General features: G+C 46.8%; 2 protein-coding genes across 3 annotated transcripts; both read left to right on the forward strand.

Annotated features, from left to right (window-relative positions):
• Positions 1 to 2318: 2318 nt before the first annotated feature.
• FUT4 (fucosyltransferase 4) lies at positions 2319 to 6587 on the forward strand. Its single transcript, XM_052671336.1, has one exon. It carries the CDS (start codon positions 2327 to 2329, stop codon positions 3713 to 3715), a length of 1389 nt encoding a protein of 462 aa, XP_052527296.1. The 5' UTR covers positions 2319 to 2326; the 3' UTR covers positions 3716 to 6587.
• A 48954-nt stretch (positions 6588 to 55541) lies between these two features.
• Positions 55542 to 110116, forward strand: AMOTL1 (angiomotin like 1). Of its 2 annotated transcripts, XM_052671329.1 has the most exons (13): positions 55542 to 55625; positions 63281 to 63427; positions 65635 to 66529; positions 77706 to 77988; positions 84767 to 84911; positions 85979 to 86068; positions 92840 to 92985; positions 99420 to 99569; positions 102376 to 102566; positions 103857 to 103982; positions 105806 to 106032; positions 106484 to 106753; positions 107379 to 110116. In XM_052671329.1, the coding sequence occupies exons 1-13, from the start codon at positions 55583 to 55585 to the stop codon at positions 107480 to 107482; spliced, it is 2817 nt and encodes a 938-aa protein (XP_052527289.1). In that variant the 5' UTR covers positions 55542 to 55582; the 3' UTR covers positions 107483 to 110116. The 2 variants fall into 2 exon arrangements, with proteins under 2 accessions (XP_052527289.1, XP_052527290.1); XM_052671330.1 differs by lacking the exons at positions 55542 to 55625; positions 63281 to 63427 and having other exon boundaries at positions 65643 to 65758; positions 65863 to 66529.
• The last annotated feature ends 11938 nt before the right edge of the window (positions 110117 to 122054 follow it).

Below are 122054 nucleotides of genomic sequence, written 5' to 3' on the forward strand. Positions count from 1 at the left end.
CTGTTAGGTAGCAAGCACATCATGTTGAAGACATGAAGAGGTTGACATGCTGGTTTGAACAACTTCAATTCAGAGACTCCTGGAGAAACTTAGGCTGAGCCAACAGAAATCTTGGGAAACTCAGTGAAGAGAAAACATTCTGCACATAGAGCAGAAAACTCCCATACACTGGTGCAGGGAGGGAACAGGCTGGCTGATAAACAGCCATGCTGGAAAGAACCTGGGGGCTTTATGAACAGTAAGTTGAATGTGAGCCAGCTATGAGCTCTCCTTAAAAGTAAAGCAAGCCATATGCTGAGCAACATCAGATATGCATGCAGCAGATTGAGGGCAGTAATCATCCCTCTGTGCTCAGCATTTGTGAGGAGGAACCTGGTATATTGTGCCCACTTTCAGCCTCTCACTTCAATTGGAAGTTGAGAACATGAAGGGAGTCCAGTGGAAGGCTACTGAGATGACGTGGGGCCCTACAGCACATAAAATGAGAGACTGAGCTCTTTAGTCTTGAGAAAAGGAGGCAAAGGTATGATTTAATAGCAGTCAACAACTGCCTGAAGGTGTTAAGAAGATGACAAGGGGCAACAGCCACGAATTACAAGCTGGGAGGTTCAGTGTTGGACATTAGGAAAAAAATCTTCACCAAGAGGGTGGCACCGCAGTGGCACAGGCTGCCAGAGGTCTGCTGGAGTCTCTGGCCTTGAATATTTTCAACTTCTTGCTGTTAGTCAAGGCAGCATCGGTCCTCCCTGAGTAGTGACCTCTAGAGAGCCCTTCTGGCCAGCACTAGTTTGGAGCACAGACAGTACTGGCCATAACCACAGCTGTTGGTTTTTCTGTTTTTTTTTTTTTTTTTTTTTTTTTTTTAAGAGTGCTTGGACCACAGCAATAGAAGTCTTCAAGTGAAGTTCTTTACTTTGAGGGCAGTGATGCCCTGGCACTGCTGTCCATAGAGCTGTGGTGCCCCATCCCTGGAGGTGCTCAGGGTCAGGCTGGACAGGGCCCTGGGCAGCCTGAGCTGGTGGGGGCAACCAACCCATGGCAGAAACTGGAACTGTATGACCTTTAAGGTCCCTTCTAACACAAACTATTCTGTTTATGTGCGGTTATTAAGTTTACAGATGGTCGTGACCTAGTTACTAATATAACACCACCCACACACATAACTGTTCCTTATTTCTGAGGTAGAGCTTGAATTACTCTCCTGACTAACACAGAGATGGGTCACAAAGACCTATGTGGTATGCACATGCTGTGCTGCAATTCAAACACTCAAGGGGAATTTATTCCTGATGTAACTTCGCTGCCCTCAATGTGTTCACATGAAAGGACCTTGGATCTTCAGCTGTTGGGTACACAATGCGCAGTTTCAAAAAATACTCCAATCATAGAATCATTAAAGTTGGAAAAGACCACTAAGAGCACGATGTCCAACCCCAGCCCCCCACCCCCATGCCCACACACCAAATCCCTCAGCACCACATCTCCATGCTTCCTGAACACCTCCAGGGATGCTGACTGCACCACCTCCCTGGGCAGCCTGTGCCAGTGCATCACCACTCTTTCCGGAATGAAATTATTCCAATGTGAACTTTCTCTGGCTCAAATTGAGGCCATTATTTTTCTTCCTCCAAGGTGTGAGAATCAATGACCTCTTGGTTCACTGAAGCAAATGACTGGGAAATACATCTCAGGTGGTCTATTTGATAGGCTTCTTCATACTTTCTTCCAAAGCAGAGCTGTGAAAAGTGATTTCTTGGTAACCATAAAAACTCTAAATAGCTGTGAGATTTAAAAACTAAATGCAGACATTTGGGTTCCAATAAAGTCTTAAAATGACAATAAAGTTATTTTAAGAAATCCTCTTCTTTGAATTATTGTGATTTTTTTTACAATTATTATTGCTTTTCCAACTTGTTAATCCTCTTACAGCTGCTTGAAGCTGGTGCAGTTGGCAGGAAGTCAAATCTCCTGTGGCCGCTGTCTCTTCCTCTTATTTTATCTTTTTTTCCCTAGATGAGTAATTTATTCAAAACTTTACTCAACTTCCCTCTTGTAAATATGACCTTTTTAAAAGTCAGAGTCACAGGATGGTTTGGATTGGAAGAGACCTTAAACATCACCCAGCCCCAACCCCTGCCATGGTTTGGTTGCCCCCACCAGCTGCTCAGGCTGCTCAAGGTCCATCCAGCCCGGCCTTGAGCACCTCCAGGGCTGGGGCATCAAAATGCCCCAAGGTCTGTCCCTGATACACCACCACTTTCCCTGAAGGGAAAGCCCTTCAGCTCCAGCTGAACCTCTGCGGCCGCCTGGGGCGGGATGGGAAGGGATGGCGAGAGTAGAGATGGCCGAGGCGGCCCTCGAGCTCCCGCGGGCGGGGCCGTGCGGCACCGAGGGGCGGACCGGGGCCGGGGCCGGCGCAGAGGGGCAGGCAGCCGCGGGGTGGGGCAGGATGGCCGGCATGGCCGGGAGGGGCTGCATCTCCACGCCCCAGCCCGGTGGTTCCGCGCTGCCGTGTGCCGGGCCCGGCCCGGGGGTGGGCGCTGAGAGGCGGCGGCGGCAGCAGCAGCAGCAGCAGCAGCAGCAGCAGCATGCGCTGGGCGGCCCCGGCCCCGCGGCTCCCCCTGGGCGGCAGCGGGCAGGCTCGATGGAACCGGGCCCCCGGCGGAGCCCCGCCGCCCGGCCGGGCTGTGCGCGGAGGTGGCGGCGGCGCTGGGCGCTGCTGGGCGCGCTGCTGGGCGCCGCGCTGTTGCTGTACGCCTGCCTGCGGGAGCTGCGGCGGCACGGCTCGGCGGCGGGCCGGTCCGAGGGCGAGGTGACCGTGCTGCTGTGGTGGGAGCCCTTCGGCCGCCCCCGGCGCCCGGCGGACTGCCGGAGGCGCTACAACGTCACGGGCTGCCGCCTGAGCGCCGACCGCGGGCGGTACGGCGAGGCGCGGGCCGTGCTCTTCCACCACCGCGACCTGGCGCTGCACGGCGCCCAGGGGCTGCCCCGCGGGCCCCCGCCGCGACCCCCGCGGCAGCTGTGGGTGTGGATGAACTTCGAGTCGCCCTCGCACTCCCCCGGGCTGCGGGGCCTGGCCGGGCTCTTCAACTGGACCATGTCCTACCGGCGGGACTCGGACGTCTTCGTGCCCTACGGCTATCTGTACGTGCCGCCGACGCCGCGGCCCTTCGTGCCGCCCCGCAAGAGCCGGCTGGTGGCCTGGGTCATCAGCAACTGGAACGAGGAGCACGCCCGCGTGCGCTACTACCGGCAGCTGAAGGAGCACCTGCCCATCGACGTGTACGGGGCGCGCGGGATGGCGCTGCTGGAGGGCAGCGTGGTGAAGACGGTGTCGGCCTACAAGTTCTACCTGGCCTTCGAGAACTCCCAGCACACCGACTACATCACCGAGAAGCTCTGGAGGAACGCTTTCTCCGCCAACGCCGTGCCCGTCGTCCTCGGCCCGCGCAGGGCCAACTACGAGCGCTTCATCCCCGCCGACTCCTTCATCCACGTGGACGACTTCCCCAGCCCGCGGCTGCTGGCCACCTACCTGAAGTTCCTCGATAAAAACAAGCCCAGCTACAGGAGGTATTTCGCCTGGCGGAACAAGTACGACGTCCACGTCACGTCTTTCTGGGACGAGCATTACTGCAAGGTGTGCGAGGCCGTGAGGACGGCGGGGGATCAATTGAAGACGGTACGGAATCTGGCCAGCTGGTTTGAGAGCTGACGTTCCCGAGGCGAGCTCAGCCAGCTTCTCCCAACAGCGAATGCACTGAGGTACAGGGAAACCCTGTGAGACCTCCTGCCTGCCAGAGCCAGTCTGTCCACAGTGAGAAAAGCATACAGATAGAGGTAAACAAACGAAGAAGAAGATTTTTATTACGGTGCAAAATGAAATTACGGAGAAGCATCAGGCAAGGCGATTCTGCAAGAGCGAAGCTAAACTTTCAGCAGTCGTGCTGGTCTGAAACCTTTGCAGTTGTTTGCAGAATAACCTATGCCAAGTCCTTCAGCTGTGCAGCTGGAACCAATTTTGTCAGCTATGACAGCTTCCTGGACCGTGAAACTTTCTTTTGCGTATGGGGGATACGCGATCAGTGCTGGCTTTCTGCGTTCCAAAGACAAAAGCAAATATTTCCAATGGTGATTATTATGAAAATCAGAGCTATTTGCTGACAAATGCTGAGCCACAAATGTTGAACTTAAGAATGTGATGATACGGTAGCACTTTTTAGCAGTTTTAAATTGCAGCAGCCAAATAATAATTCTTTGAGCCAAATAAAAATTCCATGTAGGAAAAAGGATATGGAAGGGTTTGAGTGGAACAAACAGCTCAGATGGCAGAAAGTATTTATTGTGAGCACAGTTGTCCTTTTTGAAAGCAGAGAAGAGCTTCAAGTACAGGAAGAGACAGAAGGCAGACAGAAAGCAGGAACATTTCCACCCTCCCTTTATTCAGGAATTAGAGAATGTTTATAGGAGACTGCATGTCTTTCAATGCAAGATTACTGCCATATAAGAAAAAGCAGGGAAAGGCTCAAGATGGCAGGGTTTTATTGCTGTACTCAATCTGTACATGGGAAGGCTAACTTTCTGTTGTGTGTACAGCAATAATGGCAACAAAGATACCAAAGTTAAGTCCCGAAATGCTACCTCCCAGAAGGAGAATTACTGTAGACAATAAGGTCTAAACTGCTGCTGAAACACAGGTTATGTGAAGGAAGTATATGAAGAGAAAGAAGAAAGTTACTGTTCTTTACATTTGGTTTTGGGGATTTCCTCCGCCTAATTTTTTTTTCAGTCTGTTCCTAGAACTCTAGGCTGCCACTTCCTCACGCACTGTCTGCCCAGAGCATTGCAGTTCTTCCTTTGCTGGCTGCCACAGTGGAATAAAATCAAGGGCACCAGGCAGGTGGGGAGAGAAGAAAGTTAGATGCAAGTGAAAGCTCAATGTGTGAGAGTTATTTCGGTTAGAATGGGATGAGGTTTGATTTGAGCAATGAGGGCTGCCAGGTGGATGCTGTTGAAACTTAGCAGCTGCATTTTAAGTTACCTGTGCCCAGTAATTGTGTAAGTGTGGAACTAAAGAATATTGGGAAAAAACTCTGTTACAGTGTTACAGCTTATGAATAATTTTGCACAGGTTTACTGGGGCAGAGCTTGGAAGGCCCTGTTTTTATTGTTTTCTGCTTTTGTGCAGGGAAAGATGGTTAAAAGCACTTCTGAATGTGGCTGTTGTTTGTGCCAGAGCTGCCGGAGAGATTTTATTGGGAAAGCAGAGGACTCAGTGCAATGCAGGGTGTTGTTGGGGTGTTCCTGATGCTGTGCTTTAATTCCAGCTCTTCTGAAGGGGTTGTTCAGAGTACAGCCGTGCTCCTCACTTGCAAGATCTTCTGCTGCCCTGCCAGCTGGTAAAATAAATTGGTTTTGATTATTCTAAAAGTACAATTCCAAGTATAGCATTAACCTAACAGCTGAGTGCCAGGATAATACAATCAGTATCTCTTTGAGTTGTCATTTTTTCCTTTTGCTTTTTATGGCAGTGCGCATGTGTGTACATCAAAACCTGATCTTCAAAGCAGTGAGCAGTCTTTAAAAAGGTGAAGATTGCACTGCTTCTTATCAGTCTGCCCAAAATAGTGCTTCTTTTTCTCAGTCCTTCTAAGTTTTTAAATGTTTCCTGAGAGTTTAGAGGCACACGACTCGGTTCTATCAGTAGTAATGCCACAGGCAGAAGATGAGGCTCCAGGAGCATGGGAATTTCCACAGATTGCAGCCATCCTTTATTCTCAGCTTCTCTTCCTGAAATTGTGGTGGAAATGAGTTTTGTAAAGTTCAGAAAATAGCCATGCAACGATCAGAACATCATTTTGGAATGAGATAACCACAACTGTGCTCTATTTGTAAGATATGTGTTGAATATTTTCACAAATTGTATAATGAGAACTGCAGTGTTGTAATAATTATTGCAGTTTCACTGTTCTTGCATAAGCATTGCACACTTTTCCCGTTAGATTCGGGAGGAAGTTTGGTCCTGGTCTGTAGCTGCTGAAGTCAATAATACAGCAACTCTTTGAGGCCATATTGGCTTTTAGTTCATCTGTTCCTTGGGCTCACAGAACTAACCTAATAATTGAGTTCTGTTAGAAACTGAGCGCTGTCCTTTGTAACTCACTTTGTAGAGGCCAAGTTCAGTGATAAATGAGAAATGTGTCATAGCAAATTGGATTGCAGATCAGGTACCAGACTCCACAAGGCCCTGCAGGTGAAGTATGTGATGAGTGTATAAAAATTAAGCAGATTTATCTTCCAGTCTAAATAGAGAAATCTTGACGGATATGCTTTTCAATGTTTGATTCCATGCCTTGAAATGTTGGGGAGGAGGGAGAGACAGAAAGATCATGTGCTGTTTTTCATAAAGTTAATTACTTTTTGATTATAAGTGGAATATAGAAATGTGGGTGATCTTTTAACTCACAGAAGTATCTCAGGGAATTTTATACTGTAAGATCTTTTAATCTTCACAGAATGGAGTAACTTTTATTAATCATGTAGATTAACAGTCAATAAAATTATAGAAAGGAAGTAGCATAAAACGACCCTATTTTCCTATTTCCTCTTCTTTATGCGTTATGAAGGGTAGAAAACTGCTTTTTAAATAGATTTCCTTTTGTGCTTGTCTTCCACCTCTTCATCAATAGAAGTGACTCATTACAGATCAGTCAGACTGTCTGAGGCTGGGGACGAACTTGGTCGTGCCAGGGGTAAATATTTCCACAGGAGAGGCTGTGCTGGGTTATTTCCACTATGAAAAGGAGCATTTATTGAGGTTGGGTGACTGCTGGAAAAACATCATATAAAAAAAAAGAAAAAACCCACAGTGTACAAACCTGAAAAAAGAGAACAAACCAACAGACTCTCTCTTCACCTACAGAGAATTTGAAACTGCTCGGTTATTTTTATTTTTCCCCTTACATTTCAAAATGAAATGGATGGGAGATGGTATTTGGCACATAGTGCTGCGGCCACTCTTTCAACTATGGGATTTTTGTGCTTGTTCATTGATGTCTTCAGCTGAGCTGCAAATGTCCCTCACCTCTTATTCCTGTGATCTCTTAACACTGATTGCAGAAAAAGTGATTGATGACCTCTCTTTATCCACGTTCTGTACCACACGATCATAGAGTCATTTCAGTTGGAAGGGCCCGTGGAAGGCCATCTAGTCCAACTCCCCTGCTGTAGGGGACACCTACAGCTAGATCAGGGTGCTGAAAGCATGGATACTTTCGGGTAAATTTCAGCATTCCTCTTCATATTTCCAGCCCCTCCTGGGTGTGGTAAGTGCTACAGTGCTCTCTTTTTTTCCCCCTCAAGTACTTTATGCTGTGTCACTGCCATGTTTTGTAAGGAGAGCTTAAGCCTTGTTTTTATCTGTGCCCACAAAGGTCGATGTTTACTTGCAGGTTTTCCATCCGGGATTGGGCTCTGGGTGGTGAAAATGGGTGGGAATATTTTTCCGCAAAACACTGGGTACCATTTGTTCACGCTTGTTTGCTGACTTTTAAGTGAGATGTGACTTACGCCCGATTAGTTTCTAACTCTCTCTTTATCCAGCAATCGCATAAGATGGTATTTGTTTTAAATGTGTAAACAGTCCTTTGTAGGAAGCAAGGAGCTGATTCAATCTGCAGGCTGATGTAGTGAGCGTGGTGACTTAACATGAATTTAAATGGTATTTAACTAAAGATAAATCCAGACCCAAGTATGCACAACCATTTCTAATCAGAAAAAATCATTGTTTGAATAACTCAAATATCGCTTTTAACTGTTTAGCAGTTCCACTCTGTATAATCCTCCTCCTTTTTCTGTGCCAGGTTATAAATGATCTTTAGGCCACCATATCTGTGTCTATCCCTATGGCAGGAAGGTGTGCAGTGTTTAGGGAGTGTCCTGAAGCCACAAGCCCCGTTAACTGGAAATCCCCCATGAAGTGCATCCCTGGAGGCATTTAAGGCCAGGCTGGATGTGGCTCTGGGCAGCCTGCTGTGCTGGTTGGTGACCCTGCACATAGCAGGGGGTTGAAACTACACGATCATGGTGGTCCTTTTCAACTCAAGCCATTCTATGATTCTATGAAAGTTTTGCCCTAAGAAGCCAGTGCTTTTCTGAACTGGTAAATTCCTTCAAGGACTTTGGGTCCTTTTAAAGCCATCATTGTATGGGTTAAAATGTTGTGAATAGAGTTAAAAATTGGGCTATTTTAGTGACAGTTAGGATTTTAATCATATTCTTTGAATAACTACCAAGAGACTGCAAAATTTGAAACTTGGATCATGATTTGGGTTTTCCCTTTATTTATTAAACCATCTTTTGAAGTTGATCAGCCCATGGCTTGGCTGTAAATATTGTGGAAGACAGTTCAGCATTTGTGTCCTCAAATTCAGCACTGAAATAAAAGACTCTCTAGGTGTTTTGGATGATGGGGCACTGAATCTAGGAAGAAAGAAAGCATTAGCCATTTATTTCTGAGGATTTTATTAGGTGGACCTTGGATTTCCAGTCTTTCATTATCTCAAAAATGGTCTATGAGCTCAAATACTTCATTCATAGAATCCATTGAGTTGGAAAGGACCCTTAAAGGCTATCTAATCCAGCTCCCCTGCAGTGAACATGGACATCTACAGCTCCATCAGGTGCTCAGAGCCCATCCAGCCTGACCTTGAGTGTCTCCAGGGATGGAGCATCCACCACCTCTGAGCAACCTGTGTCAGTGCCTCAGCACCGTTAGTGTGAAAAAGCATTTTGTGTGTCTATGCTGTGAAAAGATAATTTAAATAGAGCAGAATTTGTGCTATGCTTGAGCTCCCATTAAGCACCACTGTGCATATTCATGAAAAAATCACAGATTCACTGTTCTGTCTTTTGCAGTGGCTGTGATGAAGAATGTTTCCTGCACTGAGTCCTTGGAGGAAGATGACAGCCTTAATGGTGCTGAGTTACTTTTCCTTGTCATTCACAGCGGCTTTTTATTGTAAACATGAAAATTGCTGCCACTATCTCAAATCTAGGTTTTATTCCTATGTTCAGATATTAAATGTATTTTACCATTTTACAAGAGCACTTTAAATAATAGCAAGAATTAAAAAAAAAAAAAAAAAAAAAAAAAAAGTCATTTCGCTGATGTAACTGGAAATGGAAAGTTTGGGATTTATAGCCCTGAGCTACAGGTTTTTGCTGTGTAAGTTTCCACTGTGGCTGTGGACAGGTTGTTGTTGAATGTAGGGCTGGGCTGAAGCACTGAGTCCTGTCTTCTGTGGGCTTTCATTTAGGTCCTATGTGACAGAGCCTCACTCTTACAGGAGCACAGCTGATAGCAGGGAATGCTCCATGTGTACAAGGCTGTATCATCTGCTCGCATCTCAGGCATCCTCTGCTTGTTTCTACCTCTGCTCCTGCAAGACAAAAGGAACCAAAGCTACCACCAGCTCCTCTGGTTCTTCTGCAGGCTTCTGTCCCTTTCCCATCCTCTTTCTGGCTGATGCTTTTCATGCAGCCAGGAGTGTGAGGATGGAAACATCTGTGACAGCAAGTGTGTGTGCAAACTCCAGAGAGAGCTGAGCATGCAGTGGAGAAAGGAGAGAGCTCTTCCTAACCATGCACTGCAACATGCAACTTTAAGCCTTCTGACTGAAGGTGGTTGGAGGCAAGGGGAGGCACAGGCTATTTCAGTCCTTTTTGCACCTGGAGAATTGCAGGTTTATCTGGGATCATGTAGGAGAACTTATAGCCTGAAGTCACCTCTGGTGACACAACTGGCCCGTGGAAGATGATGAGCCTTTTGGAATGGCACAGAGGCAGGAATCCAGCTAAAGCTATGGCTGCTTGCTAGAAGGTGGAGTGTGTATGACTGTCTCATGTCAACAGGAGCTTGGACACTGCTCTCACTGGAGTCAGTTTCGCTCATTTTCCATCTGCCCTTAGTAATGGATAAAATTAGTCATTAAAAGGGCTGCTTTAATCCAAAACACAAACAATGAGCATTCTGCCAAGTTTGTGTAAAGTTGTTGAAGTAACCTCCACCTCCAAGTTATGACTGTTTTATTCTTGTCCTCAGAGGTGAGTATTCAATAAAACCTTCACTGTGTACTATAAAAGCTGTCAGAAAGCACTGGGAGAGCAGTGCTCAGTGCAGGAAGATGCGGGCAGAGATGGCAGCTGAAATGCTCACTTGGACAGCCCCAGTTAAAATGAAGAAGAAGAAAAAAAAAAGGGGAGACTTTCATTCGCTTTACTTTTTATTAACTAGAGGAAATGAGGTTCCCCGAACCTTTGCAGATTCTAGCAGTCTATCTGCGAGTCGTACCAGTGGTATTCTTCTGCTTTGCAGTTTACAAGTAACAAGGAACATGAGGTCAGGCTCTCAGCTGATGGAAACTAGCTTGCCCACCTCTTCCTTCTAAGGTGCTTCATTTCCTTCTTGGTATATTATGTACTAATTACCAATGTCTTCAGAAAGCCACATTGAGAGAATAATGTTAGGTGTGTAGAAGACAACACTTTGGTTTTGATATGTAATTTTCCCTCCGGATGCTTTGCCTGAAGTTGTGTTATGGCTTGTCATTACATTCTGGTCATTTCTATTTCTACTAATTAGGAAGTTATTGAAGCGAGGAACAGTCTACAGTAGCTGGTGAGTTAGCAGTTAGCCTTTTTTCTTCTGCACATACCTGCATGGCAGAGAGTAGATGTGGCCTCCTGCTCAGCACCAAGGAGATGAAGGCTCTGCTTCATCATGGGCTGCAAGTTACTGAAAAGCAATAGTTAGATACTGCCAACAGCTGATTTGGTCTGAAGTCCAGTGCACACCCCAACACTTTCTCTTCTTATCCCGTTTGGGTGGCTGATAAATCCCATGCAACCCTTACAGCAGTGATGAATGGGGCTCCAGGGACAGACCCCCGCTGCCTGCTCTCTGCTAGGGATGGAGTGCTGAGAGGTTCTAGTCAGTGCTTCTGTCCACACAGTACTTTCTGCAGCTTGGGATAAACAGAAGGACATCACCCAGGCAGAGATAGAAATGCGTTAATAAGAAAAAATTTCAAGAGCTTGGAGAGCTGATGAGCATCCCCTGTGACCTGACCAGGGCTGGGAGGATTCCCTTTTGATCTCACACCTGGGAGCAGTTTCATTCTCACAGACAAGCGTGATGTGTGCTCTGCTCAGCCTCTGGGTTGAGTACCAGCAGGACCCTGGAACTGTAGAATCATTAAGGTTGGAAAAGGCCTCTAAAGTCATCTAGTCCAACTGTCAACCCATCCCCACCATGCCCACTCACCATGTCCTTTAGTGCCACATCTGCCTGCTTCTTCCAAAGACATTGCTGCACCGCTTCCATCAGGGCGCTGAACATCAAGCCAAGGTTAATCTCTACCATCTCACTCCTCTATTCTGTAAACATGAGGCTTAGAGGTTCCTTGTAGTTCCCCAGCTCTAGTTACTGACTTGTGAAATACTGTGGGAAAAATTCAATTCTATCCACTGCCTGAGGGAAAAAAATGACTTTAATTGATCTTTTTTTATAGCTAATGATCTTACAACTGCATGAGCTTTTAACAGTTCTCTGATCATTCCAGCTGGCTAAACAATGGGCATTTTAAACAATGTCTGCAAGTTGTAGGACAACAGAATGTAGTATTTAAGTACTTGGATTATTGCTGATTTTTTTTTTTTTTTCTGGCTTAAATATTTTCTGATTTCTGATTGCTCTAGGGGTCAGTTTATCTCCCTGCACACCTATCTGTTACACTTCTTCTGTTGGCTATCTGCTCTTGCTTTCATTTCCCTCTTAATGAGAAATGGGCTGCTGGAGCACTCAGGGGCAGCTCAGTCTGCTCTGATGGGTTGTGATATTCAACACAGCAAAAGTCATGTCGTGGAACAAGTGGCATGTGCTTGGCTTTCTTAGTTTGGTGGTCTTTCAGGGTTGCATATAGGCAGGGTGGGGAGCTGTCGGTTGGCTGGGAAGTGAGATGAAGAGCAGAATTATGAATCTCTTTGTCTTAATCATGGCTTAGCAACACTCAGCTGAAGAGCTTATGGGACAGTCAGTGTTCCTAAACGCCAGATTGAGGAGCCAGACCTGAGTGTACAGCTCAGCCCCATGAGGTGCCATGTCTGGTCCCTGGGACATCCTGCTGCCCTCCATCTTGTAGCTTGTGTAAGAGCCTGCATTTGGTGATGTGCTGCCTCTGTGCAGAGAGGCACTGAAAGCAATGACAGATCATATCTTAGACCCACATCCTTAAAAGAAACCCCAAGCCAAACTGGTGTTTTAGCTTGTTTCTGTATTGATACAGCTTCCGTGAGGCCTTGGGGACCTCAGAAAGACTACATCTTTGTAGGTCATCTCCCGTTTACTTACTTGTGCATGACCTAATTTATTTTGCAAAAGTAGCTTTAGGAAGGCACAGTGCCCACAGTGCCATCCTGCCCAAAGAGAAAGCAGAATGCCTTTTTCCTGGTGCTGAATGCGGTCTGCTGTACTTGCAGACTGGATAAACAGGAGAAATCTCTTTGGGATATTTGTGAGCCTTGTGCTGCTTGCACTGCTCTGCCAACACACGTGTCCTGTGGATTGCAAAAGCCCACAAGTGATGTGGGGCTATTCCAAGTGCCATCAGCTCTTGTGGAAAAGCTTCCTTGCTATGTCTAGACTCCACTATCTGCTAGAAAGCTAGCCCTATAAGCTAAACTTTTAAAAACACATGCACTTTTTACACTGAGATAACACCATTACTACATTTATGCACTTCACTGCTTCTGCCTATGGGTTGTATGGTGGTCTGGCAGCTCTGGGGCTACCATAGGCATGGAGGAGATAGAGGAGCTGAACAGATGAAACAGTTTAGATGAAGAGGATAATTGCAAATGGGTTATCTATCTGAAGTTATGCAAATGCAAGGTGGCTTTGGGATCTGCTTCCTTGTACTCAAGTGATTGCAGTATTACTTCCACTTAGAGGCTTACATTTGACTCTTTGAGCTTCAGGACAGATCAGAAGTGATCTTCTATGCTGAAGCAGGGCTTGCGTGGTAGGATAGGCATGAGGAGTGGACAAGAGATTTCCTAATTGCCCTGTTACTGCCCATTCCATCCCTGGCAAAGTGGAGTGGATTTCTTTCTGTGCTTTCAAGCTTGTGTTTCTGCTCCTCAGGCAAAGTCAGAGATTCTAACTAATTCTTATTTATGTATAGACTTTTATGTGCATGGATACATATGTTGATTCCCTGTGGCTTACCTGCTGGCTTGTGTTTGGAGTTTGCTATGAAAAAGCAACGTGTACATCATTTCTACATAACACAAATGTGTAACTTTGCTGCAAGATGCTTCGGCATCAAGGATCCAACAGACGGAGCAGAGTGCTGCACCATTAATACCTGGAGGATCATACTTCACTTTGTGAAACTACCTATAGAAATCTGACTTTGCTTCAGGAAGTCAGTGTGCAGAAGCTGGCAGTACTGGAATATCAGCTTTCCCCTTCTGAACTGAAGAAGTGCCTGTATGAGGCACTATGTAAGTGCTGTGGGGGCAAAAGAATGGGGTAAAGGACAGTGGGGAACAGAGTGTGACCTGGGCACTGGGAGGCCTTGTTTCCCATGATGCCTCCATGCAGCCCTGCATGGATATTAAGAAAACTGAAGTTCTCCACTGCCCTTGCAATTTAGACATACCCAGAGACAAGTAAATAGTAAAGGAAAGTGGCCTTGGTGACTGACAGTATCAGCATGGCTTGTGTCTGGGCGGTCGTCAGGAGCCTGAATCTGGCCCAAGACCTTACTGCAGAGACAGGCTGACAGGGGTCTGACCACATCGTCCCTCCTGGATTCATTCATTTTTCATGGTGCTCATGATGTATTAAAGCTTTCTATATTGATCCCTCTGAAATGCTACAGCTGGATGAAGGGAGAAGTATGCATTAGTTTTGGTGGCATTCTGCCCGTCTGGTTTTTACAGAGCAGAATAAGAAACATTGCCCAGGCAATCTGCTGTGCTGTGGGGATATTGAATTTGCAAGGCTGTCAATCATCTGATTTCACAGGTACTGCTCTACTCTGCTGAAAGAAAATAAGTAGTTATAGCTCAGGTCAGATGCTTTTCAGCTGTAGGCTCAAAGAATTCATGCCTTTAGTGGAAATATCACAGAGACATCTCTCTGCTCCAGCCACCGCACAGTCTGCTATTATACACAAGACGGATATTGGAGAAGTGTCAGAGTCCATGTCCAGCCATAGCCTCTTTCTTGGCTGATGGAGCCATTGGTCTTCAAAGCTTAGAACCATATTTTTTATATGGTTTAAAAACTAGGGCTTCTGTTCAGGTATCCTGCTGTTCTGGGATGCAGCTTCTCCACAGTTTGTTTAGAAATGCCTCCGCATCAGCCTATACTGAGATGTCATTCTTCTTCCAAACCAAACTGAAGTAGAATGCAGGTAAAGTACCTTTGATCTTAAAACATCCTTTACAGAGTTAAAGTGGTGTGGATGGCAGCATGGGGTGTCTCCACCCAGTTGTGCACTGCAGCCCTGTATCCATGCTCACAGTGATCCAGCCCACAGAGAAGTAGGGGAAACAGGCTCATGATCGTTTCAGTATCTAAAGGGAGTCTGTAAGAAACAAGAGGACAGACTCTTTAGCAGGGTCTGTTGTGATAGGACAAGGAAAATGATTTCAGACTGGAAGAGGCGAGAATTAGATTGAATATAAGGAAGAATTTTTTTTTTCCAATAAGAGTGGTGAGGCACTGGCACAGGTTGCCCAGAGAAGTGGTGGATGCCCCATCCCCAGAGACACTCAAGGACAGGCTGGATGGGGCTCTGAGCACCTGATCTAGATGTGGGTGTCCCTCTTCATTGTAAGGGGGTTGGGTTTGATAGCCTTTAAAGGTTCCTTCCAACTCAAACGATTCTATGATTCTACAGTGCTATAAAGTGCTATAAGATCTACAAGGAAAAAGCTACCGTGGTAATGCAAAGCAATTGATGGTGGAAATAACATCTCTTCACTGACCGAAGCTCAGGGAAAATCTATGGAGAGTTTTTGATGTATCACCCTACATCCAAGTGCTGTGGTTGCCTCCGTGGCCACAGTAGAACTTACCGTGGGGACACCGATGCAGCATTTGCTCTGAAAGCAGCAGTAGTGAATGAAGGTCAAGCTGTTCCATGTACTGTGTTTACATTGCTTTAATTTAGTGATAGGTTTACATATTCCCAGTGCTTTACATCCCTTTGATCTTTGCAATAGCATAAATTGGAGCACAAACAGAGTCAGCAGGAAATAATGCTGTGTTGTGTTCCTGTGTTTGCAGTGGGCATAACCACATGTATTTCATTTCTAGTGGACCTAAAATCTGTGCCTTGGAGAGAAAAACACCCTGAAGAGTAACACATGCTCTGGCTGATGAAACTCCCTGCTAGCAGTACTCTTCTTTATAGGAAGGGTGGGCTTCTTGCCCTAAGGTTCTTATCAGTTTTAAACACAACATTGAACAAGAGGAGTCATAGGCACCTGGATCACCCATACCACACCCCAAGGAGCAGTATGGACATTCTGAGTTTAAATTGGGCACTTGGATTTTGTCCACCCTGCAGAGGTCAGCATCCCCTGGAAGAAACAATAGTGAAATGCAATTACGGACGTGAAATTTAGTCCCACAGGGTCACTGCTGGGGAAGCTTAAGGACCACCCTAGATCTGTGATGTTATGTGGCCTTGGCAGCACAGGCTTTACTTGGCAGTTTTCTGGCCTGGCTGTGGATTACTTTCTGCCACTGTGATCCAGCTACGGAGATAAGTACAGATAACAGAGACAGTATAGACACTGAAGAAAGCACAGCTGCAAAAGCACTGGGTTACCCAGAACACTCCTCTTGCTCAGGTCAGGATGCTGAAATCTTTCTGCCTTGTTTTGCACTTACATTACAAGCAGCAGCAGAGTTCCACCAGTCAGGCACACAAACATTTAGTCCTTTCCAGGATTCAGGGATGTTATCTCAGTGCTTTTCATGCTGCATTGCTGCCAGAGGGCACTCAGCCAAGGCCAGGACTCATCTGAATACTGAATGCTTTGTTCCGCTGCACTTCCTCAGGTCAGACAAGAAGCAAATAATCAGATCTCTGTTCATTGGCAATCTGTTTTCTTTAGCAGGTATTGCAGAACATGCCCGCAGAGACTGAGATCAAAAGGCCTGATGACTGTTTTTTTGCCAAATCTTAATCTAGCCTCCAATATTTTTAGTGTAATTAAAGCACTAAGCTTCTAAATGGGAATAGCTAACACAGTTTACCATGTTAGTGTTTTACCCCAAATGGAACATATATTCAAGGATACACAGAAATACTGATTTCCTCTGTTTGCAGAACACTTTATTTTTCTTGTATACTAGCCATGGAATTGCCTGTTCTTTCACTGTTACCTCAATGGTGACAGCTGGGATGGGCTTGCTCTTGAAAACTGAACAGTTCCCATTGAAAAGCCCAGCAACCTGGCTTATTTTCACCCAGTATCAATAAATGGCTTTACTTGCTTGTCAATTCTCTGCAAGCATAGCTGATGCTTCACGTTTTGCAGTCCTTCAGATTTTTGTATCTGTGCATTAACATGCACAAATGAATAAGAGCTTGGCTAAGGCTGCCTGTGTCTTACCTCTGGTAGCAATATGGTGATTAGCATGTATCAAAAAAGAAACTGCTCATGCTTCCTGAAACCTAAAATAATCAGAGAATCATAGAACCGTAGAATATCCTGAACTGGAAGGGGCCCATGAGGATTATTGACTCAAACTCTAGGCTCCACACAGCACTGAGAGCACTGTCCAAATGCCCCCTGAGCTCTGGCAGCTCAGGGCTGTGCCCACTGCCCTGGGCAGGCTGTGCCAAGCCCACCACCCTCTGGTGCAGATCCTTTCCCTCACCCTCAGCTGCCCTCCCCTGATGCAGCTCACAGATTGCTGTGAGGCCTCCCCTCAGCCTGCTCTGCATGGGCTGAGCACATCCCTTGCCCTCCAGACCCTTCCCCATCTTTGTAGCCCTGCTTTGGACTCTCTCTAGTAATCTCCCTGCTTGTGCAGTCCCTGGTACAGTGGAAACCAGATCCAGACAAAACAAGTACGGCATGGTTAGTTGTAGTAGTAAGATGTAAAAATGGGAGCCCTGATCCTGCCAGTCACTGACATTAGTGAGAAGGTCTGCTCTGCATTCTTCTAACTGCACAAAAATGAAAATAGCTCTACTAATGTGGGGGAGAATCACTCTTCTTGTAACTCTTGAAAGGCATTATTGTGGTGGAAACACAATGAATGCTGTGTTTTATCTGTGCTGCACAAAAAATGCACACAAAGAATGGATATTTAGCAGCCTTTAGCATAATTTATCCATGACACTCCAATGAGTTATTTTTAGGGTGAGATGAACTATGGCTTGTTTCATCCCAGTAACTGGAAAAAGAGCCTAAAATGACCATCTCAGATGCAAGTGTCTTTAGGAATCCCTTTTCTTATGCTGTTTTTCCTTAATTTAATTTCACAGTTAGGTTTGCTTAGAAGTTATCCGTAAACCAGGAGGCATCAGATCCATTGTGCCAAAAGTAAACTGGAGTTCAAGAAGCAGCGTCCTCCAACATTGGCAGGGGGAGCATCAACACTCACTCCAAAGCCTGGCTTCCCTTAAACAAACTGCTGGTAAACTACTAGAAAGGTCATATGGAAGGCTGTGTCTTTAGTTCTCTGTCTTCTTGCCTACTTTTTGTCTGGCATTGTCAGAGTAGAGCTGGTGATGGATTTATTTAAACGCGTCCCTGTTCGTGGCAGGGTTGTTGGACGAGATAGCCTTTACAGGTCCCTTCCACCTCCAATGGTTCTATGATTATGTGACTGATGTAAAGTGTCACTTTCTGATGTAAGTATTGAGCATTAGGCATAGAATGCTGTAAAAAAAAAAAAATCAATTTTATAAAGAAAAAACAATTCACTTTTCTAAAAATGAAACACTGCTTTTGTCCTCTGTTTATAAAATAATTTATCTTGTACGTTTTTTGGAAAAAGAATTAATAGATCATGCCATAATAGTCATTAGGCCAACTGGGACAAGCCTAGTAAGATTAATGTTGCCTGCTGATCCTGTGTACTCTGCTGGCCAAATGAAAAGCAATTAACTGTAGTGAACCTTCAGATTTGCTATTCATTTTGCAAAACCAGAACTGGAAGACCGTAGTACATGCTGCATCTGAACTTCACAAGTCCCATGGGACCCAGTAAGAATGAATAGTTTAATGCTTTTCTCCATATTTCCATTTCCCCTCCACTTTTTCCACCCTGCAGATGGGGAGGATTGGAAAATGAGCAAAAGCTGAGAGGCCGACTGTTGTGGAATTACCATTGGGTGAGAGTGCCCTGGCTAATAGGGGCTTTCTGTAAGACATAAGAAGTAACAAGGTCTGATGTTTGGAAACATCCGTCCCCTATTCTTTCATCCCACTGAGGAAGCAGATGAGAGCCCTGACCCTCTCCTGGTGCTCCTCACGTGGGTACAGAGTACAACTGGTAACTAAGATATATTTGGTTATGGAAACGATCAAATGTTGTATCTGGGTTTTATGGATTTTCACATAAGTTTGTCTGTAGAAAGAACTTTGCTGAGGAGATGGTGAACTGAAACTTTACTACCATCACATTGTCAAGCACCTGTGAATACAGGGAAAGCATGGACCATCCTCTAACACAGATGGAGAAGACAGCTCACAACCACAGTGCAGGGAAATGAGCCATTTTCCATTGTTCACAGTTAAACTCAGGAACTGTTAAGCAGCACTTGCAAACTACCAGCTCCTTTCCCAAGGAAGCTCAGACTTGTCTGCACTGCTGCTGTGCAATATACAGAAAAAATAAATGTGTTTTTTGCTGACTTTGCCTTGCTCAATGGCAGCTGCTGGATGATTGCTGTTGAAGATACAACTCTTGACAAGCAGGCAGAAATTGCAGGTGATAGCAAATGGTAAATTCCCAGCAGGTACATGGGTAGGTGTCGTTGCACTGCTTTTAAACAGCAGGAGTTAATTTTTTAGCTAAAACTTCAAGTGATGTGTCTGTGCTCCTCCAGCTCCATGTTCGTGGCGAAACAGAAGGTGGCACTCCATGGTTGTACATGTGCTCAGGCTCTGGCACACAAAATGTTTCCAAAGCAAGCGTGCATGTTGCCACAAGCTACAGCTAACCTAAAGCAGGAAATTCCGTGAACACCTGGATCTGTTTGGGCTTATCCTCCTGAGTGCTAAAAGACCGTGTTTATACAGAGGTACACAAAAATGCTGGAAAAAGAAGTAGCAATGATTATAGACTACATGATAAAATCCTCCTGAGAATTCAAGTTCTTTGGTCTAAATGTGGAATTATTGCTTTGACAGTCTGCCCTACACATGTGTAGATATTCATAGATACTGAAGCCAGAAGGGACCACTGGGAACCTGTAGTGATGGCCATACTCCAGCGACCAGTTACAAGATGTATGAGATGATGAAATTTTTCTGAACAGCCACTTAATTGCTCTTTGCCGTCTCTGCACTTATGTCCATAAAGTCAGGAACCTACAGGTGTATCAAAGTGAAATGTGCTACAGTTGATTTTGCTTCGACGTATTCAATCACAAGAAATTCAGCTGAAGCCAGCGTGATCATTTCAGAGAGAGATCAAAGTCGTGCTGTGATATCTAAAAATGCAAATTTCTATGTGAATATGAAAGAGATGTAAAATGGAAATGGTTTCCCGTTTGATGTGTTTCAAGAGTCACCTTTTCTCTGGTGAAATTCAAAGAATGGTAACACATCAGTTTGCACGCCTGTGCTGCCGGCTGTGTGTTGCTGCAGGGCTCCTGCTGCGTGCTGTCGGGGCTCCCAGCACTGCTGTCTGAGGACCATGCTGTCTGCAGCAGTCACGTTTCCTCCTGTTCCTAAAATATCAGTGATGTTTAAGGAACATCAAAGCTGTCACATTTTATGCTAGTGAGGTATAGGCTCTTATCTTGAGGATTCAGAAAGCAGAAGGCACTTCTTCAACTCTCTTTGTAGGAAATGAAGCTCTTACCTGCTCTCTCTATATAGACTTTTCTATAAATTACTTTTTTTTTTTTTATTACCTCAAGTGGCACTGAGAGGTTCTTTGAACTAAAAGAGCAAAAATTTAGGTTAGATGTTAGGAAGGAATTCTTCATCCTCTGGCAGTGATGCCCTGGCCCAGCTGCCCAGAGAGCTGTGGTGCCCCATCCGTGGAGGTGCTCAAGGCCAGGCTGGATGGGCCCTGGGCAGCCTGAGCTGGTGGGGGACAACCAGCCCATGGCAGGGGTTGGGGCTGGGTGGGCTTTGAGGTTCCTTCCAACCAAAGCCATTCTATGATTGTATGATTTCTATGATTTTATGTTTGGAATAGCTGGATGAGCAGCTTATACGTCTTTGATAATGTCCTTTTGTTATGATACAGGAAGCAGTGGTTGTAGATGCTCAGCTGCTCATTCCTCTTTTATTCCTTGAAGTGCCTTGTCCTTTTTCCTTTGTGGTGAAAGGTGCTGACCTCTTTATTTATATGTTGGTTTGTTTGTTTGTTTGTCTGCGCCAGCTCCCAGGAGGAGCAATCAGCAGGGTGGGTATGATACCTACTGTACTCACAGGATGCAGAAGTACAGCTCATGGAATCTTTCAGGTTGGCAAAGACCTTCAAGGTCACCAAGACTAACTGTCAGCCTGCCCTACCAAGTCTTATTACTAAACCATGTCCCTTACAGCCGTGTCCACATGTCTATTCAATGTCTCCAGTGTTGGGGACTCTACCTCCTGTGGACACCTCCCTGGCTAGCCTGGCATAGCAAAGGTTGGCCGCACCATACAGAAAAAGCCACGTGTACCTTTGAGTTGCAATTTCTTCTTTAGCAGCTCGAAATTCTTTGTTGTGCCAAGATGGACAATGTTCTCCTACATAACAGTTCAAGCTCTGAGCAATTTTCCTGAGGGTAACAGGGCATCTGGATGCTGCCTAAAATACTTAACATTATAAGTGCTGTGAAGATCAGGGTCATTGTGGGAAGAGTGTTTGCATGTAAAAGAAAAGTACCTGAGACATGAGCAGTTGTCATGACTTTAATTAATGATTGCATGTATCCCAATACCCTTCACTTATCTTGTTTGCACTGCTTCTTTTGCTCACTGCTGATAGCAGAGTGGTGAGCATGGAGAAATGGCAATGCTCTGTGCTGATGCTGATGATGACTTTCCTCTTCTGACTTTTTTTTGTAAAGAAAAAAAAAAAACAAAACCATGAAGAGCTGCTTCTTGCTGAATCACAAGGTTTGAGTGGCCAAACAGTTGCCAGCTTCTGGCCAGGGAAGGATATGGTTCTGCTTCCCTGAATGGAAACAATGGGAGATGCTCTCTGCTCCTCTATGCTGTGTGGACAGAAGGAGTTAAGCATTCATTCATTTTCCAAAGCCAGGCTTCATTTTACTTTTTCATGTTGTAGAAAACTAGTATGTTTTCACGGATTTACCGGCTTTTTAAAACCATCTTTTTGCTCCAATTGTGTTTAACCAGCTTAATCCCCCTTAAAGTACTCAATTTTGTACAGTGCATACTTAGGTTTATATAGAATCAGTACTTATTGTTGGTAACAGGCAGGGAAAACAAAGACTAGAATAGCACCATACATGGTAAAATAAGATAAAAGCTGAAAAAAAAAAGAGCAAGAGAGATGTAATGTAGGTAAAAATAGGAGAGTTTAAGAGCTTTGCAACACATCAGAAGTATGGAAAAGACAGAGACAGTGGGTGCCTGGGGCTCCTAACAATGTTATTTTCTTATGCCCCTTATCTGGGGCACTGGGAACTGGGACATGACCCCTTACTCCTCACCCCATGCATGCAGGCAGTTATCCAGATGTAGAGGTGATGCTTTCCCAAGTCAGGCAGTGCTGTGACAGCCTTTCTTGGACATGGCTGCACCCAATGATGGGAGATGTGGCCGCAGATCTGTGGCTGCATGGCCCTGCCTGCTCTGATGTGGATTATCATCCCCATCATGCTGCTGCTGGGTTGTAGGATTAGATCAGTCCTGAAAAATAAAGATTAACTGGAGCTGCCAATCTTCAGAGAATTATAGAACTCCGGAGTCATTAAAGTTGGAAAAGACCACTAAGATCATGTCCAACCCCAACCCATCCCCCCCATGCCCACTCACCATGTCCCTCAGTGCCACATCTCCACAGTTCTTGAACACTTCCAGCAATGGTGACTCCTGGTGTCACTGTGCAGCCTGTGCCAATAGTGCTCAGTTCCCTTTTCACCAAGGTGAGGCAGCTCATGGAAGTGCTCATGTCCTGTGTTGGAGAAAATTGCATCTGAAGAGCAGATATTGGGGTGCATCTCTTGGCCATACATTTCTACAGAAGAGCAGAACTGGAGATCTGTGTGAAGCAGTCAGAAAGGAGCCAAGCATTCAGTGGGATTTCATATCAGGTTCAGAGTGGCTGTGAACTAGTTACCCCAAAAGGTCAGGTTTTACCAAGAAAACCTGTGATGGTCTGGAGTATTATGTTTGATAAATGGAGTACCATGCTTTCTTAACCAAACTCATGACTGGTGTCCTCCTTGCTTATAGAAGTCAGTGCCTGGCTTGATGCATGTGCTACACTGCATGAGTTGTTCAGGCTGCAAGATGGTTTTAAGTTGAGGGAGGGAAGATTTAGGTTGGATGTCAGGGGGAAATTCTTTACAGAGAGAGTGGTGAGGTGCTGGAACAGCTGCCCAGAGAGGTTGTGGATGCCCCATCCCTGGAGGTGTTCAAGGCCAGGTTGGATGGGGCCCTGGGCAGCCTGGTCTAGCATCAAATGGGGAGGTTGGTGGCCCTGCCTGTGGCAAGGGGGCTGGAGATTCATGATCCTTGAGGTCCCTTCCAACCCTGGCCATTCTGTGATTCTGTGAAGAGCTGGAGCAGCCAGTGGTGCTCCCACGGGCAGCGGGGGAATTCGAGCCTTGGCTGTTCTGCCTTCCATTTGAATGAGCACCAGTCTGCTGCTTTTGAAAAAAATACAGCTTGGCTTCTGACCTTTAGGGAGGGAGACAGAGAAGGAATAAAATCTGCCTTTCTGACAGCTTGGAGACTGGAAACCCTACAGCAGAAAGGCCGGGTACTGCTACCAGCATCCTGCAGGAAGGGGCCGAGTTTTACTCTGCAGTCTGCACTGATGTCTGTGTGCCTGGGCCAAGGCTCTGATCCGAATTGGGACTATCTGTTTTAAAACTAAATGAAGTATTTTTGTGCAAGGTGCAGTCAGTTCTTCATTTTTAAGAGAAGGCTGCTCCTGTTGTGGAGGAGTCAGTGGATCTGCAGCAGGCACAGAGGCTGCAGTGAGCACCGGGTCCTGCTGCACACATCTTCTATTGAAATACATCTGCTTTTCTTCCCCAGAACAGCAATAAATTGAAGTGTTCTATGTTTGCTCCCTGTGCCTGGCAGTGTTAACATCACAGGGATTTCACTCTCCTGTGCTTCAGCTCCTTTCACCTTGGCAGGATCTGACCTCAAGCTGAAACACCAGTTTATTTGATGTGTCAATTTAGGCAGAAACCTTCAACCCCATCATGTGGATATTGTCTTCCAGCTGCCATCTGGTATGAAAAAGCAAGTCTATAAAGACATGTGGAAATGAGAGCATTTCTCATAAAGAGAACAAGCAGTTAAAATCTTCAGTGAAATCCAGATGTGAAGTTTTGTGTCTCACAAGGACGTGTGTATTAGTCCTGTTCCTGCTTTGGTATTTCTGTTCATTTCTGGCCCCAGTACACTCTGAAACTCTACACAAGGTGCATTTCGACCTGATACAGGTATGATTGCAAACACTTTAGTATTTACTATCAGCTTTGTTTTATGATCTAGTTATAATGCAACTTGAGCAACAGCACTTCCTCCATAAAGGAGCACTGGAAACATATCAGCCCGTCCTTCATGTCAGTCCAAGAGGCCTTCTGGTCTGCCAGGCGTGTTGGAGATTTAAGCAGGTTAACCTGGTCCAGCACTGTCAGCACAGTGTTGGCTGCCCATCCTTAACTCACCTTGCTGCAAAGCTATGCTTTGTGAGCAGGCCAGAGCTGCTGAAGTTACTCAGTGCTTCCTCTTTGCTGTATCTATCTTGACTCCAAACTAAACTAATAACATGCGCCTCGCAGAAGTGTGACGAGCCTCATATCTCAGCAGGTCCTGACGCAGGTTGTGTTGGTGGTGTTGCCTTTGGAATGTCGGCCATTCGAGGGTGGATCAACCATAAAAAGAGATGTTTATCCGTTCTCAGAAATGAAGAGGTGCTTAGTTATTTGGTTGAACGTTTTCTCAGTGTGTCAGTAGTACGAAAACACTGTTTCCATGCTACTGATGCATCAGCTGTAAGTCTGGCTTTCCTCACTGTTTTTTCCCTATCTTCTTTATTAAAAAAATGTCTGTCATCACTGTGTAAATACAAACACCAGTGTAACAGAGCCACATCACTAGGTTTGAAGCAACCCATCACTGGGATGCCTTGCTACTGGAGTCTACCCATTTGTTCTGATGTCTCCCTGTGGAGACACAAGTGCTCAGCTTCAGCATGGGCCAGATGCAAAGCCACGTCTATCCTTCAGCCCTCCAACTGCATGTGGGGATTGTGCAAGCAGCTGGAAGCACCTGCAGTGCAAAACTGCCGTCTGGCAGAGAGATGCTGCCTCCTGAGCACTGGTGGGGTGGCCTGGCTGGAGAAGCCTGACACAGCGACCATGCCAAGCCTGGGATGAGGCTTTAGCAGCACGTCAGAGACCCTTTGTCACAATTGTTCTGAATTTAAATTCCTTATCACACAGCTCCCATTGCTCAAGCTGGTTGCTGTCAGTACAGACCTTCCAGAGCAGGAGGCTCTGCAGCGGGGCTGGTGGCCCACCTGGATTCCTGCATGGTGAGGTAAGGCTTTCCAAACACTGCCGCTATTATCACTGCCTCTGCCTTCCTTATTAGGGCAGGCTGAGGTTTCCGTTCCACCCCAACCACCTCAGATGAACCAGACTGTCACTGAGCCTGAAAATCTGCAAAACCTGCAAAATCGCTCCCGTAAAATTTGCATCTAACCCAAATGTTTGGAAATGTATAAAAAGCAGAGAGGACAAGACTGCGGTTGCAGCATGGCACAAATTACCTTCATCCATGACTGGATTTGCCTGGATTGGATCCTTCCTTGACTGGAAGGAACACTGAGTCCAACTCCTGTAAGTGTGTCACTGTGAGGACACCGTGGTGTCCCCAGGGAGATGTCACCTCGAGGGTATGGAGGGGTCCAGGTCCCCCTTGGGCAACTCAGTACCAGACAGATCTGAATGGACTGGGAAAGGTCCAATGGAGGGCCACCAAGACAGTGAAGGGACTGGAGCACTTCTGCTATGAGGAGAAGCTGAGTGCTGCTCTGCCTGTAGAAGAGGAGGCTCAGGGTAATCTCATAAATACTCAAATAGAGCCTGCCGAAAGGATGGAGCCAGGCTCTTGTCACATGTAGTTCTAGGGCAGATTTAGGTACTGATACACGTACACATTTTCTGTAAGTGATGTTTGTATGCAAATCACTGAGATGGAAAGTGTTAAATGGTAGATTTATGTTTTAAATGCCATGTGTTCGTATCATTCTCTTTCTGGATGTAACCAATAATTTATTGATTATTATGTTAATTAATACTTTATCACTTCTAGATACTGTCTTGATAAAAAGAAACTTTAGTTTCCTTAATCAGCATGGGAAATGGGAAATATGTGCAAAAACAAGAGAGTTAATTTTTGGTGTCATTGCTAGAACATAAACAGAACTTTCCTGCTGCTTCTCCGCTGCTGTTCCAGTTGGGAATGGTTGTCCTTTTTCGCTGTCCGTTTTCTGGATATATATGTGTAGTGTCAAAAAAAGTGACAGGTGTCACTTTGAAGATGGATGAAACTCTTCCAGGTATAGTTTGCTTATTAACTGCTTATGAATTGTTAAGCATTTCCAGAAGAAAAGTGGTAGGGATATACCCAGTTTTTTGGAACAGTGAGATGTTTACAGTTGATGTGACAAGTGTGGTGCATAAATGATCTTGAGTTTGTCCCATGGGAGAGTGAAGTGAGGGCTAACACAGTGTATGAGTTGAAGGTGCTTCTGAAAAGAAGATTGACATGGCTCAAAAACATGACCCAAGATGTCTTTTTGCACCCAAGAAGCCTCAGGACTTACGTGCTCTGTGTGCTTTCCCCCTGAAAATACAAAAACTTTGAAGTATTTAATATTTCTCTTTATGGAGACTGGCTTTTTAGAGTATGGCCCTAGCCATCCAAAGGGGAGTGATGATGTCCAATGGGTGTCTGCCAACATTCAGATTGCAGAGAAAACATTCAATTCCTATACCTGCACTGAATGAAGAAGGATATGAGTATTTTATCATTCATTCAACTTCTAAAATGTTCACTGTCTCATTCCACATTATGGAAATTCTCATATTTTAAAAATTACAGGTACATATTAAAATTCCAATATAGGACTTGCTGACAGTTGTTAGTTGCATTGCAAAGAGTGCACAACAATCCACTTTAACTTTTTAATTGCTTTTTGATCACAGTTCGTTAAAAACAGTTCATTAAAAACAGAATATAAGGCAAACAGACCAATTTCACCTGTGTAGTCTTAGATTCTATACATAATTCCTGACACTCTCTCCTTGAAGAGAAAAATCTAACCGTAGGGCTTCTTGTAGAGTAATTCACATCAACCTGATCCCTCAGTTTCTTACAGCAGTTCTGTGCTGCTGCCAACTCAATCTTAGAGCCATTATGTTCAAGTGAAATATAGTAATAACTTCACAGGCCAAGAAATGATATTAAATAAGCACTGCAGTAGGTATTCTGAAGTCATATATGGAAGAAGGGTTTACTTGCACATTTCTTCATAACTTGTGAAAGTAGAATTGAAGAGTGTACTGGGTAAGAAAGGCTTTCCTAGAATCGTGGAATGGTGTGGGTTGGAAGGGAACTCAAAGATCATCCAGTTTCAACCTCCTGCCATGGGCTGGTTGTCCCCCACCAGCTCAGGCTGCCCAGGCACCATCCAGCCTGGCCTTGAGCACCTACCTGGATGAGGCATCCACAACCTCTCTGGAAAGCCCATTCCAGCACCTCACCACCTATGTGAGTTTTTCCTATGAAAAACCTTCACCCTATGCAAAACTTTCCACTGATGTCTAATCTAAATCTCCCCTCCTTTAGTTTAAAATCATTCCCCCTTATTGTATCACTATCCACCCATGTAAAAAGTTGATTTCCCTACTGTTGATAATCTTCCTTTAAATACTGGAAGGATGCAATGAGCCTCTTTCCTAGAATATTAATGAGAGGGTTTGATGCTGATGTGCACAAAAAGCTCTTCCACCTCCTGCTTTTTAGCTGCTTTTTAGTGCCCAATGAGGCAATGGAAGCCACAAAGAGCTAAGTTGCTTACAGCAACTCGTGGCCCTGTGCAGCATATCTTGTACCAGATCCAGTGTACCATTCCAGTCAAAGCAGACTTACAAATATTTTAATATCTGTAATGCTTTGTCCTGCATGGGACTGTTCTTAGAGCGCAGCCGTCTTGGAAGATATGGTTCCTGGTGAAAGGCAGGGTTCATCTTTGGGTGGGATGGGCAACTCTGGTGGGAGCAAACCAAACTTGTGAATGGGGTGGATGCTTGGTATCCACCCCTGAACTGTTCTCTATAAAGCAGTAAGGAGCCAGCAGACATACGGTGCTACTCATGATGGCCAACTATATTCAGTATTATGCAGAAATTTCTTACAGAATCTAGTAGGTATCTTCATTCCCTCCTGTTGCTGCAGAAGTAATGCATGTGTAACCAGAGATTAAATGGACCCTTCTGTTACAAACAGTTGTACAGCCACAATGCTGTCATGCATGAGAACAGAGCCTGGAGACAAATATGTGCATTCCTAAAATGTACATTACTTTAAGGCCTGATTAGATTGAGACTTGGGTAATCCAAAACGAAATACTGCATTAGATGTAGATTGGGAACCAGATTCAGAGGCATCAGAGAAAGCTTCCAGTAGAAATATTAAAGGTTTCAGAGCAAAGCAGTAAGTAGAAACATGAAGAAATGTCTCAGAATAATTATCACCAGCAAAGGTAGAGATGTATGAGGAAGGTGTGGGCCAAGCAGGTAGGGCAGGTGACCTGAGTGGGGTGAGAAGAGGCTCCAGGAGAAGCAGCAGCCTCCAGGAGTGTCCAATTGTGGGGATGGGGAAGAGTTGTCCTGACAGTGTCATGCCTTCTCCTTGGCTGAGTTTTAAGGAGGTTTGTAGAGACTTAGTCCAAAAATTGGAAAAAAAATGACTTTCACCACACATATAAATCATATCCTCCAAAACACCATTTTCATAGTGGAAGGAAAACTCTGGCTGTACATCCATGACCCCATGTACTCCATGCCCCTTAGCAGTGAGAAAGCAATCTGATGACTGGCTTCTGAGCACTGTCCCACAGATGTTTCTGGTCAGAGAGGCCATGGGGAGCTGCCACCCAGCCTCTCTGCCTGGGGAAGGGGATAACTTCATTCCATAAATACAATTTTCAGAAATCTTGCTGGCTTCTCACAACTGCCAACACAGCTTTGCTCCAATTCTCTCTTGCACTGGAGAGGGGAAAATATTTGGTTTTGTATTTAAAGAGAGGAATGATCTGTTCTCTGCATTAGGCCAGCCGAGCACTTTGTGTGCCCAGAGCAGCACAGCATCAGGACTTTTGCTTTTTAAATTCACATTTCTGGAATCCAGGAGCAAAGTCCTCACTAATGCTGTGGGACGTGGGGCTTGCCATTTGTCCACAGAGACACTGCCTGCATGGATACAGACCACGTGTCACTCGCAGGCACCCAGTTGCCATTTAGCGTCTAAGTTCCTTTTCAAGGGCTCTTTTTCCAGTTGCAGAATTGTTGTTCATTTACAGGAGATTTTAAGTAGTTCTCTAAGAAATAAAATTTTCTTGCATCTCATCAATGAGGCATGTCTCAGTACCAACATTTATTTTAATTTTCAGCATCTTTTTATACCCAGCGGGACCACAAGTTCCTCAAATCAGTATGACAGGGCTATTAACCATACGTACTTAGTGAAAATGCCATAAATACCCTTGGTTGCTTGCTTTTCAAAGAGACAGCAGGTTTCCCCATGTGGTAAATGGGTCAATAACAGTAAACGCTGAAAACCCCCCACCTTTTTTTTTTGTTTTTAAACTACACATATTAAATAAAGCCAAAAACTGAACTGAATCTGAAGATGGTGTTATTCAAGACAGCTTTGAATTCAGCATCTCATTTAGCCAACATACTTTGAATTATATAGAGTTAACATTTGCTCTTCAGAAGCTGAAGCCTTCTCAAAAGGTCAGGTTTCATTTCGTATTAGACATGCCATGTTGGCTTTCTGCTCATGGTTTTCTTGCACGTATGAGCGCTTAAGGTAAAACACTTTCTACTTCCAAAAGCAGCAAGTGTACAGCCATTCAATACAAAAATGTTTCCTCTGTGCCTGTTTCTGGTCAGTAGGAATTTTCTCCCTCTCTGCAAAGCAGCAGGGTAGAGGAATTTGGGCTGATTTCTCCAGGTTTCTGTCCCAGATTCTCCAGAGAGCAATGACTATCACAGAAATACAGAATTCTTCTTAACGCGCAGCACCATGCCCAAATGATTTGCCTGCTTAACTCATCACACCGATCTCTTTCTTTTTATGTGTTCTGGGAAATCAAAACACAAAATAATTTTGCGTTGGCGGCCATAAGTTGAGGCAGATGAAAGGCAATGTACTTCCATGTCCTCCTGCCTTCCCCAGGTCCAGAACTGCAGCTCGCTGAGCTTTGAGGAGCAGCGCCTGCCCTGCACCTACCAAAGCAAGCCAGTGTCGAGTGAGGACAATGGCATGTGCTCCATTATGGGTACTTTGGTTTTGACTCTTTTAGATCTTGTATGCTCCCAGCTATGCACTATGAAATGTTTTGTGTTAAACTGTGACCCCTGTGAAAGATATTGAGGCCCTGGAGCGTGTCCAAGGAGGGCAGTGAAGCTGGGATGGGTTTGGAGCACAAGTCTTATGGGGAGCAGCTGAGGGAACTGTGGAAAAGAGGAGGCTCAGGGGAGACCTTACTGCTCTCTACAACTGCCTGAAAGGAGGTTGGGTTGAGATGGGGGTCGGTTTCTTCTCTCAGGTAACAGCAATGAGAGGCAATGGCCTCAAGTTACACCAGGGAGGTTCAGGTTGAATATTAAGAAGAAATTTTCCTCAGAAAGAGTTGTGATGCAGTAGCAGAGGCTGACCCAGGGAGGTGCCCTTGCAGATGTTCAGGATCCTTGGAGATTTGGCACTGAGGAATGTAGTGAGTGAGCATGGTGGGGGTGGGCTGGGGATGGACCAGGTGATCTTAGTGGTCTTTTCCAGCCTTAAAGATTCTATGATTCTGTCTAAACGTGTAACATTGCACTGGTTTACACTGGCACAGCCCTAGACATGCGTAAGTCTGGAGTGCCTGCAGCATAAGTTGAGGTCAAAATTTTTCAAAATTTTTCAGTTTATCTGGATTTAAACAGGTTGAATGTTGTTGAACTTTGCAAACCTGGGCAGTTTTGTTCACGTAAACTGAGGGATATCACTGTAACTCAAATCACCATAAAAAGATTTAAGCTGTAATGCAAGGAAGAGAATTGGAGAAGGAGCAGAAAATGCATGTGTGTGTTTGTAACAATAGCAAAACAATGATGCTACAGAATGAAATGCCATCTTTCACCCTATCCATCAGCAGCAGGTGACTTCAAGTTTATTGCAACCACCTTCAGCTAATTGCAGTCTGCTCTGAAGGTTGGTGGGCAATTTAACTGTAACACATTATTTTAGCTTAATAGCAAACAAAAGAATGACATTTTTCCATCACTTCAGACCATAGTCATGCATTCCAGAAGCAGCTACTGCTCTACACAGATGCAGCCACTACATGAAATCTTTGTCCATCATGCTGATGAACACATGGATCTGCCTGAAGACTGTCTGCACCAGCATTACAAACATCCAACAGGAAAGCACAAGCATCCAAAAATCCAAGAGAAAATGCAGAAGAGATTTGGAGGAAGTCTGAAGAACAGGGAAAAACCCTCTGAGCTCATCAGCACACTTCGCCTAGCAAGCACAGGAGAGACACACACATTCTCACATAGTTTTGCAAATATGTCAGTAAGCATAGGAAGGAAATTCTACCTAAATTGTAAGAAACTGAAAGAATTTGAAAGATCCTAACCTCTAAATGCAAGAGATAGAAAACAAAGCTGCCTGTAGAGGCTCCAGCCTGATGTGTCACTGATTGCAGAGATGGCAATTCTTCTCTCAGCTATGGGAACCTTGTTCATATGGGTCCCTGGGCAGCTTGACTTGGTGGGTGGCAACCAGCCCATGGCAGTGGGTTGGAGCTCAATCATCCCTTCCAGCCTAAGCCATTCAATGATTCCATGAGAATCTGAATTGGTCACCTACTGCTGGTAGTGGTGGAGTGATATAGAGGCTTTGGAGGGTGATTCAGCCCATCCCAAGATAGGAATTTGGTGTGATTCATCTCATCCTGAATACAAGCACCTCTGTTCACCTGGGATGAATTTCACAATCTAAATCAGGGGAACAGAACTGCATCAGTTAGGTGAGAAAGCTTTGGAAGTGATCTGCAGCTGTAGATCCATTTTGCATGGGGTTCAACCAAATGCTCGTCAGGGCATTCACAAATGAGCTATCCAAGCTTGAAGGTGTTGCCTTAGGCTTTCTTTGTCATCAGTGAAGAACAGGCACCTTGTAGGGCAATTCATCCCCGCAGAGCTGGCAGGCTGCTGAATCACCCTCTGCAAATGCTCGACATCTTCTGTCTGGGCAAGCCAGTGTCAAGAAAAACTGGCCATAAACTGTGTATTGCTTACAGTAAGATTAAATAAATAAACAAGCAAACAAATAAAAAGTGTTTTGGGAATACAGAAAATATTTTCTGAGTTAGAAATACGGGGGTTTGGTAGTGCATGGAGAACCTGGGACTGATTTGGTGGTTGCAGTCACACTGCTGAGAGCAGTGGTAGTTAGCCCAAAAGGAAACTGTTCATGCACTGAACACGTACAAACCCATGGGGTCACTGATTCCAGGAAAGAACAAGGAATATATCTCCCAGCATAGCCTCTGAGGATGGGGCTCCAAAGGCATTAGACTAAGCTGTTGGCATGGAGTGAATGTGCAGCATCAGGTCAACACTTGAGCCAAAGTGTCTAGCTGGGAGCTGGATGTATACAGATATACACATCATACAATCATAGAATGGCCTGGGTTGAAAAGGACCACAATGATCATCTATTTTCAACACCCCTGCTGTGTGCAGGGTTGCCAACCATCAGACCAGATTGCCCACACAGAGTGAGAAGTCAATGGGACAGCATGGAAGAAGCTTCTGAGGCTCCCTTTGTGCCCCAGCATCCGGATTGATAGAGCTAAACTGCCCAAGGCAGTCGCACAAGAACAAAGAGCATTATCTGCTGACTTTGGTGGGACAAGAGCCCACGGTGCTGGGCCATGGGCCATTCCTATTTCCAGTTATTCCAGGGTGATTCTGTGCTTGTGCGCTCAGAGTTAGGAATTGATGTTGGCAAAAAAGGAAAGAAAAGCAGTTTTACCTGCAATAATTATTTGTGTATTGAAAGTTCATTAGCGTGAAGCAGGTGTGGCCAGGTGATGGGAGATGTTAGTTGCAGAATCGCTCAGGAAATGCTGCATGCTCACATGTATATTTAAAAATGGTGTCTCCTCTACTTTTAAGGACAAAAGCTGAAGTTTTGTCATCTTTTTATCATTAAACTGCATGCAAAATCACTGCACGCAAAATCACTGCACAGCAATCAGAAGTGATAGGGAGCTGCAGACTGAACGTGAACGAACTGCTACTGCTGAAGTTGCATAACTGCACTCAGAGCCCATCCAGAGGCCTCTCCTGGCTGACAGACAGACAGACAGACAGACAGACGCTAGCTGTTGTCTGAGCAGAGCTGAGAGCCCCAGGGGGCACCTGGCTGGGTTTGGGTGTGGGCTTTGTGTTACTCTCACTGCAGACATTGAGGCAGCTCTGCAGCTTTAGATAAGCTTGTAACATCTCTTGAACCAAAGTAATGGTATTAATTCATCATAGAACTCTAATTTTGTAATCAAAGAAGGCAAATTAAAGGAGATTTGTTTCTATTGACAGAAAACACATATTGTAATCTTTTCAACAAGGATTTTTTAGAACAGAATATACATTTCCAGATGCAGAACACACAGAGATGCAGCTAATTACACAGCCAATTTCCCAGCAAAGTTATGTTTCATTTATTTTTGAGTAGTCCCAGTAATTTTAATAGTCCAACATATTAAAACAAAATTAAGCAGATGAATTTTTGCATGTCAAAGCCTTAGGAAGCCAGTGTATAGCAGCTGAAATACATAACACAGTTCAGTGCTGTTTTTAAGGGTTATGACTGCTCTTTTCAAAATAATTTCCTAGGCTAGAAAAAGGGGATGCGAGTAAGCTTTTTGAATTAAAGAGAACATAGGCTTAAGAAAAAAATGGATGTGAAGTGCCCATGAATGTGTTTAGACTGAAAGAAAGCCAGCCACCATTAGAAAAGTGAACTTCAAGAGCATCCTTCTAGAGGGAAAGACGGAGATAGAGGCTGACACTTCTGTGAGAGACATATCCATCAGCTCCGCTCCGGCTCCTGGCGTGGGTCCCTGTGACAGCAGCAGAGGATGGTGACCTGGGAGCTGGAGAGGCTTTGCAAGAATGAGCAAGAAATCAAGGAGGAAAAAAGTAAGGTATTCATGAAAGGGAGTGTAAACTCGAGAAGCTTCCTTCAGAGTGCCAGAACAACCCAAACTGCATTTACATAGCCACAGCTTCCACCCGCCTCTACAAACCACACACGACCTGGGATTGAGAATAAATTGATCATTTCGGGGCTGCGTGGAGGAAGCTGTCCCTGTCCCTGTGCTGGCCACCCAGAGCTGCAGCAGCCACTGGGGTTGGAAGGTGGGGGCTGTGAGAGCTGCTCCTCCTGAAGGTTTAGGGCCATTTTAGAGCTGTGTTAATCCTAAATTTAACTGTTGTCAAAGGCTTGTGTTAGATCCCTCTGCTCCCACACAGCCTGACTGGAGCCAGGAATAACTCCCTGAAGGTTGAACCCCATCCCAAGCACTGCCATTGGATGCCCATTTCCACAATACAAATACTAACCTCTGAGCCATACTTGTGCAAGGCAGCAGCACATGGGGGGGTGGGGGCAAAATCACAGCAGGAGAGCTGGATGCAGCCAGAGGAACGAGGAGGGACCTCCTGAGGTAGGCTGGAAGCAGTGCTGTTATTTATTGCTCCTGCAGAGCCTGCAGTGCGGGTGTAAGGACGGCTGCATTTGCTTTGGCTGCTGGGCTGACAAATGGGGGGAGGGAGAGGGGGAGGGAATAAAACCCATTTCGGTTTGGATTAAATATTGCATTTTTGGGAGGAGAGGTTGTCATGAAGACTACAAATGGAAGAAGATGAAAGGTCTGTTCAAAAGAAAACCCTGACTGAAGCTGGAGGTGATCGTTTGCACTGTAGATGCCAGTAAGCAGATAAAAAAATATTTGAAATGGTGGCAGCTCCTTGATGTCAGCCTCCAGTCTGCGCCCTTGTTTCTTCTTAGCCCTCAAGAGCTAGTGGTGCAGCCTTAACCAGTGCATGGGATGACTGCGACATGGAAGGCAAGCTGCCACCAAGATCTTCCCTGAGCTGCCCTGTGATCTCATGAAAGGTTTCCCAAGAAAAAAAGTGTCTGGTTTTGGAATTTATTAATGATAATGGGATGTCTCTTCTCAACCCGTTGCCTGCTGTAAATCTTCATCCTCATTCTCTCTGCTCTTCTTGGAGAGCTTGCAGCTGGACAGATGCTCCGCAGAGGACCAGCCCTGGTGTGAAGGGCCTCCCCATCATTTCAGAAGTGCTGACCGAGACAAGCTGAGAGGGATGAGATTTTTGGCACGGGGATGTTTAAGTGGTTTGTGTTTTTTGGTTTTTTTTCCCCACTTGTGGGAATGGAGTTGCTTTGTGCTATGAGGGAAATGTCGGTCACAGCCACATGTGGCATTTCAGTGCTGGGAGTGTGGGAATGTGTGAAGGCAGGGCAGGACGTGGGTGGGCACAAGGCTCGAGCCAGCTTAGCACAGGGTGAGCCTCAGCCCTGCACAGTGCTGTGGGCTCAGGTCATTGTGTGCCTGCTTAGCTTGTCGCCCCTCATGTCTGCCAGGGAGCAGCCATGCTGTGAGTGATTGGATCTCAGCTTGGGACACACAGAGATCATGGGAAACACGTGGAGACCATTGCCTGGAAAGCAAACAGCCTGAGCATGGCTGGGAAGAAGTGTTTCTTCATTTTTATGCTTTTCTTCCCCCCTACTCTGCAGGAGGACCGAGCCTCATCTTTATATTTTTTGATTTACTAATTTCGTTGGAACAAGAGTTGGAGCCCGCGATCTTAACTGTGGTGTTAATGATGTGGCAGGCTTGGCTTGGAGATGTTTATTTGAAGCAGGCCATCTGAGGTCCCTGCAGCACAGCCCAACCGCCGGCTGCTGCCTGGTCCCAGGTGGCTTCTCCACACGTTGACTGAAAATTCCAGCCTGAGAAACTTTTCCTGGCAGAGGTTTTGTTGAAAATGGTACATTCCCAAAAAGAGGTTGAAAAAAATATTTTCCAGAGGAAAAAAAAAATGCTTTATCAAAGCATTCCTACCTGCTGTGGGCAGTGGGTGCAGGAGGTGCTGCGGGCAAGTGCTGTGTGGTCACATCCCTTTCATGGACGGGGAGCAGCCCTGGGGCTCCCTGTGTCCTGAGCCCTTGGGAAAACTGTGGAGGTTTACATGTCTAGAAGAAAACATTGGAAACCCCAGCGTGCAGCCCAACTGCAAATGGTTACAATGGAATGGTAGCTCGCCAAGAGGGGAAAAGAAATAGATTCTGTCCCCTTCAGTTCTACTGCAAGGTACACAGGTAATGTTGTGTTATTCACAAAATAAAATAAAATAAAGCCTAACTGTGGCTTTTAGGATAGCTGAAGAAGTATATCCAATATGATTTACAGTCCCCGAAGGAGAATAGATGTCTTCCACTTATGGTGATGGGGAGTTTGGAGTGAGCGGTTACTGGAAGGAGGGAAAAGGGAGAGCTGCCCCTGTTGTGTCATCTTTTTAGGAAGAGTCATGAGATTGCCCCATGTCCCAGAAGATGTTTCCAATCTGCTCAGGCATGCTTCCAGTGTGTGGGTCACAGCAACAACAGAAAGAGGCATGAGAGCCGTTGCTTCCTTTGTGGGAGGGTAAGACAAAGCTGAATATCTCTGATGGATGAAGTTTGTTCTTCATTTATGAGTGGTAGCAAAAAAATACCCAACGGCAACAAAAACAAAAAACCTACCAACATCTCTAAAAAGAATCTGTGTCCCAGATGCCTCTGTCCAGAGTATCGCAGCAACCCAAGCAGGTAGGATTGGCTGTTACAGCGAACCACAGAGAAGTTATTTAGATTACTGACATTATTGGAACCATGTTAGAGCTGAAGGAAGTCCTTTCTGGCTATTATTAATTTCTGCATAGCAAAGAGTAAAAAAGATAAAGCTATCCCCCACATCCTCGCTTTGTTGTAGGTAGGAATCTGGTCCATCATTGCTTGAGAAATGAAACAGCATCATTAACCTGGGGAACTCTCACTCCAGGGTGCTTCTCCATCTCTTTGCCCATACAGCTGGAGCCATTTCCATTCAAGAAGCTGCTACCCACTGGTGTTGTATAACTGATGATTTAATCTGCTATATGTATAAGTAATAACCAGTTGTGTTGCCCAGAGAGGTGATGGATGCCCCGTCCCTGGAGACATTCAAGATGGATGGGGCTTTGAGCACCTGATCTAGCTGTAGGTGTTTTTGTTCACTAGGTAACCATTAAGCGTCCCTTACAACTCAAACTATTGTATAATTCTATAATTTTATGATTACTGCATGGAACAATTAAACTACCCAGTTCCCCTGTTCCCACGATACACCCGGATGCATTCTGTAAGTTACTGCTCTTCCACAATAGACCTGAGCATATTTTCTTTATGGCCATCCCTCACCCATAGCTCACAACACTTACGCAGCACCACTGTGCTTGGCAGAGTCTCCTGTGAGTCCCCATGGGATGGATAACTGTCACTTTGGTTCCTTGCTGAGAGCTTAAATAACATGCACAAATCAGCAGCCCCTGGTTGCTGCAAAGTGCAAGTCTGAAGAGCAGTCAACCAGTGATGTGAAAGGAGAAACGGAGCTGGCAAGGCTCACGTTTTAGCTGGAACAAATGTGATTGCCATGCCAATATGTTTCTCGTGAAGATAGTTTTGTTTTCTTAAGCAGCAAGAAGAGCTGGCTGGAAAATAGCATTTCTCTTTTATGAGGTTTTAGAAATTTCAGCGTTTGGTTTTATTATATATGGTTTATTTATTATGTGGAGGGAAAACCACAGTCTCCAGTTTTTTTCTGAGAACTGAAGAAGGAGGCTGGGGCCTGGTGACAGAGGCTCACCCCACTACACTGCATCTGAGACTTACGGCCAACCCCTTGCTTGGTGGCAGGAGCAGTGGGGCTTCCAGCTCTGTCCTCCTCCGGCCTCCAAGGGCCACACTGGGCAACATTTGTTCTCTTCAGATCAGGGAGCTCTGCACATGACTGTATGATGATGTGAATTTGACAACCTTTCCCTGAACAAGGCCTGTGCTCTGTGTAGCTCTGCCCCCTGAGCTAGACTACATCAAAAAACCCAGATGTGACACTTGCTCTGCTCCTTGCAGTGGCACCATTCAAGTCCTTTTGTGCTGGGATGTTGGCATCGGGGTGATGGGGTCAGGCTGAATGAAGTTGTGGCTAAAAGGAAGGCTGCTCCACAAAAGTGGCTGCATTTCTTTGGCACAGCATCAACATGACACCGCATTGGAGGAAAGTGTCAACCTGCCTGAGAGTAAGAAGACCCTACATAGGGATCTGGACAGGCTGGGTCGCTGGGCTGAGGCCAATGGGATGAAGTTCAACAAGACCAAGTGCCAGGTCCTGCACTTTGGTCACAACCTCAGGCAATGCTACAGGCTTGGAGCAGAGTGTCTGGAAGACTATGTAGAGGAAAAGGTCCTGGGAGTGTTGCTCAGCGCTTCACTGAACATGAGCCAGCAGTGCCCAGGTGGCCAAGAAGGCCAATGGCATCCTGGCTTGTATCAGAAATAGTGCTGCCAGCAGGAGCAGGGAGGTGATGGTCCCCCTGTACTCAGCACTGGTGAGGCTGCAGCTCATTGCTGTGTTCAGTTTTGGGCCCCTCACTACAAGAAAGACATTGAGGCACTGGAGCACATCCAGAGAAGGGCAACAAAGCTGTGGGGGATCTGGAGTACAAGTATTATTAGGAGTGGCTGACAGAGATGAAATTGTTCAGTCTGGAGAAGAGGAGGCTCAGGGGAGGCTGTATCACTCTCTACAACACTCTGAAGGGGAACAGGTTACCCAGGAAGGTAGTGTAGTCACCAGCACTGGAAGTGTTCAAGAAATGTGTAGGTGGGGTACTTAGGGACGTGGTTTAGTGGCAATATTGGCAATAGGTGAACAGCTGGACTAGATGATCTTAGAGGTCTTTTCCAACCGTAGTGATTCTATGATTCTGTAATGTGAGGTCACTGTACCACAGCCATCTCTGTTTCTGCTTTTCCCTCTCTCTTCTGAGGGGCCACAGGTCATGTACTCATGTCAGCACCATGTACTCCATGTATTTCTCTTGGAGAAAGGATCAGGAAGATTTGTCTCCCATCATTTCATCACTGTGGCGGTACTTCCACATTCTCTTCTACGTGGTGGACACAAGCCAACCTGCCTTTTACCATCACGTTGAGATCCCACTGGCTCTGCTCTTCAACCATCCCAGCCCACATAAGCCAAATCCTTAAGCTGATTGTGACGATTGTGGGACCATCAACCGGCAGCCGTTTGTTTGTGTATCCATCAGGCATTTGCTCCAGGTAGAGCTTGCAACACGCGCAGGGCGAGAGCGAGCCTGCAGCACTGGCACCTCCCAGGCATGGCCCCATCCATCTAAGCTTTGGCAGCTCATCAGGGTGTGTTGTACAGCCAGAGCTGGGGCTCTGGGTGTCTGTGGGGAGAGGTACAGCAGCAGCAAGCACCAGATTGTCCTAGGATGGTGAAATGTGGCACTGGGGAGGTCAGGGCTGTACAGGAGGAGTCAGAAAGAATCAGGGCATGGAGCAATGGTATTGGGTGAAGCTCAATTGAAGGAGTATGGGCTGGGAGCCAGAACAGGTGCAGGACCACACAGCTCATGTGTGCAGTTGGGTGGTTGGGGGAAGGACAAGCATCCTCCACATGGGCCAGTGAGCATGTCCCTGGGGTCTGATTTTGCCACAACTCCTCCCACAGATGGTATCACCACCATTGCTTTAAAAATCCTTTTTTGTCTTTTTTTCTGATCCCAGTGAAGCAGTTCCATGAGATGCTGCTTGGGTTCCCTTTTTGTTCTTTCCCTGCAGAGATCTGATTTTGTTTACCACAGTGTCATCCCCAGAAGCAGCTTCCTCTGAGGACAGTGCTGTTAATATTTTATTTCTAAAACATTCTTCTGAAAAACGGCACAGCTTCAGCAAGAAGCTCTAGTATTTCCCATCTGCCAGCAGAAATCTTGCCTGAGCCGCACTGCAGTGCATTGGATGATTCACTTTAGTTTTTGGATCAGAGAAGCTTCTTCACTCTGCTCTTGTGCTTCACCAGGGATTAGGATTAAGAGACAGAAGCTTTGAGAGCAAGACCTCCCTCATTAATACAGAGAGAATACCTCTGTGCAGTGAATGACCAGGAGCAGCAAGAGACATGAGATCAAGACCACAAGGTGAGGTTAATTCATACCCAACTGACCGAGTCCCCCCAGGCGCGGGTGAAGCAGCTGGAGAAAGGATGGGCAGGCTGATGACACTCATCTCAAGCACAGGGTGGGAGGAAAGCAGGGATGCTCCTATGTAGGCAACCCCTGCTCTGTGGTGTGATGCCGCGCAGGGTCAGCTCCACACCCCTGCCCACTGGGAATTGCTGGATTTGGACTGCAAGGGCTTGCTTCATTTGCCCAAAGGGCAGATTGGTGCAGCCTGCTGTAAACCTGATGGGGAACTAATGACTCACTGTGTCTCTGTAATTAAGTTTGCTTTCTTTTTTTTTTTTTTTCTTTTAAAATTAATCCAAAACCTCTACTGCAAGTACTGAATGTCTGATGGCTCAGTTCTCCCTGAGCATTAAGGTTTTTCCCGATGTCTCCCAGTACAGTCCAGACCGCATAGCATCCTCATCCTTGGGTCATCTCCATCCTTGGGACACCTCTATCCTTGGGTCATCTCCATCCTTGGGGCATGTCCTGGGTAACCAGCCCCCTGGGGATGGCTGGTGAGCTTTGGCACTGTTTCAGTGAGCCTGAACTTGAGGTCAGTCTTAGAACATCCTAGTACCAGGAATCTTCCTGACTCAATAAAGCTCAAAGCCTGCACAGCACATTTCTCCTTGTCGTTCACTACACATGGCTGCTTGGGCCACCCTTTGGCTCTGGAAGAGGGAGCTGCTGCCTTCTTAGGTCTGAGGTTTTCTGTTTAACCTGGTGGCTGGAAGTTCCTCATGGCTGAGCTCATAACTTTGAAATCATCTCCTGAGTACTGTAAGCTGCCAAAGATGATGGTGGTTGGAATTGGTCTTCTGGGAGATGAAGCTAAAGCTGAGATCTGTTTCCAATTGCCTCACCTGTGACGCCTTGCTATGCCCAAGTAAGCTGGCTGTTTGCCTGTATGAGTTGGAGTGATCTGGAGCTTCACTTCTGAGAAGTCTTCATTACAAAACAACTGGAAAAAGTGAAAAATCTGATAAAATGGTGCCATGTGTGAATGTCTGCTGGAACTGTGTGCTCTGTGGTAAGGCCATATTCATCCTTGCAAGATGGCAGTGTGATCAAGGAGTTGTTTACTCTACATTTTCCTATGCTTGGCATAAGAGACTTTCCTGCCAAGCTCACCTTAGTGGTATTCCAGTCTCTTATGGTATCTATTCCCTTTCTGAGACTGTCTCAGGTAGTAGTTGATTGTAGCACAAATCCCTTCACTAGTGCCACCTTCTCCCAGGTGCTTTTGACTCAACAGAAAATGCAGGAAGTCCCTCTCCACCCTTATCAAGATGTAACTAGCCCAGACACGGATGCATCACACCGTTTCTTCAATTCATATCACTGATGACTCAGCCTCCATTCACCATCATTCATGCACAAATCATCTTGCTTCCCTTCCCCCTGGCCAGAGTCTGTACCGTAACCTGTGCAATTCACTGAGCATTGGGCTCCAGAGGCGCCGCTGCTTCGTCCTGGCACTGCCTGCATAGGGAAAGTAGGAATGGAAGCAGACAGCCCAGCGTCTCCCTCAGATTCATGCTTGGCACAATGCACTAGTGAAGTCTCCACCACACCTGTTGGAGGCGATCTTAGTGGGTCACTGCTGACCTTCAAGGAATTCCAGTGGCTGGTCCTTGTTTTTCCCCTCCATTTCACTTCCGTGGCTTTACTTTCCCAAAGACAATTACATGACTCAGGAAGACAAGCGCATACTTCACATACCTGCGGGAACCATAGCACCGGTAGGTGGGTTAGAGTATTTTGAAGCTCTTTGAACACACAAGAGCAGCTGAATTCCCGGACTTACCTACACAACCCAAAGCAAGTCCAGGCAATGGCTGCATAGTTTTCGTGGAGCCCAAGGAGGGATAAACATCTCCCTGAGAAAGAAAGCTTTGCTCGTGCAGCACAGAGACGCAGAGACTTTCTGTTGCTGGAGAAATACAGACATTTTGTGAGGTAAGATCTGCCATTTTTTATTTAACTGCTTTGTGAGAGATGGAGTACAAAATCAGGCTGGAGCTGGAAGGTTTCCTATTTGGAACACAAAAAAAACACCATAAAGTAGGTCCAGTGCTTCCCAAGAGGTACGTGAACAGCATGGATAAATTATAATCTCTTAACTAGATAAGTGATTATTATGGGTAAAATAACCTGGCAGATAATCGCCTGTGAAGATAACTGGCAAAAATGAGGTGTGGTGTGTTTGGTAGTCTTAGTTTAGCACAGGCAGATCTGTAGAGGATACAAAAGAATGCAATCTTTGCTTTAAGTGCTTTAACATCTGAATCGCTATGTTACAGTTTAATTTGCCGTATTTGGAAGAAAACAGAGAAGTAAGAGGAATTTTATTCACTGCAGAAGCTCGGAGGACCTTACAGATCTCAAACCACCCAAACCTCAGGCAAGGGCAGTTAGTACTGCAAGCAGCCCTGGGCATCCCAGTGTGTGCCTCGGGGCTGCTCCTGGGGGCTCCTGGGTTAAGGGCTTGGCTGACATTAAGGATATTCTTAAAGCTGTTCAGGCTACTGTTCTAGTTCCTGAGTACCTGTGTAGATATGTGTCCCCAGCTAGGATTGGGCTACAGCAGTGAAGTCATGTCATGCAGATAGCCATATAGTTATTAATTTGTTCTTCATCCTTACGGCATGCCCAAAGGAATGTAGAGGAGCTTCTAGCTCCTGCCCTCACCAGTGTGGGAAACTCAAGACCATCTGCCTGAAAAATAAGTCCCCTGATACCAGACTGGGTAAGAGACAAGGTGACAGCTCTTTTGGCAAAGGCTTCCTTTGGAGAAGATGATGTGTTTCACAGCTCCTGGATGGGATGTTTTTGCTGAGGCGAGGAGAGCGACGCGATTTGTGGAGGATCCTGTCCTGACACATATGCTGAGTGTAAACCCTCAGTCTTTATGAAAAAGTCTTCTGTCCTGGGGACTGGGGAGCCTACAAGTGCTTCTTGGCTCGGGGCTTCTCCCGTAGTCGTTGGAAGATCAGATTAATGATGTATTAGTGCAAGATAACTTCTGTGAGATCATGTAATTAACTTGTGATTATGCTCTGCCAGTTGGCTGAAACACGCTTCTTTAAAAAAACCTCCAAGTCCAGCTACAGATAGAGCTTTTTGAATGATGGTATTAACAAACAGCTCATTAGTCACCTTTGGAGCTAATTAAAGGAGTCTTCAGGGGAGAGGCAATGAAGCAGAACAGCAGGATGGCCAATGTCCATCCCAAGTGCCTCAAATTGCCAGGCTATGGTTGATATTCTCTCTTGCTGGAAAACAGACTAGAAATGCCCAGCCTCTGCTATGGGGTTTGCAACATGAACAGAAACAGATTTCTCTCATGAAATCATAGAATGGCTTGGCTTGGAAGATCAACTAAAGATCATCTGGTTTCAGACCCCCTCATGTCCTCTTCTGCTCTAAAATGGTGCCTGATACTCAACCCTGCTCTCCTCAGAGCTGATCTTCCCTGCAGATCCCACCTCAGCTGTTGTGCAGCTATTTCCCAAACCCTGTTTTTTGCACAAACTGGAGCACAAGAGGTTCCCTCTGTCTGCCAGAAGCACTTCTGTGCTGTGCAGGTGATGAAGCACTGGCAAAGGCTGCCCAGAGGCTGTGGGATCTCCTCCTTGAAGATCTCCAAAGCTTGCCTAGACATGGCCCTGGGTACCTGCTCTGGGTGTCCCTGTTTGAACAGAGCTTGGACCAGATGGAGACAGACGTCTCTTGCAATCTTTCTGTGATTCTATCATCCTCCAAAATGGCCTCATGAGGCAGTACCAGCTTGGCTTGGTGCTGCACCTCTGTCAAGGTGTCCCACACTGCATCATTACCCCAGGTGGAATCCTGCTCTGAATGTTTCTCATGTGAGGTCTTTTGAAACTAAAACAAATGATTCTTAATATAAATAAACATATCACTAAACTACAAGTCCTTGTATGCAGCCCTCTGGGGGCTCAGACCTACAACATGTGTATGGTGATCAGCAAACCTAACCATGCACTAAGAGAGGTGGCACAAGCTTCTCATGGAACTGTGCCCTCCTTCATTCCTTGTGCAAGAAAGAAGGACCAGAAATGTTCAGCTTGACCATGCAAGCCACCTGCAGACTGTGGCTTCTGTAAAATGCCACTGTTCCATCCTTCTCATCAAGTAGATAGTTACAGATAGAGCTTTTTCAGCAGTTCTGGAGCCGAACTGTAAACAAGGAGATACAGTGACTCAAATAAATGGGAGATCCCTCATGCAACATCTCGTGTTGGGTCAGCAGTTACCCATTTTGGTGAGTCATGAGGATGGAGCAGCTTTTGAGGGCAGTGCTTGCGTGAGAGCTGCCAGCTGCTTGTGCCCTAGATCAAGCCCTATGTACTAGAGCAGAGAGGGTTTGATTCTGTAATCTCTCGTCTATCTGGGTTAGTCTCAAGTCATTAACTTTTATTTTCCCCCTGCTCTGGTAATGTGCATTCTGCAGTTCATGGTACTAAAGAAGTAATTCCCAACGCAGCTGCTGGGTGCCCAGAGATGCTGTGTGGCAGATTGTTTTAAAATGGAAATATTCCCAATGAGGAGCCTGAATGAGGCTTGCTCCCTCCCAGCTTCCTACAGACCAGAGTGGCTGTAAAATATTGCTGAAATGGTCATTCAGCACGACACTATTTTATTCTGCAGTTGGAAAGAGCTTTATAGGTCAATCAGAAAAGCGACAGTGGTTTGTGATCCGTGTGGGTGTCAGCTGAAGTATAATAAAGGCTGTGAAGTGAATGGGGTTTTAACTTACCCCTCCTTCCACTACTTTTTTATATTGTATCAAGATATCGTGTATCTTGGCAAGAATGCAATGTCTTTGCTCATCTTGTGCTTTTGGAGGACTGGGTGCAAGCTGTGGGTGCATAAAACAAGCTCCCCTGCTCTAAATGGAGTCTGAGCACAGGATCTGTGTAAAAGCACTCTGGAAATACGGCATTTGTTTTTTTATCTTCTTAAAAGATGGAGGCAATAGGTGCTGGCTATTGACTGAAACAAGCTTGAGCTCTCTGAAGAGCCAGAGCATCATTCACAGCCCTGCCAGGCACTGGGCTGAGTGGTGATGCCTCTTTCTTACCTTTACATTTTAAGAAGACCTCTGCACACACGCTGCTTGCAGCTGCTGGGCTCTGGTCCCATGTAACCAGCAATTGGACTAGAGCAACTGGACTCAAGTTGCACCAGGGGAGATTCAGGATGGACATTAGGAAATACTTCTCTGAGAGAGTGGTGAGGCACTGGCACAGGCTGCTCAGGGAGGTGGTGGAGTCACCATCCCTGGAGGTGTTCAAGAAACATTTAGACGTACTGAGGGACATTGTTTAGTGGGAAATATTGGTGATACGTGGATGGCTGGACCGAGTGATCTTAGAGGTCTTTTCCAACCTTGGTGATTCTGTGATTCTATGATTCTACGGTCCATGCCTCCTCCCTCCCATGCCAAAGTGTTTTTCTTTCTCCTGTACAGAATGGACTTCTTGAATCAGTTAAGTTGGAAATTGTACGTTTGCAAATAATTTTCTGTTTGATGGGAGTTCAGGGCTCGTGCCTACATGGCTTCATGTCTATATGACTGAGCAGAGATGGACAGCAGGCAAAGGGCTGAGGTTGTTAGCTGGCTTCTATCTTCTGTTAGAGCAATGAGTGAATATGGAAAAGCCATTTAATCTCCTCCACTGCGTTGGTAAATTTCTCTTCTGCTCTTTCCCTCTCATACTTTTATTGAACTTGCAGACCAACCTCTCCCTTGGCAGGTGGAAGGAATACATTGCCAACAGTACGCCTTTATGGGATGCCTTCCAGTAGTGGAGCTGTGCAAATAATAGGTTTTCCATTTCAGTGGCTGAACTGAAAAATAGAAAATATTTTTTGTTTTGGGTCACCCCCTAAAGGAGAACATTTCCTTTCTTCTCCTGGATTTTCTTATTTCTTTTCATGGGCATTGCATAAGGCATTCTGGTTGGGATTATTTAGTGTTTTTCCTATCTTAAAAAAAAAAGAAAAAAAGAAAAGAAAGAAAGAAAGGAAAAAGAAAAGAAAAAGCAAACTGGGTCACTCTCAGGTGGAAAACATCATTTGAAAGAACAACAAAATATGTTTCATTTTTAAAATATCAAAATGGAGCCTTGCTGATTCTCTCAGAATGCTTTCTCTTCTCTTTCAGCTAAAACTAATTGTGTATTCAACCCAAACTCGCTGAGTGTTTCTGCACCTTGTAATTGTGCTTCAGGTCAAACTGCAACATCAAAAAACCCAATCACACCGCATGCAGCAGAGACCTGTTCTAGGTGCTGTTCAGCAAACGCAGACGCACAAGTATTTAATTCTGCTTAATGAAGGTGCTGGTTAAGCAAGAGGCCTGCAAAAGTGACCTCTCACACGTCTGTCCAGCCAGGGCAGCACCAGCACAGCCATGATTCACCCCAATGGGACCCACCTGCCTCACTGGGGCATCAAGTCTACCTGGGGCTACAGCCTTAACCAAAAGCGTAGCTCTGTGATGTGGCTGGGAGTTACCCATGCACAAGAGATATGGGGGGAGAGATCTTGGCCATGGGGAGAGAGCCCATCTGACTCTTTCTTTATCAGCTGTATTAAACCACGTCCTGGGTATCAATGAGTGACCAGCAGGGCGAGGGAGGTGGTTGTCCTCCCTCTGCTCTGCCCTCATCTGAGGCCCCATCTGTGTCCAAGTCTGGGGCTGTCACTACAGGAAGGATGTGGAGCTGCAAGAGTGAGTCCAAAAGAGGGTCACGAAGGTGATTAGAAGGTGGAAACATCTCTTTTATGAAGAATGGCTGAGGGAGCTGGGCTTGTTTAGCCTGAAGAGGTCTCACTCTGAGGGTGATGAGGCACTGGAACGGGATGTCCAAAGAAGCTGCTGATGCCCCATCAACCCCTATTTGGGGTCTGGGTTTACCTTGGACAACATTAAGGAGAGTCTCTGTGGTCATTTCTTCTTCACCTTCCCGAAGATGGAAAAAAAACTCAGTAGTGACTTACTGTTGCATCCCAACACAGTTCAAGGAATCACAGAATCATTGGGTTTGGAAGGGACCTCTGGAGTTCACTGAGTCCAACTCCCTGCTAAAAAAGGTTCCCTATAGCAGTTTGCACAGGTAGGCATTCAGACAGGTCTTGAATATGTCCAGAGAAGGACATTCCACAGCCTCTCTGGGCAGCCTGTTCCAGTGCTCTGTCACTCTCACAGTAAAGAAGCTTTTCCCCATGTTTGTATGGAACTTCCTGTGTTCCAGTTTCTGCCCATTTATGTTTTGTTTTATTGTTGCTCACCACCCAAAAGAGTCTGCCCTCATCAACTTGATTCTTGCACTTCAGATCTTTATGAACAGTAATGAGATCCCTTCTGTTGTGTGATTCCTCAATAAATTAGTGATTGTTGCTTCTGCAAGGGCTCCATTGGGTTACCAGGTTGGGTTCCTGCTTTAGCAAGGAGATAGGAGTTGATGATTCCCTGCAGTCTCTTTCAACCCCTGCAATTCTGTGTGGTTCTGTATGATTCCCTCCCAGATCTGTATAACCTCACTTTAAGAAAAGGTGGATAAATGAAATGCCCCCCATGTACCTTCCCCATCAGGGGTGCACAGGTTCAAGAGGCCAGGGAGGAAAAATATGAGCCACCATAGCCCTGTGCTATGACTCCCAGCCATGACTGATACCCTCACAGTGCACCATCCTCCTCAAAAATAAATCTCTATTCCTACAAATATTGCAAGGGATTAGGAATTTCTCAGTGTTAGAAGGAATTGGAGAAGGTCAAGGGATCAGTAGCCTTTTGACCCAGTCAACAGACTTGTCAATGTGATGGGTTATGGCTTGGCAGAAGCAGATACTCCTTGCTCCAATACTCCCTCTTGGGTCGTGAGATTTTTTTCTTTTCCTTTCCTCCTGAAATATTGACAAGACATTTTCCTCTGCTGAGAAAAGCAGGAAGTGGTATGAAATAGGACAGACATTTAGTGCATTTTTTTTTGTTATTCCCCAGAGAGAGTTGCAGGAGGCATCGCAAGCAGAGCTTTGATGCTGCTGATCAGAGATGGACCTTGGTGAAAACTGGGAGCTGGATGAAGCCAACTGGTTGTCTCATGGTGGGATCCATCCCTTTGTTGGTGTGAAAGGAGGTAGGACATCACTGTGGATCTTAATCTGTTCAGTGATGATGCTGGGAGCCTTCGCAAGTCCTGCTGCCCTTCCCTGTGCTTGCGGTAGTCCTTGGGACTACATGAGGCTACTGCCAGCTTGAGAATGCTTAGCGCAAAGGCGGGAAAGGTCTGATCCAAACTGCAGGGGCTGGCAGATTGATCCAGGGGCTCAATTTGCTGCTTGTCTTTATTCTTTGAAACGATCTGCTAAAAATTAAAAATAAAATAAAATAAAATAAAATAAAATAAAATAAAATAAAATAAAATAAAATAAAATAAAATATTAGAATTTACCCTCTGGGGAGCTGATACACCACTTGTGCTAGGTGTCACCACCCTAACTTCGCATGACTGTGGGCAGGAAGGAGCCAGGAGGAGAGCTGGTAAAATATCCCCTTCTCTCTTCAATCACATTTGTGTGGGACTGCTCAGGACAGACCCTCAGGGACACACCTAGTAGTGACTGCAGCAACAAGGGCTGCTGGCCAACCTAATATATCACACCACAACACCAGATGCTCTCTAAAAATTTCCACAAGTGTTCCTGGGGCAGTGGGAAATAGCCAACAAACTGACCTCCTGCATCAGTTCTTCTCTGCCTTATTTCCTGACAGCAGCTGGGATTTGCTTTCCAGTCCTCATTGAAACGTTAAGCAGAAGAAGCCACATGTGTTTCTCCATGCCCCATTGCCAGAGGCTTGGGGTCCCCTGGGCCAGCCCCAGCATCACCTCCTTTTGCATGACAGCTGAATTAGACAAAGAAATGCATGCATTGTGAGCGCAGCAGCCCTGGGTGCTATCTCCCAGCTAAGCACTCTTCTGTAAATGTTATTATTTTGGAAAATTGCACTGAGTTTCTGGAATTCAGCAGCATTTGGGTATTGAATGCAGTTCTGGAAAATAAAGAAATCCCCACCATCTCCAGAAGAGCCATCTCCAAACCCTGCCTGTATTGAGGTCTGCTACCCAAGCAGCTCACAGCCCCTGCCTGCAGTGCCACAGGGCTGTGGGGTGATGGAGGGGATACTGGGGGTCTGAGCCAGCTGCTTAGGGCTGGATCCTGTTGGATCTCAGCAACCTGCAATGACAGGGGAAAGGCACTCACAGGGTGAGCCTAAAGAAAGTTTCTTCACCTGGCACCTGCACTACATCCTGAGCTGACTTTTCCAAGCATTTCTTCTTCTCCCCTCAGACAATGAGCTTTCCGAAGGTGCACCAGCCCTGTTTGCTCAGGATCAGCTGGGTAAGTCCACATGCAATACTTTTTTTACAATTCTTTTTTCTTCTGTGCTCAGTAGAGCAATTAGGAGATGACTCAGTTGAAACTCAGGGCAGATGCCAAATGCTTTCCACTGCTGAAATGCATCATTACCAAGCTCTTTTTTCCATGTTGCTTTTGAACGCCATCCATCAGAGGGAAGGACTGCTCAATGTTAGAGGTGCTCAGCATCCTTCTGTGTGAAATGTGTGCAGAATTTCTTCCTGGTAGAGGAGTTGCCATTTGCCCAGTGCAGTGCTTGTGGGCACTTCTGAGATCTGGCTGGCAATTTGTGACTCTCTGACAACTTGCAAGAGTGAGGGTTTTTTTTAAACCCTGGGAGACAGAAGTAGAGGTGTGGAAAGAAAGCCTAACATCAGTAGGTATCTCTGAATGAATTACAGGTGGGGCAAGGAGATGAGCTGTGAGGTGGACAGGGGAACACCAAGGCACCAGTCCCTCCTGAGACCATGCAGGAAGGTTATGGATGTAGCACACGAAAATTCTCAGGTTTGGGCAGCTGGGGAGGTGCAGGGCTCAGATCTGTGGCAGCTGTGGGACTGCCCAGCATGGTGCCCATCACTACTGGCAGAGCATCAGCACTCCTCCACAGGGAAGGATTCCCTTCTCTTCAGTTCACAGGCGATGCTTTCCCCACTGCTCTTGAAATCCATCTTGGCTCCAGTAAGGAAGCTCAGTGTGCATGTGCTGGGCTGCTCACTGCATGAGGCACATGAGATAGGAAGGTAAAAGTCCAGGAGTCCAGAATGGTGATTGTTGTCTTGTGCATTGACGGAAATCACTGCTGCTAAGAGCCAGAATCTTGAAAATGTCCTACAAATACCAGAATGCCCATGAACTGGCTCCAGAAGGGGTGACTGGGTCAGCAGCAGCCCTCACTGGCAGCTTCATACATACAATTGCATTTTAAAGAAGTTCTTGTGAGCCTTCTCCACTTGGTGTCAGGATAGAGACTACTTTAACGCATTTGGCCACATGAGTGTCTAACAGGGAATGGGAATAAAGCCAGCAGTTTCCCCTTGGCTGCCTCATTCACTGCCCAGGTGATTTAAAACAAATGAAGTTACTTTAAAACACATTTTCTGTGACACAGCTTCTACCAGCTCCTTTTCTTCTTGCTCTTCTGCAGCTCATCATCTCCCCTTGGCTAGAGCCTTCCTTCAGGGACATGTGCCCATTTCTTCCAGGTTTTGGCAAACGCAGTGACAAAGACAACAACATTTGGTTGCTTTTAGTGGAGTAGCACATGTTCTAGATGTGAAGAACAAGGTTTATTGCTGGCTTCTTGGTGACACCTAGGCAAGGAGCAGGACACTGGATGAGGTAGGAATGAGGGATGGAACATGGGACAACCTGGGTCCTGGCATCTTCCTTGTGCTAATGGGGGAACAGTCTGAGCCAGCCAGTGTGGGTAGTTGGCTGTGCTGGTGACGTCTCCCACGGCCTCTGCACAGCCCCACCCCCAAAAACTCCTTGGACACCACTTCCCTCTACACAGACATCCCTCAGGCTGGAAAAGATTAGTGAAACCAGTGAAACCTTACATTTCCACTCTGCCTTCCAAATGCAGCACAAGACTCCATCTGAGGTAGACAAAGCATGTGAGATAGCAAAATGAGTAATGGAAAACTGAACTCTCTCCTTGTCTTCTTCCCAGTGGGTGGACTTGCAGCTGGCTCTGCTCCTGACCTTAGTCATACACAGCTGCATGGTGCCAGTGCCAGGCGAGAGTGGTGAGAACCAACACGTCAGAGGGGTGAAGACCATCTTGGCTGCAGCTCAGATGTACCCTGTGCGGAAAGGATTCTGTAAGCCTGAGAACACCAACTTGGTGCTCTTCTCTGGTCAAACAGGCCATCTAGGCTATTGGAATCATAGAATTGTTTGAGTTGGGTGGGACTTTTAAAGATCATTTAGTCCAACCCCATGCAGTGAACAGGGACTCCCACAGCTAGATCAGGTGCTCAGAGCCCCGTCCAGCCTGACCTTGGGTGTCTCAGGGATGGGGCACCCACCTCCTTTCTCGGCAACCTGTTCTGGTGCTTTACTAACAGTAACACCCTAAGACAAAACTGTAGTATTGTAACACAGCTTCATTACTCTAAAAACCGCTGAGGATCCTTGCTGCCTGAAGGCAAGTCTCACTGACAAATCCACCACCTTGCTTGGTGAACCAGCCCGTATTCAGGAGTCCCAGCGGCTTTCCCACAGATTCAGCTCCAGAGTCGCACTGCTCCAAGGGCTGGAAAGGTTTTCTTGGTATCTAATTAAATCTGTAATTTCAGCCAGTTACTCACTGTGCTGCCAAAAGCAGGCGTAAAAGGTTTGTTCACTTTCTCTTCATGTTCCACTGCGTCTTTTGTACTTGAAGGTTCTGACTTTAACACAGCTGTCTGTTTGCTGGATTAAATAACCCCAATCCCTTGTCTCACAGGATGTCTTTTCCAGCCTTGCAGTGCTTTTCCCTCCTCTTTCATGTTTCTCCATGTTCTGCATCTATCCCAAATTAGACGAGCCCTCCAACTGCCATCAGAGGGCAGAGAGCTGCAGTGCCATCCCCTCTCTGCAAGATCTGCCCTTTTCTCAAGAGCACAATCCTGGCTCGTGCATAGGATCTGCAGGTGACACAGAGCTTCTGCTTCAGTTGGCACTTCTGTTTCACCAACTCCCATTCTTTTTTCCTCCTTGGCAAGCCTGCCTCAAGCTCCAGAACTGTGTCCAGCATGCTGGCAGTTCATCCCAGCCTGGTGTCCATTGCAAACATAAAAAGCTCTGCTTGGGTTCTGAGTCATTCCTGGAAATGCTGAGCAGCACCAGATTTAGGAGAGGTTTTTGTGCAACCTTGTGGCATTAGTAACTCAGTTCTGAGAAGGGTTTTGAGCAGCCATGCATTTACGTACTCACTTTCTTCTCCCTCTCTCTTCCTCTTACTTGTAATACCACATGACACAATATAAAAAGCCTTACATGTATGCTAACATATAGGACATCTGCAGTTCACCCTTCATCTACAAGATTTATCACCTCATCACAGGAGATTGATTTAGTCTGACCAGCTCTGTTCTTGCTGAATCTGCGCTGGCTGTTACCCATATCCTCCTTTTCTGCACATTTGCAAAGGCTTTGATTGTTTCAGTGTTTCCAAGAATGGAATTAACAATGGCTGGAAAATCCCTTCCTAATGTTTTTTTCTTCTTGCCTCTTAAAGGCTGGAGCTCTGCTTACTGTGCCCAACTTTTGGAAACCACTCCAAGGGTTGCTGCTGTGTGACCAGGGCATGGCTCACCCATACCTTGAGCAATGAGTGCATTTCTGGGCTTCCTGGAGAAAACTCACGGAGGGCATGTAGTGATCAGACAAGAGGTAACAGCTTTATACTGACTGAGTGGAGATTTAGACAAGGTATAAGGAAGAAATTATTCCCCATGGGGGCAGTGTGGCCCTGGCACAGCTGCCCACAGAGCTGTTCTGCCCCATCCCTGGAGGTGCCCAAGGCCAGGTTGAATGGGCCCTGGGCAGCCTGAGCTGGTAGGTGGTGTAGAGAGACTTGGAACATGATGGCCTTTGAAGGTCCCTTCCAACTCAACCCATTCTATGATTCTTCAGTCCTAAGCAGAAAAGGGAGCCAGTGGCGACCAAGGGAGAGTGCAGCTTCCATGAAAGCAGACACTGAGTAAACTACAACTTAGAATCACTGAGTCATTGTGGTTGGAAAAGACCACTAAGTTCACTTAGTCCAACCTCAGCCCATCCCCACCATACCCACTAACCACAACTCTCAGGGCCACATCTCCACAAGTCTTGAACGCCTCCAGGGATGGGGACTCCTCCACCTCCCTGGGCAGCCTGTGCCTTCATGGAGTGGAGAAGAAACAAGTGAAGGAGGATATGGTAGAAGTACTGGAGTTACGAATGACATGGAAATAAATAAGGAAAGGCTTGAAACAACCCAAAGGAAGTATGCCTTCAAACATCATACAATTACATTGTGCAACCCATTGCCACAGGATGTCCAGGGTGCCAAAAGTATGAATGGGCTCAAACAGTGATTAGAAAATAACATGGAAAAAAATTGTCTATGAAGGGCCCTCAGAACCAATGATGCAGCTCAGGAAGTTCCTGCAGTGCAGGAACTGCTGGAAAATGGGCTCATGTACTAGAGAAAACATCATCTGTGTTTGTACTTTTCCTTATATGTCCTCTGCAGTTGTCTGCTTAGTGGCCATGTCAGAGAGAGGACACTGGGGGCTCTTAAATTTTGGGATAATGCAAAGTGGTATTTGTGTCTACAGCAATGAACCGGGAAAAAGTCACAAGCAGTCCTCTCATCCTCTTCTTTCCATTCCTCTTCTCTCTGCTCTCCCACTGCTTGGCTGCTGGATTTCAGCAGATATGAGTCAGCCTGTGACTGCTGTGTTCCTTTTGTTCTTCAAATGATGAAACCAGAACGTTTCACATTCTGCGTGGTCCAACAGAGGAGCACTTCATTGTCTCCTTGGCAAACCCTGAGGAGGAACTTCTGGCTTTGGAGAAAGTGAGGTCAGGGAGGGAGAAACTCTCCCCATAGAGGAACATGTGCAGATGGCTCCTCTGCCTCTCCCCCTTGCTTTCTCCCTTCCCTCCTCCCTTCCCTTCTTCCATTCCCTCATCCCCTACCACTTTTCCACCTCCTTCCTTCCCCATCAGAGATGGTTCTGCAGCCATTCTGGATGAGCTTGTTGAATGGCAGAAAAAAAAGTCGGATTGAAAAGGCAGGGCAACCCCAGGCTGCAGGAAATGCTGCGTTGGTGGTACGGTGATACAGTGTGGGAATGAACACACAGGGAATGAATCCCATTGGACAAGTAGAAAAGGAAGGGAAAAAAAAGCCCCGGTCCCTGCACTGTTTGCTCCCACTGCTCAGTGGACATCCAGCTGTTTCTTTTTCTTTGCTGCACTGACCTTATCTCGCACTGGAGTGAATCCAGGAACCAGTGCTCTGCTGAGCAGCCAGTGACCGAGCAGGTCAGGTTTAGGGGGAAATGAAAGCTCTTTGGCAGAGCTGGAAAAACAGATGTGCAGAGAGATTCCTTCAAACACAGCACTGCCTATGAAGCTCCTATCGTAGGGGACAGCAGCTTGAAGGGAAGCTGCTTGCAGGCATTTGGGGTTGCCGCAGGGCCAGGCGCCCTGGGACAATTATTTGCTGGCATGTTACATTAGGAATCTGAGTGATTACACGCATGGGTGGGTGCAAATGTAACGAGCATCCATACCCGGGTGTGCCTGCAGTTCAGGACAGCCAGTACCAGATCTGGTAGCAGCAGCAGTGCCCAGGTGCTGGAGGATCCTTACTTCCCCGTGCTGGGGAAGTTCTGTACCAAGAGTGGAGCTGCAGCATGGGGAAGGCAGAGCGGTGCTGGCCTGGTGCTGCTGGGTGGGCACGATGCATGTGGCCGAAACCTTCCTGTAGCATTCAGATTCCCTCAACTGCAGAGGGATTACAAAACTCTCTTTCCAGCCTGCTGCCCTCCACGACTGTGTGGTTTATAGATCAAAGTGGAATCAAATAGGAAAAAAAGGCTGTGAAAACCACTTGGAAAGCTGTTCCAGAAAATGAGGAATTTTGCAGAGAATTTAAGCATTTAAAAGCTTTAATTTGTGACTAGCTGTAGGTGTCCTCACTCGCTGGAGAGGAGTTTCACTAGATGGCCTTTTAGGGTCTCTTACAGCCAAAACGATTCCACGATTTTAGAAGTGCAAGGGGGAGGCGACGCTTCCATCCCCTGCGTGCTTCCTAGGATGGAATTCAGGTCCCGCGAGCACCAGCCCCCGCCCCCATGTATAAACTCCGCCCCCACGCCCAGACCGCGCCCACAACCTCTAGGCCACGCCCACTACTACCCGTTAGCCCCGCCCCTTCTCGTGGCCCTGCCCCTTCGCTGGTGCCGCCCCCGCCCCGCCCCAGCGGAGCGCGCCCGGGGGCGGCGGGAGCGGCGCGGATGGCCGCGGTGCTGCCGGGGGCGGCGGGGCGCGGAGCCGGAGGTGAGCGCCGGGTGGTCTCGGGATCCGCGTGTGTGCGCGGTCGTGCTGAGCGGTGGCGGGATGTCGGTGGGGTGGCCGGCGTCGTGCCGGGGGATCCGGGGTGAAAGTGGGCTGCTCGGTAGACCCTTCAGAGCCCTGTCTCCGTGCTTCTCCCCGGGGCGCTTGGGCGACTTTCTCTCCGCTTCGCCAGCAGAGGTGCGAGACGGCTGCACCCCGAGCGATGGTGCGGTGCTGTCCCGCACGAACGCGGCGGTAGGAGGAGGGCTTCCAACGGGGCTGTCCGCGGGCGGTGCTGCGCGGAGCCCCGCGGGGACCGGGAGCGGCTCTGCGCCGTCCCCAGGCGTCCGGCTCGGGGCTGGGGCCGCCGGAGAGCCGGTATTTCTCCTGCACGGAGAGAGGAGGTCGAGTTCTATGTAAAAGCGAAACGCATTGAGACAGGAGGAATAAATAAATGGTACGCGAAATGAACTTCTCCCCCTTCCTAGCCCTCCTGCCGTGGTTTGCGATTCGTGTTGAACTACAGGAAGGTCGCTGCTCGCCTGTTTTCCTCTTGCGATGGAAAGAAGTGCACTTTTTTTTCCTTTTTCCTGGACCGGGAGCAGCTGCGGGGCCGGGGGCAGCGCGGGGCTGTGCTGCTGTTGCCTTGCGAGTAATACGGCGGGGGAGATTGGCGAGACTGGGGAGGCTTTGGAGCTGGGCAGTGGGCTCGTTTTCCCGCGGGCAGTGCCTGGCTGTGCCCTGCCCACGTAGAGGTTTTTGCGGACACCTGCGTGTGTGAATGAATATGTGGTCGTTGGTGGTGAGCAGAACAACTCCAGTGGGGTTCAGTCCTCAGGGACGGCACTCTCCCAAGTGAATCTTTCAGATAAAAATGATTTTATGATAATAAAATGTCATATAGAATCATAGGATGGCTTCAGTTAGAAGGGACCTCAAAGCCTTCCCGGCTCCAACCCCCTTCCGTGGGCTGGTTGCCCCCCACCAGCTCAGCTGCCTGGGGCCCGTCCAGCCTGGCCTTGAGCACCTCCAGGGGTGGAGCACCACAGCTCTCTTCCAGTGGAGGAAGGACATTAACCAGCGTGGCTTTGGCGAGGAGGCAAAGTCACTGTGTGCTGGGATGGTGCGTGGAGGCAAGATGTGCCCCCCAGCCTTGCCTTCCCATGGGATGCACTGCAGGAGAGCAAGCGTGCCCCAAGGTCCCTGGGGATGGCAGCATTTGGGGTCACCCCCTTGATTGTCATTTATATCCCTGCATAATGGCAGTGCTTGGGGGTCCCAGCAGCAGTCCCTGCACTGCTTGTCATGGCTCAGTGCTGAGCCCTCCCTCGGCAACAGGTCTGTCACAACTGGAGCAAAGCACGTGGTGCTGTGCCCAGCACTGTGGACTGGCTCTGGTGTGATGCTGCTCAGGGTGGAGGCAGGAGAATGGGAGGATGTGCCTGCTGCACCTCCCTATGCTGGAAGCCATCAGAGGGCTGCGAGCTCATGTTCTCACTCAACTTTTTGTTGAAACTTCATGCTCATAGGAAGAGGTTTTGTTTCTTTCTTTCTTTTTTTTTTTTTTTTTGGTATTGAAGTGACTTTCTCAGCAGGTCGGGTTTAGTTGTGTTTTATGGGCACAAAGGGGGGAGAAGGTCTTAGCGCTGTCGTCCTGCTGCGGGTGAGGGCGGGAGCAGCGGGATGTGCAGGGGATGGATGCTGCTCAGTCACTTGGGAGCAGGAGCTGAAGGCAGTCACCTCATTAGCACCTTTGTGTGTAACACTTTTATTGCGTTCCCGCACTTTGAAAGCGGCTGACTCTAAATTGCAAGTAATGATTTAATAACAGAAGGCGCATAATTTTAATATATATTCTGGTGGGAAGAAGGCTTAATGTCTTTTCCCCTTAGATGGGGCGGTTAAGATAAGAATAAGGCAGCGGCTGTGCATAGGGTTGGGTTATCGCTCAGTTATGTATGTGGATGGAGCAAAGTGCTGGCTGTGTGGCTCGCTGTGTAAAAAAGGAAAAGCTTGAGAAATATGAAGATGCATAAGATAGAGTTCAGTGCCTGCATTTTCAGTTAAAGAGTACTGTACGGTCTTTGTACTATTTTTGTTCTATCCGTATCCCAGGCTCCTTTGTACGCTTGCAAGTTTGTGGGAATGACTCAGGGAGAAAGCTATTTAACCTAAAGGACACCACTGGCAGGAAACTGCCTGGAGAAAGAGCAGCACTGGGGACTGAGTGGGAACCGGGGGGACGTCTGTGTGCTGGAGGAACAGGAGCCCAAAGCTGCTCCCAAATGGGAGGAACTGGGGCACAAAATGCCCACATCAAGGCACAGCTCATGCACTGCAAGAAGGGAGTTTTATGACGTGGTTGCTGGAAGTGCCCGGGAACCAGCCTTAATGATCCCAGTGTCTTTGCAGTCCTGGGTCCTGTTTCACTTCTGTTTAATTAATGGAAAGGCTTAAATATCCAATGAAAGTGATCGTGCCAGGGCATTTCTGTAACGAGATCGCTTTTAAAGGCAGTAAGTACAGCACAGTTAGTTGTAGCTTCAGCTCCTGCTTGGTTGATGCTTTGTCCATGTTGTGGCTGGTTGATGCTGATTCCCAAGCTCCGTGCCAGCCTTTGTGCTTCACTCCTTGTCAGAGAGTTCCTTCCTGTGCTGCTTTGGCTCTGAGCAGCACCTCACCTTTTAGCTCAGAGCAGCAACGCCAACACAAGTTGTAATCATGGCACTTTGATCAAAGCAGAAATTTCAATTATTGATTCAATTCCTTGAATCCTTATTATAAATCCAGGCTGGCTCTGCATTGTAGACTCAGTGCTGTAGCCTCAGAGGTAAATTTGTACCTTATAATAAGTAGAGACACATATTTTTCTGTAAGCCGTAATGAAGCTTTGTAAAAAGCATGTCTCCTTGCTCCTCCCAGTGCAGGTTACATGGCATCCCTCTGCAAGTCAGATACCCCATCTGCAGCCCGCTTCTCCACAGCATGCCAACCTGGGAAGGTGGAAGGGAAAAAAAACCAACAACCCATGAATTATTAAAATTTCATAAAAATCATGTCCCAGCGAGATGAAAGCACTGCTGCCATCTGTGCCCCCCACACGCCCATGCACCTGATCTGCGGGCATCCGCTGGGCAGGCAGCCTGGGCCCTGCGCTCACAGCATCCATGTGATCTGCTGCCAGCTCTGTGAGCTGCCTTCCAAGGGTGGTTGCTTTGCTTTGTTCCTAACTCTGGGTTCGGCCGCTTTGTTTTTGCTGAGGGGAAATGTATATGAAAATCAGTGTGTTGGGCTGAAGTTAAATGGAAAGCGTTTGGTTATATATGCATTTAAATTTGGGGGTTTGCTGCTCCCGTTGCCTCTTCTCATTAACCTTTGTATCACGGAATCACAGAATATCCCAAGTTGGAAGAGAGCCTAAAAGATCATTAAATTCAACTCCCAGCTCTATGCAGAACCACCCAAATCCAAATCCAGTGTCCGAGAGTGCTGTCCAAACGCTCCCAAAGCTCCAGCAGCTGGGGACTGTGCCTGCTGCTCTGTTGTATGCCCGCTGTCCCGTGGGGCCCGACCTTTCCCTAACACGCAGCCTGACCCTCCTGTGATAGTTTCTCCCGTTGTTCAGTGCTCTCCTGGGTAGTGGCCTTTTTGGAAAGGGAAGTGGTAGTACCCAGCTAGAGTCTCCCAGAGCTCTTTTAGGACAGGGGAACAGCACAATGCTGTGAGCAAAGGTTCCTGTCCCTAAGTTGCAGAGGGACTGGGTTCTTGTGCATCCTGCCCAGCGCAGGGCTGGGTGGGGCATCTCGTGTCTGGGACACGGTTGTATCCCATTGGGAAATCATAGCCCAGTCTTGGTGTGGCACCAGCGGTGCTTTAACTGTCCTTGTCTCGTTTTCCTTCACCAATACTTTTCTCACTGACCCGAGATAAGTGATGAGTGCTTCATCCTTGGAAATACTCAAGGTCAGGCTGGATGGGGATCTGAGCACCTGATGGAGCTGTAGGTTTCCCTGTTCATTGCGGGGAATTCAACTGGGTGGCCTTTGAGGATCCCTTCCAACTCAAACTGTAATTTACCCAGCAACAGGGCAGAGGAAATATTCCAAAGGTGGAATGAGGTATTTATATTTCTTGCTGGCTTGGCTGTGAGACAAAAGGACAGATGTGGGCTTTGAAACGGTGTCATTTTTGTTCTGTCATTTTTGGATCCTCCTTACAGACCATGGAGGAGTTTATGGGAAAGCGCAAAGCCGCCTTACTCCCTTCTTAATTTCAGATGGCTGCTTTGGAAGGTGCTTGAAATGCTCCAGTCTCTTTTTGAGCTGCAGCACAGCTTGGGAGGAGATTATTTGGAGGACACCCACTGCTTGTGTTTGGCAGGATGGAGGATTTTGGGAGCGGTGAATGATGGTGGAGGAGCCACATGGAAAGCAGCGCCCAGTGCTGCATCAAAATAGCAGCAGGCCACGCAAAATGGGCATTTTTGGGGTGTTTCAGTAAAGATGTAAGTCACAGTAGGTTGGCTGGAAGAACACCGCCTACTCCAAATAGCTTTTGAGGAGGAAATCTGCTTCCTGGAAGTGCTGGTATTGCTATGAAGACGTGGCTTTCCTGTAAAGTCACAGCAGTATGCTTCCTATGAGGTTTTGGGTTAGATCCCTTTCAAAACCAGACCAAAACCACATCAGAAACAGGAAATATTTAAGCATCTGTGGGTCCTTGCAGCATTTCCAGCATTAATCTTAGTGAATGATTCATTGAAATGGTTACGAATCTTGAAATGAATTGCGTAGCTGTATCAGAATGATATGGCATAATTATGTGCTTATCTTCGACAAAGGAAACATGAATTGGTGTTGGGCAACCACTGAGATCTGGGAGAATTGGTAGTGAGGCAGAAATCATAGAATGTCTTGGGTTGGAGGGGACTTGAAGCCCACTCAGCCCCAATCCCTGCCGTGGGCTGATTGCTCCCCACCAGCTCAGGCTGCCCAGGGCCCGTCCAGCCTGGCCTTGTGCACCTCCAGGGATGGGGCACCACAGCCCTCTGGGCAGCTGGGCCAGGGTCTCATTGGAAATGAGAAATGAGGGAGGAGCTTGGCGAGGACCGACCAAAGCAGGAGATGTGATCATGTCTTGGAAATGGATGCGATAGATATTGGGTATACAGCAGCTGAGAGGGTTGTGTCTATGGACCAGATTGTGTATACACACTGTTGCACTACAGTGGTGGTTCAGATCAATCAAATGCAGCATGGACTTCCAGCTGTTTTTAGTTTTTTCCTTGATGTTTTAAGTTTATGGTTGGTCAGCACTCCCACTGCTTGTTAGCGAACAGAGTGGTTTTGTGGAAAGGTTTTGACTAATTGTGCTAATGGGTTTCCATAAAACTACTGTTTCAGCCACGCATTGTATCTCCCTCAGTTTTATCTTTAAATGAGTTTAAAGCATTATTTTCACCTAAAGTATTACAAAATTATGAAATTGTCAGTGCGGTCCTCTAGACTGAGGTTTCATGAGAAAGAGAGGCTCAGAGCAATGTCTCACTGCAGCATGAGCTGTGCTGGAAGAAGGTCTGTTCCAAGTGCATCCTCTGGGCAGTGCCTGAGGTCAGGGTCCTCCTGCTGGGAGCATCCTCATCCCAGTCCTCTACACTGGGGGTGGACTCAGTCCCCTTCTGAAGGTGAAGCTCCTTCTAATGACGGAGGGGCCTGTGCTAACCAAGATATCTAAGCAAGAACTAATGATGGTCAGGTTCTAAATCCTTAAGTCCAGGATTTTTTTTCTTTGGAGGCTTCAGTAACACCTTCCTCAGCAAAGTGGTAGCAGCGGATGTCGCTCTGCTTGTTTTTTCTCAAGTGACCACAACTCTGAGGAATTCTTTTGATTTCTGTACTGACCTTGTGCATGGGTATTGCAGCAGAGGAGCCTTTTCTTTGCTCCATTTGGCTATCAGAAGTTGGGTAACCCTCACTCCAGGCAGGTTGCCTTTCCCTGGAACCCTCCTGGCCCAGCTGAACTGCTCTGGTGCTCAGGACATGCCTGGATGTGGGTGGCATTCCATGGGTGCGCCCCATCTCATCCCACTCCTTGTCTTTAGCTGTGATTCCCAGCAAAGCCATCTTGTTGTGCATCTCCTCATGCGCCCTTTGCTGCAGATACAGCACTTGAAGACACAACCCGAGGGTGTCTAATGACTCAAAATACAGCATGCAGATGAATGAAAGCAAAATTTTAGTAGCAGTTTTTCTTTTAGCTTTTGTTTGCCGAGTTGTGACGCCTAGCTGATGGCTGTTTAGGTTGTCTGTAATGCCTGAAACCATTTTTTTTTTTACCCTATGTGTTTCATCCCAATCCAGTTTTTATTTGTAAAACAAGCCTGGGCTCGCAACTCTTTGTTTCAGGCAGAATTCCCGGTCTGAGGGCAGGGCTGTGTGTGTGTGCAGGAGCAGTGAAGGGTGTCTGGGATGTTGTTCTGTGCCACAGTACAGCAGTCATGTTGGAAAATGGGGTTTGGAGGTTTTCCTTGCATCTTTATCAGCACAAATGCTAGAACAGCCTTCTGTGCTAATTTTGACAAATATGTTTGGCTTATATTTGCTCAAGTGAACAATCCTCTCCTCCTTGCTCTCTAAATGTAGATAACTGCCTTACAAATCTGTGCATAACATGAATGGTGAAGCGATGAATTCATTAACATTTTGCACAAACGCCTGTTTCCTCTCCTCTGGGCGTAGAAGAATATAGTTTTTACAACTTTGTGCCTGTAATCAGGATGGGCTAGATCCTGCTGCCCTGCTTTGTGCAGGGGGTGGAGTCAGCAATAATGTGTCAGAAGAATATGCTTCTCTGCTTGTGCAAGCTCGTCCCCGTATTCATGGGCTTCCCATCCTGCTAGGATGGACAGATGCCCTGCTGGGATGCATGGGCACTCTGCTGGTGCCACTGTGACCTGGGTCACTCTGCTCCTGCTGGACATTTTCCTGGGGTTCTCAGCTACATCCATGTTAAGAACATCTGGACAAAGGGATTGGACTCCCTTGGGGGTATTGGCTTATTTTATGTCCTAGTAATTTTCTGTCTTACTGAGCTGTTATTTGTGATCAAATTTTGCAGTAAAGTCTTTCACAGACTGTAGTCCCGCTGGACATGTGGCTGTGTCCTCACCTTTTTCCCTCTTCTTTACCCATTCCTTCTTTCAGTTTTACGCCAGTTCTGTTTGCTTCGTGTCCTGGGGCTATGACTTGATTTGTGACCTTGTTGCTGTTCACAGAATGGTTGGAAGGGCCCTCTGTGTCCATCTGCTCCAAACCCTGCTCCAGCAGGGACACCCAGAGCGGGGTGCCCAGGGCCAAGCCCGGGCGGCATTGGAAGACCTCCAAGAAGGAGATTCCACAGCCTCTGTTGGCCAACCTGTAAGCCTGCTGGTTCTTGTAAGCCAGGCTGGGTCAGCCTGGCTGTGTTCCTGGGGTGGGCTGGGGCGTGAGATGGCACTGATGATTCATTGCCTCCTGGTTGTTCCTCAGCCTGACCCCAGCAGGGCCTCTCAGACACCGAACAAGGCTCAAAAATTATTTGAACTTCTGTCATTAATCCGGGCTTTATATTTTATCATTCAAATAACTTATTTACTGACATCCCACTTTTCTTCCTTGCAGGCTCCTCAGCTGCATGCTACAAGCCCACCAGCCCAGGCCAGATACTGGAAGACACTGGCTTTCTTTATCAGGACCACCAGTTGTTTGCTGGCAGGCATGACATTTCTCCACTAACAGCTGAAGCTGTCAGTGCTAAAGAAAAAGCTGGTGAGTGAGTTGCCACTCTTCCATATGAACCCATCACAGTTATGTCTGGGTTTTCCCTGAGCATTAACTAACCAGACATCATTTTTAAATATTTACTGAGATGAAGGTCACCTCCTCATCCCCAGCACAGGCAGAAGGCAGGTTCCTTTGATGGAAGTGTTATAACCCGCTGTCATTTGTCACCTGTTTCTATTTCTCCTTCTGGATGTGGTTGCTCTTCACTGAGCAGCAGGACTGAGGTGCATAGCTTCTTGCCAGCAGAACAGCACTGCTGGTCCTTCTGAACCTCAGAAACAGGCCACCGAAGTACATCCCCTGAATACAGGGATCTAATGGATGACTAGTGCAGGAATGAAAATCCTTCTGGTGTTTTGAGTATGTGACGTTGGTTTTATCTGCTTTCCTTGCTTATAGTCTAATAACTTGTACAGTGAGCTTTCTTGCATGTAAGAGAGGTTTTTTATTTCAAGTCTGCAAAACGACTATTATGGCAAGACTCCTGTGCAGTGTGATAACACAAATACAGCAGTATGACTTCACCGTAGCTTCAGGGGCATATGTGGATGGACGTTTGGCTATTGTGCAGCTAGCTGGGTGGGTTTGTATCATTGGAACTAGATGATCTTTAAGATTCCTTCCAACCTGAGCCATTCATCTTGTTGGCTGAAACACTGGCTCAGGAAGCTGGCAGACCCTCTGAGTTATGGTGTCCAGGTTGCCACCCCAGCCAGTCAGGTACTTACTGATGTTGTTCAGGGAAGGCAGAGGAGATGTGTTCTGCAGGGCAGATGTGGAGTGGAACAGCCTCCCCCAAGCTTTACAATCATTGTTAAGCTTTTATGGCAAAAACAGTGTTAGTGGAAATGGCCAGTTGTCACAGAATAAGAGTCAAGGGTTTTTCTTCTCCTCTGGCATCCAGGTTGTATACAAGTTGTCCCACGTTATGTGCAGTAACTGGTGAAACATGGGGAAACAGCAGACCTCAGGAGAAAGTTTTGCTTTTTAACAACTTTTGAACGCCAAGAAAACAAATATAAGTACTGCTGAGGAGCTCCTTTGAGAATTGGAAACAGCGGGATAGAGAAAGAAAGTTGCCAAAAATGACCTCAAAAACTGAACTCAGAACAGCACCTCCTCCTCCTTGCCTAGGAAAATGGGAGGACTCTGCAGAGCTGAGGGCTGATTTTCACCCACCAGGAGCACTCCTTTGGATGCAGACACAAATGCTTTACACCTCTTTGGGATGGGTTCATGGGATTCAGCTGGGAGGATTATGCCATTAGGTGCCTTGCTCCAGGCAAGCTTCAATGTGTGCATCACTTTCTATGACTTATGCCCACATTGCTGTGTAGAACAAACAGGACTAAGATGAAGAAGGGAGCTGGAGACTGTTTTGGTATTTCACCTAATTCCTCAGCTGTGTGCCTTCACTTCAGTTACAGCATCTGTAAGACCTTATCCCATACAAACGCATCTTGTGAGGCTGGGTGAAGAAGTTATATGAAGAAGTTGTCTCTGTATTACTTCAGTCTATGTTATGGTTGTCTGTCTGATCTGTGATGCTTAAAGCTCTGGTACTACATTGCAACCTTAACGTCTTCCTTGTATTCACCCAGCAAAATTACAAAAGTTGGTACTGACTTGCACAGAATTAGTGTTATTGGCCAGAAGGGAAATTGCAGTTTTAAGAAAGAATGCCAGAGCACAGATTCCTCTTTAATTACGCTCCCAGAGCTCTTTTATTTTCAGTAGGATTTTAGGCTTTTTCTGTGACACATCCTGTGTTGTATCTTATTGTGGCATGCAGTGCACTTGTGAGGGGATTCAGCTCTCTAACTTCAGCTGTCAAAAATGCGCTGATTTGGTATTGCTATGGAGGCTCCTCTGTAATCTGTGCCAGGCATCTCCAGAGAGAGATTTACCCAATTCCTGTCTTAGAGAGATCACGTTTCCCTGTCCCACCATTGACTGAGGTTGGAGCCATGGGTATGGGGCATGTGGAGAATGTTGAGGGGAGGGCTGGGGAAGGGATGGGGTCACTTAGCTTAATCAGAATTAGGGGTGAGCTGCCATAAGGAGATGAGAATGGTACAGCCGTGGGGGGTAAGAGGAGCAGAGAGAGTGAGGCCTCTGAAAGTAGAACGGTGCTGTTCTCAGGCGGCCCAGAACAAGGTGTTCTCCTAACCACTGCCTTCTCTTCCACCCAGCCGAGGAAACCCTCTGCACCTTGCACCCTCCAGCCTTCCTCCGGAGCTCAGAGGTGGAGATGCGAGGCTCGGAGGAGGTGGCAGCCGGCACGGTCCTGCAGCGTCTGATCCAGGAGCAGCTGAGGTATGGCAACCCCAGCGAGAACATGAACCTGCTGGCCATCCAGCACCAGGCAACGGGCAGCGCCGGCCCCTCCAACAGCACTGCCAGCACTCTCTCTTCCACAGAAAACCTCGCGCCCGAGGACCCACAAATGGTCCAGCCGTCGGCGCGGCAGGAACCGCAGGGGCAGGAGCACCAGGGGGACGGTGCTGCGATGGAGAAGCAGCCCCGGGCCGCGCAGCCCCCACACAGCAGCGAGGAGCTCCCCACCTACGAGGAGGCCAAGGCCCAGTCGCAGTATTTCCGGGGGCAGCCGCCGGCAGGGCCGGGATTTTATGTCGCCGGCACCTCTGGCCAGAAGTCCAGGACTGAGGGGAGGCCGACGGTGAGCCGGGCCGGCAGCGGGCAGGCGCATAAGGACGATGCGCTGAAGGAGCTGAAGCAGGGCCACGTGCGCTCGCTGAGCGAGAGGATCATGCAGCTCTCACTGGAGAGGAACGGGGCCAAGCAGCACCCGCCTGCCCCGGCAGGCAGCAAGGGGCCGAAGGCCGCCCCAACACCCAGCAAAGGCATGGACCCGCGGGGCCCGCCGCCCGAGTACCCCTACAAGGCCAAGGTGGCGGCGGCGGTGTCCCCCAGCAGCAAGGCCCCTGATCATGGGCTCTTCTATGGCGAGCAGCACCCGGCAGGGCCGCAGGACGTCCTCAAGGCCTCCTTTGTGGCCCCGCAGCCCTCCAGGACCGAGGTGGCCGTTGTCCGTTACCAGCCGCCCCCAGAGTATGGGGTGACCAGGTAATGCCTGGGGTGCGGGCCTGGCAGCCTGTGGCCACAGGGGTCTGGTTGCCTTCAAGGCTTCCTCTTTCACCACCCTTTTAGTTCTTGGTATGGAAAGGGGGGAAAATTCCTAGCTGTGCAACCAACCTCGTGTCCAGCTCTTGTTTGGGTGTTGAAGTGCCGGGGTGGCAGCTGGGCTGTAACTGTTGTAATTCATGTGGAAGAGTTTGCAGATGAGATTTCACCTGTAACTGCACAAAGAGCTCTCTCTGAGAATGTGGGAGCTTATAACCTAAGCCCTGTATCCTTGAGATCTTCAGAACCCCAAACTAAGGAAAGAAAGTGGAAAACCTGCATGAAGCTTAATTGTGAGATAGAGACGTCTCTTTATTTCAGGCCTTTCTCTTTGCTCGATAGGGGGGGGGGGAGGAACTGTTCGCTTTACAAAGAGGGCTAGATAAAGTGTATACATCACTTAGGCCCTACTTAAATCCTCCAAACAAAGCTTACATGAGACTTTTATGGAGCTTGGCCCCTTGTGCTGGGCCTCTGCATGAGGATGGTTTTATTCCAAGCGCATTACAAATAATCCACAGTGTTTATTTCCTGTGAGCTGATTGCTGAGAGCCACACGGCTCCTGCCAGCACCGCGCTGCCTGGCTCTAAGGCGGGGGCTGGCCTGTGCCATGTCACAGCTTCCTTCATCATCTGTCCATCCAAAGCTGTTTTTCTTGCTCTTCCTAAACGCGAGTGATTCTCCATTTCATCCTGCAGCCTCCTAGGCAGTATTTTGCCAGCCTTGCTGGGTGGGTTCAGAACCTGTGTTGTGCAATTGTGGTTTTCATTTTAGAGGTTGCTTAATTAGGTTTTCACTGACACAAAATCTGCAAAGATCTTGATGGCTCTGACTCGGTGCACTTGTTTTTCTGTAGAAAAATCAGGGAGTAAATGCTCTTGTTGGAAAAGTGAAGCTTTTACTTTGAACCAGGTGTGAATTTGCTTCAGTAAATGCTGCAAAACGGTTGTAACTTGGAAAAGACCTGTGCCGTCCCTCTGAGTGGGCAGTGCTGCAGGTCTTCCTCTGACAATCATGTTTTGCTTACCAGTGCTCCCTGCACAGAGCCTGGGTAGTTTTTCAGAGCAAAATGATATTTTAAAGAGCTAAGTGAAAATCTGTTTATTCTGAGAGACATCTATAGGAACTTGAGAGCTACAGGGTCAAGTTGAGGCTGTGCTCTCTGGAAGCCCTAGCAAGGCTACAGCAGCTGTTCATTCTGCTAACAAACATCTCCAGCACTGGACTCATCTGCACATAAGAGCAGTTAGTTTGGGGTTTTGTTACTGCTCTTGGAAGATGCTGATTCAATAGCCAGTTCTGCTGAGCCTGTTCTGCTGAGTCCATATAGCCAAGCAGACCTGGGCACTGTGCTAACTTCTGTGGCTAACTGGGAATGGCACTGCTGTCAAATAAGGAACCCTTTGATGCTGGTGTCAAAACTTTTCCAGGGACCTGGTCAGTAGGGGTGATACTGAGAAATCTCATGATTGAATGCAGCTTTGCATGCCAGAAAAAAGGAAAAAAGCACAAAGCTGCATTGATCTGTAGGAAAAACCCACAGATATCAGGATTGGAAATGACCTGTAGGGCCACTGATTCCCTGCCTTGCCCCACAAGTCCTCATGTGAGGAGGGAAGTGTGGCTAGGGACCCACACATACTGGCAGGTAACTGCTGAGGGAGATGGAATAACCACAGCTGCTGCTTAATTTGATGTTTGTTCTCCTGTGGCTGGTTGTCAAAGGGAATGCTGCCTTTATAGTCACAGTGGTGAAATCTCATAACTTGTCTGTAAATAGCAGTAGGACTGAAAACAGGGTGTAGGATTTGATACTACAGACACGAGTAGTGGGGTTGGAGTAGATGATCTTGGAAGCTCCCTTCCAACAAGGCCTCTGAGATGATCAGAGGGATGGAACACTCTCCTGTAAAGAAAGGTTGATGAAACTGGGATTGTTTAACTTGGAGAAGAGAAGGCTCCAGAGAGACTTCATTGTGGCCTTCCAGTACTTGAAGGGAGCGTATAAACAGGAGGAGGAACAGCTGTTTACGTGGATTGACAGTGAAAGGACAAGGGGGAATGGTTTTAAACTGAGACAGGGGAGGTTTAGGTTAGATATTAGGGTGAAGTTTTTCATAGAGGGTGGTGACGCACTGGAACAGGTTGCCCAAGGAGGCTGTGGATGCTCCATGCCTGCAGGCATTCAAGGCCTGGCTGGATGTGGCTCTGGGCAGCCTGGTCTGGTGGTTGGTGACCCTGCACATAGCAAGGAGGTTGAAACTGGATGATCTTTGAGATCCTTTTCAAGCCAGGCCATTCTAAGATTCTTTGAACTCAACTATTCTATTCTAAATCTAGATACTCAGTGTTATTCTGAAGACCTCTTATTCGTAGGCTTCTGCAGGAGCCATGGTATTTATATAAATTACACTTGGTGACCTGTCCTTTGTGGAGACCGTGATTGTAGAGCAGAGCTTAAAGCCTGTGGCTTAAAAGGCCAAAAGCCCATAAGGCAAATAAAGAGGAGCCAATATTTATTCTTATTTTAAATTATCAGTATTTTTCAATTGGTTATGGTGCCTTGCGCCCTGACTCACAACTTCTGAATGCTTCAAGTTGGCCAAGTGTAATAGTCTTGAAAAAGCTTTTCCTTTCCTCGTTGCTAGCTTCTAGCACATCTGTTCCTGAAGAATATCCATGCTAACTTTCCTGAGGTGCATGCTCAGAGAGGTCACAGCTTGTCAGGTAAAAGGGGTTTGAAATAATCTAAATTGATCACACAAAACCACAAATTAATTTCGGTTTTCATAACGTTTGGTCTGGTGGTTGTAACATTCTCCAGCTGGAGAATCCATCACAGACTTATTCCACTCGCTAATTGCCCCTTCTGGCACAGATCTGTGTCTTAGTTCCAGCCTGTATTTTCTAGTTACCAGTCTGGATTTTGCAATATCTTTGTCAGATAGTGAGGAGTGCTGTGCTGTCCTTTCTTTAATGCATTAAACAAATGGAGCCTGGAGTCCCTTAATTATTTTACTGCTTTCAAAAAAAAAGAAATCCAACAACCCAACCCATAGCCTTTTCTCATAGAAAACTTAACCAGACACGAGGCAAATAAGACATAACATCACCTCTGCAACACAGCTCAATGTTCCTTGTTTGTGTATCTCATAAACACTTGCTGTGTCAGAGGTTGGCCTGTGAGGAGCTCACCATTCAGCTTGTTACCCACTCAGACATGTGAGGGTAGTGGCAGCCCAGGATAGGGTTCCCCACTCTTTGCTTGTAGCCTGCTGTATTTATTCCTGAGTGGATGAGCTTGTATTTGGACGTGCACAAGTACATATTGTTTCTTCATGCTCTGCTTAAGCAGCGATCCACATCGCTCAGGGTGAGCAGTGAATCCTTTTCATTGCCCCCCGTGGCACCAGTCCAGTCCTGTATGATTTCCTCATGCAATTAATGTGAATGAGGCCTTAAACTGAAACAACACTCCTTGCTGAGGGGTCTTCATTTGTGGTGATGTGAGGAAGTCTTTCATGTGGTCATCTTTTAATTCTGATTTAATCCGTGTATTTTAAAAGACAGCATGAAACTGACAAATGGACTTAGGCTATTTTAAAGCTATGACACTGTTTTATATACTCAAAAACATTCCACCTGGCCTGGATATAGAAGCCTATACTTAACTGCTGGGACAGCCTGTGGCTTCTCCAGATGTGTGTGTATTTAACCTGCCCCACACGTCACTGCTGCTTTCAGACAACCTGTTTATAGTTACTCATTCAATCACGTCTGCACCCACCGAGGCGATACAGTGTGGTCCTTTCACTCCCTGAGGTGCCCAGGAAAGTGAGGGTTGGTGGAGCTGAGGGATGTCACTGGCACCGGCACCAGTGTTGGGCACCCACACTGACTTTGGCTGATGTGCTTCAGTGAGGTCAGCAGCAGTGTAAGCATGGTTTGAGGCAGCACTGCTGGCTGGCGTGGATGCTGGCATCCACAGGGAAGGCTGAAGGCTTGCATCAGGTCCTGGAGGCTGACAGTGTCCCTGCAGAAGAGATTTTTATCATCTCCTGGTCTAGTCTGTCTTTCAGTAAAATAAAGAAGAGATGAAACTGTTCCAGCAACTTTTGTGAAGCCAGTGTCATTTCTCATTCTCCTCTGCTTTTATCCCAGTTGCATCCTCTGTGAAGGTGCAGAAAAATGGGGCTGAGGAGCACACCTTTTCCTTTGCTGGAAATTAACTGGGCTTTAGAAAGGATGTTTGTGAAGAAATAAGGTATCCTCTTTTAACTGTGGAGGATATGTTTAATCACAGAATCATTAAGGCTGGAGAAGGCCCCTAAGGTTACTTAGTCTAATCCCAGCCCACCCCACCATGCCCACTCACCACATCCCTCAGTGCCACATCTCCACGGATCCTGAACGCCTCCAGGGACAGTGACTGTACCACCTCCCTGGGCAGCCTGTGCCACTGCATCACCACTCTACCTGAGAAAAAAATGTTTCCTGATATCCAACCTTAACCTTCTCTGGTTCGTCTTAAGGCAGATATGGTGTATATTTTTAAATGATTTTTCCATGCAGAACATAACACAATCACCTCCAAAGTAGTTGGATGACAACTTTCCAGCACTAACAAGCATCACTATCAAAACAGTGAATTCTAGAGATGAGTCCAAGTGTGCAAATTGGTTTTGAAATAAACCAGAGTGCTTGGACTGTTGCTTTTCCCATAAAACAGGATATTATAAAGACTGTGCTTTGGCTACTGAAAGTCTTCTCCTGTTTCTGGCAGCATCAGCATTTAGTAATGGATATCTAGGCTGTTTCCTTGCACCATGACCAGCAGACTGGGCTTACTGACTTCTCTGATGTCCTGCCTTTTCCCCATGTGTAGGTATCACTGCATTTAGGTGCAGCATCCACAGCAGATAAGGATGTGAGGTGAAATGCTGTGAAAGCTGAACAAGCCAGTCTGCCCTGAAGGCTAGGGAAGGCAAAGCATTCAGAGAAAGATAAGCTACAGAGATTGGAGGAGAGCATTTTAAATACTATTGTAAGTCTTAGAATGGTTTGGGTTGGAAGGGGCTTTTAAGATCACCTAGATCCAGCCCTGCTATAGGTGGGGACACCTCTCTCTAGATCAGGTTGCTCACAGCCCACACAGCCTGGCATTGAATGCTTCCAGGTCCTCACGGTAGGTTGCAGCCTACATCCTTACTCAGCTGTCTGTTTTCTGTCCCTGCACAGAGGTGACCTGAGTTGTACCTGAACCAGTGTGAAGGTAGACTTTCCCTCCCAGAACATTTCCAAGGCAGATTACTTCTGAATGCTGCCTTGCTTTATTGAGCAGTAGCTCTTCTGTATTTGTGATTGCCTGGCAGTCAGTGAGTAGACTTTATCATTAGTTGGTTTCAGATTCCTTTATTCAGTTACACATTGCCCTCAGCAGTCTTGTGTTGACCTCTCTCTTCCCAAGGAGTTCCAACAGGTGTGTTAAGGCTGTGTCTGAATGTAGGGTTGTGGATGGCCTTGCTGAATTCTGTCAGATTTCTTACGGCAGTGAGGTCCGTGGTGAAGAGTTTTGCTGAAGAAACTGTATTGCAAGCTGTTACATATGCTGCAAGCTGTATATCATGTGAGACAGTGCAGTGTAGTGATCCTAGGGATCACTGGTCTGTCTGCCTTCTTGTGTCTCTCTATGCTAGAAGCCAATTTCTTTCTTTTTTCATTTTCTGCATTGTATTGCAGAAATTAACATTGCAGAAATTAATAGAAGCCCTATTTCTAGAAGAATGCCAGCAAAATTATGTTTTCAATATAAATGTTGCTGCGGTGTTGCAGCCTATCCAAACCTTGGGATATCCCCCAGTTTCATGCTTTTAAAAAAGACAATTTTTGATGGAACTGTGCTTGGCTGAAAGGTTTTAGCCTGCTCTAATGTAGAGCAAGATCAGTGTTTAAAGTACAGCAAAAACATTTTGAGAATGTCATTCTTTGCTAAGTCCAAAGGAGTTCAGGATAATCCTGATTGCTTTGTTTCTTTTGAGTTCTAAAGAGGTCGAATGTGAACAAAGCTCCTATTCCTACAAATATTGATTTATTAATTTGACTTGCTGTGTTGATTTTATCGTATACACATTGAGGCACTCCACCGTTGACTAAGTCATAATTAAACTAGGACAGATTAAATAAGTAAAAGGGAAGCTGGAACTGGGTAATGCCTATTATGTTGAACAGCCACGCTTCAGAAGGAGCTGTGTGTGTTCTGGTTCTATGTCCCAAGTTGGAGAATGCTTCAGAGAATCTCTCCTGCAGCCCCAGCTGTAAGGATGCTGGGGTCTGACTGTTGCTGCTAACCTGTAATAACTCAGTGTGTGATTCACCCTTCAAGGGAATGGAGGTCCTGAGCACCTCTCCTCACTCTTGGGAATAAAGCCAAGCAGATGAAGTGTGTGTGAAAAGGTTAGTGATGGGAGGTTGGATTTCCCACAAGTACAGTCTCAGGTGTTCAGAGGGTTGTATCTACAACAGGAGATCGCAGTACTTGATCATGAAAAAGAAAAATCACTGTATCTCACCTGGATTAGATTCAGAGATCAATTGAAAAGTGTGTTATGTTGCTCAAAGCTATTCCCATACAGAAGTGAGAAAATCTGTATCTGTAGCAAGTGTGTCCTTCATAGCAATATAACTGTGCCCAGACAGCAGGGCTTTTACATGTGTTAAACCAGCTGCCTTTTGTTTTGACAGAGCTAGCTCCCACTTAGCTGCACTAATTGTGGTAACACACCACAGTGCAGACTGGCTGTCAGCTGCATTTGCACAAGTTTGTGGAGCACCTTTTGCACTGTGAGTGACATCCCTTGTTCCACTGCTTATGGTATTGTTTGTTGTGCAGTTTTTCAAGCGAACAGTATTTCAGTCCTGCATGAGTGCAAGATCCCTGTGAAGATACTGTGAGGGCTGTGCCACGTGGTGTTGGTTGGTCTCAGGGAGATAAAACAAGCCCTTAGCTCACTGTGACCCCTGGAGCAGCTGCTGTGAGGCCCAGACCCAGCTGCAGGCAGAAGCGGTGAGGACGGAGAGGACTCAGCTGCTGAAGATGTTTGCATGAGGCTGCTCACTGTGTACATGCCTGATTTCATTGTGCTTATGGACTCTGAGAAACAGTGCTGTTGGGACTTTAGCCTCACAGACTTTTTGCAGGACACCTTTGTGAAGGGGAGATGGATGCTTCAAGTTTCCCCATGAATCCAGAGGGAGCAGAGCCAAGCAGCTACGCTAACACAGTCCTTACAGCTTCCATGCTGTACCCAGTCTTCCTGGTGATCTCAGTGCTGCCTCCACCTCCTGTGCTCTGAGCAGTAAGAAATTTCCCTGGATTAAAATGGTCTCTGCAACTAGCACTTGAATCAGATCATAGAAACGTTAAGGTTGAAAAGACCTTTAATATCACCTGGTCCAACCATCAGCCCATCCCCACCATGCTTACTAACCACGTTCCTCAGTGCCACATCTCCATGGGTCCTGAACACCTCCAGGGATGGTGATTGCACCACCTCCATGGGCAGCCTGTGCCAATGCCTCACCACTCTTTCTGAGAATAAATTGTTCCTAATACCCAACCTGAACCTCCCCTAGCACAACTTAAGGCTATTACCTTTCATCAGTTATCTAGGAGAAGAGGCCAACCCCCACCTCACCACAACCTCCTGTAAGTTGTAGAGTGATAAGGACTTCCCTGAGTCTCCTCCAGACTGAACAATCCCAGTTCCCTCAGCTCCACAGACTTGGGCTCCAGACTTTTCACAGATTCATTGCCCTTCTGTGCAACAGGTACTGATCTGCTCTCCCTCTGTGGGTCTGTTTCTGCACAAATATTTCAGCTGGCAGCAGATATTCTTCTGTAGATCCAGTGGATTTAGAGGAGCAGTTACTGCCTGTCTTGGCTAGGCATTGTATCCTTGTCCTTTGGCCATGGCAGCAGCAAAATCCATGCCAGCATGGCTCAGTTGTGACAGAGCACTGGAACAGGCTGCCCAGAGAGCTTGTGGAGTCTCCTTCTCTGAAGATATTCAAGAGCTGTCTGGTTGATTCTTTTGTACCTGCTGTAGAGAACCTGCTTTAGCAGAGGATTGGACCTGATTGTTTCCAGAGGTCCCTTCCAATCCCTGCAACCCCTGTGATTATTTCATAAGGATGTGGTGGGAGCCAACCAGCTGAAAGCAGCCTGGCAGAAAAGGACCTGGGAGACACCAAGCTGAACATGAGTCAGCAATGTGCCCTTGATGCTGAGTTAACTCCTGATGCTAAGAAGGCTGGCAGCATCCTGCACTGCATCAGGCAGAGCGTTGCCAGCAGGGTGAGGGAGGTGATGCTTCTCCTCTGCTCAGCATTGGTGAGGCCGCACCTGGAGTCCTGTGTGCAGTTCTGCACCCCCCGGAACAGGAGAGGCATGGGCATGCTGGAGAGAGTCACCAGTGTGATGAGGGAGTGGAGTACCTCTGCTGTGAGGAAAGGATTACATCTGGACTGTTCAGTCTGAAGAAGGGGAGGCTCAGGGATCTCACAGAATGGCCCGGGTTTAAGGGACCTCAAGGATCATGAATCTTCAACCTGCCTACCACAGGCAGGTCCAACAACCTCTCCATATACTAGACCAGGTTGCCCTGGGCCCCATCCGATCTGGCCTTGAACACCTCCAGAGATGGGGCATCCACAACCTCTCTGGGCAGCTGTTCCAGCACCTTACCACTCTCATAGTAAAGAGCTTCCCGTCTCATCAATGTCCATAAATACCTGAGGGGAGAGTGTAAAAAGGATGGAACCAGACTCTTGTTAGTGGTGCCCAGTGTCAGGACAGGAGGCAGTGAACACAAACAGGAATAGGGAGCTTTCAGAATTTCCAGGATGTGCTTCAATGCTGTATGGTAGATGGAGGACTGACACAGTTTGCCCAGAGAGGCTGTTGGGTCTTCTTGCAGACACCTAAAAGCTGTAGGGGAGCTGCACCAAACTTCCAGCGGTCCCTTTCAACCCCAAACCATTCCATGGTTTTGTGACTGCCTGCAAAGGCAGCAAACCGCAAAAACAGGTGAGCAAGGACCAGCATCTTAACCTGGTGTGTAGCTCTGGAGCTGCCTCAGACCCATCACGCTGAGGACATTTTAATGGAAATTGGGGCTCCTTTTGCAGCCCAGGCTTTGCTGAGCTCAGTCTGAAGGCTGTGGCCTGCAGGCCCACCGGCCAGGAAGTCACCATGGGAGGGGTGCACACACTCCTTTCCTTTCTGGCGCTGTGGCTGATGACAAATGCAGGGGACCGAGGCCTCCTGGCACACTGAGCTGGAGTGGCACCCTGCCTCCACCGTGCCCCTCTTTGTGCTAAGGCAGCAGACCTTCCTGCAGGCATGGCTGAATGCTGCGCCCCTCAGAAGGGGACAGCCAGCCTCAGGGCAGGGCTGCTCGGGGCAGGTGAAAGCCATCCTGAGGCCGGAGGGAGCTCATTTTCAGTCTGTTAGCTTTTAGGGCAGGATTTTAAAAGTGTGCTCACTTTTCATCTTGTTCTGCTGCAATTGCAGGTAGTGATGGGTTATTATCATTGGAAGCAGAATGAGGTCAACGCTGGGAGTTTTTGAAAACCCCTGTTTGAGATGCTGTGTACACAGCAGTCATCATATTTATTATGTATTTATATAGCACAAAACTGTCTGCCTGCAGAACAGTCTTCATAGATCTGTGAGGGTAAATGCATCCATCCGCTAGATCTCCTTACTGTATGGAGATAAGGGCAGTGTGGGCTGTGCAAGGCCGACAGCTTGCGATGAAGCCAAAATACACCTCTTAAAGAGTGCTTGATTGCTGGACTTCAGGTTGAGCTAAAATATGCCTTGTAGGTCTTGAGGTAGAGCAGAGAAAATGTGGCCTAGGCTGAGCCACTTAATGAGAAATGATGTTGATTTTGGAGCCCGTGTTTTAGCTTTGGTGTCTTGGCTGAGGAGCTCTGTGTGTGGCTGCCTACCTTGGCCAGGTCCCCAAGGTCAAAACTGGCCTGGCTGGGTGTGTCTGGAGGGATGGGAGAAGCTTTGAGCTCCTCTCTGCCTCAGTTCTCCCTTTGTAAAGAGGGTTTGTGTTGCTTGTTGATCTTGCAAGAGTGAAAGGCAGAATGGAAGTCAGGGAATGACTTGCACCCCCTCTCTAGAGGTATTGCCATATTGTTGGAGGTGTTCAAGGTCAGGTTGGATGGGCCCTGGGTGGTCTGGTCAAATGCCTAATTTAATGGGTGGCAACCCTGCCCAACTAGCTAATCTTTGAGGTCCCTTCCAACACAATCCATTCCATGACTGTGGTCCTACCTGAGCACCAGCTTCAGGATTACCCTCCCTGCCAAAATGTGCTCCTGGGTTATCCTCCAGCCACTGCCAACTGGCTGTGGAGGATTAAAGAGCAATCTATCACCAGGAAGCACAGCCCACAAGCAGTTTGCAAGGGCTGGGACCAGCTCTTCTCCCTGGTATAAGGCTGGTGGGTGATGGATGCCATTTGTCGTAGAGTGACACAATGAGGTCTCACCCAGCTTTCACTGCACGGGATGACTGATCAGGCTGTGCTTCCAGCAGCTCTGCAGCAGCCCTTCCCTTTGATGCTCACTAAAGTCGTGCAGGGACACTGCTTTGCTCACATCACTTTCTTTCACCTCCAAATTTGGCTGCTCAGCCCCTCGGCTCGCTCCAGGCAGGGGGCAGTTTTTGAAAGGTGAGTAATGCATCCCTTGTGCTCCAGTCACAGCCGTGGGCTTAAGCTGCTCTGTGATGGGGCTTGTGCTGAGGTGGGGGCAGGGATAGGCTGGCAGAGGGCTGAAATATTAGCTGTGCACCTTGTTAAAAATGCTGCTTTTGACTCAATGCCTTCTTTATCCCTTCGCACCAGATGCATACATCAGTGTCAACAACAGGCGAGGAGACAGTTTACCCAGTGCCTGCTGCGATTGTTGGTATTTAGGAGCGACTAAATCATGACTGTACAGTTATAACCCTATTAATAAACCCTGCAGTAATTATATGGAAGCCCGTGCGTGCATCTTGAGGGTGAGCAGCTCTAACGCATCCCTGCCTGTGCTTTCCTGCAGCCGACAATGCCAGCCTCCCTTCCCGCCGCCGCCGGCCCAGCAGCACAGCCCCATGTCCTCGCAGGCCTCCTCCGCTGCCGGCCCTCTGCTTCCAGGCTCCTTGCCTCCACTGCCAGCCCCCTCCACTGCGCAGCCACCTGTGCCACCTGGCCAGCAGCTGACACCCGACGCCTTCGCCATCGTGGAGAGGGCGCAGCAGATGGTGGAGATGCTCTCCGAGGAGAACCACGTGCTGCGGCAGGAGCTCGAGGGGTACTATGAGAAGGCAGACAAGTTGCAGAAGGTACGTGAAGGTGTGGGGATAGGGAGCAGTCTCAGTGCTCCTGCATTTGGGTTCCTCAAGAGATTGTTCATGGCTCTGTCTCTGCAATGGGAACATACCAGTGAGCAGTCTCTCACCACTGCCTCTCAGTGGTGGTGTCCCGTAAGCGTAATACCGTGCCCCGGTGCCCACAGGCTCCTCTGCCTGTAGGGTGTAGCAAGGCAGCTCATCAAGCATCCTTCGTTTGGGAACTTTCCGTCCTTCTCTGATTGCTCAGAAAATCATACAATCATAGAATGGCCTGAGTTGAAAAGGACCACAATGATCATTGTGTTTCAACCCATCTGCTTTGTGCAGGGTCACCAACCACCAGACCAGGCTGCCCAGAGCCACATTCAGGCTGGTCTTGAATGCCTGCAGGTATGGGGCATCCACAGCCTCCTTGGGCAACCTGTTCCAGCGTGTCACCACCCTCTGGATGAGAAGCTGTGAATGCCCCATTCCTGGAGGTTTTCAAGGCCAAATTGAATGGGACCCTGATGTACTGGGTGACAACCTGACCTTTAGCAGGGATATTGGAACTGGATGATCTTTAAGGTCCTTACAACCCAAGCCGTATGTTCCGTGACAGCTTTGCTGGAATGTGCCTCATGCAGGCAGGGTGTTCTAGGGCAGCCAAGTTGCACAGGCAGTAGAGCTGTATACAAGAAGCATTTGAAGAGCATGACCACGGCTACCCTGAGTGTTTCATACAATGAGCTAGCATGGCACTCCACTCTATGAAAGCTTAGCAGACAGTGATGGGGTTGATGTGGTTTAAAGATTGGTGTGGTTGGACAACCAAAAGACATGGTTTGGATAGTGTGATTATCAGAGAGGTCTTCAGTGATTGCTCTGAATTCCTAAAAGCTAATCTTAGATAGGTGTGTTTGAATGTTTTGGTTCAAAACCAACTGTCACTTTATCTGAATGAATCTGGTAAATATTTGCTCAAAAACCCATTTGTGAAGAACTCCTGTACCCTCTTTCCTGTATGCACAGAGGGCATTTTCAGCGAAGAAAGGTGATGTCTCATGCACTGCCTGGGTTGACAGTTGAAAATTAGGTAAAGCAGATGTTGCTTAAAAGTGGGGTCTCACCAAAGTTGATGCAGAGGTGCTCCCAAGTCTGCTGGCTTTGGGTCCCTGGGGCCCAGGACCATATGAATTATTTACATAAACTGGAATACCATGCTGCTTTGACAGGCAAGTCTGGGAAATTTCTAAAGCATACTGAAGATAACTTCCTGTCACAAGTATTTAGTAAGCCAGCTAGGAAAGATGCCCTCTGGGATCTGTTTCTTAAGAATAGGGAAAGCCTTGTGGGAGATGTGGAGGTAGCTAAGTTCTCTTGGCGACAGTGATCATGGATTAATTAGTTGAGTTCAAAATCTTTGGAGTAATGAGAAATAACAGTCCCCAGGATTGTCATCCTGGATTTTAAGAGAGCAAACTTTAAGCTTCTCAGGGAACTCATTTGCATCTGCTCTGGAGAGTCTAGGGGTCCATGAAAGCTGATCAGTTTTGGAGAACCACCTTCTAAAAGCCCAGGAACCAGCAATCACCACTGTGCTACAAGGCAAGCAATTGGGACAGATGACTGGTCTGGCTGAATAAGGAACTCCTCCTGGTAATTATTAAGAAAAAGAAAGAATATGATCTCTGGAAGCAAGATCTGGCTTCACAGGAAAACTATAGAGCTGTGATTCTCATCTGCAGGGAGAAAACAAGAAAAAACAAATTCAGTTTGGATTGATATTGGCCAGTGTGGTGTCAGACAACAGAATTATGTCAATAGCAAAAAGGAAACATTGAGCTGATACTTTATGGACACCTAACAAGTAAGGATGCCTCTTTTTGTCTTAGTAGATCTTGAGTTGCCCAGTCCTCTGAGTTGGAGGATTGTGACTGAGGGGAGCAGTGACTTTTCATGTATGGTCATGGAAATTGTCAGGGACCAGTTGTATCAGCTGATGGCTTGTAAATCCTTGGAGTCGGATGGCATTCATCCCAGAGTACAGAGAGATTTAGCAGATGTTATAGCTGGATCCCTCTCAACTATTTACCGAAGGTCCTGAGAGTCCAGGAAGGTTCCTGCTGATTGGAAGATAGCAGTCTGTCTACAAGAAAGACATGAAAGAAGACTCTGGAAACTACGGACCTGTTAGTGTAAACTCAGTACCTAAAAAGCCATGGAGAAAGTTATGCTAGGTGCTACTGAAGGGCACAGAATAATGCTATTGTCAGACATTGTTGACATGGCTTCATGATGGCAAAGTCCTCCTTTAATTAAATTTGATCTCCTTCTATGGTAAGGTAAGCTTGGTGAATTAAAAGAAGGCAGTGGTAATCTTTCTGGACATTAGATAGAGTACCTCATAGCAGAATATCCTTCTGCATGGATTGTCCAGCTGTGAGATGAAGAGGTTCATGCTGTGCTGGGAAGGGAACTGGCTGGAGGGCAGAGCTCAAAGGGTGCGAGTGAATGGGTCCGGTCACTTGTAAGAGAGGTCAGATGCTAGGACAGACTTCCCACTGAAGTGGTTGATGCCCCATGGCTGTCAGTGTTCAAAAGGCATTTAGGTAATGCTCTCAATAATACACTTTTGGTTAGTCCTGGAGTGGTCAGGCAATTGGCCTAGATGGTCTTTGTAGGTCCCTTCCAACTGAACTATTTTAATTCCCATTCTAATTTAGGATCCTGTGCTACTCTTTCATTTATGACTTCTCACCACATAGGCAGAAATGACATTAGGCTTCTGGTCTTCTCTCTCTGAATTTAGGAGTTCTGTTTTTCTGTGCTGTGTTATATCAGAGACACATTTCTACAGGAGAGCCAGCACTGAGAGACCATGTCTCAAGACCCAGATTTGGGGAAATCTTTGACTAGAAAGTCCAGAAAGGTTTAAAAAGAGATATGTTGTTTTGTAGCTGCTGCTAACTTTGCAACCTCCTCTGTGCTGTATTCACAGAATTTCCTAAAGTTAGTCAAAACATTTTTTCAGCAGCATTACTTGTGAGTATAGCTGTAAAGGCTTCCCCGTGGCCTTTGTGGGCAAAAGTAAATATTCCATTTATTAATTTCACAAAAGCTGCGTTGTTCAGTAGAAGCTATGTATGATGCCCTAAAAACATTCAGCTTCCCTTTCACACTCCTAGAAATGGCTTGCTCTTTATTTTGGATGCCCTGCAAGCTGATTGCATCAGACACCAACAGAAAGGTATTCAGGCATGGGGCTGAAGTCTCACTTCAGTCAACAGAGCGTGGACTCGAATCCCATTGACTTTGCGGGAATGTAAGCAGACTCTTAAAGCAAAACACATGCTCAAGTGCATTCTTCCTTCAGGAAAATTTCCTGAACCAAAACCTTCACACACATTATGCTATCTGTGGTTTTTTTCCGTGTTTGAGCACGTGGCCAGGGCAGGTCCTTCTGTGTTCCCACAGCTGAACACCACATCTGATAAACCAATGGAGTTGAATTATGTATGTTAGGTGTGGAAGGTCTTCTCTGTTGCTGAAAGTGGAAAAGTTATGAGAAGTACTTCTTTTTGTCTGTGTGTACCAAAGTTATTCTAGGTAGGGCAACCCTCCCTGCATTTCTATTCCCTTAACAGAATTAGGAGAAGAAATCAGAGAGAGAAAATCAGCTTGACGCAGAGCTCCCCGAGCGTTCACATGAGCGGATCAACCCAGAGGGCTGTCAGATTCTAAGTCATGTCTGAACAGACATTCTGCAGAGAGGTACAAGGCAGCGATTAATCCCTGTGCTGCTTGATGTGGTGTCTGGTTTTCTTATCAAAAAGAGCTGGAGGGGAAGGGCGCACATTATTTTTAGCTTTTTCAGTAAAGCAGAGCATTGCTTTTTCTGCTGCTTTTTGGTGGACAAACCTTGCTGAGCTTTAATTGCTGGGCTGGTGCTTTCCCATGCTGTTTCTGGAGGTTGTTTGAGTAGGTCAGTTCTAGATGCAGCCTCAGCAGAAGAAATGAAAGGAAGTCTCAGAGCTGCTCAGAAACGTCAGCATAACTTAAAACTGTTCTGCTGTCCTGTAATTTTATTCATTGCTGATGCAGGTTTTTGCTGAAGTCTTTGCCTCTGTAGATGGTGGAAGCTTGCATGGTGACGTCCTTTGGGAAAGATGGGTATCTCAGCAGAGACTGAGCAGAGCAGAGCCCCCATATTAACCAGCAGTGTGAGGCAGGGCTGTTGTGCTGGGGAAATCCCTGCTGTGTTGGAAAATCTGCTCTGCTGTGGTAGGAGCTCTCTGGAGCAGGCAGGCATCGTCTGCTTTGGATAACAGCTGAGTGTGAGAAGGAAAGCACAAAAGATCTTGGGGCACCCAACTGAGCACGGTGTCCTCCTGAGATCATGTAATGAATAAAGGGGCATGCCTTGAAAATTAATTTTGCTGAGCCAAATCTTTGTTCCAAGGGAGAGTTAGAGAAGCTTGTTTTCTGTAAATGGTTGCAGAGAATGATGCAGGGTAGCTTGAGTATAGATAGCCTCTAACTACTTGCAGGAGTAAAGCTAGCAGAGGTCACACTGATCCAAAGGAAAAGCCATAGCCCTAAGTAGCTGCAACGGTGCTGTTATTTGAGTAACTACTTGATATGCTCTGATTCTGCAAAATTCACACAAAACAGATTTTCTCATAAAGGTTCATGCTTGTATAAGCTTGTGTTGTTATGTGTGTGAGGAAAAATACACATAATTACACTAGAAAGGTACTGGAGTGGGGCTCTTTATCCAGAAGTGTAGTGATAAGGCGAGAGCTAATGGCTTTAAGCTAAAAGGAGGGAGATGTCAATGAGACTTTTGGAAGAACTGCTTTATTTAGAGGGTGGCAAGGTACTGGAAAAGGTTTCCCAAAGAAGCTGTGGATACCCCATCCCTCAAAAAGGACAGATTGCATAGGGCTTTGGGCAACCTGGCCTAGTAGAAGGTGTCCCTATCCATGGTAGGAGGGGTGGAACTCGGTGGTCTTTAAGGTCCCTTTCAACCCAAATCAGTTTTTGATTCCATGCAAAAGAGAACTCCTTGTCTGTTTTTGAACCACAGTCAGATTCAGGCTGAGTTTCAAATGAAGATTTTTTCTACTGCATGATATTTTTAATACTGATTTCTTGTTGATGGGAAATAAGTTCACTGCCAGGAAAGGATAAAAGGAATCTTTGCATGTGCTTTACAGCAATGCAGGTAGGTTTTACGCAGCATTCCTCTGAGTGTGCTGTCCCCATGGTGGAAACACATTTGTTGTCTGTCCCAGCAGAGTGGAAAAAGGAGGGACCTGCTTTTCTAGGTTTGATCATCTGAAATGTAGCAGGACTTCCTGGTGGTCCTGCTTTGAAAAACAAAAATGGAAAGTCAGAATAATAGTTTGTAGTTCACTTAAGAAAAAGTGTCACAGTATGGGATAAAACCACTTCAATCTCCTCATGGAGCCACAGGGAATTACTGGCTGAAATTAATGTGCCTGTGGTTCCAATACTGTCACGCATTTAGGAAAGCAGCTTGTGTGTGTGAAATACCTGCAAGCTGGTAAATCACCACCTGTGTGAGATAGGTGATGTGGTGTGAGCAAGGTCAGCTGCTGATCCAAAGGTGCGGGGGTCACAGGGTGGTGTCAGTGCTGCTGTCTTTGGCTTTGTATCTTCTCATTTGTTTTAGTTTTTGTGCCTAAATGAGCTGACAGCAGAAATCTGGGGAACTGGGCATCCCCAGCATCCCTTAGGTGCAAGCTCTACAGGCTTTGCTCTGTGTGTGGATGAGAGGTGCCTAAGACTGTGTCTGGCCCTAGCATCAAGGAAGTGTGGGTTCAGGCTGCTGTAGCCTGCCTTTAGGTTCCTGAGGGGTGACTGCATCCCTGATGCTGGAGCTTGTATTCTGCTAATGCTGCAGCTGGCAAATTAAAGCTAAAGCTTAATGAGCCCTGGAGAGAGTTAGGTAGAGGTGGGCCTGCACTCTGGCTTCACAAATCACCAGTCCATCCCACCAATGGCTGAAGGAGCTAAAAAAGCACCAGATTTAGAAAGGTATGTGGAAGGCTATATATATCTCTTGGTTTTCCAGCCCATGCACATTATCACGCTTTTCTCCACAAACACAAGAGTGAGGCATGCAGGAGCAGATTCCCACCTTGATGTTAATCATTCTTTCAGCGGTGAGTTCAGCTGAGCTGTAATACCTTACATTAATCTAGCTGATTAAAAGAGCTGAATCTGTTTGACCAGAACAACAAAAGCCTGCCTGGAGTTGTCCTCCTGTCAGTCTTTTGGGTTTAGGTTTTAAGATACAAATTTTCCAGAAGTCAAGGAGATTGTGTTTAAAAGATTGGAAATCCGAAACAATTGTTTTGGTCTGTTGTAGAGAGTTTCTTCCTTTGCGGAGCAGTCTTCAGCCAAGGAAATAGAGGATTGGTCTACAGTAGTTCAGAGCTGAAATCAGGTCAGAGTCAAGCCTATAACATTTCTGGTGGTGTGTAGAATTTCTCATTTTAGAGCCAGTGGTTGGTGTGACATTCGGCACAGGTATCACCCCAGCACCTGTGCCCCATCAAAATGCTCTGGGAGAGTGCCAAAACCAGGTTGGATGAGGCCCTGGGCAACCTGGTCTAATGGGTGGCAACCCTGCCCATGGCTGGACCTGGATGGTATTTATGGTCCTTTCCAACCCAAGCCATTCTATGATTCTGTGAATGCTAGAATGGGATGCTTTCCTGCTGGGCGTTTATGGGAGCTCTCTCTCCTCTTTCTCCTCTAGTTTGAAATAGAGATTCAGAGGATTTCAGAAGCTTATGAGGGCCTGGTCAAGACCACTACTAAGAGGGAGTCTCTGGACAAAGCGATGAGAAACAAACTGGAAGGAGAGATTAGGAGACTTCATGATTTCAACAGGGATCTCCGTGGTATGTTAAATTTGTGTGTTTGATTTTTTCCACAGCTGACGTGGTGCTTCACTTTCCACAAACTCCAGAGTAGCAGGCTTTAGAGGAGTATTTTCACATGTTTTAGATAACCTTGAGAAATCAGGCCCTGCTTATTGGCATAAGACAGAACTGCTGTCACTCCGCTGGTTGTAGACAAACCTTCCGGCAAAATATGAAAGGCAGCTTTGAATGATGCCTTTGCACGTAGTACTTGCAATTGTCAGTTTGACTGCCAGTCCCAAAGTCGCATCCAGCCTTAGTGAGCTTAGTGAGCAAGTTCCTGTGTAGACCAACACTGCGTAGCCCATATATCTCAAAGTTCAGCATCTTAGCAAAGAAGTAGCAAGTATCAAAGGGTATCTCTTTTTAGTATTGAAAACAAATGAAATTGAGAGCATATCCTTTTGGGAATGAAAATGGAGTAACTGTTACCTGTCCAGGTGCCTGATGGATTACATGGATGCGTCTTCATGCAATGGAATGCTTTGTGTAGACTCCTGCGAGGAGTCTGACTGGTCTGTTTTGTGGAGATGGGTGCCAAAAGGCAGCTGACAGTGGTTCAGGGAAGTCACGTCCTTCTTCTAGCTGCCCTTCCAATAGAAAGTCATCCCTGGCTGCAGAATCCCTGTCATGGCAAAGGAGCAGGATCCCAAGGATTGGTGTCACCAAGGTGTCTGCCTTCCCCCAGGACATCTAGCAGCACCACATTCCACCGTAGAAAGTTACCCATCTCCCTGTAGAGCTGGGCGAAGTCAGATGGCAAGTGTATTGCACATTTTGGACAGCATGAGAAATGAACTGCTTGGACATATTAGCTGCAGATGGCGGAGGTTCCCCCCCCTCCCCAGCTTCTGTAAGTCTGAACAGCACAGCTTCATGGAAGAGGTCAAAGGTCTCATCTTTTATGTATGTGTCAGCCTCCGTTTAAACACTCTCCTTTAGAGAGTCTATTTATACTGTACTGCTGGCACACATCTTATTTTTTTGGTTGGCCTACAATTTTATATACATATATTTATACTTAAATTATTTCCTGTTTTGTGCAGAACGACTGGAGACAGCCAACAGGCAGCTTGCCAGCAGAGACTTCGATGGGCATGAGGATAAGTCAACAGAGGGCCTTTATGTCACTCAGAGTGAGTACTGTGTTAATCTATTTTCAAGGTACATATGTGTACACACCCATGTATATGTACTGAAGTGAGGGTAAATGCCTTGCTATTAATTGTTATTCTCCTTATGGCTTGGTTCTAGTCAGCTAATTCATCATATATTCTGATTTAAGCTGCAGACTGGATTGTTTTGGAGTGACTTTTTTATCTGAGCTCCAGAATCAGGCAGTGGGAGTTAATGGTATCATAACTTAGTTTATTTTTGATGAATATTTATCTGAAATTGCAGAGTGTTGCTTGCAGGAATCATCTTTCAAAGAACATAATTTTTAGAGATGCCAAATTCTTCGCTTGGCTGGGAAAAGCTCAGAGCAACCTCTTTTGACTTGTCAGTGCCATGGGTTGACTAGCAGGTGGAAGAGCAGAGCTGGGCCTTCATTTTCTCAAAGGGCTACAGAAACAAAGATTTCATGGTTTCTGCTGCCCCTTCTAATCAAATTTTAGGCTTCCTTAATGACTGAGCACAGTTCTGCAGCATGTCCCACTGTGTGCTGATGGTGACCAAGCAAACCAAAACCTGAGCAGTTGGATGCTGTCTGACACATATCACCTCTTACATATCCTGAGCACCTGTAGTATGCATTCTGAAAGGCTTGGCTTGACCAAGCCCTTGTGGGCTTAAATCCTACTGAAGCAAAACGCAGTGTACAGCTCATCCTTCTTGTTTTATTTACTACACCGAGAGCTTTCTTGGAAGATGAGCTGCAACTGCAAATTGTTAGCTGAGAGCCAGCCATCTCCTCTAACTGTGAGTTATTAAGAGCACTCAGTGTTCCTTGCTGCCAGCCCAAGTGCAGGTGAACCTCCTCGTAGCTCCTGCCTGTGCCAATGACACCAGCACAGCAACTCTGCTGGTAGATTGGTGTGTATGTGCACCAATAGAAGAGAATCTAGTTACCTTTTCTATGACTGTGTTAGCTTTGCTATGTTAGCAGATGCTGCCAGAGCGTGTAGATACTGCTGTGCATCTAAGTGGTTGGTCTGTTAAGAAAATAGCATTGCTAAGTCAATTTGTCTCCTTTGGAGTTTAAACAGGGTACGTTGCACAGAGCAAATTGCAGATTGAGATCTGCTGTCTTCATATAGAGATAGCCTGGCAGTATTTATGTGTGATGGTATCAGCAAAGGGAGGTAAATCCCCAGAATGCACTGAATTGAGTTGTTTTCCAGCATATAAACATGCTCTGTGCTTCTAATGTTAAATATCGAGCAGTAAAACTTCGTGCTGTGCACTTGGAGTACTGCTGCCATCAATCCTCAGCTTATGAGCAAATATAGCTTTTTGGATCCTATCACGTAAGACAGGCTGAATGCTTGGAGTTCTCCTGTCCAGGCCAGAGAGCTAAATGTTACCAATGTGATGCAGAGCGCTTCCAAGAATAGAAAAGTGGGCACATGTAAAGCAGGTTCCCCTTCAGTCATGTTCTCACGGCTGCTGTGGCATACAGTGATGAGCTCGATAGCAGGGTATCAGCCTCAAACATTCCTCTGAGGGCTCAGAAGTTTATAGAAAACAACTTGAAAACATGGCCCTTAACATCTCCAAACCAAAAGCTGCATAGAAAGACTCCAACATTAGCACCTTCCTAAATGTTACCATTTTTAAGCCGGTCTTGTGCTTGTTTTGTTTTTTCAACCACAGAATTAATATCGTGGTAGAACTCTGCTAATAGGAAAAGCACCCTGAAATATGCCTTGCAGGCATCACTTCTCACTTCTTTGCAGCACTCTCTGTCAGCAGTGCAGCAGTGCGGCGCAGTCATGCACTCTGAGATGGGGACAGAAGGTGACAACAGCTCCTATTCTTTGTCATAAGCCAGGCTGCACACCTCAAAGAATTAAGTGCTTGGCATTTGTGTGGAATGAAAAATGCTACCATAGTATGTGGCACAGTAGAGAACTCACAACCTGTTAGTTTCATCGTAATTATGTGATGTTTTTTCAGATAAAAGGGCTCATTTAAGGAAAGACATGAAGCAGTGACTGATGAAGGTGTCTGGGCCCATACAGGCATCAGAAGGAGGCAGAAGGCAGACAGGTGCTGCAAAAAGGGAGAGACTGAGGATGATTTCAAAGGCACAGGACAAAGAGAAAGCTTAGGACGTGCGTATCACAGGAAGAATTTATTTTGGTGGAGTCTGAGAATTTTGTGTATTTTTCTGAGATTTCTGGACTTAGAGCCCCTCTGTCAGAGAGGGGTTCCTCCAAGGGACTGTTTTCTCAGGTGTCTGAGGCAGACTGGAGACTGCATCCATCTGAGTTTACCCTGCACGGCTCTGGGCCCATCAGTGGGAATGTGCAGACAGTTTTCATAGTGTCATAGTGAAGCCTTGTGCTTCGTGGCAGTGTGCTGTGGATGTGCTGTGCAGCACTTGTGCACATATCTCCAGCCTAAAAATCCCATGTTCCCATCAAATGAACCTAGCAAAAAAAAACACTCAGTAGATGTTTTTCAGAGTGGTGTTTTGGGCAGACTGAAAGTCCTTTGGTATTAAAATAGGAAATAATCAGTGCAAGTTCCGGGAGTTAAAGAAGGGGAAACCCTTGCTCTGTTGTTTCACAGCCCTGAGGAGCACACGTGGAAGATGGGAAAGCTGCTGCTCTCGTTTCCCCAGAACAAGGGCATGTGCACAGGGAGCAGGAGCCTGAAGAGAGTGTGTTGTATAAAAAAACCATCTGTTCCGCATGACTTCCCTGCCCTCCAAAAGAAAGTGGAATGGAAGACCAGTGACAGTTTTCAACTTGTGAAGGTCAAACTCTCCCTGACTTCTGCTTCATGACATAGAATCATAGAAACATGGAATGCCTTAGGTTGGAAGGAACCTTAAAGCCCACCCTGCTCCAATTCTCTGCCATGGGCTGTTTGCCCCGCACCAGCTCAGGCTGCTCAGGGCCCATCCAACCTGGCCTTGAGCACCTCCAGGGATGGGTCATCCACAGCTTCACTGCTACATGGAAGTGGCAGTGCCCAACCTGTAAATCAAAGCATCTTTGAGCTGCTGGATTTACTTCTGTAGGATAAGGAAAGCTACCATACACTGGCCATGCAGTGACTTTCTCTGATAATGGAGGACAGAGTTGAAACTTTTCTGCATCCCTTAGGTCAGTGACCATGAGTAACCACACACTGAACCACTTGTTAAATACATTGAAATTCATTACAGCTGTTAATTCCACCAAAAAATCCCTGTTAATCACCGTATGAGAAAACGAATCCAGAGACTTCAACTCCCCCGAGCATCAACTCCTGCAGCTTCTCAGCCTTTCCTCGATCTTCACATGGCAGAAATTTGCAAGAGCTGCCAGGAACGTGCCATTTATGAGCAAAACTGCAGGAGGAGCATTTTGTAGCCAGCTCCTCTGGCATTTGGCCAGCATGCAGGGGTTAATGCAGCCTTGAGAAGAGTGTGGGGGAGACCTGTGTTGTCTCATTTTGTGCAGCACAGGAGCCCAGTTTGTACGAATGCAGCTGCATTTGTGGCGTGCACACAGCAGCCAGGGCTCAGCCTGCTCCACAGGGAGCTGCTCCTTGCAGAGGTGTTTGGGGTGAATGTACAGAGAGGCTTCATCCTTCCCATCCTGGATGCTGGATGAGCTGAAAAGAGATGGTGACTCATTTGTGCTCCTGCTTTTCAGAAATGTTCTTTTGAGAGTGAGCCTTTGGTTATCCCTCCCGTTAAATACATTGCCTGATAAATCTGGGGAGGCCATTCTTATCTTCTTTTTATTTTTGTTTTGTGTGGGATTTTTTTCCAGCTTTCTCACTGGGACTTGAGAGTGAGAACAGAAAGAAATGCTTCATTTCTCAGTCCTACTTTACAGCTTCATGCTTGGCTTGGCCCAGATTATCACTACCAAGCTGCAGAGGGCAGAGGGACAGATGAACATTGGCTGTGCTGCTTCCATGGACCTGGCAAACCTGGTCAAAGTCTTGACCTGGCAACATGGCCCTGGTTAATGTGTGAAGAATCTACTAAAGCTACGAAAAATCTCCTTTCAGTACAGCCAAACTTAGTGAATGGGATCTATTTATTCATTCACTCTACATATTTTTGGAATGATAATCACTAATGTCTTTAGAATGGGCAAGAAGGTCCTGTCCTCACTTCAGATTTTACCTGTCCTTCTGCTGATCACTGCAGGTGGAGTCACAGGGCCACCAGGGCTGCCCTAGTCTTGATGGAAGTGGATGAGAAGAACAGGCAGCTCTGGTGCCTCAGACCATCCTGGTGAATCAGCCAGATTGCTGGGGACTGGCAACTGCTGCTGTCATATAGGCCCATACTTGTGGATGTCAGGCAATGGAGCTCCTCCACTCACTTGCCATGTTGGGAGTTGCAAGACTGATGGGAGTCTTAAGAAGTCTCACAGGTTTCGCTTAAGAAAGTCATGGTCACTGGAGCACTGTTGGAATTAACAGCTGTGAGCAAAGAGTGATCATGGAGAAATATAAACCTGTGTACAAGAGATTGTTGGAAACACCTCAAGGAATGTGGTATGCGAGGGATTCCTGTTTTCAGCAAACCTCTTGCAGGCAAATTCTGTTCTCACTGCTGTTATTTGATATAATTTCTTCCGCCAGCAGCAGTCATTCCACAGGAACAAGGAGTGTCCTTAAAGGCTGTCAGTGTCACTGCTTTGCAGTATTGCAGCAAGGAGAAAAACAGCTCAAGGCATACTGATATGGTTGCTAAGTTAGGCAGATAAGTTGATATTCAGATATAATATAGTGTTTAGGTATGGGTAGCTTTGAGGGCACTCATTCAGCTGATATAAGCAAATAAAAACATTTCTCTTTTTCTTTTCAAGACTGATGTGATCAAAAATTTTTGTTAAAGCATGAGGTCTGTGTGCAGAACTGTGCCAAAGGCCTTGCTGAAGTCCAAATAGATGATATTAGTGGCTCTTCCCTTGTCCACTGGCACAGTTACGCCATCATAGAAGGCCACTGTTAATGGGATGTGGCAGTGGCCCATGAGAAAATAGGAATAGTTATTAGCTGGAGTCTGTTGGGTAAAAATCACATGTCAAAATTGAAGAGATATACACAGTGTAGTACAGTAAAACTAATTTTTTTACTTACAAGGATGCCTTGTATGTATGTGAGAATTTGAGGTATATTCAGTGAAGTCCTTTCTAACTAAAAATTAATACAGTGTAGGAAAGTGCTGCTAGGTAAATTTTTCTTGCCAGCTTTCCAGTGGGTTCAGCAGTCATTCTGTGTACAACATGACCTTATCCTCATTTTAGGGGAGGGAATAGAAAACTTACTTGGAGTGCTTTGGATGAGAGTTGTAAGTGTATGTCTCAGGTCCTGGTGTTGTGCACTGTCCTCATATGGCAGATTTCAAGCTCAGAGCACAGCAAGCATGGTCCTAGTGTGAGATGCTTGAATGCCACAAGACTGAAATAGTATTTGGCTTCTGGCTTCTTCACCCCCTAATGAAATGAGCTGCTTGATCATTTTCCCAGATTTGCACTTTCATACAATAGACAGTAATGTTTCTTCTGGTGAATCAGACCAAAGTAAATGTGTTGAATGATGAGGCCTGTGTGTCAGATTTAAAATTCCTGGCCAATGTGGAAAGCCAAAAGCCATGTCCTCCTCAGATGGCTCCCAGTGCTGGTCGGCAAAGTAGAGTGCCCAGCAGTCTCAGTGCTATGCAGAGGCTGATCTGCTGTGTTGCTTCCTGATCTGTTTTTGTTGAGTGCTGTATTTCTTCTCCTTTTAGGACAAACAGAGAGGTGGCCAGATGGGTTTGGGCTCACCTGAGCCATTCGTGCCTTCCTCCACATGGCTCAGCTCGTATTTGTCTCCCCTCACTGCAGACACAATGAAGAGGGAGTAAATTAATGCTGATCGTATCCTGCTTATGATTAAGGAAGAATAAGGTCCTTCAAGGGGCAGTTTGTTTCTGAAAAAAGCCATGTGAGGTGTCCTGTCCCTCCTCAGTGACTGGTGGGGAGGTGGCTGGAGGGCCTTCGTGACTTGAGTGTCCCTGCTGGGGGAACTGGATGTTAGAGGCAGATCTTCCACAGTTTGCTGGTTTTGGAGCAACTTTTTGCTTCAGTGAAAAAAAAATGCATTTTGTAATACCGGGTTTAAAAAAGTCAAAAGTCAAAACAAGGTTTAATTGGTGCCAAATTAATTTTTGGAGAAAATATTCTTTCTTGGAGGCTTTCCAAATGCTCTATTTTTGCCATGATTCAGAACGAAGGCCAGATTTTGAAATCTCAGATTTCACTGAATGAAACTTCCATCCCCTGTTCCTCTCCTTATTAACTGTTTGTAGTCTGACACTGGAGATCCAGCAGTTAGATTGCAATATTTGTATTTCCTGAAGTGGTTTCTCAGTGTGTCAGAGCAGAGATAGATCACAGAATCATAGAATAGCTTAGGTTGGAAGGGACCTTAAAGATCACCCAGTTCCCATCCTGCCATGGGCTGGTTGTCCCCCATCAGCTCAAGCTGCCCAGTGCCCGATCCAACCTGGCCTTAAGCACCTCCAGGGATGGGGCACCACAGCTCTCTGGGCAGCTGTGCCAGGGCATCACCGCCCTCTAAGTAAAGAACTTCATATAGGTGGAGCTGAGCTTTTCAGTATGTAGGTTGTCAGCAAAATTGATGGTGAGTTTTGTTGCTGAGGGAAAATTGCGAGAAGAGCTGACTGAACTTAGCTTTATTTTTTGATGTCATTTTAAATCTTATCCACAATGTTCTTGTCTTTCTTCCAGACAAGGAACACTTGAAAGAGAAGGAGAAGCTGGAGATGGAGCTGGCAGCCATGCGCTCTGCCAATGAGGATCAGCGCAGGCACATTGAAATCCTTGACCAGGCCCTAAACAATGCTCAAGCCAAAGTCATCAAACTGGAAGAGGAGGTGAGGCGTGGGCATCATTCCTCTGCTCTGATGCTAATGGTAGCTTGCAGATAAGACTTATTCCATCCCAGTCCGGAATCTATTCTGGCCATCATGTGGCACATTTTCCTGCTCCCATGTGGTGTCTGTCCAGCAGAGAAAATGCATAGCAGTACAGCACTGAGCCAGGAAAGCAATTAAAGGAGACTACATCCATAGATGTTTTCAAGGCAGAGCTTTCAACATCTAATCAGGAGCATTTCTAGGCTGAAATAGTTGATGGCTGAGGTATTGGTAGGGCTTAGAAATATCAAACAAAAATCTGACTCACTGATTCAGAGCTGTGATGTAAACATGTGATCCTGGTACATCCTGTATCTCCTCAGAGAATTCCAGGACCGCAGCACAGCAGTCTAGGGCTTAGCAACTTTGCATGTGAATTGTGGTCTTCAGAGAATGAGCTGATGTGGCTACAGGCAAGACCCTCAGGATTTGGAGCTACAGTATTTATCCAAGAGCTGAAAAAACCTGTTGTACCATAAGACTCCCAAAGTGTCATCTATGCAAAACCCCCAAGGCATTCTTAAAAATGGTCATGTAAGCCCAATAGTGAAAATCAGTATTCAAACAGGAGGACAAATCCTAAGAACAGAGGGCTCTTCAAGCTGGCAAATACAGTACAACATCTAGTAGCTGGATCTGAAGCTAAGCAAGTTCAAAATGGAAATAATGCTCGGTATTAGCAATAACCAAGAGTGATGTCAGTTCTGTTACTGGAGATCAATAAATTTCAATTTATTGTGTTCCTTACAGACCTTCAATGAGAAGTTGCAAATAATAGTTAGCTGAAAGCCTGTGTGCTCTGGCAGATAAGACAGGACTGTTGTAATAGGACTTTTTGACCCTGAAATATCAGTCCCTGGGACCAACAAAGAAGGAAGATGTTTTATGGGGAATAAATTTAAAAGTTTTGACTGTCTGAGTAGGCTCCATCAGTGAGGGGAAGAATGCTCACCTAGCACAGAATGCTGGCATGGTCATAGAATCATAGAATTACTCAGGTTGGGAGGGACCTCAAGGATCATCAAGTCCAACTTGATGGCAGCCTAACCATAATACCCTGACTCTGACAACCCTCTGCTAAATCATATCTCTGAGCACCACATCCAAACAGCTCTTAAACACATCCAGGGATGGTGACTCAACCACCTCCCTAGGGAGCCCATTCCAGTGTTTAACCACACTTTCTGTAAAGAAGTGTTTCCTAACGTCCAACCTAAACTTAATTTGGCGCAACTTGAGGCCATTTCCCCTCGTCTTGTCACCTGTCACCAGTGAGCAGAGACCTACCCCGCTCTCACTGTAAGCACCTTTCAGGTACTGGAAGAGAGTAATAAGGTTGGTCAGCTCTGTTCCCTTTGGTGCCTCATTTCCTAGCTGCGCTCTCACAGAGGTTGGCCTGGGGATGAATCCTGCCAGTTGTCTTGTGAGGAGTGGGCAGGTAACTTGATGCAGTTCAAGGCAGACCCTCCTGTAGGCTAATTAATGATAACTCACAACCTGGTGGTTTTCAAGTACTGAAGGTGAATGCTATATCGTTCCTGGCCACTAGACCATTCTGACTTCTTGTTTGAAAACATTTTTAAAAAATGCCTCCATTGCCTCTGGCAAATACACTCAGCAGCAGGAAGAGGATCCCATTAAGAGTAAGTGCTCCTCTGTTAAACTACTCATCTTCCCAGTGTATTTAGGGCAGTCCCTTTGGGATAGCTGCAGGAGCTAGTATAGCTTTCATCTGTCCATTATTCACTTGGTACTGTTTGCCTTAAAGGTAACCAGAGCTTTTCTGTTTACATTTTCTTATAAAGTGGCTGAATAAAGAAATGCTTTAGGTAGCAGTACCTGCTTCTGCAAACACAGCATCACACAGGGAGTGGGAAGAAACATGTTTAGCTTCTGGCTGCTCCACAGTGTCAGTGTGACACTGGCAGGTAATACCAACTTGCTAATCACACATTGGTGAAGGCAGCAGAAGCATAAACACAGATTTTCAGGCAGGTGGTATAAAAAGCTGTCCTTAACCTGTAAATACATTTGCAGTCTCGAGGCTCTGTGTCTTAAAGCTTTGCAGTTGCCAGTTCCTAGCCTAGTCTTCCAAGAAAAATATGCCTTTGCTGGATGGGAATTACAAGTTAAACTGAGAGAGGACAAATATTCCTGTGAAGAGATCTGGTAAGGTCCTACATGTTTGGTGTTCCTCAGGAAGTGATCTTCTGCTCAAGGTGGGTTAGGGACCTTCTGCCCAGATCGTGTTAGGTGTTACTGAGGTGATAACCTCAAGGCTGGAGCACAGTAGGTGTTACAGAGATGATAACCTCATGTCTGGGGCATGTTAGGTGTTGCAGAGGTGGTAACCTACGTGCCCTAGAGCATGTTAGATCCAAGGGCTGACAGTGAATGAATGTGATGCAACCACATTCCCCAGAGTTAGTCAGAGCCCTCAGCCTCAGCAGGCCCATGTTAAGCTAGTAGTGCTTACCTGGTTTTCATTCTAAGAAGAGTTAAATGAGCTTTCTCACAGCTACTGTGGTTTCAGTGCAGTGCAGTGCCAAGCAACTTGGGCAATGCATGGTTAAACTGTGACTGTCAGCATGTACCCAAACTCCTCATTGCACTTTACCTTGCTTTTGGTCTGTTCCACCACTAAAAGAGACCACTATTTGAACGATCTCCACTTGTTGGAGATCAGTTTGACACATATGCAAACCAGATAATCTTCAAGTTTTGAGTCTTCATCTCAAACCAAGTATTCTTGTTTTAATTTGGGATATACTGAAAGAAACAAACACATAAAGGTGATGATTATTATTGAGTTGTACCTCATGCACTGCTTTGTAATTTCACATAGATTTCTTGTAGCACCAAAATGTAATTGAGTTTAAAAGCTTTTCAAATCAAGAGAAATAAGCAGCAGCTGCTAAGTTGAATTAACATAATATACTATGTAAATCTACATTATCTTGAGTGCTTGTTAGTAGAAGGATTTAATTCAAAAGTATGTAGGTGGTATTACCACCACATGTCATTTATACACTGCTGCTGGAATTGTGTCAGAGAAACAACTGAATAACTGGAGAGAGGTCAGGAAAGAGCCATAGAATTTATTTGAAGCCCAGAAGATGTTCTTTGCTGTGAACAATTAAAATTAAGAGACGGCTGAGCTTGGGTCCGTACACATGAAGATTAAGAAGAGATTGCTGTCAGCCAGATTAAACATCGCTTTTTAACATGAGGTGAGATAACGAGATGCAGTGTTTGGGAGCTAAAGCTGAGCAAATCAGGCCAGAAGAAAAGAGTCATTAACATGGAAACAACCTACGTAGCAAGTCAGTGAATCCTCCTTCTCTTACAGTCAAATCCATAGATTTTTCCCAGTCGCTGTTCTGTAACTCAAACCAGAGTTTAGTTCCCAGAGCAGAAATTTTTTCATAAGACCCACTGGTCTCTCAGACTTTTTTGCTTCATGGACACAAGATTTGGATCAGCCCCTTTTGGCCTTTGCTCTTCATCTTTATTTTCCTAACCAGTGGGACAAGAGCAGCATTCAGACAAGTTTGCTGATTTTGTGAATACATGAATTGTTTCATTAAGTGCTTCTTGCTCTAGTAGATCACACTTTGGAAGCAGAACAAGAAGTAATTTGCTTAAATTGCAAAAGAGAAAGCCAGATTAGGCATTAGGGTAAAAGTTTTCAAGCAGCAAAGGAAAATAGGTCATGAAGTCGTTTGTAGGGAAAGGCTGTGGTGTCCATGTTCCTGGGGGGTTTGCAAACAGATTATACAGACGTCCACCAGCTTTTCATACAGTCACAGAACTGTGGAGGTTGGAAGGGATCTCTGGAGATCATCAGGTCCAGCCCCTGCTAAAGCAGGTTCCCTAGAGCAGGTTGTATCCAGGTAGGCATCCAGGTGGGTCTTGAGTGTCTCCATAGAAGGAGTCTCCACAGCCCCCCTGGGCAGCCTGTTCCAGTGCTCTGTCACCCTCACAGTAAAGAAGTTCTTCCTCATGTTTTTATGGAACTTCCTGTGTTGCTGTTTGTGCCCGTTGCTCCTTGTCTGTCACTGAGCACCACTGAAAAGAACCTGGCCCCGTTGAAAAGGGCTATCCATTTGATTCTGGCCCTTTAGTTATTTATAAGCATTGATAAGATCCCCTCTCAAGCTTCTCCAGGCTGAACACTCTCACGTCTCCCAGCCTCTTCTCCTCATAAGAGAGATGCTCCAGACCCGTCTTTGTCTTTGTGGTCCTCTGCTGAGCTCTGTCTAGAAGTTCCCTGTCTTTCATGAACTGGGGAGCCCAGAACTGGACACAATACCACCGTTGTGGCCTCACCAGGGCAGAGTAGGAGGGGGAAAATCACCTCCTTCGACCTGTTGGCCACGCTTCTTTTGATGAAGATCAGGATCCCATTGGCCTTCTTGGCTACAAAGGCACACTGCTGGCTCGTGGCCAACCTATGGTCCACCAGGGCATCCAAGTCCTTCTCTGCAGAGCTCCTCTCTATCAGGTCAGCTCCTAACCTCTACTGATGCACGTGGTTATTCCTCCCCAGTGTAGGACTGTACACTTGCCCATGTTGGAACTCATCAGGTTCCTCTGCACCCAGCTCTCCAGCCTGTGACTTAGGTAGAATTGATCCTATCTGGTAGCAGGAGGATAGACTGGTACCTGCTGAGGTAACTTCCAGCCATTTTTCCTTTGAGCCTGGGGCTCCGCAAGGCAGTGGGGCTTAGAATCATGTATTTCTGATTACAACCTTCCTCCCTCACAGCAACTAGCAAGCCCATTAATTTCAGTGACAACATGTTGTACTTTGCTTCTTAAGTGCACGTGGATGAAATATTTCTTACAAATCTGCAGACAGGATGAAAAAAGGTCAGATTTGGTTCAAGAACTTTCCTATAAGTATATGAATGTGGGAACTGTCTTGTTGCATATCTAACAAAATTGATTGCTAAGGCAGTAGACGTTCTTGGCCTCACCCACATATACAAAGGAGCACTCATGCATAAGTGAGTGAATCCTGAGCCCTAAAAGGCTGCTGCAAGGCCAAATTCTGGCTGACGTGGTATAGATCCTGCTCAGCACCCAGCAGGATGTGGGGACATGGATGAAGGCTGGGAGCCCACGTCACCTCTCGGATCTGTGCTCACACAGCTGGGAGATGGCACAGGCACTTTTCTACTTGCAAAACAGTATATTCACTAAGAAGCCACCAGTGTGTCTATTTTGCAGTCATCAGCTCCCAAGGAATGCAGTCTTCCTACTGCTGCCAAACACCAGCGGGGATTATAATCTCAGTGCTTTTCTGCAGTTTGTGGGAGTATGAGCATTAGCCCAGATTACAGCAGGGCTAGGGAGGTCACACTGCAGGTGGCTGGTTCTGGATGGGAAGCCAGAACTTTGCTTCAACCAGTTTTGCTTTTGCTGTGAGCAGTTTCACTCCATCTGTGACCTGGATGGATTTGAGATAGTGGAAGAAGAATTTTAAGAAAAATCAATTTTATTATCACTGTAGTTGTTGGGAGGAAACCTAAGCGAATCCAGCATCACACAAGGAAAAAAATGTCTGTTGGAACTCACATTGCAGTTCAGTAGCAATTTAAGTGTTTAAAAATAAGATAGGCTCCAGAATACTGTCTTGGCTCTGGCTTAGCCAGCTCTCAGTCTCTTGTATATCTAGTAGTTCACCAGCATCACTGAGGGTTAATGCATTTTTCTGCCTCCTATCTTGCTTCTGAAAAGCTTCCCAAACAAATGCGCTAATAAATGAGATCAGAAGCCCCAGATGGGATCATGGTGGTTGTAGCAATGACCCCAAACACCCCTATTACCACCCAGGTTGCAGATGGGCCTGACTGGTGTTGGCAAAGTTCTGGCATTCACTCTCACCAAATCAGAAGTTTAAATCAAGTTTCAAGCTTGAAGCTACAATCCCCCAAAACTTTCAGTATCAGTGACAAAATTCATGACAGAAAGCTGGGGTAGAGGAGGAGAACCCACACTTTCTGAGGCTGGAACAGGTTGCCAGAGAAGCTGTGGATGTTCCATCCCTGGAGATGTTCAGAGTTGGAAGAGGCTTTGAGCAGCCTGATCTACTGACAGCTGTCACTGCCCATGATAGGGGCTTAGGCTAGGCGATCTTTGGGGTCCCTTCCACCCCAAACCAACCTTTGCTTCCTTCAGTATGAGTTCAGGCTGGATATTGGAAAAAAATTCTCTGCCCAGGGAGGTGGTAGAGTCACTGTCCTTGGAGATGTTCAAGAAGTGTGTAGATGTGGCACTGAGGGACATGATTAGTGGGCATGGTGGGGATGGGTTGATGGTTGGACTAAGTGATCGTAGTGGTCTTTTCCAGCCTTAATCATTCTCTGATTCTATTTTGTGACCTGCAGCTGCGTAGGAAGCAGGCCTATGTGGAGAAGGTGGAGAAGCTACAGCAGGCACTGACACAACTTCAGGCTGCCTGTGAGAAGAGGGAGCAGATGGAGCGACGGCTGCGCACACGCCTGGAGCGGGAGCTGGACTCACTGCGCATGCAGCAGGTGAGGCAGGGATAGCCTGTGAGGGACTCAGCGCAGAGCCTTCTCTCAGCCTTTCTGAGAGTCACCTTGCTTTAGGGCTGGGATTGCCCATCGAGCCCTTGGTTTCCAATGGATGATGGCTGAACTCTGCTGTGGGGCTGCTGGAGGTAGCTTGTGTCTTATGCAGTTGTTCTTTTGAGTGGTACTCTGGACTCTTCTTTGTCCCCAATCCCCAGACGCAGCTATCTGTGAAAACGGGGAAAAAAAGCATGAGGAGGTTTCAGGGAGGATTTCCAGTTCACAGCCAGCACCAAGTACCCAATACACGAGTACTGGCTTTAGTGCAGAGTGAGCAGATGCACCACATTTATCAAACCTCTGCCTGGGTAAAAGACAGCAACATAAGTAAGGCTGATTTTGCTGTAACTCCTGGAGGGCTCACTCCTATATCTGTCAAGAAACTCATCTGTTACAACAACCTTTCCTGGGGAGTTTGCAAATAGATTATACAGACATCCTCTGGGTTTTCACAGAATCATGGAATTATATGCTGTATTTCAGTAGCTCTTCTCAATTGCTTCTTAGCCTGCTCTTCTCTGACTTAAAAAATAAGTCACTCGGGGATATAACATGCTGATGCTGGTGGAAAGGAAAGATCATTTGAGAAAAATAAATGTAAGCAAAGGTAAAACTGGATGGATGCCCCATCCCCAGAGGTATTCAAGGCCAGGTTGGATGGGGCCCTGGGCAGCCTGGTCTGGTTTTAAATGTGGAGGTTGGTGGCCCTGCATGTGGCAGGGGGGTTGGAGATTCATGATCCTTGAGGTCCCTTCCAACCCTGGCCATTCTGTGATTCTGTGTGGAACTAGAAAAGGCTTTGTTGGCTGGGACAGAAGGACAAATGGATAGATTAGGTAACTAGGATGGACTCCCACCCAAGTCCTTGCTGCGGGAGTTCTGGCTGTGTCTATGATTTTGTCAGAAAAATGCCTCTGTAACTTGCCTTCTTTGAGTTTTTTTTTGGATCTGCAATTAGCAACTGCATTTTAGGTTGCCATAGCTCCTACATGCCTACACCATTGATGGGGAGACTTTGGGATATTTTTATACTTCTGGCCTTATGAGACACACAGCATTACAACAAATCGTGGTGCTTGCAGTGATGCCCCAGTGTTTTCAGTCAGATCTGTCTCTCTTAGCAGAGTTACATCTACTCAAATTGTTTCTCAACACAGAGGAAAAGAGCTTTTTTCTCCTCTTCACCAGCAAGAAGAGATGTGGTATGCAAGGAGACAGTGAGCCAGTCTCTTCTGCTCCCTGACCCAAGCGAGTCCAAACAGCATATTGTCATTGTCTTGACAAAAAAATATCATGTCATTGACCAAAAAAATATCCTTTTGACTTGGAGTTGCAGGCTGAGCATGCAGGGCTGGCAGATGTTTTGACTGCGAGTGAAGCACCGCAGGGCTCTGTTTTACAGCCCATAACTGTACTTCCAAAACATTGCCTTCCTGCCGGGGGTCTGACAGTATCTGAGTGCACTGGCTGGTTTGCAGGAGAGGTTGCAGCAGTTGCTCCTAAGGGTTATTCCCTACTGCACTGTTCCAGAAAGTATCTTCCAAACATGTCATTACTGCATCAAGCCAAAAGCTACAGTCTTGCTCTGCTGTCTCTTCTTTTCTGTAACCAGGAGATAAATGTCTAGAAGGAAGAGCTGAACATGATTTTCCCCTTAGCATAATATTGTACACTGTGAACTGTAACAAATTGCTTTTTTATTAAAAAAAACTCACCATTTATTTATACTGACTTTTGACAGAGCTTTGTGCCCATTCTCCCAGTATGGGCTCATTCCACCCAGCCTCTGAGCTGGATCTTATCACTGAATCATAGAATGGTTTGGGTTGGAAAGGACCTTAAAGCTCATCCAGTTCCAACCCCTGCCATGGGCTGGTTGCTCCCCACCAGCTCAGACTGCCCAAGGCCCATCCAGCCTGGCCTTGAGCACCTCCAGGGATGGGGCACCATTGCTTCTCTGGCTCACCATCCTCTGAATAAAGATTTTTTTTCCTAACATCTAACCTACATTTCCTCTCTTTTAGTTTCAAGCCATTCTCCCTTGTCATACTACTATCAGACCATGTAAAAAGTCAGTCCCGCTCCCGTTGATAAGTACTGAAAGGCCATAATGACATCTTCCCAGAGCTTTCTCTTCCGCCCCATCTTCACCAAGGAGCTCAGGGCAGCTTTACTTGCAGCTTGGGTGCTGTAGTTAAGTGCCTGTAACAGAGCAAAATAAACCTGTGTAGATCAGAATAAATCCAGAGTGCTCTTCCACATTCATGGCTGCATGTCTGCCTCTTGTGGGAACCACCTCACAGCCTCTGGGGATCTTCTGCCCATGTGGGTGGAAAGTCTCCTGCTGCCCTCACAAAGCATCTCCAGGGACTGCTAGTCTGGGATGTACCAGCAGAGGCAGGCAAGAAGAATATGTTTTAAAGCTTTATTCCTTTTTGCCTTGGTTTGGTGCATCCCACAAAATCCCTGTGCATCGAGGGATCTGGCAGCCTGGCAGCCTGCCCAGACTCCTGCAATCCAATACCTTGTGCAGGTGGCTCAACACAGCCCCTGTGGCGATGTGCTAATGCAAGGCTGAGCTGTCCATATGGAGAATGAGGGCTGGTAGCTCCTGTGCTTGTCAGGTGGTGGTCCTGTCCTGTTTGAATGGCGCTGTGTGGAGTCAGGAGTTGACTCGATGATGCTTACGGGTCCCTTCCCACTTGGGATATCCTGTGATTCTGTGACCTGTGGCTGTTTGCTCCGGCAGAGGCAGGGCAGCTTCCAGCCCAGCAGCCTCCCTGAGTACAATGCGCCGGCACTGATGGAGCTGGTGAGGGAGAAGGAGGAGCGGATCCTGGCCCTGGAAGCCGACATGACCAAGTGGGAGCAGAAGTACCTGGAGGAGAGCACCATTAGGCACTTTGCCATGAATGCTGCAGCCACGGCTGCAACGGAGAGGTGAGATGGTGTTGCTGTGAGCAGGCAGCTCTATTTGCAGCAGAAAGTGTGGGGGAGGAATAAGGAATGGGTATTTCCCCAAGGCTGGATTTTGCTTTGCCTGTCCATGCTGTTTCTCCAGCAGTGTTAATACATCTCTAAGTGGGGTGACACCTGTGAAGTACAGTTTGGTTAAAGACAGAATTTACCCTTTTGGTCATGTCCAAAAGTTTATCAAACTCAGGCACCAAGCTCAAACCAAGCTAAGGATGCCAAATTACTCAGCACTGTTTTCACAGGTTATTCACAGGTTATGCACAGCACACAGCTGGAGCTACTGGTATCAGCTGCATCCAGCTCACATTCTGCTGCCTGTTTCTATAACCTCATTTTAAAACCTGTAACAAGGGAAGCGTTGTGGCCTAAGTCTTCTGTTTCACTGCCTCATTAAGCTTCAAATTAAAAAAGTTCTCCTAACATTAAACTAAACCTCTTGGCTGCAGATTGCTTCAATTTATTCTTGTCCTTCTCAGGTGTGCAAGATGAATAACAGGTCACTGGCAGCGTTATAACAGCCTTTTAAATGTTGGAAGACACACATTTTTTGGTGTATCTTCCTGGCCTGAACTAAAGCCGCTTCCTCCAGCCATCCCTCATGCGTCCTGTAGGAACCCCTTCCCATTCCCAGTGCTTTTGTTTGGGTAGACTCCAGTTTGTCTGTGTCAAAGTGTGGTGCCCCAAAGCGCACAGTGTGTTGCAGCAAAGTCTCCGACAATGATGGGTCAGGATAATTAATGTCTCACCCCAGTTTCTTTAGAGCCAAATCTCCCACATACATCCTAAGATGAGATCTGCCTTGTTAAATATGGCTGTGTGCTGATCTCAGTACAGTGCATTCCTTTTGTGCTTCAGTCTGGACAGCACTTCCTCTGTTTTTCACTTTCCTAATGTGAGTTTCCATGCAGTTTTGTTTCTCATTCATGGTGCAGCCTTGGTGACTTTGGGACTGCTTTCCTGGTGGATGAATCAGTCCTCTTGATGTCTCACCTCATCCTGCAGGATGGCTGTTAATCTCACAGGGCTCAGCTGTGATTTTAGCATTGGTCCTAATTATTAACACCGTTAACAACTAACCCAGATCCGAGGGTACACCACAGCAAGACAACCAATAGCCATCCATTTCAACAGTCAATCATTACTCTTCAAACGTGAGATTTGGCTTGGTTTTTTTTTGCAAGCACCAACCTCTCTTGCAAAACCCATCCTCATGATCCATGGGGCCCAGCTGACTGTGTCCCATCACTTTGCCAGGGACACCTCGGCCCCCAGCCACTCACACAACGGCAGCTATGGCGAGAGCACACTGGAGGCACGGGGCTGGCAGGAGGAGGAGGAAATTGTGCAGGCCAACCGGCGCTGCCAGGACATGGAGTACACGTAAGGAACTGCTGTGGGGCTGTGACTGGAGTCACCCCACCGGGCTCCTTCCCTTGGGTGGTGGGGTGGGGTGTTGGGAAGGGGGATCAGGATGCACTTTGGTTCCTCGCTGTCCTTAGATAACTTCCTCTACTTGCACCAAAGCCTTGCATCCAAACTGACCTTCTTGAAAAATTGAGGTTGTTCCAATATTAAAAGTAGGTTGGCATGCAAGGAAGCTTAATACTTGCCTAATCTCACTGAAAATCCCCCTCTGGAAACAAGAGCATCTCTTTGTAAAAGCTGGAGTTGTAATCCCACTCCTACATAATCAGCAAGTAGAGCGTCTGCTCTCCTTAGTTGCCTGCTTGTTGCTCTTTCCGGATACACTCAGTTGTGCACGTCCATGTTGAGTGGCATTCACATGGCATTTAGCAGTAAGCCTGCAAAACTTAGTCCCCCAAACACCTCTAAATATATATATATAAAATATATATTATATATATAAATATTTATATATAAATATAAATAAATAAATAAATAAATAAATATTATTTTTATATATATATATATATATTTACCAGCAGTAGAAGAACATATAGCATACACTTCTTTGGACACAGGTAATGTTCAATGGCACTTCTTCATTTTCAGCACACCAGTGGAAACATGGCTGTGTAGATACATGGGTGCTAGAGCATGGGGCTGCACTTGTCATCCCAGCTGTTCTTTGGAGAAAAGCGGTCTGCTGATGAGTAAAGATCCCTTGGTAGTGCTTGGGGATGTCTCTAGATTTTTAATGAAAAATCACTTGAAATCTGTGCTCCATTTTTGTCTTTCCCACAAAATGACAAGTCTGCAGACAATTCTATAAAGCAGTGTATGTGTTGCTTGTGGAAAGTGCAGATGATTGTTTCTACTGGATTTGGTTTCTGTTTTCCACTCAGACATGCAAGCTAACCCTGCTTCTAGCGAAGCAATAGTTTTTGCCAATGACTTCATGAAGAATGGATTAGGATTTTGTGTTTTCATTGCAAATTAGACATCTGACTATGAAAACTAAAGGCATCTTACTGTCTGTCTCCCTTGCATGTGTAAGTTTTTCAGATGTGGCGTTTCAGCTTTCACTGCTCCACAGAACGTAGTTGATTTGACCATATGTTGCACATCAGCAAAGATACAGTAAGATTAGTTGTTAATAATGCCCGGAGAGAATTTTCAGATAACTTTTTCCAAGGTCTTTGGGGTCCCAGCTTTGCACACCACAAACAGATGGTTTCTGCAGTGCTTAAGTGGGATCCGGGAGCCCAGCCCAGCTGCCATAGGCACCAAAGGGAACTCCTTCCATCACTTTAGCAACAAATCTTTCCTCCAGCTGCCAACAGACCTGAATTATGAGGTTAACTCAGGATTTTCATTCAGATAATGCTGAGGCAAACTCCTCCCTGTGGCAGTCTGCCAAGCGAGGGATTCCGGATTTGGTAGCAGTGGGGGAATGTTGCTTGTGTTTTTGTGTTATTTCAGTGAAGGTAGCAATCCACAGCAGTCAGGATATTGCTCCCATTGCTTCTCCTGTGTTGGTAGAGCCACAGCAATAGGTGATTTCATCTAACCATGCAAAATAAACCTGTTTGGGGTTAATAGCCAGAAATGCTCCCTGTTTCAGGCTGCATAGTTATCCCTTAGAAGCCCTGCAGGGAGCTTCCTCATCCGGGTCACGTAAAAGCAGAGATGACAGAGCAGCAGGGCATGTACCTGGGGAGCGGTCCTGCTACCCTTGGCTGCAGATTGCTGCCCATATAAACTTGTTTTCCAGCCCTGTAAGCACATTTGTATTTTGGCAGAATAAAGAATCTCCATGCAAAAATAATCGAGAAGGATGCCATGATCAAGGTCCTTCAGCAGCGCTCACGGAAGGATCCCGGCAAAGCCGACAGTGCCAGCCTGCGACCCGCTCGCTCCGTGCCCTCCATTGCTGCTGCTGCGGGCACACACTCACGCCAGACCTCGCTCACCAACAACCAGATCACTGAGGAGAAGAAAGAGGAGAAGATCTGGAAGGGAAGCATAGGTGAGTTGTGGTTTTGGTTAAGCTTTGGCTAGTGCATCGCTTCAGAGAATCGTAGCATTGTTAAGGATGGAAAAGACTTCTGAGATCAACCCCAGCCCACCCCCACTACGCTCACTCACCACGTCCTTCGGTGCCACATCTCACAGTTCCTGAACACCTCCAGGGATGGTGACTGCACCACCCCCTGGGCAGCTTGTGCCAGTGCCTCACCACTCCTTCTGAGAAGAAGTGTTTCCTCATACCCCACCTGAACCTCCCCAGCGCAACTATAGGCTGTTACCTCTCATCTTACTATGCATTTGATGCCGTGTGGAATGGGAGTGTGAAGGTGTGTGTGCCTGCCCCACGGTACGGCTGGGGTGGGTGTGCAAAAGGGGGTTGTAGCTCCGGGGTGAGTATGGGGCAGTACCTCTGACTGAGCTGGATATGGCTGTGCTCGGTGTGTTTTCAGGGCTGCTCCTGGGGAAGGAGCACCACGAGCACCCGCCGGGCCTCACGCTGCCTCCCCCTCTGCCCTCCTTGTCGTGTGCACCTGTGCCGGCACCAGCAGCCTCCCACGTGAAGACGGGCAGCAAGGACAACAGCACCCAGACCGACAAAAACACCGAGCTCTTCTGGCCCGCCACCGCCTCCTTCCCCGGCCGTGGCCGGCTGGGCACCACCCCGACACACAGCCCGGTACCACGGCCCCCGGGGGCACGGCCAGCCGGGGAGAAACTGGGTGAGTGCTGGCAGGAGCACACCTGGGGGCAGCAGGGCCAGCGGTGGAGTGTCAGCTCCCCTGACCTGTTGGCTTGTTCCCCGAGGTACCTCAGGGTGACAAATGTCGTCATTCATGCTGATGAGGATACAAACCAATGGTTAAACCATGGTTAGTGAAAGCATCACCTGGTTTTTAAAAGAAACATGTGGCTAAAAAGTAAAATGGAGAATGTTTTGTTGTTACGGTTTGGGTTTTTCTGTAAAGAAATACAACTTCAGTTATTCTTGGAATATGGAAACTGCTGGCATGCAGCCTTATCAAGGAGAGACATATTTTGCAAATGCAAATTTGAAAAAGTCAGTTTCTTATACTTTTTTCTACTCAAAAGCAAATCTCCCCCTAGAAACTTCCTATTTGGCACTAGTAAGGCTGAATACCTTAACTGCTTGAAACTTTGGGTTACTGTGGCCTTCCTTGTGCAGGGAGGCTTATGGGACTCTTGCCCTCCAGTTGGCCTTCAGTCTTTAGGCCATGCAGTTGTACCTCTCCCTTGGAAAATAAAAAAAAAAGGTCTTGTATTTACTTCGGGTAATTCGTTACTGGATTTGAGCTGAAGACTGACTTTGCCTTGTTTCCATTGCAGAGAACTCCAGCCACGGAAAGCTGCCTGACAGCAAAGGCAGGGTGAGCAGCTTGCTCCACAAGCCTGAATTTCCAGACACAGATATGATGGAAGTCCTCATCTGAGCAGAGGATGGTGTCTGGGCTTTCGTGGGCATACATCCACGTCCAAGGACATCGTTGGTGTGCCAACCTTAAAAACTGACTCTGAGAATTTGAAGAAGGAAGAAGAAAGTTTGTGCCTGAATTGAAGCTTGAGTGTTACACAGAGACTTGGGACCAGGCGAGAGATAAAGAGGACCCAAGAGGAGAGATGAGATGAGTGTTCAGGACTTTCTGAGTGGAAGGGGACTTTGAAAACTGAAGGTGGCCCGAGAAGATGGTCATTGAGGAAAGAGGAAACTGCATTTTCTGGTGGAGAAGGAAGATTACAGACTGGGTGCACAGGGTGCTTCTGTTTTGCTGCCTCTGCAGCCAGGACAGGAGCCAAATCCTGGCTTTTCTGAGGCCAGCAGAGCATCTGACAATAATTGGAGAAACTTGCATCTTCCTCAGTATTGATTCCTTTCTCAAAAGTATTCACTGCTGGATTTTAGTGAATTATTGGTGTGTGGATGTACACGGCAGGTTCTTGTAAGTATTCATTTGAAGTGGTGTGGTGTGGTTTTCCTGACATGCAGGTCAGGTGCCTCTGCCTGGCCAGGCAAGTATTACTCTTGGAGCCGGATTACAGTGCAAATTTTCGTGTCTTGCAAACTCCGAGTCTGCTGAGACTTCTGTTTTTTGATAGGAGCAGTTGTTCATTGGAATTTCCACAGAGGAAGAACGTGAAGGAGGGAGATTACCCTGCTGTTCCCTTTTGTAACATTGGGAAAGTTTCAGGAAGGAAAGTCAGAGGAGGATCCAGCCAGTTCCACCACGGGGCTGTGCAGGGCAGAGATGGAAGAGGTGAGGTGCCTCAGTGCATCTTCTGCTGCCCCAACGCAGAGCCAGATGCAACACATAGGTTTCAGCAAGTGAGAATCTGAGCACAAAACTGTAACAGAGTGTAGCCCAAGGAACTCTTCAGGGCTGTTTACACGGGAGAGATGGGAAGAAAACAGAAACCACTGATGCCTTCTGCGGTTATTTCAGTGAACTAAGCCAAGCTTGCATGTGAGGTCAGAAGATACTTCTTACTGTGCAGTGTCTGCAGACAGGACAAGAACAGTTCCTTATTTTCAGTCTCACATTCCCTGTGCAAACAGACCTGCCGTTTGGGTTGACGTGGGACTCTGCATTAAGAGGTGCAGGACTGAACCTGGAATGTTTAACTGCAAAGCAGTGCATGAGCATCACCTGTTGTGTGCTGAGCTGTGGGCTCTTTTCAGCCTGCTTCACCCAAGACAAAACATTTCTGATTTTTAGCTAAGCCCTTGGTTTCTGTACGAGGTAGCACCTGTCTGTGAGACAGCCAGCTCACAGCAATGTTACTCATAACATATCTTCTGTTTCCTAGTAGGGGAAAAAAAAAGCTGGTAGGGAATTTTTCCTCTCCAGGATATTTTTCTGTTGGCTTTTCTCTTCCCAAATTTCCTAGTGTGCCCCTATGGCATCAGGAAGAATTTAGCTTTGGCAAAAGGATGGTGGGATTTTATGCCAAGTTGTGTAGAGTGGAAAAGCAGTGGGTGCTCCTGGGTACACGTGTGTGCAGGACTGGCTCAAGGCTCTCCCTTCCTGTAGGCATCAAGAGGAGGAGAAACACTGAGAGAACATCAGGCACTTTACCCTGTACTTTTGCTGAAAACAAGTCCTTGCAACCCCAAAGGCTGCAGGTGCTGGAGCCCCATGGCTGTGAGATACCTTCGTTGTAAAACAAAATTGCTATGCTGAGTCCATGCACTTATCTGTGTGTGTAGACAGATGTGTTGGTGTTGCCTTCCTTCTGGTTTTTGCACTTGTTAACGCAGCAGTGCTGGGTGGGTCGTGGCGTCAGGAGAGCTGTGTGTTTCGAGTAGTAGCAGCTTTGCAAAACCAAATGTGTAAAACTCCTTTGAAGATGCTGTGCCGCTTAATATATGCCTTGTGAAATAATTTTATTTTTCCTCTAAAGTTAATTTAAAGGTCCTAAGGAAAGGCCGGGCCTGCGTGTGGCTGTGGCTGGCTGCAGGTGGGCACCTCCCAACCCCACGCATGCCAGCGCTGCCCAGCTGGGACTGGGCCAGGAGGATGGCAAAGCGAGGGGATGGCAGGAAAATGACAGTAAATATGCCATCATTTTGCTCCAAGAAATAAGGACACCCAGCTGCTTGGGAGTCCCACAGCACGTCATTACTGGCTGTATTATTTCTTTGGATGGAACTGCTTAATGACTTCTGTAGAGGCAGGCAGCTGGACGTGCCATCAGAGGTGTGCTCACAGCCAATGCTGCCCCACAGACCATGAATAGTTTGCATGGAGCACTGCTGCCTTCCTGCTGGGTTTCCCAGCTCCTGGAACTGAATGGTGGTTTGGGAAATGGTGCTGTAGCCGTTCCAGGCAATGTTGGGAACTCGTTGTAAAATACTGTCATTCTTTTATTGTTGTTGGTTGTATAGAGGAGTTGGTGTACAGTGTTGTACAGCTGGAGAGTCGTTTGTACATAGGTGGGTAAACGAGCAGCATTACGTGTCACCCACAGCAAATACAGATACTGTTGGTCAGCCAAAGATTTCCAATTCCTTGCTGTTTAAACCCGTGCCTTAATATTGTATATAATAAATGTATAAACGTGTTTCTTTCTTCACTTTTCCAACGTGAGTATATTCGGTCCCTAAGAAGAAAGGAATCTGTAAACAATTCACTCAGTGTGCTAAGTGAAGTGGTCAGACCTGGCTGACCATAGGCTGCACCTCCTTTGTTTTCCATGGCTGTTGGCACCAGTGGTGTGTGGGCACCGAGTCGGCAGGTCTGTAATGCAGAGAGCTTTGCCAAGCCTGAGATGGTTTTAGTCAGATCAGCTTTACCTGAAGGAAATCAAGCTGGAATGTCAAGGTGCTTTGGTGAGCATCAGAATATACTTTGGCCCTATATTCCCATTAAGATATTCCCATTAAGCATAGCCTCCCATTGTTTGTAGGTTTTTTTTCGTTATTCCTGTGAGTCTGGGACTTCTTTGCTTGACAGGCATTGGATCGATGTGGGAAAGATACCTAAAATCCTCCTATATCTGGTACTTGTGATGGCCTTTTACTACCAAGAATAGAAATCTATGGTTGCTTAGATTTTGGCTTTTCATCTTTCTTTGAGTCAGGATTGAGCAGCAAGGCTGGGGAGTTAGCTCCTTTTATTCAGAGCTTCTTTTCTTTGTTTTCTCATTGAAGAAAAAAGAAAAAAAAAACAACAGAGGCAACAGCAGAATTGAGGTGGGAAAAGCCTCAACACCAGCTGCACTCAGGTATGTAGCTGTAATGGTTCATCCCGTTTTTGCATTGTGCCTTCACCTCGGTAACAGGTGAAGGCTGCAGGTTAAGTACATTTTGCATATTAGCCTCTGGAAAAAATAGTGCAACAAAGCAAACTTCCAGAGGTGATGTGTTGAAATGTCAAAGTCACTAATGACTGAGGCTTCCCAGAAGTAAGCGAGGGGCAGCGTCCTCTTAGCACAGGCAGGGACAGAACTCGGAAGAGCTAAAGCCATCAACAAAATCACCATTTAGAAGCATTCAGAAATCAAGAGCAATCCAGCCCCAAATGAGGAGACCTTTTCATGATCCACTTGGATTCAGCATGCTGCACAGCTACAACATCTCTCCTCTTCTGGTCGGTTGCTGGGATAGAGGCTTTCTCCTCCCATGCTGTAATGGAACAAACGTCCAACCACCGGTGAGCTGCATTCTTGAGAAGCTCTGATTCCTCGTGTCTTTAAATAGCTCTGAGCTGGACTTGACGGAGCACATCACCCACCGAGGTTTGTGCTAGCACCGCCAGTGCTGTCAGCACCATGGTAGAAACACTCCAAGCATAAACATCCCTTGCTGGGAGGATGGTCGTTGCCAGGTGTCCCGAATCTGGGAGCTGGATGCAGCCCAAGCTGTGAAGCTGGGCTCTGAGCATCCTGCTGGGGGCTCTCAGCACCCTCTGACAGGGGTACTCTGATGGATTGCCTACCCAGAAAATGCACAGCACTGCCGTGGGATAGCAGAGGCCTGTGAGGAGCTGAGACCCTTTACGCACAGACTCTGAAGCCCATCTCCTTGTGCTCTGTTGCTTTTAGGACAGAGATCTCAGTTGGCTGGGAAGCACTCATCCTTGCCCACATCTGAAAGCGCAGCAGAAGGTGCACAGCTGTCACTGTGCTGCTGTGATTAATGGTTATCCAGACTGTAAGCTGTGCCTTCACAGCCCTGTAACACCAACCGAGCTCGCTGGCATTCCTGAGCTATAAAAGGAGCAGGAATCCATTGACTCGAGGCATGAAGCCCCACGGGGTGTTTTCTTTCATACCAACCACTTCAGCTCCAGATGAATAAAATAGCAGAGCACATATTTTCCGGGGTAACCCTGCGTGGCCCTTCTTGGTCCTCAGCCAGTGCTGGCTTGAAGCAGGGCAGCACATCCACGCTGCTGTAGGGCAGAGGAATATACAAGCAGAACTGAAGGTCTGTGCCTTCATGCTGGGGGGTGCGCAAGGAGCATCTCTGCCTTAGCTGAAGAAGTGGAGTGAAAAGTAGCAGCTGAGTCTGAGAACCTGGCACGGGAATCTACCGCTGCCCATTAAAGCAAATGGGTGTTGCCAAGAGCTGAAATATGAATAACATTGAAAACAAACAAACAAAAAATGACGTTTTTCAGCACTTATCCCTACACAGGAACAGAAAGTGTAGGGCTGTGAATGCCTCGGGGAGAGCTCCTTCACTGAGGAGCACGGAGAGTAGCACATCAATGCACAAACCTGCTCTGCTGCAATGTCTTTTAATGTACTTCTTTATTTTGCACTACTCCAGCCTGTCTCAGTCCCCATCTATGTCTGAACCTGTGACCCTGTGGGAATGCCAGACTTCCTGTGGGACAGCTGGGCACAGCGCCTGAATGGGGTCTGTGCCTAGGATTTAACACATGAACGCAGGCAAAATCCCTCTGGGATGAAGTGGTGGGAGAGAGAGGGGTGAGTGAAGTTGGGTGCTCCCTTGGCTTGTTCATTCTGAAAGCACCTTCATCATTAGGTGCTGCACAGTGCTCCTCCATGCCACAACAGGGCTTTTTATCACTGGGTGAGCCTCTGCTTTTGGAGGCTCCTTATTAAGTTACCCAGATGCACCCAGATGTCACTGACCCAGCCTAACCCACCCCACTGGCCTCCTTAATCCCCATCCTTAATAAATGAAATTGTAACGAGGAAAGGAGGAGAGGAGAGGAGAGGAGAGGAGAGGAGAGGAGAGGAGAGGAGAGGAGAGGAGAGGAGAGGAGAGGAGAGGAGAGGAGAGGAGAGGAGAGGGCACTGTAAGAGAAAGAATAAGAAACTCAGTTTGTTGCAAATGGAAAAGAAACATTTGAAGGTGAAGAGTTTGATTTTGGCTTCAGCTGTCTGTCCACACTTGTCACCCCTCTGTGACCAGGGGCTGTGGCCATATCAGCACCATTTGCACCTATCCAGGTAGAACACCTGGGCCTGAGCGCTGGGCTTGAGTTCTGCATGCAGGGAACACAACAGTATGCTCACAGGAATTGGCTGGTAATTTAAAACTTTTTGTTTAACTACACAGTCTTGGAGTCCTCTTTGCCTCCTCATCCACTCAACTGGTTAAAATTCAAGAGAGCTCCTGAAGACCAGGTTCCCTTTGGTTTTGGAAAGGAATGTCACACACCTCCTTAAAGCAAACATTTGCTCGGAGTTGGCAATGTTGACCCAAAGCACGTCAGCTTTCCCTTTGGACACCACACTACAAGATTTTTTCCCATGTGAAAAATGCACTTGAAGCCCTAAGCAGAGGAGATGTTTGGGACGCACAGCTCCTCCCCAGCTTGCTGGCAGGAGCCCAGGGGGCAAGGGAGGGAGAACCGTCCCATCCACAGCAGCAATTGCTTTTCTTAAAGAGCCCAAATCTGGTATTTTGCATTATTTTTTCTTAGCATTTTTTTGAAGGCAGCTTATCGGAGGATAAGGAGCGGTGAGTTTGGTTGCACAACAAACACAATTACGTGGACTGTCCCTCTGGGGGATCTCTGCATTGAAGGTTTCTCTTGGCAGTTCTTTGTGGAAAAGAGGATGAACCGAGTGGGCAAAGGGGCTGTGTGTTGTGTGGTGGGCAGCACGGGGCACGGTGTTGTGAGCAACCACTTCTATCAGCATGTCCCTATCAGATCCTCCCGTCTCTTCCAGGCCGCTCCTTCCAGACCTGTGTCTGGGCCCCTCACCAGCACTGGTCATAGAGCTGTGAAAAGAACCGTAACACTGGGAAGATGGGGGCAGTCAGCCCGTGTGTGAAGTCCCTGGAGGTTTCAGGCCACAGGACTGAGCTGGTCTCAGGTTGGCAAGGCACAGAGTTCCGCCCAGCTTAGCAGCAGAGACTGACTTGTGGCAGCAGTGGGGCAGATTTTTGACAGAACCTTGCTTCCTAGGCCCCAAGAAGGGAGGATTCAGCCTTTCCTTAAGCCTCAAAGCCCCTTAAACTCTCTGATTGCTGCAGACTGAGGGAGCTCCAAAGCTTAACAACATAGGAGAGGCAAGGAGGAGGCCAGAAGACAAGAGTGGAGAGGGAAGCTGGACTGGAACCATCTGTAGCCTTGAGCTTGGGGATGGGACCCAGATTCCAACCAATTACCTACAGGTACTCCGAGGTGACAGCTTCATTAAAGGCAAAGCATGATGTAAGGATCTTAGGTTGATGAAAATTCCTGGTGGAGGAAAGGGAAAGCCGACAGAACCATTTTCAAAGGAGCAGGTTTCATCAAGCAGAACTGGTACTTGTCATGGCAGCTTGCAGATCAGGCAAATAGCAGGGGTCAGGCTGGGCAAGTGTGTGGGAAATGATGGCTGGGACACAAACTCAGCTGCAGAGGTGGAGAAGATTAAGTGGACCTTATGGCTACTCAGAAACATGCACTAGTGAGAGCGTTAGTCTGTGTGAAAGGAACAACATCCTGCATGCCTTGTCTAGGAGGTATCTAGGTGGTGTCAGCAATGACAGGAAGGAAATGGGAGCACAAAAAGTCAGCATGAGGGTAGTTGTGGCGTTTTCCTCTGTCATTAGATGCAGGTAAGGACAGGGAGTGCTGTGCTGTTGTCATACAGCTGATGATACCAAGCACGGAAGTCTCTAATGAAGATCTGAATGAATCGTCATGGTGCTGGCCATTGTGAGATGCAGCAACTCCTGGACACAGCAGTTTGGTTTCTTCCCTGAAATATCTGATAAAGGAAATTATTTTCTTACTTGCTTTTATCATAGAATCACAGCATCACAGAATGGTTTGGGTTTAAAGGGACCACAAAGCCCACCCAGCCCCAACCCCTGCCATGGGCTGGTTGCCCCCCACCAGCTCAGCTGCCCAGGGCCCATCCAGCCTGGCCTTGAGCACCTCCAGGGATGGGGCACCACAGCTCTGTGGGCAGCTGTGCCAGGGCCTCATCACCTTCTGAGTAAAGAATTTGTTTTTAACATCTAACCTACACCTCCCTTCTTAGTTTAAAGTGATTCCTTGTCCTGTCTCTATCAAACTGTGTAAAAAGTTGGTCTCCCCTTTCTTCATAGGAGAGGTCCACAAGCCCTCTGATCTTCATGGCACTCCTCTGGACTCACTCCAGCAGCTCTACGTCTTGTGTCCTGGGCACAGTGTCCAGATGGGGCCTCATGAGGGCAGAGCAGAGGGGAACAAACCTCTCCCTCTCCTTGCTGCAACTTCTGTGTTGATGCAGCCCAAGTTGCTGCTGGCCCTCCAGGCTGCAAGTGCACACTGCTGGCTCATGTCCATCTTGTCCATCAGGATCCCCAAGTCCTGCTCTGCAGGGCTGCTCTCAGTGAGCTCTTCTCCCTTTTTGTACTTGTATCTGGGATTGCCTCAACTCAAGTGCAACACCTTGCACTCGCTTTGCTAAGAGATAAAGACTTCGCAGAACTATTTTGTCATAGAAAATATCCTGGATCAGGAGCCCTCAAGGCATCTCCCTTCAAATCAAAAAGAAGTTAACATTTCAGAGGGGGAATTTAGAGAAATTAAGGGAATTATTCAGATAAATCAACTGAACTTACAACAATATGGATCGTATATCCCAGGCAAGAGAGAAAGCTCTCAGGGGAAAGGTTAATGCCTTAATTGAATGAAGAATTACCACAAAAACAAAATTAGGAATAACCACAAGCCTGCAGTGGATGGAAAAAGGGATTAATTAACCAGCAAAGAGAATTTTATGTTAAAGGTCAGGAAGTGTAGGGGTAACATGAGAATCACCAAAGTCAAGCTGCGTTCGATCTTGCAGAGGAAATTAAAACAACTAGTAAAATGTTCATGAGTCACAAATGAGAAGAGAACAAAGAAATGTGGTTTCTGTGTGCCCAGGATGTGGTGAAGCTTAAAGATACTGAACTCCATCCCTCAAATGAGGTGGCTGTTTTGTGTCAGCCTTTGGGAAGAAAAAGGATCTTGAATCCCAGCACAAAGTGAAGATGAATGAGGGACATCAGGATATGGAAATGACCACATCTGAAGGGAATGAAAATCTGAAAGAGCTAAGTGCATACAAACTGAAAGAACTGGACCAGCTCCACCCCAGAGACAGGGAAGAGTCAGGTCATCGAGTTTTAAGTCCAACAGCAAGAATCTGAAATTAATCTATGATGTTTCAGAAGCGGTATTGGAAAACAGTAATTTAAGAAAGCAAGGAAGATGCCTTGGGCAACTACTTCTCCGTTTGTCTATGGCGCCTGCCAAATGAAATTCTTGCCCAAGAACTCTGGGAGCTTTCCTGAATAACTGATTTTCTAGACAAAGGAGAGGCAGTCAGTCAACTCTATCTGGGCTTGGCCAAATTTTTGTTACGCTGTCCCTTGAGAAATTGTCAGTTAAAATGAAGAAGACAGTCCCCAGGGGGAGGAAACTGAGATGGGAAGCACAGGGACTAAGAGGGATATCAGTGTTCAGCTTCAGAAAGGTTTTCTCAGCTTGAAGGGAGAAACGTACTGGAGAGCCTCAGAGGTGAATTTGGGGTTATATTTAATATTTCTGGAAATGCTGCTGGTGCAATGAATAACATGCTAATGGAATTTGTGGTAACATAAATATGTAATAGTTGAAGGAAAACACAAAACAAAAAAGGAAAAAACAACCAACCAGCAAGAGTTTCATTTTGGAGGAACTGAACAATCCTGTAAAGTGGAATAATAGAAACAGGATGAATTTAGCAGGACAAAAATCCCGAATTCGTAGATACTGGCAATGTCCATTAGAAGATTGGCAAATATATAGCAGTTTCAAGTGCTGAAGAAAGAAAACACCAAATTAACACATTCCTTTTCTGCAGTTTTTCCATTTGTAAATACCTCAGTTCCTGTCTGGGACCCTCCAGAGCAAGTGCAGGATGGCAGAGCTCGAACCCACAGCAGGGAGCCAACACGATGAGTAACCCCAACAGGATGGGAACAACCAGAGGGACATTTGAATGGAACTGTTGCTTTCACCAGGCCTGGGGACGGGTGGTGGCCACCTCCGTCCTCCTCCAGGTGGACACCGCTGTGGTCCTCTCTCCTGCACACCAAGGGGTTGGGGTGTGCCAGGGTAGTGGAGCAGGAGATGGTGCCACAGAGATTTGGGTGCTGTTCTGTGCCCCTCCAGAAGGATCTTAAGGTGATTTGGGGAAAAATATAAATGCTAAGAAAGCTGTGGATTGGTGTGATGCCTTCTGACAGCTTATGTTTGCTAAGTGTCCTGGAGGGGAGAGGAAGAGCCACAGATGAGCATGAGCATCTTCATTTGAGGATGAGTAACCTCAGCTTCACAGACCAAACTGCTTAACGGTGAACAGTCAAAAGGAAAATGATCACAACTGAAAGCTGGTGAGGCCAAAGTCTATCCCCTCCTCTAAGCACATTTCCTCAAAATATGATTTGTTCTGAAACAAACTATCATTTGTTAATTTGAACTTGTCAGCTCATCATTGTCAACAGTAACTTGCTTTTTAACTGCATGCAGAAAAATGGAAGTTTAGGAGCACCCCAAGCTCTCAAGAAGGATGAAGCCAGCTTTTGCTGTGCTCCTCCTCTGACTGGGCAGCCCTGAGCAAATGAGTTAGACTGGGAATCCAGAGCTGCACCTGGATCCAGCCTGCCTGTGCAGCACCTGTGCCTCTGTGCCCATTTATCTGGCTGCAATCACAGAATCACAGAATGGCCTGAGTTGGAAGGAACCTCAAAGCTCACCCAGGCCCATCCCCTGCCATGGGCTGGTTGTTCCCCACCTGCTCAGGCTGCCCAGGACCCATCCAACCTGTCCTTGAGCACCTCCAGGGATGGGGCACCACAGCTCTGTGGGCAGCTGTGCCAGGGCATCAGTGCCCTCTGAGTATGGATTGATGGATGCCACAACCCAGCTGTAATTTGTGAAAGGGGACTAACGGGGCCACGATCGTAAACATTCTGTGGGACTAGAGAAGACAGGTTATCTGCACAGAGCAGTCTTCAACAGCTCAGCCAGGGTGTCCCAGAAACCAAGATGTCCAAAGCCATGAGCCACTTTGCATAGCTCAGCTCATCTGAAGACGTTTCTGACTTGTGCACCAAGCAGTATTGTCCCTTTTGAGTCACAGCCTGAGCCCTGATGATGTGCCACTCTGGCTCTCCTGGACACACTGACGTGTATATGTCTTTTTTCCAGGAAAAAAAGGATTCCCTATTGACACTGCAGGCTTCTTTCCACCAGCTCCCTGCCAAGAAAAGCAGTTGTTGAGGCAACAGGAGAGAAATCAGCCCCTCCATGATCGCTGAGCCTTTGCCCCAGACTGCTGCTCTGCTCGCAGAGATGCCATCTGGGTGACCCTGTTTTGAGTCACACACTGCCACATCCCCAGCAAAAATAGTTGCTGCATGGCCCCAACAGCTATAAATAGCAGTGGTAGTAGTAACAGCTATCATTAATAATGTCAACCATTCTCACATGGCCACCAGCAAACCCATCCGTTTGTCACAGATCTTATTTTCAAGCAGGTGTTGCTACGGGCAACAAAGCAAGGCCGTCCAGCAGAGCAGAATTGAAAAGGGAGTTGAGAATTCATCATGGTATGTCATACAGCCACAGCAGAAACAGCCTAAGGACCACTCAGTCCCACCTGGGCAGCAGCAAGCGCCTGCAATGAGGGCAGGAGGTGCTCAGAGCCAGACTCCTAAACCCACGCAGTTTCCAGAGGTGCAGAATCAGCTCTGACTCCTGGCAGCACACCTTGGAGCAGCCAGCAATGCCTCGAGGCTGGAAGCAGGCCCATGACTCCATGGCTTTAATTGCTCTCCTGGAGGGGCTTGAAGCACTGGTGCAGCTCTTAAGCTGGCTCCCCGCTGTGGATAAAGCAAAACCCATTTCTTTAATCCACAGAGCTATCAAAGTAATGCTTGGGGGGGGAGGCAGAGGATCTGGAGCAGTGATTTGGAATCCTTGTGCCTTGTGAGCCCACACTGGCCTGGTGCAACCTTGGGGACCCAGTCCAACCAACACCTCCATGCTGAAACATCAGATGTGTGCCAGAACAGCCCTCTCTGTGATATTTCCACCTCCAAACAGGAGAGGACTGTGGTCAGCTCAGATTTGCCCACAGCGCAAAGTTATTTGTGTGTTTGCCCTCTCCATCAAAGGAAGTGCAGTTGTGAATTTCCAAAGAAAAAGAGTTCTATTCCTGGAAAAGGTCCTCACTCAATAGAAATGAACTTCATGTACAACGTGACCGCTGGGTAAGCATGTGTTATTCTAAATGTTATTACACTTGGAGTATCTGTCTACTTCGCAATGACCCAACTGCCTTCCGAGATGCCAGCAGCTTTGATGAAAGCTGAACACTCACTTTTTCATTCTTGGAGTTGGGTTTTCTTTGACCCTTCTAAAGCAGCGAGTTGAAATGTGTGTTCAGCTCAGCACTTTTAATTTCATTTTAGCTCCTAAAATGACAAACCCTTAAGAAGTGTAGGGGCTGCTGAGGGGGGCAATGGGGAAGGAGGAGCCCCAGGGATGGGCAGCCTGAGGCACGTGGATAAGTGTGTGCTGCAGCGGCCTCAACCATCCTTCCATTGCTTTTGAGATGTTTTGTAAGGAAAACACATGCCAATGATGTTTAAACTGATGTTTAAACAGAATAATCCAGTGCTGCTCTTTGTTGCTACTGAGTTGTCCTGCAAGACAAACACTGTTGGTCAGAGGTAAGTCAGAAAGGCAGCATGCAAATGAAGCAAGGACAAGAAACAGTGAGAAACAGGGAGAAATGGGCCAAAGAAAGTGACAAAGCTGCACCACACCACAAAAACCCAAAGAGGAGCCAGCCAACCCACAGCAGAGCAAAAAGAAAAGGTTTGTTCGTACCCATCTGCAGTCAGGAGTTGTTAATCATTCTCTGTAAGAAGGAAGAGCACAATTTATAACAAGTTCCCAGGACAGATTGCTGCTAATGGAGCAGAACTATTTGCTTTCGACAGCGTGTGATTTCAATATAACCTTGTGCCAAAGGCAGAGGCAGTTCTTGTTTGCTAGGCCCTGTCACACACCCAACCTCTGCTAAAGCTGAGCCCATGGGGCAACTCAGCAGCAAATGGATGCCTGGAAAAGGGCAGGAAACCAGAGAGACCTGAGGTGAGGCTTCTTCCCACTCGCCCTTCACTCCAGTGTTCCGCCCAGCTCACTTCTCACTCAAACACCTGAGCAGCTTCAGATGGGCAATGCCACATGGGCTTTGGTCTCTGCAACGCCATTCATGGTGACTCCTCTGCTCAGCAGCATTATACGCTGCAGGGTTATGTCTGTGTGAATCAAGAAGTCCCATCCCTGCCCTGATCAGCATCTCCCATCCCCTTCCATTTAACTTGGGACCCTCTCAAGCTCTGCCCTCCGCTGAGAAGCAGACCTTGGGGTGCCAGCAGTCCCCAGAGTGAGGCCCCAGGGTGCACCAATCCCTCACTCAACGGACTGGAGATGAGTGCTTCCACGCTCTGCAGGGTCAGCTCAGACCTCCTGCACCCTCATGTCTCATAGGAGATGCCACTGGGGCGCAGTGCACAACGCAGCAGTGTGCCGTGACACCCAGCACCCCTCACAGGGCAGGATTCATCTCCGTTTGTAACTCAGCAGAGGCCCACAAGGAGGGAAGATCCCAGCTCCACAAATAACACAGCTCTGCAGTGTGAGTCAGACCAGGGGAATGAAAACCAGGCCACCATCCTGGGCTGGTGGCTGAAAATAGATGGCAGGAGTCCTGATCACCATCTGCTGCTCTAACGCCTCCATCTAGCACCAGCTAGCTTTTATTTGTTATTGGAGCAAATGGCAGAAAGGGTATTACATAAAGAAGGACTTTAATCTGCTTTGTTTATTTAGTTATTGTTCCTTGATTCCCTAAAACTCTCTCCCACTGCCTGCGTTGAAAATAGATGTTTTTAAAAAGCCTACATTTGAAAGGCAAACATAAAAGATCTGTACATAAAAGAGCTATGTTTTCAACATGAAATACTTGCTAAAGCTCTCGGAGAACTGATCTGTTGTCATCACCATCAGCTTACATGTGCTTTTGTCTGACACAAACCCAGCCCTGGAAGTCAGACCATAAAGATGTTCTAATGCACTACCATCCTGCAGAACAAATCCCAGTGTTAACCACCTGCACTGTGCAGCCCAAAGCAAGCCTGTGGTTAAACACGTGATGAACATTGCTAGCAGAAGGTTTTGCTGGGGAAAGTCTACTTACCAGCCTCTTGAAGAGCTGTTGCAGCATCCAAATGCTTCACCAATCCCAACTGTCCCTAAGTCCAAGTGGACACTCCAGGGGACATGGATGAACCCCATACACAGTAAGCAGGCTGGCAAGTCAATCCATCCTCCTCCAGCTCTAACCTACTTTGTTCTTCCAATACAGTAAAAATAAACCTTTGTCACTGCTTGAAATCCCGTCCCCTGGGAATAACTTGGGGCAAAAGGAACAAAGAATGCAGCCTCCTAGCAAGAGGATTTCTAAGAGAAGAGTTGGTAGGAGGAGAAGCCTTGCAGGGACAGAAGCAGCCACATTCTGAAGGAGGCAGAGCTCACACTCAGCCCCTAGACACAATTTTGGTGCTACTGAGCAGCATCCCCATCTTGCCCTCCACCCTGACTTCTGAAGCTCCTCAGAATGCAGCCTACTTCAGTCTCTGTTTGCATAAAATCTATTCTAACAGATGTCTGATGTCAGCTATAAAGTTGTATGACAGCACAATTTAGAAATCATCTTTTCCTATTCAAACTATTGATTGCTATAGATTCCAACAGAGGGCAATCAGATGTCCCTGTGTTTTTCTGCTTCTTTTCTCCACCTTCTGCACACTGCCAGCTTCCCTCCGTTTTGGAGGGTTTGATGCAAAGTGAGATTTGGGCTACGAAATTTAATCCATTTAGATTTAGCTCAGTCTCCCTTCCAGTGAAGAGTTGCATTAGATATACAAGAATTGCAGGCGGTTTTACTTTAAATCACCAAACCCCAGTCTGAGCAGCCTGTGCCAGGGCCTCACTGCCCTCCGAGTAG

This window comes from Tympanuchus pallidicinctus, unplaced genomic scaffold, assembly GCF_026119805.1.
Source record: "Tympanuchus pallidicinctus isolate F22 unplaced genomic scaffold, pur_lepc_1.0 scaffold11, whole genome shotgun sequence".
Classification (NCBI taxonomy): Eukaryota; Metazoa; Chordata; class Aves; order Galliformes; family Phasianidae; genus Tympanuchus; species Tympanuchus pallidicinctus.

Excerpts from the sequence above, each read along its gene's own strand:
- AMOTL1 (XM_052671329.1), top strand. The coding sequence starts at position 55,583 with ATGGCCGCGGTGCTGCCGGGGGCGGCGGGGCGCGGAGCCGGAG. Across the intron at positions 77,989-84,766 it reads AGGCAGACAAGTTGCAGAAG|TTTGAAATAGAGATTCAGAG; the intron begins GTACGTGAAGGT and ends TTTCTCCTCTAG. Across the intron at positions 92,986-99,419 it reads TCATCAAACTGGAAGAGGAG|CTGCGTAGGAAGCAGGCCTA; the intron begins GTGAGGCGTGGG and ends TGTGACCTGCAG.
- FUT4 (XM_052671336.1), top strand. The coding sequence starts at position 2,327 with ATGGCGAGAGTAGAGATGGCCGAGGCGGCCCTCGAGCTCCCGCGGGCG.